The sequence below is a fragment of the Peromyscus eremicus genome, unplaced genomic scaffold (genome assembly GCF_949786415.1).
Source record: "Peromyscus eremicus unplaced genomic scaffold, PerEre_H2_v1 PerEre#2#chr22_unloc_1, whole genome shotgun sequence".
Lineage (NCBI taxonomy): Eukaryota > Metazoa > Chordata > Mammalia > Rodentia > Cricetidae > Peromyscus > Peromyscus eremicus.
Genome location: NW_026734286.1, coordinates 6,944,124 through 7,085,507, shown reverse-complemented (window position 1 = coordinate 7,085,507; position 141,384 = coordinate 6,944,124). Strand labels below are relative to the sequence as shown.

Sequence of the window (141,384 nt, the reverse complement as noted above, 5' to 3'; positions counted from 1 at the left end):
TTCAGTGTTTATTTATATAGAGCGACAGCCACAGCACTTCCCCTTTTCTTCTTTTTCAAAAAGGAAGGTTTTAACTTTAACATAGTAAAATTACATATAACAAAACAATTATCGAGCAATAATTACAGTTACAATATTAAAGAGGATATCCTATCTATCTTATATTTGTGAGTTTAAGGTTTTATATCTAACTTACCTTTTATCATAACTAAGGAAAATTGTAACTATCTAGTTTCAACTACATCAAAGAACTCAGAAGGATATAATATTACGTGAGAAACAGGAGGATGCAAGCAACTTTCGGGAGTCTTGCAGAATAGACAGAGACAGCTGACAGCCTGGACAGTCACCTCATGTTTCTTTGTAAAGTTGGGGCATCTATCTTTAGCCCACAGGGCTAGAGTCTCTTGGTCATTTTTTTTGAGTGTCCTGTAGAATGTCTGGCAGTTTTCTCTGCAAAGCAGGAACTGGAAGGACCATTTTGTCAAGCAAAGTTTAGTGGTCATCTTTCTATAGGTCCTGTATGTCCAGTCGATCAAGCAGTCCAGGCAAGAACAGTTTCTTGCCCAAATGGCTATTTTTGCCAAGGTGAAGATAAACTCCATATGGAGTGTCTTCAATGCCCATCCTCCTCTCTGAAGTAAATCTGGTGCTGTCAGGAGCAGATATGTCTCACTGTCCAGAAAATGTAAATTTTTAAAAATATTTTAAATGCCATATTCTGTAGGTCTTTGAAGTATTTGAAGATTACTTATCTATCTGAAATACAGCTATGTATACCTAGAAGACTTAACTAACGTGGCTATAAGTATGATGATCATAGATGACTAATTATTAATCTATTTAATTATCCATTCTAATCTAAATGAGTTACACAAACATAATACCTTAAACGAGAATAGAAATATATATACAGAATAACAAAATTAAGTTTAAACTTGTATCAATAAACTAAAATCTATACCAATGTAAAACATTTTAAACATAAACTAAAATCTATACCAAATGAAAAACATTTTAAACAAGTTGTTGTTCTTTAATAGTAGGTTCATTAATCTACACTTTCATCCTATCATATCTATATCCTACATATCTATATCATATCCCCTTTTCTTTAGAAAGAGATTGCATTTATAATCAACCTGATTTAAATAAAAATAATCATTTTTCTCTGTCCCACACTAGAGGGCTCTTTTGATATGGGACAAAAGAATCTTTTAACCTTTTATTCTAGGAATATGTTTGGGTTATAGAAGGAATGAGCCAATTCCATCTCCAAAGCCAGCATGGTATATTTGGGAATTTGGGTGTGGATTCTCTTACTACTTCCTGTTTGAGGGGGGCATTGTATCTTATGGGGACACAAAGAAAATTTTAGGATTATGGAGTCCGTGAGGGTGTATCGTCTGAGCCAGTTGCCTTGAAACAGTTGTGGATGTTGGATCATCTGGGCCCTGGTGTCATCAAAGACCTTTCAGGGGCTCTTGGCTCGTCAAACCTGATGTATTTTAATCTGGAACAAATCCATAGCCTCTGGCCTTCTGTGGAAACAAAAGCAGAGCCTCCTTTCCAAAGCAACATATCCTTACATCCAAATTTTGAAGTCAAGGTACCTTTACAGTATACATTTTGGCATAACTCAACAGCTTTTATAATCAAATGTTTTTCTTTAGTTACGAATATCAAAGACAACATGATCCAGATTCTCTGTGTGATAGCCATCTTTACATGGATTATTACCTTTACTATTTCTTTAAAGACTTTATTTGTTTATATAACTGTATATATTCCTTTTTCTCTCTCTTTCAAGCCTACGTACATTTTTACATTCATTGTAAACTATTCCATCTGAATCAGTCTTATTGTGAACCTATTGCTTTAACCTGTAGCATTCTAAGACTGAAACAGCGCTATGGCAGCTGGCTCCGCCCACTTCAGCTTCCCAGCATGGCTGGGGTATGTTTTCTGCCAGCTCTGAGAGCCATCCACTCTCAGAAACAGTGGGCCTATGCTTCTATCAAAGCAGTGTGTAGCCCAGAAACCTCTTTTTGTTTTGTACTAGCAAAAGCTAGTACAGCAGCTTAATGTGCCACTTGCAGAGGCCTCATTCCCACCATACTGCAGGTGGAGCACGCATGCCAGGAACCCGCCATAGTAGATAGTAGGCAAACACACAGGCTGAAGCTAACATGAAAGAGACAACTAGGAACTGTTTTTAGCTCTGTTTTAGTATCTTTTTACTCAGGTTTTAGGTGGAAACTCTTGCCACACATTGGGCACAATTTGTAGCTGGAGTTTTCTCTCTGAGTCCCACCAAACACCAGCAATCCCTTAGCCCACTTATGAAATAAACATACAAACACTTATATTATTTAAACTGCTTGGCCATTAGCTCAGGCCTATCATTGTCTAGCTCTTACTCTTATATTTAGCCCATTTCTATTAATCTATACTTTGCCACGTGGCTGGTGGCTTACTGGTACCTTACTACAGAGTGATATCCACAGCAGGGGAAGGCAAGAAACATGTGTGCGACAGCAGAAGTGTGGAGGTCCAAGGATAATTTATAAGCGTCGGTTCTCTCCTCTCACCATTTCAGTCTCAGGGATCAAATTGGACTTGTCAGTCATGCTGGCAAGTGCCTTTATCAGATTAGCCCTCTCAATGGCCCTGCAATGTATTAGCTACAGAAGCTAATCACCTTCTAAGGCACTAGTTCTCAACCTTACTAAGGCTGTGACCCTCTGAGTCAGTTCTTTCCTCTCACCATTTTAGTCTCAGGGATCAAATTCATGTTGTCAGTCATGCCAGCAAGTGCCTTTATCAGCTTAGCCTTCTTGCTAGCCCTCTCATTTATACTTTGACTGAAAATATTTTAGCATTAATATACACACTTATACGCACACCAAAGAATGACAATAAACAAACAAACAAAAATACCACACTGACACATAGTGCCAACAGATCACTCTGCTTGCAAGCATAATGACCTTGGATCGATCCCAAAGAACACATTTGCCAGCAAACTGTTTGACTACAATGGATATGTTGAAACAAAACCCAGGTAAAGATCATTACCTAATGTACCCAATGTCATCCCTTCACCTCCTTCATACCCTCACTTCTGGGAACACACAAGCTAATCACCTTCTAAGGCACTAGTTCTCAACATTCCCAATGCTGTGACCATCTGATTCACTTCCTCCTGTTGTGGTGACCCTGCACATAAAATTATTTTCATTGCTACTTCACAACTGTTCATTTCCTAGTGTTATGAATCATAATGTCAGTATGTGTGTATTCAAAGTCTTCATTGACCTTTCTGAAGGAGAGTCCTATGATTCCCAAATGGGTCACTACCCTCAGGTTTACAACCACTGTCTTAATGTGTATGTGATATTATATTAGGCCTTTATCAGCTTAGACCTCTCACTTATACTTTGACTGAAAATATTTTAGCACTAATACACACAAGAAAAAAACTACACACTCACTTCATCACCAGCTGCATACTCCCCTTGCTAGCCTAATTACCTAGGTTCCAACCCAGAATCCATAACTAACAGCAAGCATCTCATTTACACAATCCCAGCACACCTTTATCCATATAGGAGGCTGAGAGTAGAACAGCTGTGAAACCTATCAGCCAGCCACAGTGGAACACACAAATCAGCAGAAACAGTAAAAGACCCTGTCTCACCTAATAAAGGAGAGAACCCCTCCTGTAGGTTATACTTTGGCCTTCACATATGTGCACATGCACATGCATGCGTGCGCGCGCATGAACGCACGAACACACACACACACAAACATACATTCACACACACACACACACACACACACACACTAGTATTGCACAAACAAGCATAGAATTGCATGCACACAAGCCTGCACAACCCCTATTGGTAAATAATTTTTAGAATGTGAAATTATCTACTGTGATAAATAAATAGTCTGTATACATTCATTAATACTTCTGTTGTAAAACTAACAGCTCAGGAAAATATCTTTAGGGTCTTCTCACTCACTTTCAGTGTTTCTGTTTTTCTTGTGGCATGTGTCCTGGAAAACTATCCTTGTACCATGTGGCCTATGCATTCCCTTTTTATAACTGGCTTAAACATACTTTAAGAAATGAGGAAGAATCAATGAGTGAAACATGGGACATATGAAAATGTGTCTAAGTCTGACAAGTATCACATGCTTTGATGGGTCCAAGATGTCATTCTCAATGAAACCACTGAACCAAAAATATTCACATGATTCATTTGAACAGTTTAGATACACATGTGTGATGTATATTCCCTCATCTTTTTTTCTTTGACCAATAATGCTTCTGAAGCTATTTTGTTTAATCATCTCTGTGTTATGTTGATGATGCTGGGTAAGTTTTCAAATGTGTGAGTTTTTCACATAAGTAGCACATACCTCCTCAACCCTGATACCAAAAGGTAAAAGTAGACTGCTAAATTAGGCGTGTCACTGAGATGTCATGAATGACAAAGACCTGGAGTCATTATTTGTTGTGGAATAACAGTCAGTGAGGTTTTCTATCTGCCAAGCAGCATCAAATACATTTTCAAAACTCATACTTCATAAATGTACCTGATTAAATCAACTGGTCTTCTTTGTATGCTATCTAAGCCAACATTATAGAATTGCTTCACCTGTTTTTGGCATAATCCACTGGGTAACACCCCTTCAGTGCCTCCAATGTATCCTTCAGGCTTTGTTCATGTCACTCATACTGTAATTAGATGATGGTTATATTACTTTCTATTGCCATGCCCAAGGCAACTCCTAGAAGGAAGGATTTGTTTGGAGTGGGGCTTATGGCTCCAATGGGATACAAATAGTTCCATCACCACCATAGTTCAGGCAGGCAGGCATGGTGCTGGAGCAGCAACTGAGAGCTACACCTAACTCACACAAGAAGCAGAGAGCTCACTGGAAATAGCACAAGTCTTCTGAAAGCTCAAGGTGAACCAATAATGACACAACTACACTGAAAATGGCACACCTCCTAATCCTCCCCCAGATAGTTCCACCACCTGGCTGCCAAGCATTCAAATATATGAGCCCATGGGGGCTGTTCTCATTCAAGCTTCCAGAAAGGTGCTGGGGCAGGCCATTATAGCTATCCTCCATGTATAACAATAGTCAGAGTTAAGGAGTAAGAATTTGGAAGGCATCTCCCAGAATCCTTACTTGCAGCTCCACAGGTCCCCTCTGCTGTGGGTAGTGACACATTTTGCTCATGCATTTCAAAATCACCCTCACTGTTAAGCTGTCCCAGGAACATAATGGACAATTGTGAAAGGTCGTGGGGAAAGCATTAATGCAGTGCAGAAGAGAGAGGTTTCTTTTGTTCCCAAAGCTCCTCATTGTCACATTTTCTTCATCTGGCCAGAATGCAAAATCCCAGTCATAAAGACAGGAAAGGACACATTTTGTCCTTTTCTTTTTACAACTTCCCATTATACAGAGAATGACAGTGTCAGGTAGTAAAGACAAGAAGGAAAGAAGGCATAAAGCTGAGCAGGTCCCCTTTTAAGATTTCTCAAAACTCTGGGCCTTTTATTCAAAGAGAAAGGAAGCAGAAGGTACTGAATATCAATGGCTGTTGTGATAAAATTAGACTAAGAAAAGAAACATTTGGGGGCTATAAATCAAGACCCTGACATTAACAGATAAGTCTTAAAATTAATAAAATCAGTGAAATTGTTAATGAAAACTAACGTCTCAAATTTTCCTTAAAGGTTAAAAAGAAGGCAGAAGTTTTACTTCTTATACCCTGTGATCCCTATATTACTGTTCTCCACCGTTGTGTCCATTTAACATCTACATGCGATGGAGATGGATTTGACTCTGTTGATCACAAAATGATGCTTGTTCAGCCCAAGACACTGTTCTGGATCCCACAATTACTTCAGGTATTTGCACTGGGCATGCAAGGGGAAGACCATATGCTGACCCTGAGCCTGCTCTTTGTCACCACACTAGTGACACCACGGACCATTTTCAAACACTGACTCAGTTCTTGAAGCTTGTCTTAGAGCAGAACACAAGTGTAGTAGATTCACTACTGATCAGGAATATTCTCTTGTTCGTGTCCCATGTGACACTCCAGAACCTACACAGGATAGCAACAAAATTTTTGATTCTGTAAATACAGCTGACCATACCAGCTATACAATGAACACCTCTATTAAATCTATTCTTCCTCTGGCAGAAGACATGCTGCTCCTGATATCATCAGTAATGTGGTTCCTGGCACTATTAGTATTAATTATGACAAGGATAAGACACCTAATCAATTGAGTATTCCGCAGACGAAATCATTCAAGAGATCGTAGGAACCAAAATGTTGGACAAGGTAAGTGAGACCACAGAAATGGTTTAAAATAGATGAAGATTTTTGTACTAGAAATCTAATTCTTTTTGGTACTAGTATGTATGATTAATAAATTTCATGCTTTATATAGAACTTTTAGGCATTTCCTAGCACCAGAAAAAAATTGATTCATTTTTTTCCAATAATATTGAAAACATATCACATAAAAATAACAGTTTAGTCCAACAAAAGTGCCCAAGTAAAGCTGGTAGGTTCACAGTCGTCTCCTATTCTGGAACCAAGGGAATTACTTTCACTCCTAATGTGAACCTTGTGTTTTCTGAATGGCTAAGCAGAGAAATATAACTGTTAAATATTAGTTTCTATTTTTATGTGTGCATACACTGTGACTTATGAGTATAGCATCTTCTTAGAAACAAATATTTCAGAAGAAGCAACATCTGAGAATAGAACCAACAAAATGAGGCTCCACATTCTCACACCTTCTCAAACACAATGATACGAATGTCACTGCATAAGATTCTACTGATGATGCCAATGCTACTGCTGATCCTGACGATGTCACCAGTGATGTTCTTGATGATGCAACTGATAGTCCTTCCTTTTCTTTTTAGTTGCTGCTGAAGCTGATTATTAATTCTCTGAAAGAAGAACACAACAAATGACAATCTGTCAGGAAGATTTTTATAAAAAGTAGACATTGTTAACTATTTTCTGAAAGAAGACACAGTATATATTGAATTCTGTATATGTTTGAAATATTTTCCCATTAAAATGCATTATGCAAATATTTTAAGCTGTTTCTTGGTATTGTACAAACTGATCACCTGACCTCTCAGTGGTATGTTTAAGGGGAAGGATTTTTATTATAGACACCAGAGATAGAACAGATAGAGTGATCTGGAATGTCCAAAGCAGAAGGAGATGTTGGCTGAACATAGTCAGCCAACTGGACCTGGCTAATGATAGAAGCAGAAACAGTTCAGAGAGGCAGAGAGAGAGAAAGAGACAGAGGAGGAGACAGAGAGAAGGAGAGAAACATGGAGACAGGAGGAGACAGAGACACAAAGACAGAGATTTATAAAGAGACTGAGAAGCTGTGAGAAGGGATGCTTCTGAACTAGAGGGAGTTTAGGGGAGGGGGGAGGGGAGAGGACCTAGGACACTAGCATAGACTTTGAAATGCATAACAAGTACTTGTGACACTGAAGGAGCCTGGAGGCTAGCATGTGCCTCATTATGATTACCCACCACAGGCAGCCATTTTCTCTACTTCCAGTCATAAGAGAAATGACACCTTTGGGTAGAGCTTCACAAGTTTTTGAGGAATGTTGACTTCTATCTACCTCCCGGAAATCCTCCTAAAGTCCAGGTTGAGCCCATTTCCAGATATCTGGGCCTGCCCTTGGAGTTTTGGGAACTGGAGTTTTCTTTGGACATAACAGGCATCAATGAATTTTAGTAGATTTTTTCCAAGTCACAAATCAGCCTTGTTGAGGTTTACATATTCAAACTGCTCAAACACAAGTAAAATCACCCCCAAAGTGCCATATTGTCCTTAACATCCATAGAGTTCAAGTGTGGTTGCTTACCTGCATTTCCTTTTCCTTTAATTTGATGCTACAAGCTGCAAAAATATACAAAGTAGAATTTCAGCTGATTATGACAAAGCTAATACCTGGAAGAAGCCAAGGGCCTTCCAGAGGTCAAGCTGAGGCTCAAGGAGCCATGGTAATATTTGGCTTTTGATTATCAGCCTTTTTCTGCTAAGAGTTTTTTTGTGTGCTATTGTACCTTTTCCATCATTTATTGGGCACCATTTCCCCTCTACTAAAGGAATATTTAGATAACCTCATGCACTGACAGTTATGCACAGCCAGAACCCCAGTTCAGGCCTCCCTGTAATTATCATCATTGGCAGCATCCAGCCAGGTCCATCCCCAGATGGAGGAAAGTACCTTATCAGAGATACCTCTGTACTCTCTAAGAACAGACTTAAGCATCCAGACTACCCATTTGAGAAGGCCTGGCGGATGTGCCCATTAAGCTTAACTTCCTCCTTTCCCAAATCTTACCTCTAGTTCCAGATTTCCCTTTAACTATGACCAGAGGAATCACAGGTTGCCTAGCAACTGAGCACACTTTCCCCCACCCTGCAGAAAAAAACGGCAGATAGCTTGGACAGATAGGAGCCACAGGAAAAAAGAAGACAGTTTTATTTTCTCCCATTGACCTAGCAACTTATAGATTCTTAACACTTTCTACCAATCACGTTTAAGATTATAGTTGAGCACACTAAATCCCTCTTCTTAGACATCACCTGAATTTAGCCTTTAGTTAATTCATTATCCCTTTAGTCACTTTCCTTTTTGGTTGCAAATGATTATTAACAATTACTGCCCCTCTATGTGATTCTTATCACCCCTCCATTTGACCCTGGAAGCCTGGCTTTGCAGTGCCAAAAGATTACTGCTTGTAAGTGTATATATTATACTGGGACTCCCAGGGCACAGGAGGACGAAGGAGAAGATTTGGAAGAATAAATGACTGGACTAAGACTCTGTGTGCTGAGATTCTATTTTCAAAAATAATCCTTGCCATTCATAGTTCTCTCTCCTGAGCCCCTGGGATATATAATATTAAGGCTGGTCCCTCTAATACTATACAAGAAATTTTATGACATCCCCAGCACACATTAACTGCACAAAATCCCTCACTGAGGGGTGGGGCTTATGAGTTCCTCACTGTGTATAAAGGTGTCCTGGACACCCTTTTACAGAAATCATCTACAACCTCTTCCTCCCTCTTCCAAAGTAGTCCCTGAGCCTTGGAGGGTGTGATTCAGACATCCTGTTGAGGTCTGAGCAATTCATAGTTATGCACTCTCTAAAGTTTGGCCAGGTGAGAATCTGCGCATTCACCACAGCCCACTGCATAAATAAATCTCTGATGAGGGATGATAGTTGCCCTAATGGACAGGTACAAGCCTGAGTATTTAGAAGGCAGCTTGATGCCATGTAGTTTTAACAAAACAACAATAGAGAGCCTATTGTGTGGAATCAACACATCAGCCATTAACTCAGAGTCACAATACTGCATCAGGGCTGCATTAAGGAAAGAAATAAAAGCACTTCTACTTGGAGTCCTTCAACCAAGAGCGAGTCCAGGTTTGGATTTTCTACTTCATGCTCCCTGTCTTCCCCCATCTGTCTGTGAGTCTGTGCCTGTGTGAAGAAGTCTGTCTGTCCCTGTCTTTTTTTTTTTTTTTAAATCTGAGTCTGTGCCTGCCCTATGTCTGTCTGTGTCCATCTTCCCCTCGGCTATCCCTGTGTGTGAATGTGAGTGTCTGTCCCTTTTGTTGTGCTCTCTTTTATTGACTTTTATTGACCAGAAAGAATCACATTGGGAAGGAGTGGGATACTTTACAGAAATCATTCATGGAATCTTACAAGGGATCAAGCCAATAACTTCAACTGACCCCAACTCACCCAGACAATAAACAGTAAACTCCAATGTTTACCCAGTAATGCTACTGTGTTCAATAGTTTTGGTGGATATTCATCGAAGAGTGTTTTCAATCTCTACGTTTGCTATATTCTGCAAATGATACACATGAATTGTTGTAATGGATCGGGGCATAGAAGACAACATAATAAGATTACAGTTAAGTATTAGTTTAGGTTGTAAAAGTTGTTTATGTGGTAAGTCCAAGGAAAGTAATGGTGATTGTTACATTGTTCTCTTAAAAGTGGGTTTAACAATCAGTTTGAGTACACAGTAGGGCTCACAGTCAGTGGGAGGTGTGGGTGAAGAAGCATCTGGTTTACTGCCATCCTGGAGCCCCCAGGCATCTGTTTCTTGAGGGAGCAGAGAAGGCAAGTTGCTAGGAAAAAATAGATTATTAACACCTGCCCTGTGACTGCCAGAAAAAATCCTGGTTGTACTGACAAAGTTGAACGCATAAGGCAGAAAAACAGATAGACCCTTCACTGAGACATCTTGGGAAACTGGAGGGTGGAGGGTCCCAGCTGCTGAACAGACCATGTATCCTGCATAGGTGGCCGCTTGAGCCTGCAGAGATGGTACCAGCTTTGTTGTCCTAGGAGCTTGGCAGTCAAAGGGGTGCTGAGGATCACAGTGTAGGATTTTGTCCACCTGGTCTCAAGAGACTTAAGTGCTAGGAGTTTGAGGAGTACTTGGTCCCCCAGGGAAAGTGAGGCAGGCTCAGGGGCAGTTAGATCTACTGGTGTGGGGGCAAGGAGATAGCTACCAGCATGTATTGGAGAAGGGACCTTAGAAGGGAAAGGTAGGGGAGGTACCCAGCCAGTGAAGAAGTTTGGGCTGGGAGGTAGGTGCTTGAAGAGGAAGGACCTTCCATAAAAGGAGCTCAGAAGGGCTTAGGCCTATAGGAGAGCATGGGGTGGCTCAGAGGCAGGTAGGAGATAGATGCCCTTGGCAAAGCCAAGATAACCTGAGTTCAATGGAGAGCTTGGTGAGGGGTTATTTGATGAGTCCGTTGGCCCCCTCAACCTTTCCTGAGGATTGTGGATAATAGGGGATGTGGAGCTTCCAGGAAATGTTGAGAGCTTACAACATGAGCTCCATGACCCTGGAAGGGAAAGCTGGCCTATTGTCCATTTGTATGGTGTTGGCAGGCCAAATCAAGGAATAATGCATTCCAGGAGTACTTGAGCCACCACATCTGCTGTTTCCCTGGATGTGGAGAAGGCTTCTATCCATCCTGTGAAGGAGTCAACAAGAGTTAGGAGATAATGGAGTTTGGCTGAAATCAATCTGCCAGTTGTCACTTCATTGGTGTCCTCCAAGTTGCTGCAGACAATGATGTATCTGGAAGACCCCTGCAGGTTGGCCTCGCCACAAGTCTGGCAGGAGGACTGAACCTGTAAAATACAAGCTTAAAGATGGGTGAAGTCAAAGAGGGGCTCTAAGAAATGGAACAAAGTTTTGGGACCTACATAGAAAGTCTAGTGAATGTCTGAAATGATGGACAGTGCCTGCTCCTGAGGGAGGATGAGGCAGTTATTGAAGTAAAACCATCCATCCTTTGTCTGCATGGCCTCATTTTTCAGGAGTTTGTCAGTCTCCTTTGGTTGATAACAGGGCTGGTAGGAGGGTACCAAAAACAAAATATATTCTGTTGATCCAGAGGTGCTGGAGGCCTGTCGGTGGGCTACTGAGTTTGCCTTGGCATTGACTAAGGTGACTGGGTCCTTAGAGGACTGGTTTCCCCTGCAGTGAATTATGTCTACTTCGCCAGTGAGCTGGAGGGCCTCTAATAGCTTGGCTATAAGGGGACCATTAACTATGGGAGTGCCCTTGGTAGTGAGAAAGTCCCTTTCCCTCCAAAGGACAGACAGGGATGGGCTATTAAAAAGGCATATTTAAAGTCAGTATATATGTTAGCACATTGATCCTTTGTAGATGTAATTCAGTGTAGATGTAGCCAACGGTTTTATCAGACAGAAAACACAGAGCCGATTCAGAGAAGAAAGCCAAGAGGTCAGAGCCAAGAGCCTCACCCTTTCTGATTCAGGGATCCTCCTCAGCCAAGAGAGCTCTCCGAAAGAGGAGCCCTCCTTCCTGTGTGTCTGTCTCTATAGTCTCTCTGTTCTGGCTTCTGATTGGTTGTAAACCCAATCATGTGACTGCCTCGTCACTGCCTGTATGTACCGCCCTCCAGGTCCTTAAAGGCGTACACCACCACTGCCATGCACTTGCTATGGCTCTAATAGCTCTGACCCCAGGCAACTTTATTTAAAAACATAAAATACCACCACAATCCTTGGCTTCTTGGAGTGCTCTATTGAAGCTCATTAATTTGGCCTTTTATGAAGATGTTCCCATTGGCAGGTGAGTCACTTCAAATGTTTTAGTGGAAGTGATCACTGCATATGCTGACTGGTGATTTCCTGATCTGTCTATAAGAGAGCTTCCATCAACAAAGATGGTAAGTTGGGTGTTTGCAAGGGGTTGATGTAAAAGACCAGGCCGGGGTAAGCATAAGGCCTCTATAGCCTCTGGGCAGGAGTGAGAGGAAGTACCAGAGGAAGAAGTGACAGAAAGGAGGATTGCAGGGTTTAGGGCAAGGATGAAGATCAAGATAATTTGGGGGTTTTCTAGAAACAGTAAGTGAAAGACTTGGACCTGTGATTGCCCAGGGAGGACGAGAGAGGAGTGACTCATAATGTCTGAGAGGCAGTGGATGGAGTACACCATGATTGACTGGAACAGGGTACAGAGTGTGGAAAATGACAAATTTCAGAAAATGTGTCAAAACCTGGTCAATTTCAAGTTTTACAGAAAACAGGAATATAGCTAGAAGTTTTCCTGTGTCCTGCCCAGTCTTGCAGCCACTAGGTCCTAAGTACACACAGAGGCTTATATTAATTACAAACCAAATGGCCTATGGCTCAGGCTTCTTGCTAGCTAACTCTTACAACTTAACTGAACCCATTCAAATTAAGCTGTTTGCCATGTGTCTTTGTGGCATTGCCTGTGTTCCATTACATCTTGCTACCCTGGCAGTGCTCATCATCCCTCTGACTCCACCTTTCTTCTTTTGGCTTCTTTGCTTAGATTCCCTACCTGGCTCTATTCTGCCTTGCCATAGGGCATAGTGGCTTCTTTATTAACCAATGGTAGCAACACATCTTCACAGCATACAGAAAGACCTTCCCATAGCCCTTTCTCAAAAGGAAACATTTTTTTCATTTTATCATAGTAAAATTACATATAACAAAACAGTTATCAAGCAAGAATTATAGTTACAATATCTAGTCTATTTGTATTTGGCAAAATTAAAGAAAATATTCTATCATGTATCCTATATTTGTGAGTGTAAAGTTTCATATCTAATTTACCTTTTATCCTAAACAAGGAAAACTGTTATTATAACTATCTAGTCTTCAACTCCATCAAAGACCTCAGAAGAATATAATATTATCTGAGTAAATGGGAAGTGTATTTGTAAGCAACTTCCAAAATTCTAGAAATGACAGAGACATCTGGCTGTCTGGACAGTCACCCAAAGTTCCTCTGTATCATTGGGGAATCTATCTTCAGCCCATAGGCCTAGAGTCTCTGGCATACTTTTCAGTGAAGCAGGAAATTTCAAGGACTGTTCTGCCTAATTGCAAAGTTCATCAGTCACTTTCCTGTGTTCTGCAGAGTGTCTCACAGTTTCTTCTGCAAAGCATGATCCTGGAGGATCATCCCTCCTTGTTTGGGCAAAATTCAGTGGTCATTTTCCTATGGGTCCTGCATGTGTAGTTTATACAACATACTCTCAAGCACTTCAGGCAAGAGCAGTTTCTTGCCCCAATCTTTCCCATATTATAAACAAACTCCATAATGAGTTTCTTAACAATGCCCATCATCCTCTTTGAAGTAATTGATGCTGCCAAGAACAAACATGTCTCACTGTCCAGAAAAGTCTAAGTTCTTAAAATATTTTAAATGCCATGTTCTGTAAGTTTTGAAGTGTTTGGAGATTACCTATGTGATTGAAATATGTTTGCATATCTATCAAACCTAACTACATGAATATAAGTTTGATTATTATAAATGACTATTAATTTATATTTCTTAACTATACATATTTTTAAATGAACTGTAAAAACATAATACCTTAAACAAGAGTAGAAATGTACATATAGTATAACAAAATTAACATTAAACTTGCATCAATAAGCCAAAATTCATACTAATGTAAAATATCTAAGATTAGTTATTGGTTTTTTGGATGAAAGTAGATTCGATAATCTACTCCTTTATCTTACCATTTCTATATCATATCCTCTCTTCTTCTTTTAGAAAGAGATCTCTCAATTTAACTCCTTTGTTTAGTCTTTTTTTAACTATGACCAATAACAGTTTGTAACCAACTCCCCTTAAATGAAAACAAATATTTACAATTTTTGTAATATTTGGGCATAGTTTTGTAATTTGGGCATAGATTTCTATACTACTTCCTGCTGACTGGGGGCACTGGTAACCTTATGTGGATCCTGAGAAAATTTAGAATTATAGTCAAGTCCTGAGTGGAATAGTCTGTGAGGCTTCATCATCTCAGCCAGTTGCCTTGAAGCTGTTCTGGATATTGAATTATCTGAAGACCTCTCAAGGGGTCTTCCCTGATGGAACCATATTAACCTGGAAGGAATTCACAGCTCCTCATCTTCTGTGGAAACAAAAGCAGAGCTCTTTTCCAAAGCAATATATCCTTAGACCCAAATTTTTAAGTCAAGATACCTTTAAAATATACATATTGGTTGAACTTTGTAACCCCTACAATCAAATGATTCTTTGCAGTTAAAAAAAAATCCCAAAGACAATGCAATATTACACAGTATCCACACTCTCTGTGTTGCTAGAGTTTTCCTGCCTGGCCCACGGTCAGGGCAAATCTCTCTCAGGCTGGAGAATTTCTCTCCAGCTCCCGCCACCAAGTCCCGCCAGTCCCAGAGCCCATTTATAAAATAAACATACAAACTCTTATATTATTTAAACTGCTTGGCCATTAGCTCAGGCCTGTCATTGTCTAGCTCTTACTCTTATATTTAGCCCATTTCTATTAATCTTTACTTTGCCACATGGCTTGTGGCTTACCGGTACTTTACATCTTCCTTGTCCTGATGGCGGCTGGCCGTGTCTCTCTCTCCGCCTTCCACTCCCCAGAATTCTTTTCCTTGTCCCGCCTATACTTCCTGCCTAGCCAATGGCCAATCAGTGATTTATTTACTGACCAATCAGCAACACACTTGACATACAGACCATCCCACAGCACTTCCCCTTTTCTTTTCTTAAAAAGGAAGGTTTTAACTTTAATATAGTAAAATTACATATAACAAAACAATTATCAAGCAAGAATTACAGATATAATATTAAAGAAGAGATCCTATCTATCTTATATTTGTGAGTTTAAGGTTTTATATCTAACTTATCTTTTATTATAACTAAGGAAAATTGTAAGTATCTAGTCTTTAACCACATCAAAGACCTCAGAAGGATATACTACTACCTGAGAAATGGAGAAGGATATAAGCAACTTTTAGGAGTCTTGTAGGGTAGACAGAGACAGCTGGCAGCCTGGACAGTCATTCAAAGTTCTCTTGTAAAGTTGGGGCATCTGTCTTTAGCCCACAGGCCTAGAGTCTCTTATTCATTTTTTTCTGTGTCCTGTAGAATGTCTGGCAGTTTTCTCTGCAAAGCAGGAACCTGAAGGACCATTTTGTCAAGCAAAGTTCAGTGGTCACCTTTGTATGGGTCCTGCATGTCCAGTTGATCAGGCAGTCCAGGCAAGAACAGTTTCTTGCCCAAATGGCTATTTTTGTCAAGGTGAAGATAAACTCCGTATGGAGTGTCTTCGATGCCCATCCTCCTCTCTGAAGTAAATCGGTGTTGTCAGGAGCAGACATGTCTCATTGTCCAGAAAGTCTAAATTTTTAAAACATTTTAAATGCCATATTCTGTAGGTCTTTGAAGTGTTTGAAGACTACCTATCTATCTGAAATATAACTATGTATACCTAGAAGACTTAACTAACATGGCTACAAATATGATTATCATAGATGACTAATTATTAATCTATTTTTTAATTATCCATTATAATTTTAAATGAGTTACATAAACATAATACCTCAAACAAGAATAGAAATATATATACAGTATAACAAAATTAAGTTTAAACTTGTATCAATAAACTAAAATCTATAGCGATGTAAAACATTTTAAACAAGTTGTTACTCTTTAAAAGTAGGTTCATTAATCTACCCTTTCATCCTATCATATCTAAACTATCCCCTTTTTTTCTTTAGAAAGAGATTGTATTTATAATCAAGCTGCTTTAAATAAAAATATTGGTTTTTGTCTGTCCCACACCAGAGGGCTCTTCTGATTTGGGACATAAGAATCTCTTAACCATTTTTTTTTTTTTTTGAGCAATATGTCTGGGTTTAGAGGGGGAGTGAGCCAATTCCATCTCTAAAGCCAGCGTGGTATATTTGGGAATTTGGGCGTAGCTTCTCTTACTACTTCCTGCTGGAGGGGGGCGCTGTATCTTATGGGGACACGAAGAAAATTTTAGGATCATGGAGTAGTCCATGAGGCTGTATCGTCTGAGCCAGTTGCCTTGGAACCATTCTGGATGTTGAGTCATCTGGGCCATGGTGTCATTGGAGACCTTTCAGGGGGTCTTGGCTGGTCAAACCTGATGTATCTTAATCTGGAACAAATCCATAGTCTCTGGCTTTCTGTGGAAACAAAAGCAGAGACTCTTTTCCAAAGCAACATATCCTTATATCCAAATTTTGAAGTCAAGGTACCTTTAAAATATACATTTTGGCATAACTCAACAGCTTTTACAATCAAATGTTTTTCTGCAGTTACGAATATCAAAGAGAACATAATCCAGATTCTTTGTGTGGTAGCCATCTTTACGTGGCTTATTTTTTTATATTAGCGTGAGCCTATTGCTTTTAAACTGCAGCCTTCTAAGCCTGAAATGGCGCAGTGGCTGCTGGCTCCGCCCACTTCAGCTTCCCAAAATGGCGGTGGTCCGCTTTCCGCCAGCTCTGGGAGCCGTAACTCTCAGAAATAGTGGGTCTACATTTTTATCAAAGTAGCGTGTAGCCCAGAAACCTCTTATTTTGTTTTGTACTAGCAAAGGCTAAATCCACCACACAGTTGAATGTGCTACTTGCAGAGGCCTCATTCCCACCATACTGCAGGTCGAGAGTGCACGCTAGGAACCCGCCAGTAGCTCAAATCGGCAGCTGCCGCTTATTTGAGAGAGACAATTAGGAAGCTGTTTTTAGGTCCGTTTTAGAATCTTTTTTCTAAGTTTTTAGGTGGAAACTCTTGCCACCACGTTGGACGCCATTTGTTGCTAGAGTTTTCCTGCCTGGCCCACGGTCAGGGCAAATCTCTCTCAGGCTGGAGAATTTCTCTCCAGCTCCCGCCACCAAGTCCCGCCAGTCCCAGAGCCCATTTATAAAATAAACATACAAACTCTTATATTATTTAAACTGCTTGGCCATTAGCTCAGGCCTGTCATTGTCTAGCTCTTACTCTTATATTTAGCCCATTTCTATTAATCTTTACTTTGCCACATGGCTTGTGGCTTACCGGTACTTTACATCTTCCTTGTCCTGATGGCGGCTGGCCGTGTCTCTCTCTCCGCCTTCCACTCCCCAGAATTCTTTTCCTTGTCCCGCCTATACTTCCTGCCTAGCCAATGGCCAATCAGTGATTTATTTACTGACCAATCAGCAACACACTTGACATACAGACCATCCCACAGCACATGGCTTTTTTTTTTTTTATTTCTTCTTAAAGGACTTTTTCTACCTTTTTTTTCTCTCCCAAGCCTACCTATATTTTTAAACACACTGTTACCTACTTAGAGGATTTTTCCATCTGAATCTGTTTTATTTTGTACCTTTAATCCTTTCCTTACTGGAAGAAATTTTAAATTGCTAAGCTGCACATCTTTGACTGCTGGTTCTGCCCCATTCAGCTTTTCAACAAGGCACAACAATGAGTTAAGCTTACCTCCCCAATTCTGGGAAGCAGTATTAAGTAGTGTAGAGCTGTGTTCTTAAGTCTGCAGCTGTGTTCTCAAGCCCACAGGGAGAGGCTAGGAGAATTCTCTCTGTATCACGGCCTGTGGGACAGACTGTGGAAATCCACCATGCTGCTTAGCTTATGGCAGCTGATGGACAGGTCCATCTCTGAGCTGCTGATGGCATGAGATTGTAAGACTAGGAAGCCCAGTGTGGCTTTGTTTCTGTGTGTTCAGAATCTATTTTAAGCTTTCTCAGGTCTGTGTGGATCCACGCCAGACAGTAGATGCCATTTGTAAACAGATAAATCTTTCCTGCCCACCAATACCAAAATAACCAGTCAGAGGCTTAATATTAATTACAAATCAAATGGCCTATGGCTCAGGCTTCTTGCTAGCTAACTCTTACAACTTAACTCAACCCATTCAAATTAAGCTGTTTGCCATGTGTCTTTGTGGCATTACCTGTGTTCCATTACATCTTGCTACCCTGGCAGTGCTCATCATCCCTCTGACTCCAACTTTCTTCTTGTCTTTCTGCTTGGATTCCCCATCTGGCTCTATGCTGTAGCTGCAGAATTTCTCTCCAGCTCCCGCCAAGTCCCGACAGTCCCTGAGCCCACTTATAAAACAAACACACAGACTCTTACATCATTTAAACTGCTTGGCCATTAGCTCAGGCCTATCATTGTCTAGCTCTTACTCTTATATTTAGCCCATTTCTATTAATCTATACTTTGCCATGTGGCTCATGGCTTACTGGTACCTTACATCTTGCTTGTCCTGGCGGCGGCTCCAGGCAGTCTCCCTCTCTGCCTTCCTGTTCCCTCAATTTTTCTCTCTGTTAGTCCTGCCTACACTTGCTGTCTGGCTACCAGCCAATCAGTGTTTATTTATACAGAGCGATAGCCACAGCAATGGGGCAATTAAACATTTTAAATGCTATATTTGGCAGATCTCTGAAGCATTTGAGAACCATCTGTCTTTTAGATCTATCTGAATAGACAAATTTTCCTTGCTTCTAATGACTTGTTTTAGGATTAACTTTAAAACTAAAAATAGCCGGGCGGTGGTGGCGCATGCCTTTAATCCCAGCACTCGGGAGGCAGAGCCAGGCGGATCTCTGTGAGTTCGAGGCCAGCCTGGGCTACCAAGTGAGTTCCAGGAAAGGCGCAAAGCTACACAGAGAAACCCTGTCTCGAAAAACAAAAAACAAAAAACAAAAAACAAAAAACAAAAAAATAAGGCTTATTCTTATAATTAATTATATTAGCAATTAGCATGACTATAAGTATAGTTCTGAGCATATTAAAGAAAATGATCATTTAAAAGGTGACTAACCATTATCTTGTATTTCTGAATTATCTTTAAAAGTTTACTATAAGTTAGAAGCTTTCATAAGAATAGGACTTTATGTTCTAGTCTTGTTTAAGGTGACTGACCTTTAACATGCATTTCTTAGTCATCCTTAACAGTTTATAATAAGTGAGTGACTTTCATAAGACTAGGACTATGGCAATGGAGAGATGGCTCAGAGGTTAAGAGCATTGGCTGCTCTTCCTGAAGTCCTGAGTTCAATTCCCAGCACCCACATCGTGGCTCACAACCATCTATAATGAAATGTGGTGCCCTCTGCCTGCAGGCATACATACACTGTATATGCAATAAATCTTTAAATTAAAAAAAAACTAGGATTATGTAGTGACATATTGTATATCAAATAAAGCTTGCCTGAGGATCAGAGGAACACAAAGGAACGGAGACTCAGGACAGAACTGAAGCTGTATAGATAGAATTTTCTCATAAAGTAAATAGACAAAAGAGCCTAGGGTACATAGATTCCTTTCCCTCGGATTCCCCACACCCAACACAGCATCTTCCTCAGGTCTCTGGGAAGAAATTCTTATACCTGGAGCTTGGGAAAATTCCATTAATCACCTTCTCCAAGTAGTTGATCTTGGGAAATTTCAAAACCACTAGCCCTACATCATTGTTCCATACTCTTAGCCTCCTCTTTCACCAGGTTCCCCATTGTAACTGTGGCCCAGCCTCTAGGACAGCTGTAACCAAATCTTTCTAGTCCTGAGGGAATAATTCTACTACAAGCAGGCCAAGAGTTTAACATCTGCTTTAAAAGTGGAGAATGCATACAATATGAGACTATAGCTTCTTTAAATCTCCTCAAATCTAACATTTCCACTGGAGTCCAGTTAGCTCATACACAGCCTTGAGCATTTGACAGTTCCTGTAAGGGTACTGGATAGATTAAGGTTGATTATTTGAAAACAGGCTGTTTCTCTGTAACCGTATAATTCAATGTTGAGATAGGTTCACATTTAAATTCTTCTGTCTGAATCTGAATTTCTCTATGATTTGTTTTAACAAGTTTTTCTAAAACTTTTATCTTGGCACTCAAATTAAACAACCTTTTTAATGCTAAAATAAAAATGACCCAACAAATACTATTCATAATTGACATTATGTAAATCCTATCAACATTAATTATCCTCTTGTAAACTGTTCCATTTTCAGACTGCCTAATGTGTTGTCAGAGACCAAATTCCCTCCATTGTAAATATGTTTCCCATATTTTTAAGGTGGAAAAAATTTCTCTTTTAACTAATTCCTCCCTTTCTGCTATTTTAATTGACTCGTCAAGTCTACTGAGTGCACAGAAAAATAAACATCCAAGGGAGTTTCAAGGCAGCTTACCTAGTCTGGTAGCAGTCGGAGATGGGGAACAAGAGAGAGCCCACTATCCACCAGGAGAGAAGAAGCCAAGGAGACTAGGCTGTGTGTAGCTAAGGACTGAGCCAAGGGGACCTTCAAGTGCTGTGGGATGTTCTGTATGTCACATGTGTTGCTGATTAGTCAATAAATAAAACACTGATTGGCCATTGGCTAGGCAGGAAGTGTAGGCGGGACAAGGAGGAGAATAAAGCTGGGAAGTGGAAGGCTGAGTCAGAGAGACACTGCCAGCCGCCACGATGACAAATAGCATGTGAAGATGCCGGTAAGCCACAAGCCACGTGGCAAGGTATAGATTTATGGAAATGGATTAATTGAAGCTGTAAGAACAGTTAGCAAGAAGCCTGCCATGGCCATACAGTTTGCAACCAATATAAGTCTCTGTGTTTACTTGGTCGGGTCTGAGTAGCTGTGGGACTGACAGGTGAGAGAGATTTGTCCTGACTGTGGGCCAGGCAGAAAAACTCTAGCTACAAATGGCGTCCAACATGGTGGCAAGAGTTTCCACCTAAAAACTGAGAGAAAAGATTCTAAAACGGAGCTAAAAACAGCTTCCTAATTGTCTCTCTCAAATGAGCGGCAGCTGCTGGTTTGAGCTACTGGTGGGTTCCTGACGCGCGCGCTGGACCTGCCATATGGCGGGAACGAGGCCTTTGCAAGTGGCACTTTGAGCTGCATGGTGGATTTAGCCTTTGCTGGTGCAGAGCAAAAGGGGAGGTTTCTGGGCTGCACGCTGCTTGGATAAAGGCATAGACCCATGATAGCTCCCAGAGCTGGTGGAAAACGAACCGCCGCCATGTTAGGAAGCTGAGGTGGGTGGAGCCAGCAGCCACAGCTGCTGCAGTTTAAAGCTACAGATTCACAATAAGACAGATTCAGATGTAATAGTTTACAATGTGTGTAAAAGATATGTAGGCTTGAAAGAGACAAAAAAGGTGATATATAGAGTTATAGAAACAAATACATAGTTTTAAAAAATAAAGTCTTTAAAGAGACAATAAAGGTAGTATAAAAAATAAGCCACGTAAAAATGGATATTACACAGAGAATCTGGATTGTGTTGTCTTTGGGATTTTTAACTGCAGAAGAACATTTGATTGTAAAAGCTGTTGAGTTATGCCAAAATGTATATCTTAAAGATACCTTGACTTCAAAATTTGGATATAAGGATATGTTGCTTTGGAAAAGAGTCTCTGCTTTTGTTCCCACAGAAAGCCAGAGGCTATGGATTTGTTCCAGATTAAGATACATCAGGTTTGACCAGCCAAGACCCCCTGAAAAGTCTCCAATGACACCATGGCCCAGATGATCCAACATCCAGAACGATTTCAAGGCAACTGGCTCAGACGATACACCCTTATGGACTATTCCATAATTCTAAAATTTTGTTTGTATCCCCATAAGATACAGCGCCCCCCCTCCAGCAGGAAGTAGTAAGAGAAGCTACACCCAAATTCCCAAATTATATGTAATTTTACTTTAAGGTTAAAACCTTCCTTTATGAAAAAAAAAATAGGAAAAGTGCTGTGGGATGTTCTGTATGTCACATGTGTTGCTGATTAGTCAATAAATAAAACACTGATTGGCCATTGGCTAGGCAGGAAGTATGGGTGGGACAAGGAGGAGAATAAAGCTGGGAAGTGGAAGGCTGAGTCAGAGAGACACTGCCAGCCACCACGATGACAAACAGCTTGTGAAGATGCCGGTAAGCCACAAGCCATGTGGCAAGGTATAGATTTATGGAAATGGATTAATTGAAGCTGTAAGAACAGTTAGCAAGAAGCCTGCCATGGCCATACAATTTGCAACCAATATAAGTCTCTGTGTTTACTTGGTCGGGTCTGAGTGGCTGTGGGACTGACAGGTGAGAGAGATTTGTCCTGACTATGGGCCAGGCAGAAAAACTCTAGCTACATTCAAGGGCATAAGCAGCTTATTAGTGAATTCGTACAACAAACATTGGGTACCACTTGTGGAGACAAATGCTAAATAGTCTTATTTAAAAAAAAAAAAAAAAAAAAAAAAAAAAACAGAGCCAGATATTAGGTCAAAAACTGAGAGATCAGGGAAGCAGAAAGAAGCTAGCCATGTTCTTACCGCTAGAAATCCTCAGCCAAAGAGAGAGCCATACTTCCTGTATACACACACATATATTCTTTCTGTGCCTGCCATCTCACTTCCTCACTCTACCCAGATACATCTCTTCCTGTCTGTCTGTACAAACCTCCAGACCTCTATGGTTAACTAGTGTTGGAATAAAAAGGCATCTACAGCCATGCCTGGCTCTGTTCCCAGGGTGGCCTTGAACTCACAGAGATCCAGATGAATCTCTGCCTCCTGAATGCTAGGATTAGAGGCATGTGCTACCAATGTTCGACTTCTTGGTTTAATATACTGACTGGCTTTTTCCTCTGATTTTCAGATAAGCTTTATTAGGTTGCACAAATAAAGTATCTCCACAAGATTCGCAGGACATTTCAAACCCCAAGATATTAGATACTGGGCCTCGTTCCATCCTTCCATGCTGAACTGGTAGCATTCCATGTCAAGGAAGATTCTGGATTCCAACCCTATCCTAGGAACATTCTGATCTTGTCATGTACCTCTGGCTACTAGCTGTGTGTCTCCAGACACATAGTTAGGCCTTTCTGTGCTCTGGCTTGCTCACTCACTAGTCCAGCCCTGTTCTCCAGGTACTTAAGCAGCCAAGACCAAGGGGCAGGAATCAAGTGCTACAGTGTGAGTTCTAGGACAGCCTAGGCAACTGAGACAGACTCTGTCTCAAAACACACACACAGTTTTTTTTTTTTTGTTTTTTAATTTTGTGTTTCTTGGCAGTTTTGGTTTGGATTTGGGGCAGGGTCTCAGTGTGGCCCTCAGTGTATGAAGAACTGGCTACATCAATGCTTTCATATCAGATGGCTCTCCTTGGATAGAATGGTTGCTTAGCACACACAAGACCTCTGCATAAACAACATCGTTGTGAAACCTGTCATGCTAGTAATGAGGTGGAAGCAGAAAGGTCTTAAGTTCAAGGTCAGCCTGAACTTCATCAGTCTCTTTTAAAAAAAAAAAATTAACAAAAAAATATCAGGGCTCAGTGGATATCGTGGCATGGTTCAACAGGTAAAGGTACTTGGAACCAAGACTGATGGACCTGGTGTGGTCCTCAGAACCTAAATGGTAGAAACTAAGAACTGGGTAACACAGGCTTTTATCTCATTTCAAACTATACTATCCATGTGCACTCACAAAGACAAAAATCATAAATTGAAAATTAAAAGAAAAAGGGAAGAGAGATGGTTTAGCAGTTTAGTACCTAGTGTGGACTGCACAGTGACCATTACTACTTGACAAAGGTCCAGCATTTTGACATTGCAGATCTTAATTTTCCGGCATCATTTTATTTCAATTTTAATAATTCTCACTATACGTGATGAGGTCTCCTTATCTCTTTTACTGTAGGAATTTTTTTGTGAGCTACAATGGAAGATGAGAATATATACATAGGCAGTCCTTGAAAAAAAATTCATGGAAAAAATCCCCACCACCATGGAACCATATAACATGATAACTATGCCTACTCTCACACAAGAATCCCCATTGTATCCCCCTGAGTACACCAAGAATAGAGAACTTAATGATTTACTAACTGGACATACCTAGTTCCAAGGATGAAAGCACACTGGAAGGAAACAATGGGCTCACATCCACAAAGGCATTTAGATTCTTGCTGAATTTATCACTTTTGCCTCAGAAAAAATGCTGTGATGAGGTTGATAGCTGCTTTTAGCCTGGAATCATCAAGTCTGTTTTTAACCTTGGTTTAGTCTAAACTGAGATTCAGTTATAAAGTATAAAGGGTATAGTCCTTTTTCAATAAAGCAGCAGCCATGCTGATTCACGCTAAGATCATGGCGGTCTCCTTCCTTTGCTAATGCCCCATCTCGTCTTAGGAACCTGAATTCCTTTGAAGCTGGACTCTAGCAGGTACGTCCTGTAGACATTCAGTTTCCAGCACCCACATGGAAGATCACATCTGAAATTACCACATGATTACATCCATATGGTACAGTCCAGTATGAATTTTTTCATGACTGTGAAGATGGCTCTTCCGTGCAAAAGTTTTACCACATTCATTACATTCATAGGGTTTCTCTCCAGTATGAATTAATTATGTCTGTGAAGATTTCTCTTCTCTGCAAAGGCTTTACCACATTCATTACATTCTCAGGGTTTCTCTCCAGTATAAAATCTTTCATGACTGAGAAAATGACTCTTCTGTGCAAAAGCTTTACCACATTGATTACATTCATAGGGTTTCTCTCCAGTATGAAGACTTGCATGAGTATGAAGATAACTCTTCTGTGCAAAGGTTTTACCACATCATTTACATTCATACAGTTTCTCTCCAGTATGAATTATTTCATGTCTGTGAAGATTTCTCTTCTCTACAAAGGCTTTACCACATTCATTACATTCATAGGGTTTCTCTCCAGTATGTATTATTTCATGTCTGTGAAGTTTTCTCTTCTCTGCAAAGGCTTTACCACATTCATTACACTCATAGGGTTTCTCTCCGGTATGAAATATTTTATGTCTGTTAAGATTTCTCTTCTCTGCAAAGGCTTTACCACATTCATTACATTCATAGGGTTTCTCTCCAGTATGTACTCTTACATGACTGAGAAGATGAGTCTTCTGTACAAAGGCTTTACCACATTGATTACATTCATAGCGTTTCTCACCATTATGAATTCTTTCATGACTGTGAAGATGACTCTTCAGTGCAAAGGCTTTACCACATTGATTACATTCATAGGGTCTCTCACCATTATGAATTCTTTCATGACTGTGAAGATGACTCTTTGATGCAAAGGCTTTACCACATTGATTACATTCATAGGGTTTCTCTCCAGTATGAAGAATTGCATGAGTACGAAGATAACTCTTCTGTGCAAAGGTTTTACCACATTCATTACATTCATAGGGTTTCTCTCCAGTATGAATTATTTCATGTCTGTGAAGATTTCTCTTCTGTGCAAAGGCTTTACCACATTCATTACATTCATAGGGTTTCTCTCCAGTATGTATTATTTCATGTGTGTGAAGATTTCTCTTCTCTGCAAAGGCTTTACCACATTGATTACATTCATAGGGTTTCTCTCCAGTATGAATTATTTTATGTCTGTTAAGATTTCTCTTCACTGCAAAGGCTTTACCACATTCATTACATTCATAGGGTTTCTCTCCAGTATGTATTCTTACATGACTGACAAGATGATTATTCTGTACAAAGGCTTTACCACATTCATTACATTCATAGGGTTTCTCTCCAGTATGTATTATTTCATGTGTGTGAAGATTTCTCTTCTCTGCAAAGGCTTTACCACATTGATTACATTCATAGGGTTTCTCTCCAGTATGAATTATTTTATGTCTGTTAAGATTTCTCTTCACTGCAAAGGCTTTACCACATTCATTACATTCATAGGGTTTCTCTCCAGTATGTATTCTTACATGACTGACAAGATGATTCTTCTGTACAAAGGCTTTACCACATTCATTACATTCATAGGGTTTCTTTGCAATATGTATTATTTCATGTGTGTGGAGATTTCTCTTCTCTGCAAAGGCTTTACCACATTGATTACATTCATAGGGTTTCTCTCCAGTATGAATTATTTCATGTCTGTTAAGATTTCTCTTCACTGCAAAGGCTTTACCACATTCATTACATTCATAGGGTTTCTCTCCAGTATGTATTCTTACATGACTGACAAGATGAATCTTCTGTACAAAGGCTTTACCACATTCATTACATTCATAGGGTTTCTCTCCAGTATGTATTATTTCATGTGTGTGAAGATTTCTCTTCTCTGCAAAGGCTTTACCACATTGATTACATTCGTAGGGTTTCTCACCATTATGAATTCTTTCATGACTGAGAAGATGACTCTTCAATGCAAAGGCTTTACCACATTGATTACATTCATAGGGTTTCTCTCCAGTATGTATTCTTACATGACTGACAAGATGAATCTTCTGTACAAAGGCTTTACCACATTGATTACATTCATAGGGTTTCTCTCCCGTATGAATTCTTTCATGAATGAGAAGAAGACTCTTCTGTGCAAAGCGTTTGCCACATTGATTACATTCATAGGGTTTCTCTCCAGTATGAATTTTTAAGTGAGTGAGAAGAAGACTATTATATGGAAAGGCTTTACCACATTGATTACATGCATAAGGTTTCTCTCCATTATGAATTCTTTCATGACTGAGAAGATAACGCTTTTGTGCAAAAGCTTTACCACATTCATGACATTCATAGGGTTTCTCTCCAATGTAACTTCTAGTATGTATTATGGGACATGCAAAGGCTTTATCACATTGCTGAGATTCATACCTTTTCTCCCTAGTTTGAATTCTATGTACTTGATGAAGACTGTGACATGCAAAGCCTTTATATCTTTGATTATAATCACAGGGTTTTCCTTCCAAATGTGTTCTTTGGTGTTTTAACGACCAATCACATCTAAAGACTTTATCACATTGATTATATTCATATACATTCTCTTCATTATTGGGTGTTTGGTGTGTTTGAAGATGCCTGTAATGGCTAAAGCCTTTGGTAGATGACTCACATTTATTATTTTCTCTTAACATATGAGTTTTTTCACATCCTTGAACAGAACTTGAAGAACTCAGAGTTGGACCACACTGATTGTATTTATAACATTTTCTTATACTGAGAGCCACACTACATATACACAGTGAACCAGAAGAGAGAGATGTATTTCCATATTCCTGGTACTCATAAGGTTTTTCTCCAATGGAAGTTTGTTGATGAATTCCCACTGAAGTTGGAAAACCAGTTAATTGTAAACTTGTATCACAGTCATCATGTCTTCTCATAGTGGGGACTACCATATACCTTCCACTTGTTCTGAGAGAGACAGAACTACAATGCTTCTTTCCATATCCCTTATGCTCACATGGATTGTGTCCAGAGTGACAGATGACACACCTGCTAAAGGAAGATAACAAATAAAGGGTTTTCACATTGCATTCCCATAGTCAAATGTTTTGTTTGTCATACAGATGTGAATAGAGATTCATGTTTCTACATCTCCAAGTCACTCATAAAGTGCTCCTCTCATTAAACTATGTTAAATCACTCACTACAAGAAAATGAAGAACACTAGCTTTAATAAGGAAGCTTTACTTATAAAAGGTCTTGGACATACCCAATCTCCTCATCATTGTGTATACCTTATATGATAAATGGAAGGCATGACAGTAAGTGGATGGACAGTCCTCACACATGGCTAAGATTGAACCTGTGACATCTGTTGTGGCATGTTTCCTTGTCTTGTCCTTAAATGTGTTGGTGAAAATGTGTGAACGGTGTGGCCACACATGTGTGTTTCTGACAGGTTTTGAATACCTGAGTTTATATGTCCTGAATGTGTCTTGCTAATTGGATGTTTTAAAACCTGTAAGGCTTGTGACTCCAGATTGAAACCGTGCTGGAGAACATCACATGGTCTGCCACTACTCTAATTACAGGCAGCCAGCCACCTGGGCAGGTGCAAATTTGGCTAAGGTCAGAGAGAGAGGTGAATGACTTCCATCTTTAGGAATGACCACCATCTTTAGGAAGGGTGACCAGGTAGCCAGCCGCCATTTTGATTGAGGTTAAAGATACTTCACTACCATGTTTAGTAAGGGTAACTACTTGGACTGGGCCCACCAAGGAGACATTAGGTCTCCAAAAGAATTGGGTTAGGATATATTTCTGTTTGATAATTCCTGTGGTTAGGATACATTTCTGTTTGATAATTCCTGTCCTGTTCCTGTCTGTTCTCTCTGTTCCTGTCTGCTCTCACACCCTGAACTACTACATAAATGTCTCCAGCCAGTTTGTTCTGTTTGGTCCCTCCTCCTTTCGTCCTTCCCACCAGAGCTATCTCCACCTCCACAACCACCACCACCACCACCGCCACCACCACCACCTGTCCTGGCCTAAAAACAAGTTTTATGAAAACAGTTTTAAAACAATGCTGGTTTTGACAACTGATATTGAAACTAAATTATTTGCAACGTTAAAACTTAGTTTTGTCCTGTATATCTTAGGATCACCGCTAAAAACTATAGACTGAATCTTCTTGCTCTTACTAACATTGGTAAGCTGTAACTAATTAGGTAAACTGTATGTCCAGACTTAACTTATATATACCTTCAAATTTAATCCTAAACAACATTTGTCTAATTTAGATGGACCTAACATTCTCAAACACCCTTAGAGATCTGAGAATATGGCATTTCATATAAAATCTTTTTATGACAGACATGTCAACAAATGGAAGCATCCTGTATCTTCTCCAAGAAGATGGAGGGCCACAGAAGAACTTCCACCTGGAGGCTTGCTTCAAATGTAACAAAGCCAGCCACACAGCAAAAAGCTGCTTTACACCTTTAAGTGCTGCTGAGATCGTGTCCAGATTGTGAATAAGTGGAGCAATGGAGGAACATTTGTGTCACTCTGCTAAGACAGGTAGGCCGATCTCCCAAATTTCTACTCCACAGAGAATGTGTCGGATCTTCTAGACTTGGCATCTGAACAAGTGCGACCTCTGGGACTTGTCCCCCAGTGACCACAGAGAGACTTGGGACTGCCTAGGTAACTGAAAAGCTGGCTCATTCCTGCTCATTTACTTATCCTTCTCAGATCTGATGGAGTTTGATGACCAGGGTACTAAGAGATTTGCCAGTTTAACAGCACCCTCAATCCAAGGCTACAAGCACCTTAGTAGTTCATTAGTAAGTTTCCTATAAAAAATACAGACAGGTATGCTTCATTCACAGACTCCATGGTACAGGATAAACTGTTTTCAGATATAACTTCAGAAGTTCAAAGTTTTAGCTTTGATAAATGCAGTTTTGATAAACTGACAGAGCCCTGATTACTAACAGTCTTCAGGGGTCCTTAAATTTCGGTGGATTTTACTGGTCCAGCTTTTAGAGATAGGTTAGCATTAGAGAGGATATAGAACCCTGCAGCCATGTTCAATTCCCTCCTCCTTCACTCACACAACCTCCACTGTCCGTGAATTTAGACTTAAAACTGTTCATGCCTTAACCCAAGGCCATAGATTTTTACCATGACACCAAGATATAAATCTGTTCCAGTAGTTTTACAGACACCTGAAGGTTCCTGGGAAAATGGTTCTGATGGAAACTAATATCAGTTTCCAGAGCCTATTTTTGACCACACCCATTTTGAGCATATTCTTCCTGCCTGGGCCAAGGCCAAACCGGCAGGGGCCCTCCACATACACCAGCCCCTGCAACAGCTCCGAATGCAAACCAAGGAAGGGCACCAACTGGGGGAATAATAAAAGGTTGATTTCACCCAACTGCCCACTCATAAAAAGCTCCATATCTCTTAACTCTTATGACACATTCACAGGATGGATGTTCTCCAAACCTCCAGGGAAACAGCAGATGCTATGGCTCCAGCACTCCTGGAACACATCATCCCTAGATTTGCCATGTCGTCTCCTCAAGCTCCTGGGATTTCACTGCTGATACCACCTCTCTAGGCATAAGTGGGCAACTAACCAGCAACTGAAACCTAGATTTCCAAGATGTCCTAATTAAGGGCATATCTGCACTCATGCCTCATTCATTCACCCTTGACTCTTTTGTACAACCAGGAAACTTTTCAGTTCCATTCTTTCTGGCAGTCTTCCTACTACCAATGGGTAGCTGCATTCAGAGGGCCAGTGATAATAATAATCTATTTTTTTCTCCTAGCACCCTGCATTCTGTCTCAAGAACAGATTCCTGTGCCTGGAGGTGGTGGCACACACCATTAATCCCAGCACTCAGGAGGCAGAGGCAGGCAGACCTCTGTGAATTCAAGGCCAGCCTGGCTACACAGTGAGTTCCCGGAAAGGTACCAAAGCTACACAGAGAAATTATGTGTCGGGGAAAAAAAAAAAAAAAACAGATTCCTGAGGTCTCCTGGATGGCAGCTATTGAAATGCTGCTCCAACCATAACCCCTGCTGAGAATGGGCCTACACAAATCCTACCCACTCCCTCCCCACATCATCCCATGCCAGCAAGAAATAGAGACTTGAACCTGCACCCATATAGACCCAAAAAGGTTGGAGTTTGGAATCTCCAGTTCAGGGAGCCCCATTCCACAAAGCCCACTACTAGCGGCTCCGCCCCCTAGGGATGTCTGGGACGATGCCCATGCCTACTGGCTATTTAAGACCTGGCCCATAGATCTGCCATGGGTGCTCTCCTATTCTGTCTCATGCCTTCCTGAGAGACCCTGGAGTGCTTTGCTTTGCTATGCTCTGTTTATTAAATCTGGATTTATTAATTTGGTTTGATTTGACTTATTGCATCAGTGATGGAGGAAGCCAGCAACCGGGAATCTGATATTTATCACACACATACATATATACAAGCTTGCACATGAAAATTACCTTCCAATTCTTCTACAGCACTGACAATGTTCTTCAATATTATGGTCTTCCCATTTGTAACCTAAAATACAGTACCAGAAAATGTATGTGATATATTACTGGAAATAAGGCACACTTGAAATTACTATCTTTCATGAAACTTACTACCATGCCTGATTTATTCACCAGATTCTCCCCCTTTCATATGTGAAATCACAGAAGAGCACCAATGCAAGGAAAAAAGCTTGTCCCCTTAAGCTAAAAAGTGACAGAAAGCTCATATACTTACCTATACAAGTGAGGTTCCAGTAGGTTTCCAGCATCACATCTTTGTAGAGACTCTTCTGGGAAGAATCCAGCAAAGCCCACTCTTCATGAGTGAAGTTCACATGCACATCCTCATAGGTCACTGCATCCTAAAATATCCCATATATATGTTCTTAATTGAAATGATGAGACTGAATTGCAAATGTACACTTCATTGAGAATATATTTATATAATTCTGTGTGCTCAAAACATTCAATGACATTGGTCAGTAAATTTCAAATGCAGTCACCAACTCATTTTAAAAGGAAACATCAAAAGAGAATGACACCTTCCATTCCAGTACCTAAAGAATAGAATACAGCACAGCAAGAGAAATGCCCAACTTCTAGTTTAAAAAAAAAAAAATTGAGCAGGGCAGTGGTGGCACACACCTTTAATCCCAGCACTGGGGAGGCAGAGCCAGGCAGATCTCTGTGAGTTTGAGGCCAGCCTGGTCTACAGAGTGAGATCCAGGACGGTACCAAAACTACAGAGAGAAACCCTGTCTTGAAAAAAACAAAACAAAAAAAAAAATTACAGATAAGGCATAAAGTACTAAGCCAATGCTGTTTAAATTTCCAGAGATATCAGTCACTCATTGTGTGTAAGATGTCTCTTCTCTTGAATGTCTAATTAAGGCAATTTCCAGCAAGCCTACAGCCATCATCAAATTAAATGGAGAGAAACTCAAAGTTATTCACCTAAAATCAGGAACAAGACAAGGCTGTCTGCTCTCACCATGTCTATTCAATATAGATCTGGAAGTCATAGCTAAAGCAATAAGACAACTGAAGGAGATCTAGGGGATACAAATTGGAAAGGAAGAAGTCAAAGAATATTTATTTGTAGATGATGTGATAGTGTATGTAAGTGGCCCAAAATATTCCACAGAGGAACTCCTATGGCTGAAAAACACTTTCAGCAAAGTAGCTGGATATACAATTATCTCACAAAAATAAACAGCTCTCCATTGTACAAATGACAAATGAACTAAGAAAGAAAACGGGAAGGACACATTTCAAAACTGCCTCGAATTATATAAAACATCTTGGGGTAACTCAAACGAAGCAAGTGAAAGGCTTGTATCATAAAACTTCAAGCCTTTGAAGAAAGAACCTGAAGAAGATATGAAAAGATGGAAATATCACCCACACTCATAGATCGATAGGATTAACATAGTAAAAATGGCAATCCTACCAAAAGCAATCTGCACAGTCAATGCAGTCCCCATCAAAATCCCAACACAATGTTTACACACCTCAAAAGGATAATCCTTAACTTCAGATAGAGAGAAAAAAAAAAAAAAAAAAAACACCCAGCATAGCTAAAGCAATTCTGAACAATAAAAGAACTGCTGGAGGTTTCACCATTCTACACTGCTGTACTACAGAGGTATAGTGATAAAAACCACATGGGACTGGCATAAAAACCGACCCATCCATCAAAGAAATAAAAATGAAGACCCAGGCATGAATCTACACTCCTATGGACACCTGGGTTTTGATAAAGAAGGTAGAAACACACACTGGAAAACAGCATGTTCAACAAATGGTGCTGGTAAAACTGGATGTCTGCATGTAGAAGAATGCAAATAGGGCTGGAGAGATGGCTCAGAGGTTAAAAACACTGGCTATTCTTCCAGAGGTCTTGAGTTCAATTCCCAGCACCCATATGGTGGCTCACAACCATCTGTAATAAGATCTGGCTCCCTCTTCTGGACTGCAGGGATACATGCAAACAGAACACTGTATACATAATAAATAAATAAATCTTAAAAAAGAAGAAGAAGAAGAAGAAGAAGAAGAAGAAGAAGGAGGAGGAGGAGGAAGAGGAGGAGGAGGAGGAGGAGGAGGAGGAGGAGGAAAAGGAGGAGGAGGAGGAGGAGGAGGACGACGACGACGACGACGACGACGACGACGACGACGAGGAGGAGGAGGAGGAGGAGGAGGAGGAGGAGGAGGAGGAGGAGGCAAATAGATCTATACTCATCATCCTGCACAGAACTTGGGTCCACATTTATAGGAGACTGTATGGGGTTGAGGATTTAGCTCAGTGGTTAAGTGCTTGCCTAGCAAGCTCAAGGCCATGGGTTCGATCCTCAGCTCAAAAAAAAGAGAGAGACTGTATGACCATGCCCTGTGTGAAATGTTAGCTGCTGAGTGCTGTATGCTCACACACAAGCCACAGCCAAATGCCCAGTGTCTTAATCCTCTCACCTGACTGAAGTGAGACAAACAGATTTACAGTTACCACCATAAGAGAGTTGTCCAATCAGAAATTTGAGTGGCTCAGGCTAACCTCCCCAAACTGTACACCCACCAATTTGGTTTTCCTTCATTCACATGGTATGAATTAATGTATACTGGGAAACTACACAGAAAGGCACTCACCTGCCCAATCATGTCCTTTTTTATAACAGAGACACCTGCAGCTCACTGACTTAAACAATCTCCAATCCAGCTATGGCCTAGTCTATTTCCCCCTGTGGTATACACAATAAACTACTCCTTCTATTTTGGTCTCAATGGAGAAGTCATGCTCCACACACAAATCCTATCCCTGTTAGTGCAATGGACAGCCATGACTCCAATGGGTAGTTTTAGAAGTGTGTGCTACTTGCAGGGTTGTGGTGGCACATGTCTTTAATCTCAGCACTCAGAAGACACAGGCAGGTGAATCTCTGTGAGTTCGAGGCTAGCCTGGTCTACACTGTGAATTCCAGAACAGCCCAGGCTACATAGAGAAACTCTGTCTAAGGGGAAAAAGAAAAAGAAAAAAAAGTGTGTGCTATTGCAAACCTTTAATGAAGAATTGAGGAGGCTGAGTCCCAAGGACAGCAGCATCACTGCCCTGTGGGCCTAAACCCTGGGACCAAGGCAAAGAGAGTCAACATAACAAATCTTATCTTAAAATACTTTTCTGAAAGCTGGAAGGTGTAACTGTTTTGGAATTAATGTGCCTTCCCAATGAGAAATCATGCCACACACTTAGAAATTAATTGAAAAAAAAACTCTCCTTAGGAATAGAAAGCCTCCAGCTCTACCTAACACACAAAGAGCAGCTGGCCAGGAACAGATTTGCCAACTTGTATATACAATAGGCTTATGCACTCCACATATGCTCTCAACCTGGAGAAAAGCTGCTTACTGCCCTCCTGCTAACATGGCTTGCTCAGTTTGATTCCTTATAGAACTCAGGACCACCTGCCCAGGGTAGCACCAACCCCAGTGGATGCCCTATTACATCAACCACTAATCAAGAAAATACCCTATAGATTTACCTGCAAACCAGTGTGACTCTACCTTGTGTCAAGCTGACCAAAGCTAACCAGCATACCTACTGAGTCATCTCACAGCCCCCAAAGACAGATTGCTAAGCAAACCTCAACTCTCTTAACACTGGCTTTTCAGCATATACTTGTGCATGCACACACATAAAGTTTTGAAAATCTGTCAAGTTTAGGGCTGGAGAGATGGCTCAGCAGTTACCACCACTTACTGCTCTTGTAGAAGTCCTGGGTTTGGTCCCAGCACTAACCTGGTGGCACACAATCATCACTAAATCCTCTTGCAGAGGATCTGATGCCCCCTACTACCTTCTGTGGGCACAAAACACACACACGATGAACATACATTTATACAAGCAAAACAGTCACACACATAGGATAAAATAAATAAACAGCGCTAATTAAAAACACACACCCTTGCCGGGAGCAGTGGCACACACCATTAATCCCAGAGGCAGAGGCAGGTGGATCTCTGGGTTCGAGAACAGCCTGGTCTACACAAAGTTCTAAGACAACCAAGGTTACACAGAGAAACCCCATCTTGAAAAATTAAATAAATAAAAACCATACCCACGTCACTTTTATGTCACCATGGACAAAACAGCCAGAAATACATTGAAATGTGCCTAATATCTGTAGGCAAAGCTATAAATTTGTAATAAAAAGAATCAACGAACTAAATAAAAGGAGAGAAATTCCCAGGATTGCGGACAGGAAGCCTCAATATTATTTCAGTACAAAATTGAGCTACAGATTCAGCAACAGTACAGTTAAAAAGTCCAACAATTTTTCATACCAACAACAGAAAATTGATGACAAAGGTCATCATGAATGGAAAAATGATCAACATAAGATTAGTTATAAACAGCACACACTCTGACACCATCTGAATTTAAAACTTCTCATACAACTGCAATGAAGACTGTACTGTCTGGGAAAGAATTAAGAGATCAACAGAACAGGGGAGCAAACTTAGAAATGAAAACCCAATTAATATGGAGTTAATTGTGACACAGGAGGCCAGGAAACCCAGAAAGAATGGCCTTACTGACACACGTGACTGGACCACCCTGGCATCTACATGCAAATGTGTTAATGACACAGAATTCACACCCTGCACAGAATTAACTGCGGACAGATCTACCTACACCTGAATGTTCAGTGACAAGTACAGAACTTCTAGAAAACACTGGAGACACCAGGGCTCTGAGAGTTAGCAAATCTGCCTTCCCTGGAGACAGTAAAAACAGCGCATACACGCGCCCTGCACCACAACTTTGGCAACAAGGATGTTTCCACACAAGGTTTCTGCCTCCCATGCTCTGCGCCTGCGCACCCGGGGGCGCCAGGAAATTACTTGGTCCGCTGGTTCTAACCCAGCTCCCGGAAGTGGCATGGCCCTCATGTGACCTCACTGTGCTGGGCCGCTGTTTCCCACAGCCCCGGGACCCCACACCTGTTCCCAAGGCTCCTCCCCACATGGGGACGGCGGCCCCTCGCTCACCATGGCGGATTCCCAGCTCGCCCCGCTCTCCTCACAGCTCCCGGCAGCGGGTCACAGCGCAGGACACAGAACACGAGGGTCTCCCTCCCTCAGTCGCGGAGCTTCGGGAGCCTTCACCAAGGGGAATCGGAAGTACCCGCCCACATTCTGACTGGAAGTCCATCTGGAAGCCATGATTGGCTAGTGTGCCTGAGTGACAGAGGCAGCTCCCTTAGAGTCCCAGTGCAGTGAAAAGCTGTAGCTCGCCAATTGTGGTGGCGCTCGCAGGTAGGATTTGCTGAAGGAGGCGGAGGCAGTAGGATCAGGTGTTCGAGGCCAGCCTGGGCTACACATTTTAGCACTGACGGCTCTTCCAGAGGTTCTGAGTTCAATTCCCAGCAACCACTTTGATGGCTCACAGGTATCTATAATGAGATCTGGTGCCCTCTTCTGGCGAGCAGGCATACATGGAGGCAGAATGTTGTATAAATAATAAATAAATAAATCTCTTAAAAAAAAAAAAAAACCTATAGTCGAGATCCTGAGCAGCTGTTGGGGAGGAACCGCTGCTTGGCGAGCTTACAAAAAAAGAAAGAAAGAAAGAAAAAAAGAAAGAAAGAAAGAAAGAAAGAAAGAAAGAAAGAAAGAAAGAAAAAAAGAAAGAAAGAAAAGATGCAGCTCTGTAGTTCCCAACTGTCCCAGACCTGCAGAGATTGGCATTGAAGCAGAAACTTGCACCTATACTGAAGAGTCGTTCCTGAACTTGTCCCTCACTGAGTAGACACTTCTCCATCTGCCCACCGGGGCTCTCTAGCATATGAAGATCATTAAAAATTGGCTTACACTTCCAGATCATACTCTACCACTGCAGGAAGTCAGAACAGGAACTCCCACAGGGCAGGACCCAGGAAGCAAGTGCTGATGCAGAGGTCATGGAGGGTGCTGCTTACTGGCTTGCTCCCCATGGCTTGCTCAGCCTGTTTTCTTACAGACCCCAAACACACTACCCAAGGAAGGCACCACCCACATTGGACTGGACCCTCCCTAACTGATCACTAATTGAGAGAATGCCTTACAGCCAGATCTCATGGAAGCATTTCCTCAGCTGAGGCTCCTTCCTCTCTGATGACTCTAGCTTGTGTCAAGTTGACATGAAACCGGCCGGTACACTTACCGATGGTGCCCAGCTGACCCCAGCACACATTGCCCCCTACACTCTGGGACTCTGATTCCCATCACTCTGCAACACTTGACATGTTACAGCTTCTGATATGCCACCGACATCACTACCGTCCACCCAGGAGTACAAGAGGAATCATAACCAGTGTGGACCACCAGGTGAGGGCAGCGATGGGGCAGGTAGGCTCAGAAGATAATTTGAGCTTCTGTACCCAAAACCCAGTTATGACAATAAACATGAGTTCAATACAATATTTAAAGAACCCAGGGAGGTGGGGAAGCTGTCGCGTGTCTTTAATCCCAGCACCAAGGGAGGGGGTGGGGGCAGAGACAGGCAGATCTCTGTGAGTTCGAGCCCAGCGTGGTCTACAGAGTGAGTTTCAGGACAGTCAGTGCTACACAGAGAAACCCTGTCTCAAAAAACCAAAAAGAAAAGAAAAAAAAAAGCAAAGAAAGAAAGAAACGAGGGAATTGAATTGGCTCAGGATTAAAGGCCTTTCGCAAAAAAACCCCAGTAAGGGGGTGGAAGCTAGCATGGTGTACTTGAGGTCCTGGGCTCTCTTCCTACCAGTGTTTAAAAGAAAAAAGTGAATAAATAAGCCCAGGCTGGATTCTCTTGTTCTTCATCATTTCAATACTTAGTTCATCTTGGCGGTTTTTGCTTTGTTTCATTCTGTTGTTGGTGGTGGTGTTTGTTCGTTTTGTGTGTGTGTGTGTGTGTGTGTGTGTGTGTGTGTAAATTAAATTCAGGGCCAGCTGATAATTCATCTTTGATGAGAAGAAATGAATCTATGTACATGAAACTCCGTAGTCCATACACTTTATTATTCTGTGTCAATTCTCTCTCTACAAGCTTCTATTCTCTATTAGCTCCTTTCTTGCCAGATTTCTCTCTATATTCATCTATTGCTCCAAGTTCTATCTTAATTCTCTCATCTTAATTCTGCCTCATCTAGGTCCTTTTCTTCTTGTTCTTACCCAGCTAGTACTTCCCCATCTGACTCTTTCTCATCTTCAACCTGTTCTCCCTCGGTCTGGTGTTCCAGCTGAGATCCAGTCCGCGGCAAGAGCCCAGACTGGCCGATTGCCATGTTTCGTCAAATGAATGTATAAAAAACACTGCTTGATCTGAGTAAAATTACAGCAGTTTCACAGCATACACTCGGGTCTATGTCTGTCTGTCATTCACCAAATCTCACTTATCCTGAGTACCTTCATCTTCCATCTCATCCACATGTTCTCTCTGGTCAAAATCTTCCTTATCCCTCTCTGTTCTCTGTCTCTCAGTTCTCCACGTTTACCTGTCTCAGCTTCCCATGTGCTGGGATGATAGGTTGCAGTATCAATGCCTGACTTTCCATTTGTCTTCTTTCCTGGTAGGACCCCTGCTCCTGTCTCTCCCCACTTCTGGGCAAATCCCCTGAATCCACAGGAGGCTCTGGGCTCTTGCCGCGGACTGGATCTCAGCTGGAACACCAGACCGAGGGAGAACAGGTTGAAGGTATTCAGGATAAGTGAGATTTGGTGAATGACAGACAGACATAGACCCGAGTGTATGCTGTGAAACTGCTGTAATTTTACTCAGATCAAGCAGTGTTTTTTATACATTCATTTGACGAAACATGGCAATCGGCCAGTGGGGCTATAGACATAGAATTAATAATGTGGTCACACAATTTTCTCAGAATAACTAACAGATCTCATGCGTACAGGTGTTATTTTTCTCTTTTGTGGTTCCTCATCCAGATAGAGAACATTACGGCCCTAGCTGAAGTTTTCCTTCTACATAATTATTAGACCTTTGTTTTGTATCAAAGTTAAACCCTTCCCACCATCGTTCTAACCATGGTTTCATTTGTGTGAAAATATTTAACCTTTGTCTGCAGGTGAGAAGGCACCAGGGGGGTTGGGACCTAGCTAATCTTTCCATGAACTGTAACTTATGCCATTCTGTTTTCATACTATTATGATTCACCCATCGGTTCCCATGTTTATCATAAGCTCCCGTAAAGGGCAATGGCTCCAAATAATTATTATATCTAGGATTAAAGTTAGGGGGTTGCCACCACCGACCCTTGATGAGAAACTCTATTTGTCCCTGGATAATTCTTGTAGGAATGGCTAATTCCTGTAACTGCCTCCTTGCAGCTGCTGTTGGCTGCGCGTGTGGATTGCTTATGAGTTCCTGGACTTTTTTTTTCCCCCCCGCTAGACTCTTTGTCCCTCTGAGTCATAAGGTTTTTTTTGTTTTAAATCATTTATAAATTTCCCCAAACTTTTAGGACCCTCTTTAATTGTTTGCCTAAAAGCTTGAATTATAGGTGGGGGTATTGAGGCCACTTTTGAGGAATCATTATTCTCTTTATGGGGCACATCAGGAACATTGAGAGTTAACTTCCTGAAGTCAATACACAAGGAATAGTCACAGCTGCAAAGAGAAAAAAGGCAGAGTGCCAGCCAGCCTCTGCAAGCAGATTTTGCGTGGTTCCGAGTAGCCTGGCACCATGATTCGGGCAGATTGATAAGGGGTCACCAGGGGCATAGACCCGAGGCCCACGAGCCCCCCTTTCCCACGTAACCACCTCATCCAAGGCATTTGTCACGCGGGCGACACCGTCGTGGGCATGGCAGTTCCCCCTTTTTTGTTTTTAAGGCGGAAGGCGTACAAGTCCTCACGTACATTGTCCAGAGATCTGGTTATTGTCCTGAAAAGGGAAAATCACGATAATATAAACTACAATTAAGGCAAGAATGCCTATGAAAATAAAATATTGAATCCAATCTAAGGGATTCATGGCCTTAAGGTCTTTTTGTAATCCTTGTGTTAAGACATTCAATGAGCCAGCTTGTATATGAGCTTGGCTCATGGCCGATATGTCCTTTTGAATAGCCTCTAAATCATGAGTAATGGAAGGATCCTTCCATACCCCTAACAAATGATGCTTAACTTCATCCCAATTCTCAGAGGAATTGTAGGGAAGCGGAGTCACACAAATAGCTTTGTATTCTTGATGACATCTAGTTTCCATAAGTTTCTTAATATTGGCCATATCTTGTCCTAAGGCTAACACTACTTCCTCTAATATATTAATCTTTGTCTCTAATTTTTTGTCAATAATTGCTTGTTCAGATAATGTAAAGGAAATATTTTTATTTAAATCATTTACAAATTGAGCTGTATGAATCTCTTGAACCAGGGTGGTGGTGGCAGTGGCAAAAGTAGTAACAATAGATATTAATGCTGTTATCCCTAATATTAACGCTGCAACAAATCTTTTTGGCCTTATTAATTCATGAAGCTGTCTAAGTACCTGTAAAGCTGAATTATCATACCAAGTCATGTTATGTAATTGCACGGGCATCATTATAAAAGGTGGTCTTTTCACAATCATCATAATCTGTATTTTTTGTCTTTTTCTTGGTGAAATACAATTAGTGATAATGCATCCAAAACAAGTTACATGATATGAGTTAGACCCAAGAGCAGAGATATTTACATGTGCGGCAGAGCCTAGTAGCAGAGCAAAAGGATAGGAAATACACGCTCTAACCGCAATGGGAGATAGGGTAGTTTCTTTGGGTCTTTTTTGAGACATTGGGCCTGAAGCAGCAACAAGCCGAAACAAGTCTGGATGTTTTCTCATGTTTCCGGAGGGGGTTCTAACGACCCATATTGGCTCAACATACCCAGGTGAAAACCACCTAGTGATTTTTTCTCCATGACCCATAAATGTATAATTATGGAACTTATCTTTATTTTTTGAGATATAATCTTTATATTTTTTTTTCTCCAGAAGAGGCGGAAAAATCCCAAATAAGTAATTTAGACAGTAAAGGATTGCAGGAGGCGGCTGCGTGAGGAAACCCACAACGCAACCAAATAGGAAAGGCGGTAATACCATCATCCCAAAATTGATTCTTATCCCGATATTTAGTAATACAGGAATCAAGAGGCATAAAATTGACAGACTGAAAAGTTTCATTCATAGTGGGAAGTCCCAGAGTAAGCAGTTGAGTCTCCCAGATCCATCTAGGATCTCCTTTTTTACCAGTAGAGCTGGGGGCATCAGTTAAAAAGGTTCTGTAGCTGGTGGAGAGACATCCTTGCAGGGTGAAGCAAATTGGTAATGAATCTGAGCTTCCTACAAAGTTTATAAATGAGGAAGCATTTGTCCTTTTATCTGAATCTTGGAAACCCCTGATGATCTCTGTCTGATTGTTTAATACCTTGTAAGTCTCATCATCCAACCACCCCACTACATATAAAAGGGGAGGACGAGGAACATAAGCCCAATAGGTAGAAGGACTGGTAGAGGCCGTAGTAGGCCCAACAGCAATCAAGGACAACATGGCTACAAATAGCATTTCTAAAGGAGGGTTAGAACATTGTTGTGAGGCAAGTGCTTTTGTTTCCGTCGTCAGATGTTTTAGCTGGGTCTATGTCGGAAGCTTCTGTGGCTTTAGGGTCAGCTTTTTCATTTTTTGAGTCAGCTGGGCCGTCGCTAACTTTTTTTTTTTTTTTTTTTGTAGTTTTTTTGTGGCGCCGGCCTGATGAGTCTGTCTGGAATCCATATGGGCGATTTTGCATCCTGTGGAAAGATACAAGCATACCCTCATCCCGAGGTTATCAGAGGGTCAGGTCCTTTCCAGGATCCCGAAAGCAAGTCTCTCCATAGTACTCGCGGCAATGATGATGCCGTCTTTTATTGCCCAATGCTTAAGAGCAGAGGAACTATTATTTGAGTCTATGTTCAAATGGTTTAATACAAATAGAGAATGACTTAAAACATCATGGGGGGACATATATGAGTTAGCATTTTGTAATCTTTTTATTTGTAATTTTAATGTCTGATGAGTTCTTTTTATGATGGCCTGTCCTTGTGGGTTATAGGGAATTTCTGTCATGTGACTAATCCCCCACTGTGTTAAAAATACCTCAAAAGATTTTGAGGTGTAGGCAGGTCCATTATCAGTTTTGATATGTATGAGTTTTCCCATGATCATGAAACATTGTACTAGATGTTGAATCATATCCTTTATTGTTTTTCCTGATCTGGCAGACACATGGATAAAATGAGAGAATGTATCCATTGTTATATGAACATACTTCATCTTCCCAAAGGAAGGAATATGGGTTACGTCCATCTGCCATAATGTAAGAGGCTTTAATCCCCTAGGATTAACTCCCATCTTTAAATTCTGATTTTGTGGAGGGCAATGAGCGCACTCCTTAACTATATGTCTAGCTTGTTCTCTAGTTATCTGAAAAGCTTGTTTTAATGCATTAGCATTTCGATGATGCAAAGCATGACTTTCTTGTGCCTCCTGTACTGTAAGGAGATTAATTCTAGTTAATAAGTCAGCCATGTGATTACCATGGCTCAGGGGTCCTGGTAACCCTGTATGACCCCGAATATGTCCTATGAAAAGTTTCTTTGTTCTTTGCCATAACAGAGCTTGCAGTTCCTTAAGCAGAGGCTTAATAGTAGAAGAACCTGTTAAACTCGCTGTTTTTATGGCAGGAAATAAATTAACCACATGCTTTGAGTCTGTATAAAGGTTAAGGGTCTGGGGAAAATGTCTAAGTGCAAGCAGAACTGTACGTATTTCCGCTTGCTGAGCTGTTGTCTGCGGTACAATTTTTATTAAAGGTTCTTTCCCTTTTGAGTATACCGCAGACCTCACATTTGTTGACCCATCTGTAAAAACGACAATATCCTCTGCTAGAGGTTGAGAAACACATATCTTTGGAAATATAAGAGGAACTTCTTTTATGAATTTAATAAGAGGGCCTTTGGGGTAATGAAAGGTGATTTGTCCTAGGTATTCCATTAAGGAGAGACACCAATCTTCTGATTTTTGTAATAAGAGTTCTAATTGTTCTTTATTATAGGGTATAATTACAAAGGCCGGTCCCTTGCCAAACAATTCTCTAGACCTAATTCTGCCCTTATATATAAGTTGTGCATAAAGAGAGGGATAAGATATGAGTACCTTCTTATGTTTGTGTGGTAGGTGTAGTCACTCCAATACACCTTCCTGCCATAGGCAAGCTGTTGGAGTATAATCTGTGGCAAAAACAATTAAATACCATGGAATCAAATAGTCTACTTGATGTACTTTAGCTCTTTCTAAAGCCTGCTCTATATGTTTTAAAGGAGTTAAGTGTCTTATTGACCTTGGGTGAGCTTCTCCATGTAATATTTGATACAGGGGGCTTAATTGACCTGTTGTGACATCTAAATATTTTCTTACCCAATTTATATTTTCCAACAATTTTTGAAAATCACTGAGGGTCTTTAATTTATCTACTCTGATAGATGCCTTTTGAGTTGTTATGTAATTGTCCCCTATCCATTGTCCCAGATAACTAAGTGGACTATTTTTTTTAATTTTTTCTGGAGCCACGACAAGGCCATAAGCTATTAAACTACTAATTGTCTCTTTGAGAATTTTTTTTGTTGTATCTTTATTTTTATGAGCCAATAATATATCATCCATATAATGAATAATATATGTAGAGGGAAAAGTTTTTCTTATGGGTAAAAGGGCCATATCCACAAATTTTTGACATAATGAAGGACTGTTCTTTATTCCTTGGGGTAAGACTTTCCAGTGAAAGCGTCTATAAGGTCTCTTAAAATTAACTGAGGGTATGCTAAAGGCAAATCTAGGGCAATCCTGAGGCTGTAATCTTATTGTAAAAAAGCAATCTTTTTTTTTTTTTTTTTGGTTTTTTGAGACAGGGTTTCTCTGTGTAGCTTTGCGCCTTACCTGGAACTCACTTGGTAGCCCAGGCTGGCCTCGAACTCACATAGATCCTCCTGGCTCTGCCTCCCAAGTGCTGGGATTAAAGGCGTGCGCCACCACCGCCCAGCTGTAAAAAAGCAATCTTGTAGATCAATGACTATAATGTGTCAGTCCTTCGGTACTGCCACAGGGGATGGGAGTCCTGGTTGTAGGGCCCCCATATCCTCCATTGTAGCATTTACTGCTCTTAAATCTTGTAGTAGTCTCCATTTTCCTGATTTCTTTTTTATGACAAAAACAGGAGTATTCCATGGGCTATTAGATTTTTCTATATGCCCTTTTTCCAATTGTTCTGATACCAGCTGTTCTAACGCCTGTATTTTTTTGTGTGTGTGTCAGGGGCCACTGACTAACCCATACAGGCTGATCAGACTTCCACTGTATAGAGTCTGTATAGAGATCTTTTGCAGTGGCCCCTATGCTCCAGCTCAGAACTTCCTGTTACTAAATGCACATCAAGTGACTCCATTAAGTCTCTTCCCCATAGGGTAAATGGTAGAGAGGGTAGCACATAAGGTTGTATAAACCCTTCTTTACTGTCTGTTTGTCATTTTAAAAGCTTTGAACTCTGCATTACTCCGGAAGCCATCCCTAATCCCATAAGGGAGGATCCTGTTCTGTGTGTTGGCCAAGAAGAAGGCCAATCCTTTCCTGCTATGCAGGTCCTGTCAGCACCTGTGTCCAAGAGTCCTTGGAAGCTCCTGCCATCCAGGGTGATTGTCTTAAAGGGTCGTTGTCCTAAATCTTGTACCCAATTGACTCCTTCTACAGAGTCTGAAGAGCCAAACTGTCCTGATCCCCTATGGCTTTTTATAATAGGGTTAGGCATTTTTATGTAGGGGAGTAGAACAACCTGTGCGACTCTCTGTCCCTTGTGTAATTGAATGGTTTCTTTTAAAGGCCTAATCATCACCTTTATTGTACCTAAGGTATCTGCATCTAGCACTCCAGGGAGTACTTCAAAGCTGGTAGCAGTATTAGAGCTTCTCCCCAAAATTAATCCTACCGTTTGTGGTGACAGGGTTTCTGTAATTTTTGTATCTATGACTGTTACCCCATCCCACAGGGACAGGAGCAAGTCCTGAGGACATGATATATCTAATCCAGTATTCTCTGGAGTAGCTCTAGGCAGGTTATGGACAGTGAATTCTGGCGCAGCAGGGTTTAGCCCTGGTGTTAACTGTACTTTTTTTTTGGACATTCCCCTTTTCTTTCTCGGGGCTAAGGGGGAGCCCCGAAGCTAGTTTTTTGTCTGACTGTCCGGCTTAAGGGGAACTCCCTCCTTAGTGAACTTTGACTTGCATTCATTTCTCCAATGCTTCCCTTTTTTGCATCGTTGGCAAATGCCAGGAGGAGCTCTTCCTCCTCTATTCTCAGCATTCGGGCATTCCTTTTGCATATGCCCTGATTTTCCACACTTATAACAGGTCGGGGAGCTATCAGCCCCTCCGCTACTTATTTTCTTAACATAGGCATTAAATCGTTGTCCTTTCATTGCTGCAGCATAGGCCATTCCTTGCACTACGGCTGGTGAGGCATCCATGCATGCTTTTATATAATCCTGTAATGAGCCTGTCTTCCTGACGGGCCTAATTAAGTCTTTACAAAGGGTATTGGCATTTTCCCAGGCTAACTGTTTTAGAAGCATGTCCATCCCTCTGAAGGGGGTAGCATTCTATGTATTGCTTCCTCAAGTCTAGAGATAAAGGCTTGATATGTTTCTTTATTCCCTTGTATAATCCCTAATAACACCGTGCTCTTTGTCCCGGGAGGCGGAATGCGACGCCAAGCAGTGACTGCATTGCTAGTAATAGCCTCCAAGACATCACAAGGCAAAACAGACTGAGACTGAGGCGTTGCATATTTACCTGTCCCTAGTAACATATCCATGGTTGGTTTTGTGCCTTTCTTTTTAGTCATAGTTATTATTGTTTCTTTTGATCTGTCTTCGTAATCAGTCCTCCAGAGAATATAATCCCCAGGAGACAATACAGCCCTAGCAGTTTGATGCCAATCATAAGGTGTTAACCACAAGCTAGCAACCATATCTACTACTTGTATGGTGTATGGAGCTGAAGGGCCCACGGACTTAACCGCGGCCTGTAATTCTTTTAACGTTTTCAATGGTAGCGGTTCCCACTGCGGCTCTTCTCCATCAAAAGTCTCTGCAACCGGCAGGGCGAAAGTAGTATCCCCCGTCCTGTGTGCCTCATCCATCACTCCCCGAAAACCAAACGGAGGCATGGGTGGTCTTTTCCTAGGTGCAGACACAGGCCTAGGCCCTGTTTTAACAGGGAAAGCAGTCATAGGAGGGTATCGCTGATGATCCCTAAAGTCATCCTCCAGATCTTACTTAGCCATTTCCTCGGCTAAGTCCCAATCATCTCCATCCTCATCATCCTCTATTCCAGCCCCAATGACAGTTCTCTTGCTATTAGTGGTGCCATACTGCTTAGGCGGCTTATCGCCCTTGAGGGAGGCTATTTCTTCCTCCAGTCCTTCTAAGTCAGAAGTTCTTGATAAGATCTCTCTGATTTGTAACCAGAGGGGGTAAGCACATGCAGGCAATTTTTCTTCTCCCTTTTCTTTTGCATATCTGTGCATAGCCTTCCCTATCTTCCTCCATTCCGTCAGTGTCAGGCTGCCATCCTCTGTGAGCTAGGGACACAATTCCTTCACGAGTTTAAGGAATTCTGCCAAGGCCTCTGGTGTTACCTTCAAGCCCTTTTCTGCCAACATATGTCTTATCACAGATGCAAATAATTTGTCCTCCTTAGATAGGTGCTGCCCCATGCTTACCTTCTGGATTACCTGTGCTTAACCGGTGAGCCTTTACCGGCGGGTCTGCAGAACCCTGACAGGAGCCGATCCCTACTTATGAAGAAAAGAGAAAAAGGGGAATAGAAATTACCTGTCCTTCATGTCCCTGTTCGGGCGCCACCTGCCGCGGACTGGGTCTCAGTAGGAACACCAGACCGAGGGAGAACAGGTTGAAAGTACTCAGGATAAGTGAGATTCGGTGAATGACAGACAGACACAGACACGAGAGTATACTGTGAAGCTGCTGCAATTTTACTCAGATCAAGCAGTGTTTTTTATACATTCATTTGACGAAACATGGCAATCGGTCAGTGGGACGATAGACATAGAATTAACAATGTGGTCACACAATTTTCTCAGAATGATTAACAGATCTCATGAGTACAGGCTTTATTTCCTCTATTGTGGTTCCTCATCCAGACAGAGAACATTACGGCACTAGCTGAAGTTTTCCTTCTACATAATTTATTTGGTATTTTTTTTTTGGTTTTTCGAGACAGGGTTTCTCTGTGTAGCTTTGCGCCTTTCCTGGGACTCACTTGGTAGCCCAGGCTGGCCTCGAACTCACAGAGATCGGCCTGCCTCTGCCTCCCGAGTGCTGGGATTAAAGGCATGTGCCACCACCGCCCAGCCCTACATAATTATTAAACCTTTGTTTTGTATCAAAATTAAACCCTTCCCACCATCGTTCTAACCATGGTTTCATTTGTGTGAAAATATTTAACCTTTGTCTGCAGGTGAGAAGGCACCAAGGGGGTTGGGACCTAGCTAATCTTTCCATGAACTGTAACTTATGCCATTCTGTTTTCATACTATTATGATTCACCCATCGGTTCCCATGTTTATCATAAGCTCCCGTAAAGGGCAATGGCTCCAAATAATTATTATATCTAGGATTAAAGTTAGGGGGTTGCCACCACCGACCCTTGATGAGAAACTCTATTTGTCCCTGGATAATTCTTGTAGCAATGGCTAATTTCTGTAACTGTTTCCTTGTAGTTACTGTTGGCTATGCGTGTGGATTGTTTATGAGTTCCTGGACTTTTACTTTCATTTTTTCTTCGCTAGACTCTTCATCCCTCTGAGTCATAAGTTCTTTTTGCTCTGAATCATTCATAAATTCCCCCAAACTTCTAGGACCCTCTTTAACTGTTTGCCTAAAAGCTTGAATTATAGGTGGGGGTATTGAGGCCACTTTTGAGGAATCATTATTCTCTTTATGGGGCACATCAGGAACACTGAGAGTTAACTTCCTGAAATCAATACACAAGGAAACAGCAATAGTCACAGCTGCAAAGAGAAAAAAGGCAGAGTGCCAGCCAGCCTCTGCAAGCAGATTTTGCGTGGTTCCGAGTAGCCTGGCACCATGATTCAGGCAGATTGATAAGGGGTCGCCGGGGGCATAGACCCGAGGGCCGCCAGTCCCCCTTTCCCATGTAACCACCTCATCCAAGGCATTTGTCATGCAGGCGACACCGTCGTGGGCGTGGCAGGCTCTCTTGATGCTGAAGAGAGGGGTGTGGCCTGGAGTTTCCCAGGACTCCAGTCTATCCCGGGGTTCCCTTGGGTGTTCTGAGCAGGTGTCCTGCACAGTTCAGAGTGTCCCTGAGGCTGGGGACTACCTGGGATAGCAGTTGCCTCTGTTATCTGGGCCCTGACACAGTTTTGGGGACATGTGGGTGGTAACAGGGCCACCACCCTGCACTAGATCAGTCTCTGGGCCAGTGTCCCCTGTCTCTTTCTGTCCCTCTTTCTCTGTCTCTCTCTTTCTTGCTCCCCTCCTCTCCCACATCTGTCCTCTGCCTCACCCACCTCCCTGGGGTGTCCCCATCAGCAGGAAGTAAGGCCACACAGTGACTTCTCCCTTTTGGGGCCCTCCCCCTAACCCATCATCAAGGCCTTTCACACTCACACACCAGGCAGCTGCTGACAGAGCCGGGGATCCCTTCACCTTGCAGCTGTCTTCTGCTCCACACACTGGATGACAGAGCCCCACTGGGCAGGTCCTCACCCAGGGCCAGGCTCCCTCTGAGGTTCCTAGTCCTTTGCCCCTGTCCTCAACCCTAGAGAACAGATTCACAGGCATGTCCCAGCGGCTCCTCCTGTCACTCACCCTCTGGGCAAGCTGCTCCCCTGGTAATGCAGGGACAGGTAGGTGGGCACTCTGGGGATGGGGCACCTGGGCCATGGGGACCAACCCTTTATTTTCAGTCTCAGGTCACATCTGGAGTTGGGTGGGATCTCACACCTACCTATACCGGTGGGACCTGTTCCCATTCTGCTATAGGGATGGGGAAACTGAGACACAGAGGGGCAAAGCCTCATTTATCCAGGCAGAGGTACCTTTGAGCTTAGAGGTTTGTGGAGATAGACAGTTGACTCTCAGCAATGCCCAAGTTTCACCTTTGTGACTCAACTGTGGATCAGAAATGCTAGGCGATGCTGGGTATGATGGTGCACATCTGTCAGGCAGCCCTCAGGAGGTTAAGTTAGGAAGCTTAGGAGTTCAAGGTCATCCGCAGTTACATAGTGAGTTGAGGTCACCCTAGGCTACATGAGATCCTCCTTAAAAACATTTTAAAAAAGAAAAAGAAAGAGAAAGAAAAACACTTTTCTTATCTAGAAAATGGATCATTTGAGGCCCTGGGGGGTCGTAGTAGGTGTGGGAGCTCATGCTTCCATGCATGACAGAGACCCTCTAGGCTCCTGGAAGCTCATGCTCCTGTCTCTCCCGCCCTAGCTGCTCTGAGCCAGCCCAGGGTGCGATGCCTTGCCTCTCGGTACCCCGTGGCTGTGGACTGCTCCTGGACGCCGCTGGGGGCTCCCAACTCCACGATGGCCACGTCCTTCATCGCCACTTACAGGTCAGAGAATGGAGAGGGGCCAGGATGAAGTAGGGAACCAAGAGATTCCATTGTCCCGCTCCACTCAGAGTCAGAGGCATCCTGAGATCCACAGGGGCCTGTCTCCTAAATAACAGAACGAGTGTGGGGTGTCGATAACCTAAGGAGTTCTTCAGAATCCACACCCCCAGTATTCCCTGAGTGTGTCCAGATCCATAGTCAGCTGTGGGTGGACTGGGCCCGCATGAACACCCGGTGCCCTTCGTGACACCCACGGTACTTCCCACGCAGGCTAGGCGTGGCCGCCCAGCAGCAGAGCCGGCCCTGCCTACAGCCAAACCCCCAGGCCACTCGGTGCATCATCCCCCACGTGCACCTGTTCTCCATGGTGCCCCACATGTTAAATGTCATGGCAGTGCACCCCAGCAGAGGCCTCCTGGCCTTTGTGGCTGAGCAGATCAGTGAGTTCTGTCACTCACGCCATTCCCAGTCCCCACCATTCACCACGAGGGCCCCCCAGTCCTGCCAGTCCCCGCAGCCTCCCTCCTCAGGCTCTCTTCCAGCCTCACTTGCCTCCTGTTACTTCCCCACACCCCAGGCTCCATCCTTCACCAGGGGTTTGCATGGCTTTGTTAGTTGGCCTTCTTAGGTCTCTGATTGCAGGTCAGCTCATTGATGAAGCCCCCTGCACCCCCCAAAAAAGTATATTATTAAACACGAGTGACAATCACGGTTAAGAGAGGACAAAAGCCAGGGTGGAGCAGAGGGCTTTAATCCCAAAGGTAGGCAGATCTCTCAGAGTTCAAGGCCTTCGTGGTCTACAGAGCCAGTTTGAGGTAAGTCGGGGTCAAGAACCCCACGACCCTGTCACTACAAAGAGAGAGAGAGAGAGAGAGAGAGAGAGAGAGAGAGAGAGAACAATGAAGTTCAGGGAAAGGCTACACCACCCTCAAAGGGTTAAACATGGAGTCTCCACATGATCTGAAAACTCCACTCCCAGAAATAAAAATGTTCGCCGGCGGTGGTGGCGCATGTATTTAATCCAAGCACTCTGGAGGCAGAGGCAGGCGGATCTCTGTGAGTCTGAAGCCAGCCTGGTGTACAAAGCAAGTTCCAGGAAAGGCACAAAACTACACAGAGAAACCCTGTCTCGAAAAACCAAAAAAAAAAATTTTTAAAAATAAAAATGTTCATCCCTACAAATCCTTGGCAACCTTATTCACAGCATCCAGAAGGGGGCAGACCATGCCACAGGTCTTCCTGTGGATGGATGGACACACAATGTCCATCTGTCTACACTGGGGACATCACTCATCCCTGAAGAAGTGAGGAGGGACCTTGAGGACACAGTGCTCAGTGAGCAACCCAGACACAAACCACACAGCGTGGTCTCCAGGACAGGGGATCCAGAGACACAAGGAGATCTGTGGGTGCTGACGGCCAGCGAGGGGTAGGGAGATGGCTTATGGTGTAGACCTTGTGTTGGCATGAAGCAGTGTTCTAGAGGAGACAGAGAAATGTAATACTCTCTGAGGATGCACTGATGTCCTCCAGCACAGTCTTGGGTTATCAGAATGGTGTCTTGGAAAAGCCCTTCTGCTGTGGGATGTTCTGTATGGCAAATGTGTTGTTGATTGGTCAATAAATAAAACACTAATTGGCCATTGGCTAGGCAGGAAGTATAGGCGGGACAAGGAGGAGAATAAAGCTGAGAAGTGGAAGGCTGAGTCAGAGAGACACTGCCAGCCACCATGATGACAAACTGCATGTGAAGATGCCGGTAAGCCATGAGCCACGTGGCAAGGTATAGATTTATAGAAATGGATTAATTTAAGCTGTAAGAACAGTTAGCAAGAAGTCTGCCACGGCCATTCAGTTTGTAACCAATATAAGTCTTTGTGTTTACTTGCCTGGGTCTGAGTGGCTGTGGGACTGGCAGGTGAGAGAGATTTGCCCTGACTGTGGGCCAGGCAGGAAAACTCAAGCTACAACCTTCAGCCTATTAGGAACTTTCTCTCTGAAATTTTCTTTTTGTCTGTCATGACTTCCATCAGCAGTGACGATGGCAATTTAACAAATGCTTGCTCCTTGAGCAAATGGGTGAATGAATGAATGCATGACTGACATGAGTGCATAATGAATGCATGAATGAGTGAATGAACAAATGCATGGATACAGTGAATGAGTTAAGGACCTAATGAGTGAGGAAATGAATATCTGAATGGCTTAATGGTGCAATAAAGCATGAATGAATGAGTGTACAAATGGATAAGTGAAGAAACTAATGGATTCAGTGAATGAATCCATTACAATGAACGAGTTACTGAATCAGTGAATAGATCTACATGTGAACCAAGCAATACATAAATGTGTGTGTGAGCTGCTGACTAAGTTAAGGAATTAGTGAAGGGTTGAATGAACAAGCGAAGGAATGAACTGATGGTATGAATGGATGAGTAAATAAACAGAGCAAATACATGAATGATGTCCAAAGGCAAGCGAATGCATGAATGAATGAAGGCGGAAATCAGTGTGTGATGGATGAACCAGCTGAGCCACTCCTGACCCCACTTCCTGCTACCCACAGTCAAGCCTGATCTCTCCACCCCAGCCCTGCCTGCCCATGGCCTGGGAAGGCACACAGCAGGACAGAGTCTGCAGGTGCCCTGGCATCCCCCTGCCTCCTGGCTTTTTTCAGATATATTTGTGGTGGTATTGTGCTCCCCAAAATATTGTGCACCCTAATAAACTTATCTGGGATCAGAGAACAGAACAACTACTAGATATAGAGGCTAGAAAATAGTGGTACACATGCCTTTAATCCTAGCATTTCAGAGGCAGAGATCCGCCTGGATCTCTGTGAGTTCAAGGCCACACTGGAAACAGCCAGGCATGGTGACTCACACCTTTAATCCCAGGGAGTGAAGGCAGAAAGCAGAAAGGTATATAAAGGCATAAAGACCATAAAGGCTTTTAGGTGGTTAAACTTTCAGGCTTTCAAGAAGCAGTTCAGCTGAGATCCATTTGGATAAGGACTCAGAAGCTTACCAAGGTGAGGAAGCTGTGGCTTGTTCTGCTTCTCTGATCTTCCAGCATTCACCCCAATACCTGGCGTCAGGTTTGTTTTTATTAATAAGGCCCTTTAAAATTCATGCTACACATGTTCTCTCTCAAATACCGCATCTGGTATCATGGAGCCTCCCACTTCAACCAGGTGAGAGGGAGCTAGGAAAGGGTGAGACAGGATTCCCCTGGGCATCCTCAGGTCTCCACCTCCCGCCTCTCTGTGGCAGTGCTGATGTCACATGACTCTGCAGCTGCCTTGCATGAGTGCTGGGGTTTGGAAATCACAGCAGGCACTTTACCCAGGAAACAGGCTACCTAGCTCCCAGTGCATCGTGATCCTACCCACCACCACCTCCTCTCTCCTCCCAGATGGGACCCATTGAAGCCACGACCTTCATCCTGAGGGCCACACAGCCCCATGCCAAGTACTTGGTCCAGGTGTCAGCCCAGGACCTCATGGACTATGGGAAACCAAGTGACTGGAGCCTCCCCGGGCAAGTGGAGAGGATGCCCCAGAATCCCTGAAGAGGGACTGGATCCTTGATAGCAGAACTGATGTCATCTACTTCAAAGTGACTGGGTGGCCTGGCCTGGGTTCGAGTCCTGACTGCACCTGCTGGGATGGTTGGCAGCATTGAACAACTGACTTGACCTCTCTGGAAATCGATTTCCAAACCTGTGGAGACGGTATTTTTCCTTCCATCTGGGCCAGACTATGAGAACTGCAAATGTGATTTGATTAGAAATTTTAATTAAATAAGAATTATAATCCTAGTAGTGGGATAACACACTTTTAATCCAAGCACTTGGGAGAGCACGCGGGAAGCAGAGGCAGGTGGATCTCTATCAATTCAAGGGCAGTCTGGCCTACAGAGTGAGTTCCAGGACAGCCAAGGGTACACAGAGAACCCTGTCTGGAAAACAAAACAAAACAAAACAAAATTATTATCATTATGGGGCAGAGGGTGTTGGGAGACAGGTGGAGGGCAGAGTTCGAGATAGGACTTGTGTGTGCCTGGCTGTCCTAAACCAGGCTGGCCTCGAACTCACAGACATTCTCTCCTGTCTCTGCCTCCCGAGACATGGGATTAAAGACTTACGCTACAACCGCCAGACAAGAATTATTATTAAAATTGTCTTTTCTGAAACTTAAATATTTTCATTTTATTTTCAAAGATGTGCATGTGTCTACGGTGCACAGAAGAGGGCGACAGAGCCCTGAGCTGGAGTCACAGGAGCACGGTGTGGCAGCTGGGTTGGCGGCCCTTGTGCTGTTGAGCACTGAGCCACCTCTCCAGCCCTTTGTCCATCTTGTCCCCTGAGTGAGCGAGGTGGTGGGTTGTCTGTGTTGGAGCGCCCACGACCCTCAAACAAGACCTTTATGACGAAAAGAAGTTGATATGGCTCAAGGTTCAGGAGCCTTGGAAGGAATTCTACATGGTACAATGCCTAAAAGTAGAAGGATCAGGGAGCACACGGTGGGAGAAAGGGAGGGGATAAAGCAAGGTGTAAGGCCCGGGTTCCCATCACCGGCCATGCCACAGAAAAGAGGGAGGAGAGTTATCAGTAGGTGAATGCGGGGACACACACACACAACTGTTTACCCAACTGAGGGCCAAACAGGATGCAGACCAGCCTTGTCCAAATGAGGACAGAGGAAAAGAATGGTGGGAAGGTAAAGACCAGCATGGAGACCCTATCTCAAAAAGAATAAGAGGAGGAGGAGGAGTAAGAGGAGGAGGAGGAGGAGGAGGAGGAGGAGGAGGAGGAGGAGAAGGAGGACGAGTAGAGTTGTGGGAATGGCTCAAGAAGGAGCCCCTGCCTAGGTTCCCAGGTGAGGGGCTGTTGTTAAAGGCCATTGCTGAACCCATACAGACTTACTTGTCTGTTAACCATTTTAAAGGCAGGGCTGATAGGGTCTTTGAAAGATCAGCAGCTGTTGTGCCCTGTTCTTGTACAATCTGGATGGCTGCTGACTGTTCCTTATAATATCTTCTAATATTTTTCTCAGAAACATGTGTTAGTTTGTGGTTTGTTTCTGAGACTGGAAGAATGTTAATCTGGGTATTCTACTGTTGTAATGAATCACAGCCCTATAAATTCATAGCTATGTTAGCCACATACGCTTTTCATTTTCCTGTCTGTCTTTCTAACCCTATATATTTGACCCATCTTATGTTGTTTCACTTGAGATAATGTTCCAATCCCAAAAGCTGAACATTTACCTCCTGAAGAGGCCAATCTGGATACAAGATTCTGGTGCAATTATTGTTACATCCACACCTGTGTCTACAAGATCCTCAATAAGAACATCATTTATTCATATTTTTAATTTTTGGTCTTTGTTCATTTATAGAAGTTTGTCAAAAAATTCACTTTACGGTTTTTCCTGCAATTTTTGTTCTCTCTGCTGTAGCTCTTCTATCACCCCAAGCACTAGGATTTTTTACAATAAGCATTTGGATATTTAATTGCTCTAGGAGGGGTTTTCTTCTACAATGGCAGGAAAGGACTGAACTGAATTTGCCATGTGGGCCTGCAAGAGGCCAGTCAAGAGGACCATCAGGGAATTTCCCAATGGCAAAGGCAAAGGATGACCTTCTCTGTCCCTTATTGATCTACATCATGAGTCCACTGTTTGCCTTTACCACACCTTCTGCATAATCCAGAAGGGAGGGGCGTTCTGCTGCCATTGTTCCTTGAAGAAACATTTCTAGGAATGCCGTTTACAGTCCCTTTTTAGGTGACCTTGTTACCATAATTAAAGTATCTGACATTTTTCTTCAGTCCTCAGGAAATCACCTCTCCTGTACAAGTATCATCATCATGAGATTCAATATTAATTGTATCTCTGATCTATTATTCCAAGGGTACTGATCTTGCCTTTAATGGCCTAATTATCCTTTTGCATGCTGCATTGGCATTTTTAAAAGCCAGAGATTCAATTATTATCTGTCTAGCTTCTGAATTTGGTATCATTCTATTTACTGCTGAAGACAGCCTTTGTAAGAAATCTGTGAAGGTTTCTTTTGGGCCCTGTATAACTCTCGTAAATGACTCAATTTCTTTCCTGCTTCTTCAAGTCTGTTCCAAGCACTCAGGGCTGCCATTCAGCAGAAAATTAGGGTGTGGTCATCATATAAAGATTGTCTTTTTATTATCACCATAATCACTGTGGTGAGCCACAAGGAAATGATACAGGGAGTCCAGCTGTATATGATAAGTATATACTTTGACCAACCCATGGTCCATCAAATGGGAAGTCATTTATCAAGGAATATTTAGTGTTATACAGCTTCAATATTCAGCTGCATCTTGATATGAATTCCTTGTGCTCATAATTCTCAAACCTGTGTGTGTGGAACTCCGTCTCAGGCATATGTGCTCAAAGTACTTGGATAAAGTCACATAGGTACAACTTTCTACCTGAGCTGCTGACTCCCTTTTTTTGCAATTGAATTGGGTATCTGCCTTTTGCAAATATTTCCTTTGAGCCACATCCAAAAATAGGGCCAGCCCCAAACAAAGCATTGAAAGGCAAGCAAAGAACAGAATGGCTACCAGACCACCTGCTAGGTGCCTGAAGCCCCTGAACTAAGGTAAAATGTCCATTCAGAGGCAACCTGGATCCTAGATGTATAGCTTTGTTTCTTGTGCAAATGAGGCTCAGATTATCCCCTTCCTTCAGGCCTAGGGGCATGGCAGCCAGATTGAGGACAATAAGGCTTTTTGCATAACCAGGTGCAGTAAGGACTGGAGCAGAATTCTACAGGCAGACACAGAAGAGAGGAATAGAGATTCTGTAGAGGGTAAAGCAGATCTCTTGTAGAGTTTATCAGGGTCAGGGGTAAGGACAAAGGATGGACAGAGGGAAGTTGAAGGAACAGAGGACAAAGATGAAACCAAAAGCATAAGGGCTTAGTTATTACCAGGGTTATGAGGAGACAGAAAAGATAGGGACATAGAGGAACCGAGACTCAGGACAGAACTGAAGCTGTATAGATAGAGTTTTGTCATAAACAGACAAAAAAGCATAGTGTACATAGATTCCTTTCCCTCGGATTCCCCACACCCAACACAGCATCTTCCCCTCTGGAAAGAGACTCTGCCAGGAATTATCTGACAGCTGGAACTTGGGAAAATTCCATTAATCACCTTCTCCAAGTAGTTGATCTTGGGAAATTTCAAAACCACTAGCCCTACATCATTGTTCTATAGTCTTAGCCTCCTCTTTCCACCAGGTGCTCCATTGTAACTGTGGCCCAGCCTCTAGGACAGCTGTAACCAAATCTTTCTAGTCCTGAGAGAATAATTCTATTACAAGGAGGCCAAGAGTTTAACATCTGCTTTAAAAGTGGAGAATGTATACAATATGAGACTATAGCTTCTTTAAATCTCCTCAAATCTAACATTTCCACTGGAGTCCAGTTAGCTCATACACAGCCTTGAGCATTTGGCAGTTCCTGTAAGGGTACTGGATAGATTAAGGTTGATTGTTTGAAAACCAGATGTTTCTCTGTAATCGTATAATTCAATGTTGAGATAGGTTCACATTTAAATTCTTCTGTCTGGGTCTGAATTTTTCTATGACTGTTTTAACAAGTTTTTCTAAAACCTTTATCTTGGCACTCAAATTAAACAACCTTTTTAATGCTAAAATAAAAATGACCCAACAAATAATATTCATAATTGACATTATGTAAAACCCATCAACATTAATTATCCTCATGTAAATTCTTCTATTTTCAGACTGCCTAATGTGTTGTCAGAAACCAAATACCCCCCATTGTAAATATGTTTCCCATATTTTAAATGTGGATAAATTTCTCTTTTAACTAATTTCTCCCTTTAGGATATTTTAATTGACTCACCAAGTTTTCTGAGTTCATAGAACAGTAGACATTCGAGGGAGTTTCAAGGCAGCTTACTTAGTCTTGTAGCAATTGGAGATGGGTATCCAGAGAGAGGCCACCACCCACCAGGAGAGAAGCCAAGGAGACTCGGCTGTATGTAGCTAAGGACTGAGCCAGGGGGCCTTCAAGGGCATAAGCAGCTTATTAATGAATTTGTGCCATGAACATTGGGCACCAATTGTAAGACAAATGGCTAAATAGTTTTATTTAAAAAAAAAAAAAAAGAGCCATTTTTAGGTCAAAAACCAAGAGATTAGGGAAGCAGAAAGAAGCTGGCCATGTTCTTACCACTAGAAATCTCAGCCAAAGAGAGAGCCATACTTCCTGTATGTGTGCCTGCCATCTCACTCCCTCTATCAATCCAGCTACATCACTTCTTGTCTGTCTGTATAAACCTCCAGACCTCTATGGTTAACTAGTGTTGGAATTTAAAGTAATGTGCAGCCATGCCTGGCTCTGTTTCCAATGTGGCCTTGAACTCATAGAGACCCAGATGAATCTCTGCCTCCTGAATGCTAGGATTAGAGGCATGTGCTACCATTGCCTGACCTCTTGGTTTAATATACTGACTGGCTTTTTCCTCTGATTTTCAGATAAGCTGTATGGGTTGCACAAATAAAGTATCTCCACAAGATTCGCAGGACATTTCAAACCCCAAGATATTAGATACTGGGCCTTGTTCCATCCTTCCATGCTGAACTGGTAGCATTCCATGTCAAGGAAGATTCTGGATTCCAACCCTACCCCAGGAACATTCTGATCTTGTCATGTACCTCTGGCTACTAGCTGTGTGTCTCCAGACACATAGTTAGGCCTTTCTGTGCTCTGGCTTGCTCACTCACTAGTCCAGCCCTGTTCTCTAGTTACTTAAGCAGCCAAGACCAAGGGGCAGGATTCAAGGGCTACAGTGTGAGTTCTAGGACAGCCTAGGCAACTGAGACAGACTCTGTCTCAAAACACACACACAGTTGTAGCTTGAGTTTTCCTGCCTGGCCCACAGTCAGGACAAATCTCTCTCACCTGCCCTCAGACCCGACCAAGTAAACACAGAGACTTATATTGCTTTCAAACTGTATGGCCGTGGCAGGCTTCTTGCTAATTGTTCTTATAGCTTAAATTAATCCATTTCCATTAATCTATACCTTGCCACATGGCTCGTGGCTTACCGGCATCTTCACATGCTGTTTCTCATCGTGGTGGCTGGCAGTGTCTCTCTGACTCAGCCTTCCACTTCCCAGCTTTATTCTCCTCCTCGTCCCGCCTACACTTCCTGCCTAGCCAATGGCCAATCAGTGTTTTATTGATTAATTAGCAACACATTTGCCATACATCCCACTACCCCCCCCCTTTTTTTTTCAAAAAGGAAGGTTTTAACTTTAACAAAGTAAAATTACATATAATTTGGGAATTTGGGCGTAGCTTCTCTTACTACTTCCTGCTGGAGGGGGGCGCTGTATCTTATAGGGAAACAAAGAAAATTTTAGAATTATGGAATAGTCCATGAGGCTGTATCGTCTGAGCCAGATGCCTTCAAACCATTCTGGATGTTGGATCATCTGGGCCATGGTGTCATCGGAGACCTTTCAGGGGGTCTTGGCTGGTCAAACCTGAAGTATCTTAATCTTGAACAAATCCATAGCCTCTGGCTTTCTGTGGAAACAAAAGAGACTCTTTTCCAAAGCAACATATCCTTATATCCAAATTTTGAAGTCAAGGTATCTTTAAAATATACATATTGGTTTAACTCAACAGCTTTTATGATCAAATGTTTTTCTGCAGTTAAAAATCCCAAAGACAACACAATCCAGATTCTCTGTGTAATATTCATTTTTACGTGGCTTATTTTTTATACTACCTTTGCTGTCTCTTTAAAGACTTTATTTTTAAAAACTATTTATTTCTTTATATAACTGTATATATTCCTTTTTCTCTTTCAAGCCTACGTATATTTTACACACATTGTAAACTATTACACCTGAATCTTATTGTGAATCTATTGCTATGAATCTGCAGCAGCTGTGACTGCTGGCTCCGCCCACCTCAGCTTCCCTACATGGCAGTTGTTTACCACCAGCTCTGGGAGCTATCGTGGGTCTATGCTTTTATCCAAGCAGCGTGTAGCCTAGAAACCTCTTTTTTTTTTGTTTTGTACCTGCAAAGTCTAAATCTACCACGCAACTTAATGTGCCACTTGCAGAGGCCTTATTCCCGCCATACTGCAGGTCGAGCATGCACGCCAGGAACCCGCCAGTAGCTCAAACCAGCAGCTCAAACCGGCAGCTGCCGCTCATTTGAGAGAGACAATTAGGAACTGTTTTTAGCTCCATTTTAGAATCTTTTTTCTCAGTTTTTAGGTGGAAACTCTTGCCACCACGTTGGACGCCACACAGTTGTTTTTTTTTTTTTTTTTAATTTGGTGTTTGTTGGCAGTTGTGGTTTGGTTTTGGGGCAGGGTCTCAGTGTGGCCCTCAGTGTATGAAGAACTGGCTACATCAATGCTTTCATATCAGATGGCTCTCCTTGGATAGAATGGTTGCTTAGCACACACAAGACCTCTGCATAAACAACATCGTAGTGAAACCTGTCATGCTAGTAATGAGGTGGAAGCAGAAAGGTCTTAAGTTCAAGGTCAGCCTGAACTTCATCAGTCTCTTAAAAAAAAAAAATTAACAAAAAGATATCAGGGCTCAGTGGATATCGTGGCATGGTTCAACAGGTAAAGGTACTTGAAACCAAGACTGATGGACCTGGTGTGGTCCTCAGAACCTAAATGGTAGAAACTAAGAACTGGGTAACACAGGCTTTTATCTCATTTCAAACTATACTATCCATGTGCACTCACAAAGACAAAAATCATAAATTGAAAATTAAAAGAAAAAGGGAAGAGAGATGGTTTAGCAGTTTAGTACCTAGTGTGGACTGCACAGTGACCATTAATACTTGACAAAGGTCCAGCATTTTGACATTGCAGATCTTAATTTTCTGGCATCATTTTATTTCAATTTTAATAATTCTCACTATATGTGATGAGGTCTCCTTATCTCTTTTACTGTAGGAATTTTTTTGTGAGCTACAATGGAAGATGAGAATGTATACATAGGCAGTCCTTGAAAAAAAATTCATGGAAAAAATCCCCACCACCATGGAACCATAAAACATGATAACTATGCCTACTCTAACACAAGAATCCCCATTGTATCCCCCTGAGTACACCAAGAATAGAGAACTTAATGATTTACTAACTGGACATACCTAGTTCCAAGGATGAAAGCACACTGGAAGAAAACAATGGGCTCACATCCACAAAGACATTTAGATACGTGTTGAATTTATCACTTTTGCCTCAGAAAAAATGCTGTGATGAGGTTGATAGCTGCTTTTAGCCTGGAATCATCAAGTCTGATTTTAACCTTGCTTTAGTCTAAACTGAGATTCAGTTATACAGTATAAAGGGTATAGTCCTTTTTCAATAAAGCAGCAGCCATGCCGATTCACGCTAATATCATGGCGGTCTCCTTCCTTTGCTAATGCCCCATCTCCTCTTAGGGACCTGAACCCTTTTGGAGCTGGACTCTAGGAGGTACATCTTGTAGACATTCAGTTTCTAGCACCCACATGGAAGATCACATCTGAAATTAACACATGATTACATCCACATGGTACTGTCCAGTATGAATTTTTTCATGACTGTGAAGATGGCTCTTCCGTGCAAAGGTTTTACCACATTCATTACATTCATAGGGTTTCTCTCCAGTGTGAATTATTTCATGTCTGTGAAGATTTCTCTTCTCTGCAAAGGCTTTACCACATTCATTACATTCATAGGGTTTCTCTCCAGAATGAATTATTTCATGTCCGCGAAGATTTCTCTTATCTGCAAAGGCTTTACCACATTCATTACATTCATAGGGTTTCTCTCCAGTATGAATTCTTTCATGACTGAGAAGATGACTCTTCTGTGCAAAGGCTCTACCACATTGTTTACATTCATAGGGTTTCTCTCCAGTATGAACACTTGCATGAGTATGAAGATGACTCTTCTGTGCAAAGGTTTTACCACATTCATTACATTCATAGGGTTTCTCTCCAGTATGAATTATTTCATGTGTGTGAAGATTTTTCTTCAAAGCAAAGGCTTTACCACATTGATTACATTCATAGGGTTTCTCTCCAGTATGAATTATTTTATGTGTGTGAAGATTTCTCTTCTCTGCAAAGGCTTTACCACATTGACTACATTCATAAGGTTTCTCTCCAGTATGTATTCTTACATGACTGAGAAGATTTCTCTTCTGTGCAAAGGCTTTACCACATTGATTACATTCATAGGGTTTCTCTTCATTATGAATTCTTTCATGACTGTGAAGATGACTCCACTGTGCAAAGGCTTTACCACATTGATTACATACATAGGGTTTCTCACCATTATGAATTCTTTCATGACTGTGAAGATAACTCTTCTCTGCAAAGGCTTTACCACATTGATTACATTCATAGGGTTTCTCTCCATTATGAATTCTTTCATGACTTTGAAGACTAACCTTCTGTGCAAAGGCTTTACCACATTGAATACATTCATAGGGTTTTTCTCCAGTATGAAGACTTTCATGTCTATGAAGATTACTTGTCTGTGCAAAGGTTTTACCACACTGATTACATTCATAAGGTTTCTCACCATTATGAATTCTTTCATGACTGAGAAGATGACTCTTCAATGTAAAGGCTTTACCACATTGATTACATTCATAGGGTTTCTCTCCCGTATGAATTCTTTCATGACTGAGAAGAAGACTCTTGTATACAAAGCGTTTGCCACATTGATTACATTCATAGGGTTTCTCTCCAGTATGAGTTTTTAAGTGAGTGAGAAGACGACTATTATATGGAAAGGCTTTACCACATTGATTACATGCATAAAGTTTCTCTCCATTATGAATTCTTTCATGACTGAGAAGATAACTCTTTTGTGCAAAAGCTTTACCACATTCATGACATTGATAAGGTTTCTCTCCAGTATGAATTCTTTCATGACTGAGAAGGCTATTCTTCCCTCTAAAGGCTTTACCACACTGATTGCATTTATAGGGTTTCTCTCCAGTATGAAACCTTACATGACTATGAAGGCTTCTGTTCTCTGCAAAGGCTTTACCACATTGATTACGTTCATAGGGTTTCTCTTCAGTGTAACTTCTATTATGTATTATGGGACATGCAAAGGCTTTATCACATTGCTGAGATTCATACCTTTTCTCCCTAGTTTGAATTCTATGTACTTGATGAAGACTGTGATATGCAAAGCCTTTATATCTTTGATTATAATCACAGGGTTTTCCTTCCAAATGAGTTCTTTGGTGTTTTAACAACCAATCACATCTAAAGACTTTATCACATTGATTATATTCATATAGATTCTCTTCATTATTGGGTGTTTGAAGATGCCTATAATGGCTAAAGCCTTTGGTAGATGACTCACATTTATTATTTTCTCTTAACATATGAGTTTTTTCACATCCTTGAACAGAACTTGAAGAACTCAGAGTTGGACCACACTGATTGTATTTATAACATTTTCTTATACTGAGAGCCACACTACATATACACAGTGAACCAGAAGAGAGAGTTGAATTTCCATATTCCTGGTACTCATAAGGTTTTTCTCCAATGGAAGTTTGTTGATGAATTCCCACTGAAGTTGGAAAACCAGTTAATTGTAATCTTGTATCACAGTCATCATGTCTTCTCATAGTGGGGACTACCACATATCTTCCAGTTGTTCTAAGACAGACAGGACTACAATGCTTCTTTCCATATCCCTTATGCTCACATGGATTGTGTCCAGAGTGACAGATGACACACCTGCTAAAGGAAGATAACAAATAAAGGGTTTTCACATTGCATTCCCATAGTCAAATGTTTTGTTTGTCATACAGATGTGGAATAGAGTTTCATGTTTCTACATCTCCAAGTCACTCATTAAGTGCTCCTCTCAGTAAATTATGCTAAGTCACTCACTACAAGAAAAAGAAGAACAATAGCTTTAATATGGAAGCTTTACTTATAAAAGATCTTGGACATACCCAATCTCCTCATCATTGTGTATACCTTATATGATAAATGGAAGGCACGACAGTAAGTGGATGGACAGTCCTCACACATGGCTAAGATTGAACCTGTGACATCTGTTGTGGCATGTTTCTTTGTCTTGTCCTTAAATGTGTTGGTGGAAATGTGTGAATGGTGTGGCCATACATGTGGGTTTCTGACAGGTTTTGAAGGCCTGAATTTTTATGTCCTGAATGTGTCTTGCTAATTGAATGTTTTAAAACCTGTAAGGCTTGTGACGCCAGATTGAAACTGTGCTGGAGAACATCATGTGGTCTGCCACTACTCTAATTACAGGCAGCCAGCCACCTGGGCAGGTGCATTTTGGCTAAGGTCAGAGAGAAAGGTGAATGACTTCCATCTTTAGGAATGACTGCCATCTTTAGGAAGGGTGACCAGGTAGCCAGCCGCCATTTTGATTGAGGTTAAAGATACTTCACTACCATCTTTAGTAAGGGTAACCACTTGGACTGGGCCCACCAAGGAGACATTATGTCTCCAACAGAATTGGGTTAGGATATATTTCTGTTTGATAATTCCTGTGGTTAGGATACATTTCTGTTTGATAATTCCTGTCCTGTTCCTGTCTGTTCTCTCTGTTCCTGTCTGCTCTAACACTCTGAACTACTACATAAATGTCTCCAGCCAGTTTGTTCTGTTTGGTCCCTCCTCCTTTCGTCCTTCCCACCAGAGCTATCTCCACCTCCACAGCCACCACCACCACCACGGCCACCACCACCACCTGTCCTGGCCTAAAAACAAGTTTTATGAAAACAGTTTTAAAACAATGCTGGTTTTGACAATTGATATTGAAACTAAATTGTTTGCAACATTAAAACTTAGTTTTGTCCTGTATATCTTAGGATCACCGCTAAAAACTACAGACTGAATCTTCTTGCTCTTACTAACATTGGTAAGCTGTAACTAATTAGGTAAACTGTATGTCCAGACTTAACTTATATATGCCTTCAAATTTAAGCCTAAACAACATTTGTCTAATTTAGATGGACCTAACATTCTCAAACACCCTTAGAGATCTGAGAATATGGCATTTCATATAAAATCTTTTTATGACAGACATGCCAACAACTGGAAGCATCCTGTATCTTCTCCAAGAAGATGGAGGGCCACAGAAGAACTTCCACCTGGAGGCTTGCTTCAAATGTAACAAAGCCAGCCACACAGCAAAAAGCTGCTTTACACCTTTAAGTGCTGCTGAGATCATGTCCAGATTGTGAATAAGTGGAGCAATGGGGGAACATTTGTGTCACTCTGTTAAGACAGGTAGGCCGATCTCCCAAATTTCTACTCCACAGAGAATGTGTTGGATCCTCTGGACTTGGCATCTGAACAAGTGCGACCTCTAGAACTTGTCCCCCAGTGACCAGGGAGAGAATTGGGACTGCCTGGGTAACTGGAAAGCTGGCTCACTCCTGCTCATTTACTTATCCTTCTCAGATCTGATGGTGTTGATGACCAGGGTACTAAGAGATTTGCCAGTTTAACAGCACCCTCAACCCCAAGGCTACAAGCACCTTAGTAGTTCATTAGTAAGTTTCCTATAAAAAATACAGACAGGTATGCTTCATTCACAGACTCCATGGTACAGGATAAACTGTTTTCAGATATAACTTCAGAAGTTCAAAGTTTTAGCTTTGATAAACACAGTTTTGATAAACTGACAGAGCCCTGATTACTAACAGTCTTCAGGGGTCCTTAAATTTCGGTGGATTTTACTGGTCCAGCTTTTAGAGATAGGTTAGCATTAGACAGGATATAGAACCCTGCAGCCATGTTCAACTCCCTCCTCCTTCACTCACACAACCTCTACTATCAGTGAATTTAGACTTAAAACTGTTCATGCCTTAACCCAAGGCCATAGATTTTTACCATGACACCAAGATATAAATCTGTTCCAGTAGTTTTACAGACACCTGAAGGTTCTTGGGAAAAGGGTTCTGATGCTTTGTAAAGAAGTCTGGCCTGATGGAAACTAATATTACTTTCCAGAGTCTAATTTGACCCCACCCATTTTTGAGCATATTCTGTAGGTTCACTCTTCCTGCCTGGGCCAAAGCCAAACCCACAGGGGCCCTCCACATACACCAGCCCCTGTAACAGCTCCAAATGCAAACCAAGCAAGGGCACCAACTGGGGGAATAATAACAGGTTGATTTCACCCAACTGCCCACTCATAAAAAGCTCCATTAACTCTTATGACACATTCATAGGATGGATGTTCTTCCAACCTCCAGGGAAACAGCAGATCCTATGGCTCCAGTACTCCTGGAACACATCATCCCTAGATTTGCCATGTCGTCTCCTCAAGCTCCTGGGACTTCACTGCTGATACCACCTCTCTAGGCATAAGTGGGCAACTAACCAGCAACTGAAACCTAGATTTCCAAGATGTCCCAATTAAGGGCATACATACCCTCATGCCTCATTCACTCACCCTTTGTGCAACCAGGCCACTTCTCAGTTCCATTCTTTCTGGCAGTCTTCCTACTACCAATGGGCAGCCGCATTCAAAGGGCCAGTAATAATAATCTATTTTTTTCTCCTAGCACCCTGCATTCTGTCTCCTCAAGAACAGATTCCTGTGCCTAGAGGTGGAGGCACACACCTTTAATCACAGCACTCAGGAGGCAGAGGCAGGCAGACCTCTGTGAATTCAAGGCCAGCCTGGCTACACAGTGAGTTCCCGGAAAGGTACCAAAGCTACACAGAGAAACCATGTCTCCGGGGGGAAAAAAAAAAAAAAAAAAAAAAAAAAAAAAGAACATATTCCTGAGGTCTCCTGGATGGCAGCTATCCAAATGTTGCTCCACCCATAACCCCTACTGAGCATGGGCCCACCCAAATCCTACCCACTCCCTCCCCACATCATTCCATGCCAGCAGGAAATAGAGACTTGAACCTGCACCCATATAGACCCAAAAAGGTTGGGAGTTTGGAATCTCCAGCTCAGGGAGCCCCATTCCACAAAGCCCACTACTAGCGGCTCCTCCCCCCAGGGATGTCTGGGACCATGCCCATGCCTACTGGCTATTTAAGACCCGGCCCATAGATCTGCCATGGGTGCTCTCCTGTTCTGTCTCATGCCTTCCTGAGAGAACCTGGAGTGCTTTGCTTTGCTATGCTCTGTTTATTAAATCTGGATTTATTAATTTGGTTTGATTTGACTTATTGCATCAGTGATGGAGGAAGCCAGCAACCAGGAATCTGATATTTATCACACACATACATATATACAAGCTTGCACATGAAAATTACCTTTCAATTCTTCTACAGCACTGACAATGTTCTTCAATATTATGGTCTTCCCATTTGTAACCTAAAATACAGTACCAGAAAATGTATGTGATAAATTACTGGAAATTAGGCACACTTGAAATTACTATCTTTCATGAAACTTACTACCATACCTGATTTATTCACAAGATTCTCCCCCTTTCATATGCAAAATCACAGAAGAGCACCAATCCAAAGAAAAAAGCTTGTCCCCTTAAGTTAAAAAATGACAGAAAGCTCACATTCTTACCTACAATAGTGAGGTTCCAGTAGGTTTCCAGCATCACATCTTTGTAGAGACTCTTCTGGGAAGGATCCAGCAAAGCCCACTCTTCATGAGTGAAGTTCACATGCACATCCTCATAGGTCACTGCATCCTAAAATATCCCATATATATGTTCTTAATTGAAATGATGAGACTGAATTGCAAATGTACACTTCATTGAGAATATATTTATATAATTCTGTGTGCTCAAAACATTCAATGACATTGGTCAGTAAATTTCAAATGCAGTCACCAATTCATTTTAAAAGGAAACATCAAAAGAGAATGACACCTTCCATTCCAGTGCCTAAAGAATAGAATACAGCACAGCAAGAGAAATGCCCAACTTCTAGTTTAAAAAAAAAAAAAAATTGAGCAGGGCAGTGGTGGCACACGCCTTTAATCCCAGCACTGGGGAGGCAGAGCCAGGCAGATCTCTGTGAGTTCGAGGCCAGCCTGGTCTACAGAGTAAGTTCCAGGACAGGTACCAAAACTACAGAGAGAAACCCTGTCTTGAAAAAACCAAAAAAAAAAAAAAAAAAAAAAAAGATAAAAAAAACAAAATTACAGATAAGGCATAAAGTACTAAGCCAATGCTGTTTAAATTTCCAGAGATATCAGTCACTCATTGTGTATAAGATGTCTCTTCTCTTGAATGTCTAATTAAGTTTAAATGAATGTTTAATTTTCACAGTAAGTGAAATCAAGAACAAATTTATGATTTTAAACTATGTTATTGGGTATGCTCTTGTCTGTTACTGCGGATTGGCTCTGCTCTTCAAGTTGCTCTCTGGAAATTCTTGGTTAAGTTCTATAAAAAATAGTAACAGAACAGGTTACATCCTGAAACAGAGCAGGTTGTTAGCTTATTAGATAGTGTGGTTGTTAGGCCTAGACTTAACTCTACATGCTCAGGAATATGCCATGATAACTCAAACGGAGACAGAGCACTATCCTCCTGCAGACATCCTGAGAGCTATAAGATAATTTAACCTATGGGATAATTACAGTCTGAAATTACTTTATCTATTCAAGTAATATGTAATTTGTTTCAAATTTTACAAGGTGACTCAGATTTAAACAATCCAAGACAATTAACAGCTAAAGCTGAAAATAACAATGGCCCAAGTAAAACAAAAATTACAAAATGCCTTTCTGGATTGGTAGATCTCACAACTGAATGTATTTTTAATTTTACCTTCCACTCACTCCCCTAGTGGTTTCATTATGCAAAGGGAAGATGCTATTTTTAAATTGAATCTTCCTAGCTCACAAACAGAGTAAAATGTTAAAAATCTGTATAGAAAAGGTTTCTAAATTAATTATAAGGGAAGTAATAAGACTTCATAAGTGCTGAGGAATGAATCCAGCTGAGAGTGCTGTAACCTATTCTAATGCTGAAATTATACAATTATGGATGACCAATGATGATTGACAAAGAGTTTGTAGTAATTTCTTAGGCAAAATTAACAACAAATGTCCGAAAAGTAAGTGACCTCAGTTATAAACAAACAAACAAACAAACAAAAAACTGAATGGATTCCTCTTTGCATAGTGAAAGAGAACTATTTCTGAGGCTTTTACACTTTATACTGACACACATAAATTAGGATTGGCAAGTTATAAAGCAGGAAAGATCAGTAAAGAAATTCAAAGTCCATATGCTTCAGTTCAGAAATCAGAGTTATATGCCATTCTGATGGTTTTATTAGACTTTATGAATCTCTTAATATATTTACTAATTCTCTATATGCAGAAAGGGTTGTATTGCATACAGAAACTGCTAAACTTATTGCTGATAATTCAGAATTGACTTTGCTATTCTTGCAACTACAACAGTCAATCCGAGTCAGAAATTATCCACCATATATCACTCATATTTGGTCTCATACTGGGTTGCTAGACAATTAGAAAAGGAAATTTAAAAATTGATCAACTACTGATAGGAAATGTGTTGGAAGCTTCTGAACTTCATTAAAAAAAAAAAAAAAACACTAATAGCCAAGGCTTAAAGACAACAATTTTCCATTACCTAGTAACAAGATAAGGAAATTAATTTAAAAAAACAAAACTGTCCTACATGTTCTTTCTATAATCAATTCCATTACCTGCAGGAACTAATCCTAAAGCTATACACACACAAATAATAATAATAATAATAATAATAATAATAATAATAATAATAATAATAATAATAAAATGGACAAATGGATGTATTTCACTTAACAGAATTTACAAACTTCAAACTTATTCATCATACCATTGATACATACTCTAGATTTCAATGGACATCTATTTACCTTAAGTTCTAAAAAGGCTGATTCTATAATTACACATTTATTAGAAACAATGGCCATAATGGACATATTAAACAAATTAAAACTGATAATGCCCAACTTATGTTTCCAGTAAAATAAAACAGTTTTTTTTTCTGACACAACATAAAACACATTACAAGGTTACTATATAATCCTACAGGTCAAGCAATTGTTAAAAGATATAATCACACACTAAAGGAGTTGCTTTTTAAACAGAAGGAGGATATGAGGACCCCCAGAGATAGACCGCATAAGGCCTTTTAACTTTAAATTTTTTAAACTAATGACACAGAGACAACAGCAGCTGAAAGACGGGGGCTTGGGAGGGGGCAATGCTGAAGATGTTTCAACATCAAAATGAAAACCAGGGAAAGTGTTACAATGGGGTCAAACTTATGTTTTTACAGGAGACAAAAGGTTGTGGATCCAGTCAAAATTGAGAAAGTCCAGCATGAACAAGACGAATTTCTCAGACACTTTGGCTGCTGAGATGAATGACATACCTCTGGGGGGAAAAAAGACTAAAAAAGCCTTTGAAGTGGATGGCTGAGCCTCCTACCTGGGCACAGCTTAAGGATTTGTGTGACTGCGGGGTGGTGGTGGCCCACTCCTTTAATCCCAGCACTCGGGAGGCAGAGGCAGCCAGATCTCTGTGAGTTCGAGTCCAGCCTGGGATACAGAGTGAGTTCCAGGACAGGCTCCAAAGCTACACAGAGAAACCTTGTCTCTGGGGGGGGGGGGGGGGGGGGAGAACACAAAGAATGTGTGTGACAAAGAGAAGGCAGTACTTCCACTGGCTCAGAAACCTCAGGATGCTACAAACCTAACCTTGCTATGCTATCTGTGATAACTATACAGGTAACAGGGCCAACTATACATATTGGGCCTATGTTCCTAATCCTCCAACTAACTTAGCAGTAAGTTGGGAGATGTGCATATTCCTGTGATGGTTAATGAATCTTCTTGGCTACCTGGTCCTTATGACAAACAAGGTCCTGCTCAGCTTACAGAGGAGAATAAAGAAACTAGAAATTATACTGTGGGGGTGCAAGGAATTCCTATTTCTATAGGAAATGGAAGTTAATATGTAAATATAACCTTTCAAGTGTGGCTATCTATAATAAATACTACCCAAGATTATCATAATATGTTTTATATTCTTCGTGCATCTGGTTTTAGAAGACAGGAGATTAATGCTACTAGTTCCACAAATCTACTGTTCTGAGAGATGTAGGTTTCCAACAAGGAATCTGACTGGATACATTGGCAACCATGTAAAGGTGAGAAACCTCGGGTGCTAATTAGTATCTCCCATACAGATGTCATAGATTGGAGCCCTTATGGATCCCCTCAAGGAAAACATTCTCACTCATTATTAAGATGACACAAATATAGTTCAAATGCAACTGTAGAAATTAGCTCTACTCTTAATGAACCTATTCAATGGCATGGAGTTGGAATGTCAAGTCCTCTCCTACAGTTTGGCAATTCAGTTCAGACTAACTTGAAGAAATTAGCAAGTACCTTCCACCCTCTTAAAGCATGGGCAGGAGGGTTAAACATTAAGGATGAAACTTTGTCATTTAGACTAAATCAAAGCCATCCTTTTATACTATGTGTACCATTACCTTATCAGCTACTGAAGTGCCTGTACAATGGCACCCTAAAAATTACAGCATCACTTGTGAACACTGTACCCTTCATACCTGTGTTAATTCTAGTATGTCTTAGATGTAACCTCTGAAAGTTTATACATTCTTAGAGCAAGGCCAGCAGTCTGGATGCCAGTGAAGTCATCAAGGCCACAGCAAGACTCACCTGTGATGACCATAGTTCAGAAGCTCACTGAAAGAATATTAAGGAAAACACATCGAATGCTTAGACTGATTATTCCAGTAGGTATGGGCATTGTTGCATTGGCTGCTACTGCTGCTACAGCAGCTGGATTGGCCCTTCATAAAGAAAGCCAAACTGCTGAGTTCATTAGAGACTGGCACAAGCATTCTACAGAACTTTGGACTCAATAAAATAAAACAGTGAGATAGTTAATGGAATAGCTGATTTGAGACAAACTGTTATACTGTTGGGGGATTGGCAGTAGCCATGTCAGAGGAGCAGCAGATGGCAAGTGATTTCAGGGGATCGGCCCACCAGGAAATAAAACCCTGATGGGTGAATCTCACATATGCAGGGCCCCGAGAGCCTCAACCCCAGGATGCTTCTTTACACTGCTGTGTCTTTGTATGGTTGCCACTGCCATTTTTCTCTGGAATCTGGCATGGTGTGAATGGGTGTGGGGGGTCCCCAATGCCCTTAATGTAGTATGATCATCTCTTGGAAATATCCTGTTGTACTGGGCATTTTTACCTGTGGATTATTATGAAGATGACTTCCTCCTAAGCTGTACTGTTTAACTGAAGCAGTGATTTTATACAACAATAGTATGAGTTTAAATGGGATTTTGATGATTGACAGTCTTTAATAAATATAGTAAGGGATTATGATGGAGGTTAGTTTAGTGGAAAAATTAACACAGGTAAAGATAGGATAAAATGCTGCCTCTGTCTCTAATAAAGCAGAGGCTGTAGAGGATAAAAAAGTGAAACAAGGAAGTGTCACACTGATAGAACACATGGGTTTCTATTAAGGAGCATACAGATTATGGCTTAGGTTAATGATTAAGAAAAAACAATTGAGTCAGGATCATCTCATTAGAAAAGGCCTTTGACAAAAATCCAACACCACTTCATAATAAAAGTTCTGCAGAGATAAGGGATACAAAGAACACACCTAAACAAAATAAAAGCAATTTCCAGCAAGCCTACAGCCATCATCAAATTAAATGGAGAGAAACTCAAAGTTATTCACCTAAAATCAGGAACAAGACAATGCTGTCCACTCTCACCATGTCTATTCAATATAGATCTGGAAGTCTTAGCTAAAGCAATAAGACAACTGAAGGAGATCTAGGGGATACAAATTGGAAAGGAAGAAGTCAAAGAATATTTATTTGTACATGATGTGATAGTGTATGTAAGTGGCCCAAAATATTCCACAGAGGAACTCCTATGGCTGAAAAACACTTTCAGCAAAGTAGCTGGATATACAATTATCTCACAAAAATAAACAGCTCTCCTATGTACAAATGGCAAAGGAACTAAAAAAGAAAACGGGAAGGACACCTTTTAAAACTGCCTCGAATTATATAAAATATCTTGGGGTAACTCAAACCAAGCAAGTGAAAGGCTTGTATCATAAAACTTCAAGCCTCTGAAGAAAGAAACTGAAGAAGATATGAGATGGGAATATCGCCCATACTCATAGATCGATAGGATTAACATAGTAAAAATGGCAATCCTACCAAAAGCAATCTGCACACTCAATGCAATCCCCATCAAAATCCCAACATAATGTTTACAGACCTCAAAAGGACAATCCTCAACTTCAGATAGAGAGAAAAAAAAAAAAAAAAAAAAACCAGTATAGCTAAAGCAATTCTGAACAATAAAAGAACTGCTGGAGGTTTCACCATTCTACACTGCTGTACTACAGAGGTATAGTGATAAAAACCACATGGGACTGGCATAAAAACCGACCCATCCATCAAAGAAATAAAAATGAAGACCCAGGCATGAATCTACACTCCTATGGACACCTGGGTTTTGATAAAGAAGCCAGAAATACACACTGGAAAACAGCATGTTCAACAAATGGTGCTGGTCAAACTGGATGTCTGCATGTAGAAGAATGTAAATAGGGCTGGACAGATGGCTCAGAGGTTAAGAACACTGGCTGTTCTCCCAGAGGTCTTGAGTTCAATTCCCAGCACCCACATGGTGGCTCACAACCATCTGTAATAAGATCTGGCTCCCTCTTCTGGACTGCAGGGATACATGCAAACAGAACACTGTATACATAATAAATAAATAAATCTTAAAAAGAAGGAGAAAAAGAAGAAGAAGAAGAAGAAGAAGAAGAAGAAGAAGAAGAAGAAGAAGAAGAAGAAGAATGTAAATAGATCTATACTCATCATCCTGCACAGAACTCGGGTCCACATTTATAGGAGACTGCATGGGAGTTGAGGATTTAGCTCAGTGGTTAAGCGCCTGCCTAGCAAGCTCAAGGCCATGGGTTCGATCCTCAGCTCAAAAAAAAGAGAGAGAGAGACTGTATGACCATGCCCTGTGTGAAATGTTAGCTGCTGAGTGCTGTATGCTCACACACAAGCCACAGCCAAATGCCCAGTGTCTTAATCCTCTCACCTGATTGAAGTGAGACAAACAGATTTACAGTTACCACAATGAGAGAGTTGTCCAATCAGAAATTTGAGTGGCTCAGGCTAACCTCCCCAAACTGTACACCCACCAATCTGGTTTTCCTTCACTCAGATGGTATGAATTAATGCATACTGGGAAACTACACAGAAAGGCACTCACCTGCCCAATCATGTCCTTTTTTATAACAGAGACACCTGCAGCTCACTCACTTAAACAATCTCCAATCCAGCTATGGCCTAGTCTATTTCCCCCTGTGGTATACACAATAAACTACTCCTTCTATTTTGGTCTCAATGGAGAAGTCATGCTCCACACACAAATCCTATCCCTGTTAGTGCAATGGACAGCCATGACTCCAATGGGTAGTTTTAGAAGTGTGTGCTACTTGCAGGGTGGTGGTGGCACATGCCTTTAATCTCAGCACTCAGGAGGCACAAGCAGATGAATCTCTGTGAGTTCGAGGCTAGCCTGGTCTACACTGTGAATTCCAGAACAGCCCAGGCTACATAGAGAAACTCTGTCTAAGGGAAAAAAAAAAGAAAACAAAATGTGTGCTATTGCAAACCTTTAATGAAGAATTGAGGAGGCTGAGTCCAGAGGACAGCAGTGTCATTGCCCTGTGGGCCTAAACACTGGGACCAAGGCAAAGAGAGTCAACATAACAAACCTTTTCTTAAAATATTGTTCTGAAAGCTGGAAGGTGTAACTGTTTTGGAATTAATGCGCCTTCCCAATGAAAAATCATGCCACACACTTAGAGATTAATTGAGAAAACTCTCCTTAGGAATAGAAAGCCTCCAGCTCTACCTAACACACAAAGAGCAGCTGGCCAAGAACAGATTTGCCAACTTGTATATACAATAGGCTTATGCACTCTACATATGCTCTCAACCTGGAGAAATGCTGCTTACTGCCCTCCTGCTGACATGGCTTGCTCAGTTTGATTCCTTATAGAACTCAGGACCACCTGCCAGGGTGGCACCAACCACAGCAGGATGGGCCCTATTACATCAACCACTAATCAAGAAAATACCCTATAGGTTTACCTACAGACCAGTGTGACTCTATCTTGTGTCAAGCTGACTAAAGCTAACCAGCATACCTACTGAGTCATCTCACAGCCCCCAAAGACAGATTGTTAAGCACACCTCAACTCTCTTAACACTGGCTTTTCAGCATGTACATGTGCACACACACATAAAGTTTTGAAAATCTGTCAAGTTTAGGGCTGGAGAGATGACTCAGCAGTTACCACTACTTACTGCTCTTGTAGAAGTCCTGGGTTTGGTCCCAGCACTAACCTGGTGGCACACAATCATTACTAAATCCTCTTGCAGAGGATCTGATGCCCCCTACTACCTTCTGTGGGCACCAAACACACACACGATGAACATACATTTATGCAAGCAAAACAGTCACACACATAGAATAAAATAAATAAACAGCGCTAATTAAAAACACACACCCTTGCTGGGAGCAGTGGCACACACCATTAATCCCAGAGGCAGAGGCAGGTGCATCTCTGGGTTCAAGACCAGCCCGGTCTACACAAAGTTCTAAGACAACCAAGGTTACACAGAGAAACCCTATCTTGAAAAATTAAATAAACAAAGAAAAACCATACCCACATATCACTTTTATGTCACCATGGATAAAACAGCCAGAAATACATTGAAATGTGCCTAATATCTGTAGGCAAAGCTATAAATTTGTAATAAAAAGAATCAACAAACTAAATAAAAGGAGAGAAATTCCAGGATTGCGGACAGGAAGCCTCAATATTATTTCAGTACAAAATTGAGCTACAGATTCAGCAACAGTACAATAAAAAGTCCAACAATTTTTCATACCAACAACAGAAAATTGATGACGAAGGTCATCATGAATGGAAAAATGATCAACATAAGATTAGTTAAATAAACAGCACACACTCTGACACCATCTGAATTTAAAACTTCTCATATATCTGCAATGAAGACTGTACTGTCTGGGAAAGAATTAAGAGATCAATTGAACAGGGGAGCAAACTTAGAAATGAAAACCCAATTAATATGGAGTCAATTGTGACACAGGAGGCCAGGAAACCCAGTAAGAATGGCCTTACTGACACACGTGACTGGACCACCCTGGCATCTACATGCAAATGTGTTAATGACACAGAATTCACACCCTGCACAGAATTAACTGCGGACAGATCTACCTACACCTGAATGTTCAGTGACAAGTGCAGAACTTCTAGAAAACACTGGAGACACCAGGGCTCTGAGAGTTAGCAAATCTGCCTTCCCTGGACAGTAAAAACAGCGCATACACGCGCCCTGCACCATAACTTTGGCAACAAGGATGTTTCCACACAAGGTTTCCCGCCTCCAATGCTCTGCGCCTGCGCACCCGGGGGCGCCAGGAAATTACTTGGTCCGCTGATTCTAGCCCAGCTCCCGGAAGTGGCATGGCCCTCATGTGACCTCACTGTGCTGGGCCGCTGTTTCCCACAGCCCCGGGACCCCACACCTGTTCCCAAGGCTCCTCCCCACATGGGGACGGCGGCCCCTCGCTCACCATGGCGGATTCCCAGCTCGCCGGGCTCTCCTCACAGCTCCCGGCAGCGGGTCACAGCACAGCACACAGAACACCAGCGTCTCCTTTCCCCAAACTCGGCGCCGCGGGAGCCTTCACCAAGGGGGATCGGAAGTACCCGCCCACATTCTGACTGGAAGTCCATCTGGAGGCCATGATTGGCTAGTGATTCCTGAGTGACAGAGGCAGCTTCCTTAGAGTCAATAGTGCAGTGAAAAGCTGTAGCTCTGTAGTTCCCAACTGTCCCAGACCTCCAGAGATTGGCATTGAAGCAGAAACTTGCACCTATACTGAAGAGTCGTCCCTGAACTTGTCCCTCACTCAGTAGACAACTCTCCATCTGCCCACCGGGTCTCTCTAGCATATGAAGATCATTAAACCATGTGCAGTGGAGTGATCCCCTCCCTCACAGCTGAAATGGTACCCAGTCCACCCAGTTCAAATATAAACCACCTGATTGATATTCACCAGGCACCAGCAATTTCAATAAGGCACACCCACGACGGCTCACACCTCTCTCAGCTGCACCTTGCCATCCAAACACTAACACTTTCCCAGCTTTCTATGGTGGCACTGGCCTATCGTGCCAGCACTTGGGGAGGTGGAGACAGGAAGGACATCAAAAGGTTAAACCAGCTTGTGACCTGAAACACCAGCAATTAGGGGCCCCAAAGGGGAGGTGTTCAGGGTAACGACCTGGAATGAGAAGATAGAAAGTTATGGAGCAGTGATATTGCATAAACTGATGGCTCATGCTAAGCAAGTTTATTAAGTACAGCTCTTACACACCATTTGAGAGGGCTCGGGCAAGAAGAACACAGGCGACCTCAGGATGAGCACCTGGTGGCCTAGGGACTGATAGCCACACCCCCTCAGGCTAAAGAGTCTGGAACCCTTGATTCCTTCACAACAGTGGCTCAAATTCCAGAACAGACTTCGCCATGTCTGTCCTTAGGCCAACACACAGAACTAGTGTCCCTTGGATGATATCATCAGGGCCTCAAAAAAAGCCTTGGATGGACTGACTCCCAAAGGGCCCACCTCCAACCTCAACAAAGAAAAACACATATGAAAATGGAAACTTGCTTTTGTGGAGGAGTTTTATCCGGTGTCCTGCCTGCAGGCCTTCCACTGAAGTTTCCCGCAAGCCACACTAACACTTGAATGGCAAGTTCTGCTGCAAGCCACAGGAAAATGTAATGGAATTCAGCTACTATTACAAAAGCTACTACTTGGAAAACTCAAGGACTTCTCCAAAGGTCAAGCCATGGCTTAAGAAGTCTTGGTTATATTTTAGTCGGTTCCTAAAATGATTTACTTGTGTGCTTCTGAAGAACTCCTAATACTGTATTTATCTAAAATGCCTATCAGTCATCCAAGGCCGAATGAAACTACACCTGTCTTTTAGGTCAGGCAGATAGCTTTATTTCTTGTACAATTTAGGGTGAGACCCTCCTTTCTTATACAACCTTACTAATAGACCCCCTAACTTCTTACCTAACCACTTCTAGGAATGTGAACTGAGCACGTAGATCCCCTTTTTGATATACTAACTGGTCATTAGCACTCAGTTGAGCTCCTCTTTACCACTTCCATTTTGGGTTGTAAAAGAAAGCCTGGTGGTCACTGCCTGAGAAAATTCTTACCTGCCTTGATGACCCGTAGAATTCAAGCCTGGTGACCTTGCTCGACAGGGGATTGCTGTGGCTTGGGTTTATAACTGGATTCCTGGGAGACTTAGGGGGTACATGGATAACTGAGAGACAGAGAACAGAGAGGGATAAGGAAGATTTTGACCAGTGAAAACATGTGGATGAGATGGAAGATGAGAAAGAGTCAGATGGGGAAGTACTAGCTGGGTAAGAACGAGATGAAAAGGACCTAGATGAGGCAGAATTAAGATGAGAGAATTAAGATAGAACTTAGAGGGAGCAATAGATGAATATAGAGAGAAATCTGGCAAGAAAGGAGCTAAAAGAGAATAGAAGCTTGTAGAGAGAGAACTGACAGAGAATAATAAAGTGTATGGACTACGGAGTTTCATGTACATAGATTCATTTCTTCTCATCAAAGATGAATTATCAGCTGGTTGGAGATTCTTCCCAGACTCGGGGAGGGGACTATTAAGGGGATGGACCCACATAGTCCTCAATAATGTTCAATCTGGCCTATGATAGGATTTATGGATCACCTAATCTAGTTTCCCAAGACTACTCATTTGTACCTCAACTTGGAAAATAACAGATGGAGTCACATGCTAATGCTGATTATAGAATGGCTGCATGTTGGGAGCACAGAGGTGTCGCAGGCTTTCTTTTGAGCCAACAACCAGCTCCCACATCATGACACAGAGACTTATTAGTTATGAACGCTCGGCCTTATTTTATGCTTGTCCCACTCGCTCTTATGACTTAAGATGTCAGAGCTTTTTACCTTTCATTCTGTATGCCCTATTTTCACTCTTCCTCGGTGGCTGGCAGGCTGGTGGCTGACTGACTGGCCCTAGGCGTCTCCTTCTCTTTCTCCCTCCTTGCTTCTCTCTCTTCTCTCATTCTCTCAGCTCTGCCTGTGTCCCCTACCATCTTACCTCAGGGATGAGGATGTGCAGTGCATTCTCAGCCAGATCCTGCAGATGCAGCAGATGCAGGCTCAGGGCTGCTGAGGACACAGCTCAGCTGTTCAGTCCAATCCTTCACTTCTGCAGATCAAAGCCTCAGGGACAACCTTGCCAGACCCCAGGGTATGTACAGGACTCATCATGCACTGGGGGCCCAGCCTGGACCTTGCTGTCTTAGTTAGGGTTTCTATTGCTGCAACAAAACACTATGACCAAAAGGCAATTTGGGGAGAAAAGGGTTTATTTGGTTTATACTTCCAGATCATACTCCCTCATTGGAGGAAGTCAGAAGAGGAACTCCCACAGGGCAGGATCCTGGAGGCAGGAGGTGATTCAGAGGGCATGAAGGGTGCTGCTTACTGGCTTGCTCAGCCTGCTTTCTTACAGAATCCAATCCCTGCAGCCCAGGGATGGCACCACCCACAGTAGACTGGGCCTTCCCCCATTGATCACTAATTGAGAAAATGCCTTATAATTGGATCTCATGGAGGCATTTCCTCACCATTTCCTCACTGAGGCACCTTCCTCTCTGATGATTGTAGCTTCTGCCAAGTTGACATACAAAGCCAGCCCAGATAAATAAGCTACATAAACTTAGCCTAGAGCTACATAAGCAGCAATTCTCTGCCACAGCAGATGATTGGTGGAAATCATCCATGTTCTCCCTTTCGATGCCTCTTGCAGGACCGTTAGTCAGCATCTTGTTATTTGTAACTTTGGGTCCTTTTATAATTGGCAGGCTAATCCGATTCATCAAAAAACAAATAGACTCCCTGGCATCAAAAACTATACAGGTTCATTACCATGGGCTTGAAATGTTGGATCGAGGATGTGATCCCTATGATATTTCTCAGTCCTCTTCTCCTTTAGGAGCAACATAAAGTCCGAACCTATGCTTATTGGCATCAGCTTGTATGGACACCGCTGGGTGCAAGGCCAAGCACTGCAGGGGAAGGCTGATTTAATAGCCCTTGGTTCGGATTCCCTGAGAGACAAACCTGACTTGCATAGAGGTTGGTATCTAGAGGCACCAAAAATTCCTAAGCCCTCTCCTCTCCAAATGGTACCCTTTTTCTCAAGCCCACAGCGGCTCTAGGAGGAGTCAGGTCAATGTCTCCCCCAGCCGGTTAAGGTCCACCACCGTTCAGGTGGGCACACTCCCTCATAAAATAATAAAATAAAATAAAATAAAATATAAAATAAAATAAAATAAATAAAATAAAATAAATAAAATAATAAAATAAAATAAAATAATAAAATAAAATAAATAAAATAAAATAAAATAAAATAAAATAAAATAAAATAAAATAAAATAAAGGGAGGAGATGCCACCAGGTGAGAGGGAGCTAGAAGAGGGTGAGACAGGATTCCCCTGGGCATCCTCTGGTCTCCACTTCTGGCCTCTCTGTGGCGCTGATGGCACGTGACTCTGCGGCTGCCTTGCATGAGTGCTGGGGTTTGGAAATCACAGCAGGCACTTTACCCAGCAAACGGGCTACCTAGCTCCCAGTGCATTGTGATCCTACCCACCACCACCTCCTCTCTCCCTGCAGGTGGGACCCATTGAAGCCACGACCTTCACCCTGAGGGCCACACAGCCCCATGCCAAGTACTTGGTCCAGGTGTCAGCACAGGACCTCATGGACTATGGGAAACCAAGTGACTGGAGCCTCCCCGGGCAAGCGGAGAGGGCTCCCCAGAATCCCTGAAGAGGGACTGGACCCTTGATAGCAGACCCTGATGTCATCTACTTCAGAGTGACTGGGTGGCCTGGCCTGGGTTCGAGTCCTGACTGTACTTGCTGGGATGGTTGGCAGCATTGAACAACTGACTTGACCTCTCTGGACCTCAATTTCCAAACCTGTGGGGATGGTATTTTTCCTTCCATCCGTGCCGGACTTTGAGAACTGCAAATGTGATCTGATTAGAAATTTTAATTAAATAAGAATCCTTAGCCTGGTAGTGGGGGTGCACACCTTTAATCCAAATACTTGGGAGGAGAGGCAGGTGGATCTCTATGAATTTGAGGCCAGTCTGGCCTACAGAGCGAGTCCCAGGACAGCCAAGGGTACACAGAGAAACCCTGTCTGAAAAAAAACAAAACAAAACAAAATTACTATCATGGGGCGGAGAGTGTTGGACGATGGGGGCAGGGCAGAGTTCGAAATAGGACTTGTGTGTGCCTGGCTGTCCTAAACCAGGCTAGCCTCGAACTCACAGATTTCTCTCCTGTCTCTGCCTCCCAAGGGCTGAAATTAAAGACATACGCCACAACCGCCATACAAGAATTATTAACATTGTCTTTTTTGAAATTTAAATATTTTCAAAGACGTGCATGTGGTGGTATTACAGTGTCCACGGCGGCCAGAAGAGGGCGACAGAGCCCTGAGCTGGAGTCACAGGAGCACGGTGTGGCGGCTGGGTTGGCAGCCCTTGTGCTCTTGAGCACTGAGCCACCTCTCCAGCTCTTTGTCCATCTTGTCCGCTGAGTGAGCGAGCGAGGTGGTGGGTTGTCTGTGTTGGAGCGCCCACGACCGCTAAACAAGGCCTTTATGACGAAAAGAAGTTGACGTGGCTCAAGGTTCAGGAGCCTTGGAAGACCCAGAAGGAATTAATTCCACGTGGTACAATGCCTAAAGGTGGAAGGATCAGGGAGCACGTGGTGGGAGAAAGGGAGGGGATAAAGCAAGGTGTAAGGCCCGGGTTCCCATCACTAGCCATGGCAAAAAAAAAGAGGGAGGAGAGTTATCAGTAGATGAATTCGGGGACACACAACTGTTTACTCAACTGAGAACCACACAGGATGCAGACCAGCCTTGTCGAAATGAGGACAGAGGAAAAGAATGGTGGGAGCTAAAGACCAGCATGGAGACCCTGTCTCAAAAAAAATAAGAAGAGGAGGAGGAGGAGGAGAGTTGTGGGCATGGCTGAAGAAGGAGCCCCTGCCTAGGTTCCCAGGTGAGGGGCTGTTGTTAAAGGCCATTGCTGAACCCATACAGACTTACTTGTCTGTTAACCATTTTAAAGGCAGGGCTGATAGTGTCTTTGAAAGATCAGTAGCTGTTGTGCCCTGTACTTGTACAATCTGGATGGCTGCTGACTGTTCTTTATAATATCTTCTAATATTTTTCTCAGAAACATGTGTTTGTGGTTTGTTTCTGAGACTGGAAGAATGTTAATCTGGGTATTCCACTGTTGTAATAAACCACAACCCTATAAATTCATAGCTATGTTAGCCACATATGCCTTTAATTTTCTTGTCTGTCCTTCTGGCCCTATACATTTAGCTCATCTTATGCTCTGTTTCACTTGAGATAATGTTCCAATCCCTAACAGCTGAACATTTACCTCCTGAAGAGGCCAATCTGGATACCAAGATTCTGGTGCAATTATTGTTACATCCACACCTGTGTCTACAAGACCCTTAATAAGAACATCATTTATTCATATTTTTAAATTTTGGTCACTGTTCATTTATAGAAGTTTGCCAAAAAATTCACTTTATGGTTTTTCCTGATTTTTTTTTTTTTTTTTTTTTTTTTTTTTTGTTCTCTGCTGTAGCTGTTCTATCACACCGAGCAGTATGGTTTATTACAATAAGCATTTGGTTATTTAATTGCTCTGGGAGTGGTTTTATTCTACAATGGCAGGAAAGGACTGAACTGAATTTGCCATGTGGACCTGCGAGAGGCCCGTCAAGAGACCCATCAGGGAGTTTCTCAATGGCAAAGGCAAAGGATTACCTAGTCTGTCCCTTATTGATCTACATTCATTAGTCTACTGTTTGCCTTTACCACACCTTCTGCATAATCCAGAAGGGAGGGGCATTCTGCTGCCATTGTTTCTTGAAGAAACAGTTCTAGGAATGCCCTGTTTACAGTCCCTTTTTAGGTGACCTTGCTTATGATAATTAAAGCATCTGACATTTTTCTTCAGTGCTCTGGAAATCACCTCTCCTGTCCAAGTATCATCATCATGAGATTCAATATTAATTGTATCTCTGATCCATTATTCCAAGGGTGCTGATCATGCCTTTAATGGCCTAATTATCCTTTTGCATGCTGCATTGGCATTTTCAAAAGCCAGAGATGTAATTAGTATCTCTCTAGCTTCTGAATTTGCATAACCAGGTGCAGTAAGGACTGGAGTAGAATTCTACAGGCAGATACAGAAGAGAAGAATAGAGATTCTGTAGAGGGTAAAGCAGATCTCTTGTAGAGTTTATCAGCGCCAGGGGTAAGGACCCAGGATGGACAGAGGGAGGTTGAAGGAACAGAGGACGAAGATGAAACCAAAAGCATAAGGGCTTAGTTATTACCAGGGTTATGAAGAGACAGAAAAGGTAGGTACATAAAGGAACCGAGACTCACGACAGAACTGAAGCTGTATAGATAGAGTTTTGTCATAAAGTAAACAGACAAAAGCGTAGTGTACATAGACACCTTTCCCTCAGATTCCCCACACCGGACACAGCATCTTCCCCAGAACTCTGAGAGGAATTTTGTCACAGCTGGAACTTGGGAAAGTTATCATTAATGATAATGATTCCATTAATCACCTTCTCCAAGAAGTTGATCTTGGGAAATTTCAAAACCACTAGCCCTACATCATTGTTCTATACTCTTAGCCTCCTCTCTCCACCAGGTGCTCCATTGTAACTGTGACCCAGCCTCTAAGACAGCTGTAACCAAATCTTTCTAGTCCTGGGGGAATAATTCTATTACAAATAGGCCAAGAGTTTAACATCTGCTTTAAAAGTGGAGAATGTATACAATATGAGACTATAGCTTCTTTAAATCTCCTCAAATCTAACATTTCCACTGGAGTCCAGTTAGCTCATACACAGCCTTGAGCATTTGGCAGTTCCTGTAAGGGTACTTGATAGATTAAGGTTGATTGTTTGAAAACCAGCTGTTTCTCTGTAACCGTATAATTCAATTTTTAGATAGGTTCACCTTTAAAATTCTTCTGTCTGAATCTGAATTTCTCTATGATTGTTTTAACAAGTTTTTCTAAAACCTTTATCTTGGCACTCAAATTAAACAACCTTTTTAATGCTAAAATAAAAACAACCAAACATATAATATTCATAATTGACATTATGCAAATCCCATCAACATTAACTATCCTCTTGTAAATTGTTCCATTTTAAGACTGCCTAATGTGTTATCAGAGACCAAATTCCCCCCATTGTAAATATGTTTCCGATATTTTTAATGTGGAAAAAAATTTCTCTTTTAACTAATTTCTCCTTTTAGGATATTTTAATTGACTCACCAAGTTTGCTGAGTGCATAGAACAGTAAACATCCGAGGGAGTTTCAAGGCAGCTTACTTAGTCTTGTAGCAATTGGAGATGGGTGTCCAGAGAGAGGCCACCACCCACCAGGAGAGAAGAAGCCAAGGAGACCTGGCTGTGTGTAGCTAAGGACTGAGCCAGGGGGCCTTCAAGGGCATAAGCAGCTTATTAGTGAATTCATGCCACAAACATTGGGCACCAATTGTAAGACAAATGGCTAAGTAGACTTATTTAAAATAAAATTTGACATTAGGTCAAAAACTGAGAGATCAGGGAAGCAGAAAGAATCTAACCATGTTCTTATCACTAGAAATCCTCAGCAAAAGAGAGAGCCCTACTTCCTGTATACACACACATATATCCTTTCTGTGCCTGCCATCTCACTTCCTCTCTCCTCCCAGATACACCACTTCCTGTCTGTCTGTACAAGTCTCCAGACCTCCATGGTTAACTAGCCTTGGAATTTAAAGGCATGTGCAGCCATGCCTGGCTCTGTTCCCAGGGTGTCCTTGATCTCACAGAGATGCAGATGAATCTCTGCCTCCTGAATGCTAGGATGAGAGGCATGTATTACCAATGCTCGACTTCTTGGTTTAATATACTGACTGGCTTTTTCCTCTGATTTTCAGATAAGCTTTATTGGGTTGCACAAATAAAGTATCTCCACAAGATTCTCAGGACATTTCAACCCCAAAGAGATCAGATCCTGGGCCTCGTTCCATCCTTCCATGCTGAACTGGTAGCATTCCATGTCAAGAAAGATTCTGGATTCCAACCCTATCCTAGGAACATTCTGATCTTGTCATGTATCTCTGGCTACTAGCTGTGTGTCTCCAGACACATTGTTAGGCCGTTCTCTGCTCTAGCTTGCTCACTCACTAGTCCAGCTGTGGGAGCCCGTTCTCGGGTTCCTCGTGGCTTTACCCAGCAGGTCCTCATAGAGGATAATTAGACCACAGGCCTGAGTGCAGGTGTCTGAGATGGTCTGCACTTGGCTGTGCTGGGGGAGGAGGTCTTTTGCTCCACCCCTTGGCGTCTCTATAAAAACCCTGGGGCAGAGACAGTCGGGGCCCGTTGGAATAGGTTCCAGGCCCTCTCGAGGCTATCCTTTATTTTCTATCTGTTTATCTCCGCGATATTCTCCGCAATAAATCCTTCTAATATTTCCTGCTGCTCGCACTCAAGAAAACTCTGGGGAACTGTGGGGGTGGTTGGGTAAACAACCCACATCCAGCCCTGTTCTCCAGGTACTTAAGCAGACAAGGCCAAGGAGCAGGATTCAAGGGCTAGAGTGTGAATTATAGGCCAGCCTAGGCAACTGAGACACTTTGTTTCAAAATACGCACACACAGTTTTAAACAAAATTTTGTGTTTGTTGGCAGGTTTGTTTTGGTTTTGGGGCAGGGTCTCAGTGTGGCTGTGTATGAAGAACTGGCTACGGGCTACGTCAATGCTTTCATATCAGATGGCTCTCATTAGAATGGTTGCTTAGCACACACAAGACCTCTGCATAAACGTTTTGACAGTGAAACTTGTCATGCTAGTAATGAGGTGGAAGCAGAAAGGTCTTAAGTTCAAGGTCAGCCTGAACTTCATCAGTCTCTTCAAATATATATATATGTGTGTGTGTATATATATATATATATATATATATTATACATACATATATATATATATATTATACATATATATATATATATCAGGGCTCAGTGGACATCGTAGCATGGCTCAGCAGGTAAAGGTGCTTGCAACCAAGTCTGATGGACCTGGTATGATCCTCAGAACCCAACTGGTAGAAAGTAAGAACCCGGTAACACAGGCTGACATCTGATTTCAAACTATACTATTCATGTGCACTCACAAAGACAAAAATCATAAACTGAATCTTAAAAGAAAAAGGGATGAGAGATGGTTTAGCAGTTTAGTACCTGGTGTAGACTGCACAGTGACCATTGCTACTTGACAAAGCTCCAGCATTTTGATGTAGCTAGAGTTTTCCTGCCCACAGTCAGGACAAATCTTTGTCACCCGCCAGTCCCACAGCCGCTTAGACCCAACCAAGTAAACACAGAGACTTATATTGTTTACAAACTGTATGGCCATGGCAGGCGTCTTGCTAACTGTTCTTATAGCTTAAATTAATCCATTTCCATTAATCTATACCTTGCCACATGGCTTGTGGCTTACCGGCATCTTCACATGCTGTTTGTCATCGTGGTGGCTGGCAGTGTCTCTCTGACTCAGCCTTCCACTTCCCAGCTTTATTCTCCTCCTTGTCCCGCCTACACTTCCTGCCTAGCCAATGGCCAATCAGTGTTTTATTTATTGACTAATTAGCAACACATTTGCCATACAGAACATCCCACAGCATTTTGACATTGCAGATCTTAATTCCCCGACATCTTTTTATTTGAGTTTTAACAATTCTCACCATATGTGATGAAGTCTCCTTATCCCTTTTACTGTGGGAATTTTTTTTGTGAGCTACAGTGGAAGATGAGAATGTATACATAGGCAGTCCTTGAAACAAAATTCTTGGAAAAAATCCCCACCACCATGGAACCATATAGCATGATAACTATGCCTACTCTCACATAAGAACCCCATTGTATCCCCTGAGTACACCAAGAATAGAGAACTTAATGATTTACTAACTGGGCATACCTAGTTCCAAGGATGAAAGCACACTGGAAGGAAACAATGAGCGCACATCCACAAAGGCATTTAGATACTTGCTGAATTTATCACTTTTGCCTCAAGAAAAATGCTGTGATGAAGTTGATAGCTGCTTTTATCCTGGAATCATCAAGTCTGTTTTTAACCTTGCTTTAGTCTAAACTGAGATTCAGTTATAAAGTATAAAGGGTATAGTCCTTATTCAATAAAGCAGCATGCTGATTCACGCTAAGATCGTGGCAGTCTCTTTCCTTTGCTAATGCCTCATCTCCTCTTAGGGACCTGAACCCCTATGGAGCTGGACTCCAGCAAGTACGTTTTGTAGACATTCGGTTTCCATCAACCACATGGCAGATCACATCTGAAATTACCACATCGATTACATCCATACGGTACTGTCCAGTATGAATTTTTTCATGACTGTGATGACTCTTCTGTGCAACGGTATTACCATATTCAATACATTCACAGAGTTTCTTTCCAAGTATGAATTCTTTCATGACTATGAAGACTTCTCTTCTCTGTAAAGGCTTTACCACACTGATTACATTCATAGGGTTTCTCTCCAGTATGAATTATTTCATGTCTGTGAAAATTTCTCTTCTCTGCAAAGGCTTTACCACATTGATTACATTTATAGGGTTTCTCTCCATTATGAATTCTTTCATGACTTTGAAGACTACTCCTCCGTGCAAAGGCTTTACCACATTGAATACATTCATAGGGTTTCTTTCCAGTATGAAGACTTTCATGTCTACGAAGATGACTCTTCTGTGCAAAGGCTTTACCACACTGATTACATTCATAGGGTTTCTCACCATTATGAATTCTTTCATGACTGAGAAGATGACTCTTCTCTGCAAAGGCTTTACCACATTGATTACATTCATAGGGTTTCTCTCCAGTATGAATTCTTTCATGACTGAGAAGATGACTCTTCTGTGCAAAGAGTTTGCCACATTCATTACATTCATAAGGTTTCTCTCCAGTATGAGTTTTTAAGTGAGTGAGAAGACGACTATTATATGGAAAGGCTTTACCACATTGATTACATGCATACGGTTTCTCTCCAGTATGAATTCTTTCATGACTGAGAAGATAACTCTTTCGTGCAAAGGCTTTACCACACTCATGACATTGATAGGGTTTCTCTCCAGTATGAATTCTTTCATGACAGAGAAGACTATTCTTCCCTCTAAAGGCTTTACCACATCGATTACATTTATAGGGTTTCTCTCCAGTGTGAAATCTTTCATGACTCTGAAGACTTCTCTTCTCTGCAAAGGTTTTTCCACATTGATTACATTCATAGGGTTTCTCTCCAGTATGAATTATTTCATGTCTGTGAAGAACATTCTTCTGTACAAAGGCTTGACCACATTGACTACATTCAAAGGGTTTCTCTCCCGTATGAATTCTTTCATGTCTGTGAAGATCACTCTTCTGTACAAAGGCTTTGGAACATTGATTACATTCATAGGGTTTCTCTCCAGTATGAATTATTTCATGTCTGTGAAGATCACGCATCTGTGCAAACGCTTTACCACATTGATTACATTCATGAGGTTTCTCTCCAGTATGACTTTTTAAGTGATTGAGAAGATGACTGTTATATGCAAAAGCTTTACCACATTGATTACATTCATGGGGTTTCTCTTCTGTATGAATTCTTTCATGACTGAGAAGACTATTCTTCCCTCTAAAGGCTTTACCACATTCATTACATTTATAGGGTTTCTCTCCAGTATGAAATCTTTCATGACTGTGAAGGGTTCTCTTCTCTGCAAAGGCTTTACCACACTGATTACATTTATAGAGTTTCTTTCCAGTGTAACTTCTATTATGTATTATGGGACATGCAAAGGCTTTATCACATTGCTGAGATTCATACCTTTTATCACTAGTTTGAATTCTATGTACTTGATGAAGACTGTGACATGGAAAGCCTTTATATCTTTGATTATACTCACAGGGTTTTCCTTCCAAATGAGTTCTTTGGTGTTTTAAAGACCAATCACATCTAAAGGCTTTATCACATTGATTATATTCATAGAGATTCTCTTCATTATTGGATGTTTGGTGTGTTTGAAGATGCCTATAATGGCTAAAGCCTTTAGTAGATGACTCACATTTATTATTTTCTCTTAACACATGAGGTTTTTCACCTCTTTGAAGAGAACTTGAATAACTCAGAGTTGGACCACACCGATTGCATTTATAACATTTTCTTATACTGTGAGCCACACTACATGTGCATATTAAACCAGAAGAGAGAGATGAATTTCCATATTCCTGGTACTCATTTTCTCCAATGAGAGTTTGTTGATCAATTGCCACTGAAGTTGGAAAACCAGTTAATTGTAAACTTGTATCACAGTCATCAAGTCTTCTCATAGTGGGAACTACTACATATCTTCCACTTGTTCTGAGAGAGACAGAAGTACCATGCTTCTTTCCATGTCCCTTATGCTCACATGCCTTGTATCCAGAGTGACAGATGACACACCTGCTAAAGGAAGATAACAAATAAAGGGTTTTCACATTGCATTCCCATAGTCAAATGTTTTGTGTGTCATACAGATGTGGAATAGAGGTTCATGTTTCTACATCTCCAAGTCACTCATAAAGTGCTCCTCTCATTAAACTATGTTAAATCACTCACTACAAGAAAATGAAGAACAATAGCTTTAATAAGGAAACTTTGCTTATAAAAGGTCTTGGACATACCCAATCTCCTCATCATTGTGTATACCTTATATGATAAATGGAAGGCATGGCAGTAAGTGGATGGACAGTCCTACAATATGCCTCTCACATGGCTATGATTGAACCTGTGACATCTATTGTGGCATTGTTTCCTTGTTTATCCTCAAAGGTAGTGGAAATGTGTGAATGGTGTGGCCACACATGTGGGTTTATGACAGGTTTTGAATGCCTGAGTTTATGTGTCCTGAATGTGTCTTGCTAATTGGATGTTTTAAAACCTGTAAGGCTTGTGACTACAGATTGAAACTGTGCTGGAGAACATCACGTGGTCTGTCACTACTCTAATTACAAGCAGCCAGCTTCCTGAGCAGGTGCAACTTTGGCTAAAGTCAGAGAGAGAGGTCAATGACTTCACTGTCTTCTTTAGGAAGGGTGACCATGTAGCCAGCCACCATTTTGATTGCGGTTAAAGATACTTCACCACCATCTTTAGTAAGGGTAACCTCTTGGACTGGGCCCACCAAGGAGACATTAAGTTTCCAATAGAATTTGGGTTAGGATATATTTCTGTTTGATAATTCCTGTGGTTAGGATACATTTCTGTTTGATAATTCCTGTCCTGTTCCTGTCTGTTCTCTCTGTTCCTGTCTGCTCTAACACCCTGAACTACTACATAAATGTCTCCAGGCAGTTTGTTCTGTTTGGTCCCTCCTCCTTTCGTCCCTGCCACCAGAGCTATCTCCACCGCTGCCGCCGCCGCCACCACCACCACCGCCACCACGTCAACCAACCTCACTACCACCTGTCGGCTAAAAACTACAGACTGAATCTTCTTGGTCTTACTAACATTGGTAAGCTGTAACTAATTGGGTAAATTGTATGTCCAGACTTAACTTACATATGCCTTCAAATTTAAGCCTAAACAACATTTGTCTAATTTAGATATACCTAACATTCTCAAACACCCTTAGAGACCTGAGAATATGGCATTTAATATAAAATCTTTTTATGAGAGACATGCCAACTCCTGGAAGCATCTTCTCCAAGAAGCATCTTCTCCAAGAAGATGGATAGCCACAGAACATTTTCCACCTGGAGGCTTGCCTCTAATGTAACAAAGCCAGCTACACAGCAAAAAGCTGCTTTACACCTTAAAGTGCTGCTGAGATCATATCCAGACTATGAATAAGTTGAGCAATGGGGGAACAACTGTCCCACTCTGCCAAGACAGGTAGGCCGATCTCCCCAAATTTCTACTCCACAAAGAATCTGTCAGATCCTCTGTGCTTGGCATCTGAACAAGTGCTACCTCTGGGACTTGTCCCCCAGTGACCAGGGAGAGACTTGGGACTGCCTGGGTAACTGGAAAGCTGGCTCACTCCTGCTCATTTACTTATCCTTCTCAGATCTGATGGTGTTTGATGACCAGGGTACTAACAGATTTGCCAGTTTAACAGCACTCCCAATCTCAAGGCCACAAGCACCTTAGTAGTTCATTAGTAAGTTTCCTATTAAAAATACAGACAGGTATGCTTCATTCACAGACTCCATGGTACAGGATAAACTGATTTCGGATATAACTTCAGAGGTTCAAAGTTTTAGCTTTGATAAATGCAGTTTCGATAAACTGACAGAGCACTGATTACTAACAGTTTTCAGGGGTCCTTAAATTTCTGTGGATTTTACTCTTTTCTGCTTTTAGAGGAAGATTAGCATTAGAGAGGATATAGAACCCTGGAGCCATGTTCAACTCCCTCCTCCTTCACTCACACAACCTCCTTTGTTCAGTGAATTTAGACTTAAAAAATGTTTATGCCTTAACCCAAGGCCACAGCTTTTTACCATGACACCAAGATATAAATCTGTTCCAGTAGTTTTACCGACACCTTAGGTTCCTGGGAAAAGGGTTCTGATGCTTTGTAAAGAAGTCTGGCCTGATGGAAACTAATATTACTTTCCAGAGTCTAATTTGACCCCACCCATTATTGAGCATATTCTGTAGGTTCACTCTTCCTGCCTGAGCCAAGGCCAAACCCTCAGGGGCCCTCCACATACACCAGCCCCTGTAACAGCTCCAAATGCAAACCAAGCAAGGGCACCAACTGGGGGAATAATAACAGGTTGATTTCACCCAACTGCCCACTCATAAAAAGATCCATTAACTCTTATGACACATTCACAGGATGGATGTTCTCCCAACCTCCAGGGAAACAGCAGATGCTATGGCTCCAGCACTCCTGGAACACATCATCCCTCAATTTGCCATGTCGTCTCCTCAAGCTCCTGGGATTTCACTGCTGATACCACCTCTCTAGGCATAAGTGGGCAACTAACCAGCAACTGAAACCTAGATTTCCAAGATGTCCCAATTAAGGGCATATCTACCCTCATGCCTCGTTCATTCACTCTTTGTACAACCAGGCCACTTCTCAGTTCCATTCTTTCTGGCAGTCTTCCTACTACCAATGGGTAGCCCCATTCAGAGGGCCGGTGATAATAATATATTTTTGGCTCCTAGCACCCTGCATTCTGTCCTTTCAAGAACAGATTCCTGTGCCTGGAGGTGGTGGCACACACCTTTAATCCCAGCACTCAGGAGGCAGAAGCAGGCAGATCTCTGTGAATTCAAAGCCAGCCTGGCAGCAGAGTAAGTTCCCGGAAAGGTACCCAAGCTACAAAGAGAAAAATGTCTCCAAAAAACAGGAAAAAAAAAAAAAAAAAAAAAAACCAAATTCCTGAGGTCTCCTAGATGGCAGCTATCCAAATGCTGCTCCACCCATAATCCCAACTCCAAACTTCCCACATCATCCCATGCCAGCAGGAAATAGACAGACTTGAACCTGCACCCATATAGACCCTAAAAGGTTGGGAGAGTGCAATCTCCAGCTCAGGGGTCCCCATTCCGGAAAGCCCACTACTGGCGGCTACTCTCCCCAGAGATGCCTGGGACCATTCAAATGCCTACTGGCTATTTAAGACCCGGCCCATAGATCTGCCAGGGGTGCTCTCCTATTCTGTCTCCTGACTTCCTGAGAGCCCCTGAAAGTGCGCTGATTTGCTATGCCTTGTTTATTAAATCTGGATTTATTAATTTGGTTTGATTTGACTTATTGCATCAGTGACAGAGGAAGCCAGCAATCGGGGATCTGATATTTATCACACACATACATATATACAAGCTTGCACATGAAAATTACCTTCCATTTCTTCTACAGCTCTGACAATGTTCTTCAATATTATGGTCTTCCCATTTGTAACCTAAAATACAGTACCAGAAAATGTATGTGATATATTACTGGAAATTAGGCACACTTGAAATTACTATCTTTCATGAAACTTACTACCATGCCTGATTTATTCACCAGATTCTCCCCCTTTCATATGCGAAATCACAGAAGAGCACCAATCCAAAGAAAAAAGCTTGTCCCCTTAAGTTAAAATATGACAGAAAGCTCACATTCTTACCTATAGAAGTGAGGTTCCAGTAGGTTTCCAGCATCACATCTTTGTAGAGACTCTTCTGGGAAGGATCCAGCAAAGCCCACTCTTCATGAGTGAAGTTCACATGCACATCCTCATAGGTCACTGCATCCTAAAATGTCCCATATATATGTTCTTAATTGAAATGATGAGACTGAATTGCAAATGTACACTTCATTGAGAATATATTTATATAATTCTGTGTGCTCAAAACAGTCAATGACATTGGTCAGTAAATATCAAATGCAGTCACCAACTCATTTTAAAAGGAAACATCAAAAGAGAATGATCCTTCCATTCCAGTGCCCACAGAATAGAATACAGCACAGCAGGAGAAATGCCTAGGAATATATACAGAGAGACATGCAAACAGAGTAACACTATTTAGTATACATCAGCAGAATTTTATCAAAGTCATTAACTTCAAGAAAGGATGGGCAATAAGGGTGTGGTGGTGCACACCTCTAATCCCAAACCTCGGGAGGCAGAGACAGGTGAAACCCTGAGATTTTCAAGCCTGCCTGGTTATGTAGAGATTGCCAGGACAGCCAAAGGTTCATAGCGAGACCCTGTCTCAAACTAAAAAACAGAAAGCACTCAGGCCTCACTCAAAATTCCTCCACAGAGTTAAACATTCCCGCCAGTTCTGCTCTTGTCTATCATAAGCTGGAGTGACCCTTATTGAACTGTAAGGCTAATAATTCCCAGGAAGGAAAGCATTTTTATTCAGTTGCTGTCTGACAGATCAATGAGTTCTCAAGAACATTAGTAAAGTAAATGCTGATCCTAAAACAGTAAAACAAACACCAAAAGGGAGGGAGTATAGACAGATGGGTCAACAGATAAGATAACACATTTGAAAATAATGTAAAAGTGTAAAAACATACACAAAGGTAGAGACAATATTACACATCGACAATTCAGTGACTCAGGAGATCAATATTAATTTCAGGAATGAATGCACTCTGGCTCTGAAAAATGACACCAATGCCAAAGTTCAAAAGTCATGACAGGGCTAAAGTTAGGCACAAGAGCAAATGCCTGACATGTACAAAAATCTGATTCAATCTGCCAAAAATATAAACATAAAAATATCAGGCAAGAAATATCGATTGGCAAGGAAAAGCAATTGCTTCTACTTTACATTATTTAAGAATGGAGCCAGGTGTGGTGGCGCACACCTTTAGTCCCAGCACTCAGGAGGCAGAGGCAGGCAGATCTCTGTGAGTTGAGGCCAGCTGGTCTATAAAGTGAGTTCCAGGACAGCCAGGACTGTCACAGGGAAACCCTGTCTCAAAAAACCAAAAAAAAAAAAAGGAGTCTCTAATGCTGGTATGGCGTGCATACATGAGAAGGAATGGGGCTGCTCACTTTCAAAAAAACAAAGGAATGTGGTGAGACTATATTCCTCCAGAAAGGATCCTCCTAAGGGTTTTGTAAGTCACCAATGAAGGCCCACACCAAAGACAAATGCTCAAACTCAGCACACTACCTGGAAGATTTTTCATTCAACCCTCAACATTTTGACACAGGTCATGACAAATTCACAAACCATGATTCAAAATGCATTTAGTCTGATTTCATAGATTCACATGTTATGTAATAGTCCCAATACTGTTTGAATGTCCACAGTTTCTTCTGACATGCAAGGAGGTCTCTTGACTATGACCTCATGTAATAAATAACAAATCATGAATCATATCAACCCAAACACAACGGCACAGAATATACATTTCCCTTTCAAGGAATTAAGGAAAGGTTGGACCAAGGCAAGTCTGAAACCATGCAGGGCAAACACCAAACATCTAATGATAATGTTTTAGTCCATGATCATCATGGGAAGAAGCATGGCAGCCAGCAGGGAGATGTCGGGCAGGAGAAGAAACTGAGAGTTCTGGTTTAAATACATTTTGTTTTTGCCTCAGATGGGGAATTACTCAATACTAAGGGTCTCTTGATCGGAAATGTTTTTTATTTTTCCAAAATAGTGAGAATAACTCATTATCAATGGTCCCTTCATGGGAGAAAGAAAAAATTAAAACAAGCCCAACTTCTAGAAAACAAACAAACAAACAAACAAACAATTGAGGTGCTGGAGAGATGGCTCAGAGGTTAAGAGCATTGACTGCTCTTCCAGAGGTCCTGAGTTCAATTCCCAGCACCCACATGGTGGCTCACAACCATCTGCAATGAGATCTGGCACCCTCTTCTGTATACATAATAAATAAATAAATAAATAAATAAATAAATAAATAAATAAATAAATAAATAAAATGAACAGAGCACTATTTCTGGGGCTCTTATACTTTATACTGACACACCTAAGTTAGGATTGGCAAGTTATAAAGCAGGAAAGATCAGTAAAGAAATTCAAAGTCCATATGCTTCAGTTCAGAAATCAGAGTTATATCCCATTCTGATGGTTTTATTAGACTTTATGAATCTCTTAATATACTTACTGATTCTCTATATGCAGAAAGGGTTGTATTGCATATAGAAACTGCTAAACTTATTGCGGATAATTCAGAATTGACGTTGCTATTCTTGCAACTACAACAGTCAATCCGGGTCAGAAATTATCCACCATATATCACTCATATTCGGTCTCATACTGGGTTGCTAGACAATTAGAAAAGGAAATTTAAAAATTGATCAACTATTGATAGGAAATGTGTTGGAAGCTTCTGAACTTCACTAAAAAAAGGTTAATAGCCAAGGCTTAAAGAAAATAATTTTCCATTACCTAGCAACAAGATAAGGAAATTATTTTAAGAAAAAAACTGTCCTACATGTTCTTTGTATAATCAAATTCCATTACCTGCAGGAACTAATCCTAAAGGTATACACACACACAAATAATAATAATAATAAAATTGACAAATGGATGTATTTCACTTAACCGAATTTACAAACTTCAAATTTATTCATCATACCATTGATACATACTCTAGATTTCAATGGACATCTATTACCTTAAATTCTAAAAAGGCTGATTCTATAATTACAAATTTATTAGAAACAATGGCCATAATGGACATATTAAACATATTAAAACTCATAATGCTCAACTTATGTTTCCAGTAAAATAAAAGTTTTTTTTTTTTTTCTGACACAATGTAAAACACATTACAAGGTTACTATATAATCCTACAGGTCAAGCAATTGTTAAAAGATATAATCACACACTAAAGGAGATGCTTTTTGAACAGAAGGAGGATATAAGGACCCCTTATATCCTTATATAGACTACATAATGCCTTACTAACTTTAAATTTTTTAAACTAATGACACAGAGACAACAGCTGCTGAAAGACGGGGGCTTTGGAGGGGGCAATGCTGAAGATGTTTCAACATCAAAATGAAAACCAGGGAAAGTGTTACAATGGGGTCAAACTTATGTTTTTACAGGAGACAAAAGGTTGTGGATCCAGTCAAAATTGAGAAAGTCCAGCATGAGCCAGACGAATTTCTCAGACACTTTGGCTGCTGAGATGAATGACATACCTCTGGGGGAAAAAAAGACTAAAAAAGCCTTTGAAGTGGATGACTGAGCCTCCCACCTGGGCACAGCTTTAGGATTTGTGTGACTGCGGGGTGGTGGTGGCCCACTCCTTTAATCCCAGCACTCGGGAGGCAGAGGCAGCCAGATCTCTGTGAGTTCGAGTCCAGCCTGGGATACAGAGTGAGTTCCAGGACAGGCTCCAAAGCTACACAGAGAAACCTTGTCTCTTGGGGGGAAAAAAAAAAAAGAATTTGTGTGACAAAGAGAAGGCATTAGTTCCACTGGCTCAGAAACCTCAGGATGCTACAAACCTAACCTTGCTATGCTATCTGTGATAACTATACAGGTAACAGGGCCAACTATACATATTGGGCCTATGTTCCTAATCCTCCAACTAACATAGGAGTAAGTTGGGAGATGTGCATATTCCTGTGATGGTTAATGAATCTTCTTAACTACCTGGTCCTTATGACAAACAAGTTCCTGCTCAGCTTACAGAGGAGAGAGAGTAAAGAAATTAAGAATTACACTGTGGAGGTGCAAGGAATTCCTATTTCTATAGGAAATGGAAGTTAATATGTAAATATAACCTTTCAAGTATGGCTACTATAGTAAATAAAACCCAGGATTATCATAATGTTTTATATTTTTCGTGGATCTGGTTTTAGAAGACAGGAGATTAATGCTACTAGTTCCACAAATCTACTGTTCTGAGAGATGTAGGTTTCCAACAAGGAATCTGACTGGATACATTGGCAACCACGTAAAGGTGAGAAACCTCGGGTGCTTATTAGTATCTCCCATGCAGATGTCATTGATTGGAGCCCTTATGGATCCCCTCAAGGAAAACATTCTCACTCATTATTAAGATGACACAAATATAGTTCAAATGCAACTGTAGAAATTAGCTCTACTGTTAATGAAACTATTCAATGGCATGGAGTTGGAATGTCAAGTCCTCTCCTACAATTTGGCAATTCAGTTCAGACTAACTTGAAGAAATTAGCAAGTACCTTCCACCCTCTTAAAGCGTGGGAAAGACAGTTAAACATTAAGGATGAAACTTTGTCATTTAGACTAAATCAAAGCCATCCTTTTATACTATGTGTACCATTACCTTATCAGCTACTGAAGTGCCTGTACAATGGCACCCTAAAAATTACAGCATCACTTGTGAACACTGTACCCTTCATACCTGTGTTAATTCTAGTATGTCTTTAGATGTAACCTCTGAAAGTTTATACATTCTTAGAGCAAGGCCAGCAGTCTGGATGCCAGTGAAGTCATCAAGGCCACGGCAAGACTCACCTGTGATGACCATAGTGCAGAAGCTCACTGAAAGAATATTAAGAAAAACACATTGAATGCTTAGACTGATTATTGCAGTAGGTATGGGCATTGTTGCATTGGCTGCTACTGCTGCTACAGCAGCTGGATTGGCCCTTCATAAAGAAAGCCAAACTGCTGAGTTCATTAGAGACTGGCACAAGCATTCTACAGAACTTTGGACTCAATAAAATAAAACAGTGAGATAGTTAATGGAATAGCTGATTTGAGACAAACTGTTATACTGTTGGGGGATTGGCAGTAGCCATGTCAGAGGAGCAGCAGATGCAATTGATTTCAGGGGATCGGCCCACCAGGAAATAAAACTCTGATGGGTGAATCTCACATATGCAGTGCTCCGAGAGCCTCAACCCCAGGATGTTTCTTTCCACTGCTGTGTCTTTGTATGGTTGCCACTGCCATTTTTCTCTGGAATCTGGCATGGTGTGAATGGGTGTGGGGGGTCCCCAATGCCCTTAAATGTAGTATGATCATCTCTTGGAAATATCTTGTTGTACTGGGCATTTTTACCTGTGGATTATTATGAAGATGACTTCCTCCTAAGCTGTACTGTTTAACTGAAGCAATGACTTTATACAACAATAGTGTTAGTTTAAATGGGATTTTGATGATTGACAGTCTTTAATAAATATAGCAAGGGATTATGATGGAGGTTAGTTTAGTGAAAAAATTAACACAGGTAAAGATAGGATAAAATGCTGCCTCTGTCTCTGATAAAGCAGAGGCTGTAGAGGATAAAAAAAATGAAACAAGAGCCGGGCGGTGGTGGCGCACGCCTTTAATCCCAGCACTTGGGAGGCAGAGCCAGGCGGATCTCTGTGAGTTCAAGGCCAGCCTGGGCTACCAAGTGAGTGCCAGGAGAAGCACAAAGCTACACAGAGAAACCCTGTCTCGAAAAACCAAAAAAAAAAAAAAAAAAAAAAAATGAAACAAGGAAGTGTCACACTGATAGAACACATGGGTTTCTATTGAGGAGCATACAGACTATGGCTTAGGTAAATGATTATGAAAAAACAATTGAGTCAGGATCATCTCATTAGAAAAGGCCTTTGACAAAAATCCAATATCACTTCATAATAAAAGTCATGCAGAGATAAGGGATACAAAGAATATACCTGTAGCTAGAGTTTTCTTGCCTGGCCCACGGTCAGGGCAAATCTCTTTCACCTGCCAGTCCCACAGCCTCAGACCCAATCAAGTAAACACAGAGACTTATATTGGTTACAAACTGTATGGCCGTGGCAGGCTTCTTACTAACTGTTCTTACAGCTTAAATTAATCCATTTCCTTTAATCTATACTTTGCCACATGGCTCGTGGCTTACCGGCATCTTCACAAGCTGTTTCTCATCGTGGTAGCTGGCAGTGTCTCTCTGACTCAGCCTTCCACTTCCCAGCTTTATTCTCCTCCTTGCCCCGCCTATACTTCCTGCCTAGCCAACGGCCAGTCAGTGTTTTATTGATTAATCAGCAACACATTTGCCATACATCCCACAGCACTTCCCCCTTTTTTTTTCCCAAAAAGGAAGGTTTTAACCTTAACAAAGTAAAATTACATATAATTTGGGAATTTGGGCGTAGCTTCTCTTACTACTTCCTGCTGAAAGGGGGCGCTGTATCTTATGGGGAAACAAAGAAAATTTTAGAATTATGGAATAGTCCATGAGGCTGTATCGTCTGAGCCAGATGCCTTCAAACCATTCTGGATGTTGGATCATCTGGGCCATGGTGTCATTGGAGACCTTCAGGGGGTCTTGGCTGGTCAAACCTGATGTACCTTAATCTGGAACAAATCCATAGCCTTTGGCTTTCTGTGGGAACGAAAGCAGAGACTCCTTTCCAAAGTAACATATCCTTATATCCAAATTTTGAAGTCAAGGTACCTTTAAAACATACATTTTGGCATAACTCAACAGCTTTTACAATCAAATGTTTTTCTGCAGTTAAAAATCCCAAAGACAACACAATCCAGATTCTCTGTGTAATATTCATTTTTACGTGGCTTATTTTTTATACTACTTTTACTGTCTCTTTACTGTCTCTTTAGCTACATATACCTAAACAAAATATAGGTCATTTCCACTAATCCTACAGCCATCATCAAATTAAATGGAGAGAAACTCAAAGTTATTCACCTAAAATCAAGAACAAGACAATGCTGTCCACTCTCACCATGTCTATTCAATATAGATCTGGAAGTCATAGCTAAAGCAATAAGACAACTGAAGGAGATCTAGGGGATACAAATTGGAAAGGAAGAAGTCAAAGAATATTTATTTGTAGATGATGTGATAGTGTATGTAAGTGGCCTAAAATATTCCACAGAGGAACTCCTATGGCTGATAAACACTTTCAGCAAAGTGGTCTGATATACAATTATCTCACAAAAATAAACAGCTCTCCTATGTACAAATGGCAAAGGAACTAAGAAAGAAAACAGGGGAGGACACCTTTCAAAACTGCCTTGAATATGTAAAATATCTTGGGGTAACTCAAACCAAGCAAGTGAAAGGCTTGTATCATAAAACTTCAAGCCTCTGAAGAAAGAACCTGAAGAAGATATGAGAAGATGGAAAGATCGCCCACACTCACAGATCGATAGGATTAACATAGTAAAAATGGCAATCCTACCAAAAGCAATCTGCACACTCAATGCAATCCCCATCAAAATCCCAACACAATGCTTACAGACCTCAAAAGAACAATCCTCAACTTCAGAGAGAAAAAAAAAAAAAAAACACCCAGCATAGCTAAAGCAATTCTGAACAATAAAAGAACTGCTGGAGGTTTCACCATTCTACACTGCTGTACTACAGAGGTATAGTGATAAAAAACCACATGGGACTAGCATAAAAACCGACGCATCCATCAATGAAATAAAAATGAAGACCCAGGCATGAATCTACACTCCTATGGACACCTGGGTTTTGATAAAGAAGGTAGAAACACACACTGGAAAACAGCATGTTCAACAAATGGTGCTGGTCAAACTGGATGTCTGCATGTAGAAGAATGCAAATAGGGCTGGAGAGATGGCTCAGAGGTTAAGAACACTGGCTGTTCTTCCAGAGGTCTTGAGTTCAATTCCCAGTACCCATATGGTGGCTCACAACCATCTGTAATAAGATCTGGCTCCCTCTTCTGGACTGCAGGGATACATGCAAACAGAACACTTTATACATAATAAATAAATAAATCTTAAAAAGAAGAAGAAGAAGAAGAAGAAGAAGAAGAAGAAGAAGAAGAAGAAGAAGAAGAAGAAGAAGGCGGCGGCAAATAGATCTATACTCATCATCCTGCACAGAACTTGGGTCCACATTTATAGGAGACTGTATGGGGTTGAGGATTTAGCTCAGTGGTTAAGTGTTTGCCTAGCAAGCTCAAGGCCATGGGTTCGATCCTCAGCTCAAAAAAAAGAGAGAGACTGTATGACCATGCCCTGTGTGAAATGTTAGCTGCTGAGTGCTGTATGCTCACACACAAGCCACAGCCAAATGCCCAGTGTCTTAATCCTCTCATCTGACTGAAGTGAGACAAACAGATTTACAGTTACCACCATAAGAGAGTTGTCCAATCAGAAATTTGAGTGGCTCAGACTAACCTCCCCAAACTGTACACCCACCAATTTGGTTTTCCTTCATTCACATGGTATGAGTTAATGCATACTGGGAAAGTACACAGAAAGGCACTCACCTGCCCAATCATGTCCTTTTTTATAACAGAGATACCTGCAGCTCTCACTTAAACAATCTCCAATCCAGCTATGGCCTAGTCTATTTCCCCCTGTGGTATACACAATAAACTACTCCTTCTATTCTGGTCTCAATGGACAAGTCATGCTCCACACACAAATCCTATCCCTGTTAGTGCAATGGACAGCCATGACTCCAATGGGTAGTTTTAGAAGTGTGTGCTACTTGCAGGGTGGTGGTGGCACATGCCTTTAATCTCAGCACTCAAGAGGCACAGGCAGGTGAATCTCTGTGAGTTCGAGGCTAGCCTGGTCTACACTGTGAATTCCAGAACAGCCCAGGCTACATAGAGAAACTCTGTCTAAGGGGAAAAAAAAAAAAGAAAAAAGTGTGTGCTATTGCAAACCTTTAATGAACAATTGAGGAGGCTGAGTCCCAAGGACAGCAGCGTCATTGCCCTGTGGGCCTAAACACTGGGACCAAGGCAAAGAGAGTCAACATAACAAACCTTATCTTAAAATACTTTTCTGAAAGCTGGAAGGTGTAACTGTTTTGGAATTAATGTGCCTTCCCAATGAGAAATCATGCCACACACTTAGAGATTAATTGAAAAAAAAAAAAATCTCCTTAGGAATAGAAAGCCTCCAGCTCTACCTAACACACAAAGAGCAGCTGGCCAAGAACAGATTTGCCAACTTGTATATACAATAGGCTTATACACTCCACATATGCTCTCAACCTGGAGAAAAGCCGCTTACTGCCCTCCTGCTAATATGGCTTACTCAGTTTGATTCCTTATAGAACTCAGGACCACCTGACTAGGGTGGCACCAACCACAGTGGGATGCCCTATTACATCAACCACTAATCAAGAAAATACCCTATAGGTTTACCTGCAAACCAGTGTGACTCTACCTTGTGTCAAGCTGACCAAAGCTAACCAGCATACCTACTGAGTCATCTCACAGCCCCCAAAGACAGATTGCTAAGCAAACCTCAACTCTCTTAACACTGGCTTCTCAGCATATACTTGTGCATGCACACACATAAAGTTTTGAAAATCTGTCAAGTTTAGGGCTGGAGAGATGGCTCAGCAGTTACCACTACTTACTGCTCTTGTAGAAGTCCTGGGTTTGGTCCCAGCACTAACCTGGTGGCACACAATCATCACTAAATCCTCTTGCAGAGGATCTGATGCCCCCTACTACCTTCTGTGGGCACCAAACACACACACGATGAACATACATTTATACAAGCAAAACAGTCACACACATAGGATAAAATAAATAATCAGCGCTAATTAAAAACACACACCCTTGCCGGGAGCAGTGGCACACACCATTAATCCCAGAGGCAGAGGCAGGTGCATCTCCGGGTTCGAGACCAGCCCGGTCTACACAATGTTCTAAGACAACCAAGGTTACACAGAGAAACCCTATCTTGAAAAATTAAATAAACAAAGAAAAACCATACCCACATATCACTTTTATGTCACCATGGATAAAACAGCCAGAAATACATTGAAATGTGCCTAATATCTGTAGGCAAAGCTATAAATTTGTAATAAAAAGAATCAACGAACTAAATAAAAGGAGAGAAATTCCAGGATTGCGGACAGGAAGCCTCAATATTATTTCAGTACAAAATTGAGCTACAGATTCAGCAACAGTACAGTTAAAAAGTCCAACAATTTTTCATACCAACAACAGAAAATTGATGACAAAGGTCATCATGAATGGAAAAATGATCAACATAAGATTAGTTAAATAAACAGCACACACTCTGACACCATCTGAATTTAAAACTTCTCATATCTGCAATGAAGACTGTACTGTCTGGGAAAGAATTAAGAGATCAACAGAACAGGGGAGCAAACTTAGAAATGAAAACCCAATTAATATGGAGTCAATTGTGACACAGGAGGCCAGGAAACCCAGAAAGAATGGCCTTACTGACACACGTGACTGGACCACCCTGGCATCTACATGCAAATGTGTTAATGACACAGAATTCACACCCTGCACAGAATTAACTGCGGACAGATCTACCTACACCTGAATGTTCAGTGACAAGTGCAGAACTTCTAGAAAACACTGGAGACACCAGGGCTCTGAGAGTTAGCAAATCTGCCTTCCCTGGAGACAGTAAAAACAGCGCATACACGCGCCCTGCACCACAATGTTGACAACAAGGATGTTTCCACACAAGGTTTCCGCCTCCCATGCTCTGCGCCTGCGCACCCGGGGGCGCCAGGAAATTACTTGGTCCGCTGGTTCCCGCCTAGCTCCCGGAAGTGGCATGGCCCTCATGTGACCTCACTGTGCTGGGCCGCTGTTTCCCACAGCCCCGGGACCCCACACCTGTTCCCAAGGCTCCTCCCCACATGGGGACGGCGGCCCCTCGCTCACCATGGCGGATTCCCAGCTCGCCGGGCTCTCCTCACAGCTCCCGGCAGCGGGTCACAGCGCAGCACACGGAACACGAGGGTCTCCCTCCCTCAGTCGCGGAGCTTCGGGAGCCTTCACCAAGGGGAATCGGAAGTACCCGCCCACATTCTGACTGGAAGTCCATCTGGAGGCCATGATTGGCTAGTGATGCCTGAGTGACAGAGGCAGCTCCCTTAGAGTCAGAGTGCAGTGAAAAGCTGCAGCTCGCCCATTGTGGTGGCGCTCGCAGGTAGGATTTGCTGAAGGAGGCGGAGGCAGTAGGATCAGGTGTTCGAGGCCAGCCTGGGCTACACATTTTAGCACTGACGGCTCTTTCAGAGGTTCTGAGTTCAATTCCCAGCAACCACTTTGATGGCTCACAGGTATCTATAATGAGATCTGGTGCCCTCTTCTGGCGAGCAGGCATACATGGAGGCAGAATGTTGTATAAATAATAAAAAAAAATCGCTTTAAAAAAAAAAAAATAGCCGTGTGGTGGTGGCGCACGCCTTTAATCCCAGTACTCGGGAGGCAGAGGCAGGCGGATCTCTGTGAGTTCGAGGTAGCCTGGGCTACCAAGTGAGTCCCAGGAAAGGCGCAAAGCTACACAGAGCAACCCTGTCTCGAAAAACCAAAAAAAAACAAAACAAAACAAAAAAAAAACCCTGCAGTCGAGATCCTGAGCAGCTGTTGGGGAGGAACCGCTGCTTGGCGAGCTTAAAAAAAAAAAAGAAAGAAAAGATGCAGCTCTGTAGTTCCCAACTGTCACAGACCTGCAGAGATTGGCATTGAAACAGAAACTTACACGTGGACTGCAGAGTCGTCCCTGAACTTGTCCCTCACTGAGTAGACAATTCTCCATCTGCCCACCGGGTCTCTCTAGCATATGAAGATCATTAAACCATGTGCAGTGGAGTGATCCCCTCCCTCACAGCTGAAATGGTACCCAGTCCACCCAGTTCAAATATAAACCACCTGATTGATATTCACCAGGCACCAGCAATTTCAATAAGGCACACCCACGACGGCTCACACCTCTCTCAGCTGCACCTTGCCATCCAAACACTAACACTTTCCCAGCTTTCTATGGTGGCACTGGCCTATCGTGCCAGCACTTGGGGAGGTGGAGACAGGAAGGACATCAAAAGGTTAAACCAGCTTGTGACCTGAAACACCAGCAATTAGGGGCCCCAAAGGGGAGGTGTTCAGGGTAACGACCTGGAATGAGAAGATAGAAAGTTATGGAGCAGTGATATTGCATAAACTGATGGCTCATGCTAAGCAAGTTTATTAAGTACAGCTCTTACACACCATTTGAGAGGGCTCGGGCAAGAAGAACACAGGCGACCTCAGGATGAGCACCTGGTGGCCTAGGGACTGATAGCCACACCCCCTCAGGCTAAAGAGTCTGGAACCCTTGATTCCTTCACAACAGTGGCTCAAATTCCAGAACAGACTTCGCCATGTCTGTCCTTAGGCCAACACACAGAACTAGTGTCCCTTGGATGATATCATCAGGGCCTCAAAAAAAGCCTTGGATGGACTGACTCCCAAAGGGCCCACCTCCAACCTCAACAAAGAAAAACACATATGAAAATGGAAACTTGCTTTTGTGGAGGAGTTTTATCCGGTGTCCTGCCTGCAGGCCTTCCACTGAAGTTTCCCGCAAGCCACACTAACACTTGAATGGCAAGTTCTGCTGCAAGCCACAGGAAAATGTAATGGAATTCAGCTACTATTACAAAAGCTACTACTTGGAAAACTCAAGGACTTCTCCAAAGGTCAAGCCATGGCTTAAGAAGTCTTGGTTATATTTTAGTCGGTTCCTAAAATGATTTACTTGTGTGCTTCTGAAGAACTCCTAATACTGTATTTATCTAAAATGCCTATCAGTCATCCAAGGCCGAATGAAACTACACCTGTCTTTTAGGTCAGGCAGATAGCTTTATTTCTTGTACAATTTAGGGTGAGACCCTCCTTTCTTATACAACCTTACTAATAGACCCCCTAACTTCTTACCTAACCACTTCTAGGAATGTGAACTGAGCACGTAGATCCCCTTTTTGATATACTAACTGGTCATTAGCACTCAGTTGAGCTCCTCTTTACCACTTCCATTTTGGGTTGTAAAAGAAAGCCTGGTGGTCACTGCCTGAGAAAATTCTTACCTGCCTTGATGACCCAGTAGAATTCAAGCCTGGTGACATTGCTCGACCAGGGGATTGCTGTGGCTTGGGTTTATAACTGGATTCCTGGGAGACTTAGGGGGGACGTGGAGAACTGAGAGACAGAGAACAGAGAGGGATAAGGAGGTTTTTGACCAGTGAGAACATGTGGATGAGATGGAAGATGAGGAAGAGTCAGATGGGGAAGTACTAGCTGGGTAAGAACAAGAAGAAAAGGACCTAGATGAGGCAGAATTAAGATGAGAGAATTAAGATAGAACTTAGAGGGAGCAATAGATGAATATAGAGAGAAATCTGGCAAGAAAGGAGCTAAAAGAGAATAGAAGCTTGTAGAGAGAGAACTGACAGAGAATAATAAAGTGTATGAACTAAGGAGTTTCATGTACATAGATTCATTTCTTTTCATCAAAGATTAATTATCAGCTGGTTGGAGATTCTTCCCAGACCCGGGGAGGGGACTATCAAGGGGATGGACCCACATAGTCATCAATAATGTTCAATCTGGCATATGATAGGATTTATGGATCACATAATCTAGTTTCCCAAGACTACTCATTTGTACCTCAACTTGGAAAATAACAGGGGGAGTCACATGCTAATGCTGATTATTGAATGGCTGCATGTTGGGAGCACAGAGGTGTCGCAGGCTTTCTTTTGAGCCAACAACCAGCTCCCACATCATGACACAGAGACTTATTAGTTATGAACGCTCGGCCTTATTTTATGCTTGTCCCACTCGCTCTTATGACTTAAGCTGTCAGAGCTTCTTACCTTTCATTCTGTATGCCCTATTTTCACTCTTCCTCAGTGGCTGGCAGGCTGGTGGCTGGCTGACTGGCCTTAGGCGTCTCCTTCTCTTTCTCCCTCCTTGCTTCTCTCTCTTCTCTCATTCTCTCAGCTCTGCCTGTGTCCCCTACCATCTTACCTCAGGGATGAGGATGTGCAGTGCATTCTCAGCCAGATCCTGCAGATGCAGCAGATGCAGGCTCAGGGCCGCTGAGGACACAGCTCAGCTGTTCAGTCTCCATCCTTCACTTCTGCAGGCCAAAGCCTCAGGGACAACCTTCCCAGACCCCAGGGTATGTACAGGACTCATCATGCATTGGGGGCCCAGCCTGGGACCTTGCTGTCTTAGATAGGATTTCTATTGCTGCAACAAAACACTATGACCAAAAGGCAATTTGGGGAGAAAAGGGTTTATTTGGTTTATACTTCCAGATCATAGTCCATCATTGGAGGAAGTCAGAAGAGGAACTCCCACAGGGCAGGATCCTGGAGGCAGGAGGTGATTCAGAGGCCACGGAGGGTGCTGCTTACTGGCTTGCTCAGCCTGCTTTCTTATAGAATCCAATCCCTGCAGCCCAGGGATGGCACCACCCACAGTGGACTTGGCCTTCCCCCATTGATCACTAATTGAGAAAATGCCTTATAGCTGGATCTCATGGAGGCGTTTCCTCACCATTTCCTCACTGAGGCACCTTCCTCTCTGATGACTTTAGCTTCTGCCAAGTTCACATACAAAGCCAGCCAATACAATTGACCCCTTGTCAACCTGACACATAAATACGTCACTTTTAAAGCCACAATACCTTTCTTTTTTTTTTAATTCATTTATTTATTATGTATAAAGCATATGTGACTGCAGGCCAGAAGAGGGCACCAGATCTTATTACAGATGGTTGTGAGCCACCATGTGGTTGCTGGGAATTGAACTCAGAACCTCTGGAAGAACAGTCAGTGCTCTTAACCTCTGAGCCATCTCTCCAGCCCCCAGTACCATTTTGGCTGCTTCTGGAACACAGCTTCTCTGTGCTCTCAGGAAACACTTCCCAGAAGATTTCCCCTCAGTGATGCAGGTCCCTTTTTAGTCACCGATAATTTCTTAGCTCCAGCTGACCAGCATCAAGTATCCCAGCAAAGCAAAGTTTCACTTTAGTAGTTCTGGTCCCTTGTTAGTCACAGCTGATTCTTCAACCCCAGCTAACCGGAACCACAGGATCTTAATTCAAAATAACAAATGGCCCTGATAGAGTCTTTGTACTTCCCTCTGAAACGTCACAAGCCAGGCCCCCAACCTCTGTACTGCTCTCAACATTCTTGTCTCCCAAGCTCCCACAGAACATCCCACCATGCTATTAGTTCCAAAGTCTTGACACAACCCCCCCCCCAAAAAAAAAAAAAAAAAAAAAAACACTGGCAGGTTTGTCACGGCCATACCCCACAATCCTGGTCCTAACACGTCCTAGTTAGGGTTTCTATTGCTGCAAGGAAACACCATGACCAAAAAGCAATTTGGAGAGAAAAGGGTTAAATTGGCTTACACTTCCAGATCATACTCTACCACTGCAGGAAGTCAGAACAGGAACTCCCACAGGGCAGGACCCAGGAAGCAAGTGCTGATGCAGAGGTCATGGAGGGTGCTGCTTACTGGCTTGCTCCCCATGGCTTGCTCAGTCTATTTTCTTACAGACCCCAAACACACTACCCAAGGAAGGCACCACCCACATTGGACTGGACCCTCCCTAACTGATCACTAATTGAGAGAATGCCTTACAGCCAGATCTCATGGAAGCATTTCCTCAGCTGAGGCTCCTTCCTCTCTGATGACTCTAGCTTGTGTCAAGTTGACATGAAACCGGCCGGTACACTTACCGATGGTGCCCAGCTGACCCCAGCACACATTGCCCCCTACACTCTGGGACTCTGATTCCCATCACTCTGCAACACTTGACATGTTACAGCTTCTGATATGCCACCGACATCACTACCGTCCACCCAGGAGTATAAGAGGAACCATAACCAGTGTGGACCACTGGGTGAGGGCAGCGATGGGGCAGGTAGGTCAGAAGATAATTTGAGCTTCTGTACCCAAAACTCAGTTATGACAATAAACATGAGTTCAATACAATATTTAAAGAACCCAGGGAGCTGGGGGTGCTGGCGCGTGCCTTTAATCCCAGCACCAAGGGAGGGGGGTGGGGACAGAGGCAGGCAGATCTCTGTGAGTTAGAGCCCAGCGTGGTCTACAGAGTGAGTTTCAGGACAGCCAGTGCTACACAGAGAAACCCTGTCTCAAAAAACCAAAAAGAAAACGGAAAAAAAAAAATGAAAGAAAGAAAGAAACCACGGAATTGAATTGTGGCTCAGGAATAAAGTCCCTTCACAGAAAACCCCAGTAAGGGAGTGGAAGCTAGCATGGTGTACTTGAGGTCCTGGGCTCTGTTCCTACCAATGTTTAAAAGAAAAAAGTGAATAAATAAGCCCAGGCTGGATTCTCTTGTTCTTCATCATTTCAATACTTAGTTCATCTTGGCAGTTTTTGTTTTGTTTTATTTTGTTGTTGGTGGTGGTGGTGGTGGTTTGTTGTGTGTGTGTGTGTGTGTGTGTGTGTGTATGTGTGTGTGTGTGTAAATTAAATTCAGGGCCCTATGCCCTAATCTTTTTTTCTTTTGAGATGAAGGTCTCCCTGTGTCTCTCAGGCTGGAGTTAAAGTCACAGATATCCCTGTCTCAGCTTCCCATGTGCTGGGATGAGAGGTTGCAGTATCAATGCCTGACTTTCCATTTGTCCATTTGTCTTCTTTCCTGGCAGGGCCCCTGCTCCTGTCTCTCCCCACTTCTGGGCAAATCCCCTGAATCCCCAGGAGGCTCTGGGCTCTCTTGGTGCTGAAGAGAGGGGTGTGGCCTGGAGTTTCCCAGGACTCCAGTCTGTCCCGGGGGTTCCCTTGGGTGTTCTGAGCAGGTGTCCTGCACAGTTCAGAGTGTCCCTGAGGCTGGGGACTACCTGGGGTGGCAGTTGCTCTCTGTTCTCTGGGCCCTGACACAGTTTTGGGGACATGTGGGTGGTAACAGGGCCACCACCCTGCACTAGATCAGTCTCTGGGCCAGTGTCCCCTGTCTCTTTCTGTCCCTCTTTCTCTGTCTCTCTCTTTCTCGCTCCCCTCCTCTCCCACATCTGTCCTCTGCCTCACCCATCTCCCTGGGGCTTCCCCATCAGCCGGAAGTAAGGCCACCCAGTAACTTCTCCCTTTTAGGGCCCTCCCCCTAACCCCTCATCAAGGACTTTCACACTCACACACCAGGCAGCTGCTGACAGAGCCGGAACTCCGATCACCATCGCAGCTGTTGCCACGCACTGGACGACAGAGCCCCACTGGGCAGGTACTCACCCAGGGCCAGGCTCCCTTTGAGGTTCCTAGTCCTTTGCCCCTGTCCTCAACCCTAGAGAACAGATTCACAGGCATGTCCCAGCGGCTCCTCCTGTCACTCACCCTCTGGGCAAGCTGCTCCCCTGGCAATGCAGGGACAGGTAGGTGGGCACTCTGGGGACGGGGCACCTGGGCCATGGGGACCAACCCTTTACTTTCAGTCTCAGGTCACATCTGGAGTTGGGTGGGATCTCACACCTACCTATACCAGTGGGACCTGTTCCCATTCTGCTATAGGGATGGGGAAACTGAGACACAGAGGGGCAAAGCCTCATTTATCCAGGCAGAGGTACCTTTGAGCTTAGAGGTTTGTGGAGATAGACTGTTGACTCTCAGCAATGCCCAAGTTTCACCTTTGTGACTCAACTGTGGATCAGAAATGCTAGGCGATGCTGGGTATGATGGTGCACATCTGTCAGGCAGCCCTCAGGAGGTTGAGTTAGGAAGCTTAGGAGTCCAAGGTCACCTGCAGTTACATAGTGAGTTGAAGGTCAGCCTAGGCTACATGAGATCCTCCTTAAAAATATTTTAAAAAAAGAAAAAGAAAGAAAGAGGAAGAAAAACACTTTTCTTATCTAGAAAATGGATCAGTTGAGGCCCTGGGGGGTCGTAGTAGGTGTGGGAGCTCATGCGTCCATGCATGACAGAGACCCTCTAGGCTCCTGGAAGCTCAAGCTCCTGTCTCTCCCGCCCTAGCTGCTCTGAGCCAGCCCAGGGTGCGATGCCTTGCCTCTCGGTACCCCGTGGCTGTGGACTGCTCCTGGACGCCGCTGGGGGCTCCCAACTCCACCACGTCCTTCATTGCCACTTACAGGTCAGAGAATGGAGAGGGGCCAGGATGAAGTGGGGAACCAAGAGATTCCATTGTCCTGCTCCACTCAGGGTCAGAGACATCCTGAGACCCACAGGGGCCTGTCTCCAAAATAACAGAACGAGTGTGGGGTGTCGGTAATCTAGGGAGTTCTTCAGAATTCACACCCCCGGTGTCCCCTGAGTGTGTCCAGTGTGTCCAGGTCCCACGGTCAGCTGTGGGTGGACTGGGCCCGGTTGGACACCCAGTGCCCTTAGTGACTCCGCCCCCCCCCCCCGCCCCCCCCCCCGCCCCCGGTGCTTTCCACACAGGCTAGGCGTGGCCGCCCAGCAGCAGAGCTGGTCCTGCCTTCAGCCGAACCCCCAGGACACTCGGTGCACCATCCCCCACGTGCACCTGTTCTCCATGGTGCCCTACGTGTTAAATGTCACAGCGGTGTACCCCAGCGGCACCAGCAGCAGCCTCCTGGCCTTTGTGGCTGAACAGATCAGTGAGTGTCTGTCCTTCCTGCTCCTAGCACTCCCCACCCTCCACCACGTGAGCCCCTCAGTCCTGCCAGTCCCCGCAGCCTCCCTCCTCAGGCTCTCCTCCAGCCTCACTTGCCTCCTGTTACTTTCCCACACCCCAGGCTCCAGCTCCAGCCTGCCTGGGGTGTTACATGGCTTCCTTGGCCTTCTTAGGTCTCTGAAGGCATGTCAGCTCCTCAATGAAGTCCCCCTTCCCCCAAAAATGTATATTATTAAACATGAGTGACAATTATGGTTAAGAGAGGACTAACATTCGGGTGGCATACAGGGCTTTAATCCCAAAGGTAGGCAGATCTCTCAGAGTTCAAGGCCATCCTGGTCTACAGAACGAGTTTGAGGTAAGTCAGAGTAAAGAACCCAAGACCCTGTCACTAAGGAGAGAGAGAGAAAGAGAGAGAGACCAGTGAAGTTCAGTGAAAGACTACACCACCCTCAAAGGGTTAAACATGGACTCTCCACATGATCTCCACTTCCAGGTATCTGCTCAACAGAAATAAAAATGTTCAGCCCTACAAATCCTTGGCAACCTTATTCACAGCATCCAGAAGGGGGCAGCCTGTTCCACGGGTCTTCCTGTGGATGGATGGACACACAATGTCCATCTGTCTACACTGGGGAACACCACTCAGCCCTGAAGAAGTGTGGAGGGACCTTGAGGACACAGTGCTCAGTGAGCAACCCAGACACAAACCACACAGCGTGGTCTCCAGGACAGGGGATCCAGAGACACAAGGAGATCTGTGGGTGCTGACGGCCAGCGAGGGGTAGGGAGATAGCTTATGGTGTAGACCTTGTGTTGGCATGAAGCAGTGTTCTAGAGGAGACAGAGAAATGTAACACTCTCTGAGGATGCACCGATGTCCTCCAGCACAGTCTTGTGCTATCAGAATGGTGTCTTGGAAAAGCCCTTCAGCCCATTAGGGACTTTCTCTCTGAAATTTTCTCTTTGTCTGTCATGACTTCTGTCAGCAGTGACGATGGCAATTTAACAAATGCTTGCTCCTTGAGCAGATGGGTGAATGAATGAATGCATGACTGACATGAGTGCATAATGAATGCATGAATGATTTAATGAATGAGTGAATGAATGAATGCATGAATGATACAGTGAATGAGTGAAGGACCTAATGAGTGAGGAAATGAATACCTGAATGACTTAATGGTGCAATAAAAGCATGAATGAATGAGTGTACAAATGGATAAGTGAAGAAACTAATGGATTCAATGAATGAATCCATTACAATGAACGAGTTAATGAATCAGTGAATAGATCTGAATGTAAATCAAGCAATACATAAATGTGTGAGTGAGCTGGTGACTAAGTTAAGGAATTAGTGAAAGGTTGAATGAACAAAGGAATGAACTGATGGTATGAATGGATGAGTAAATAAACAGAGCAAATATGCATGAATGGTGTCTGAAGGCCAGTAAATCTATGAATGAATGAAGACAGGAATCAGTACCTGATGGATTAACCAGCTGAGCCGCTCCTGACCAGGCTCCCTGCTCCCCACAGTCAAGCCTGATCCCCCTGAAGGCGTGCGCCTGCGCGCAGCGGGGCAGCGGCTGCAGATGCTCTGGCATCCCCCTGCCTCCTGGCCTTTCCCGGACATCTTCTCTCTCAAGTACCGCGTCCGCTACCGGCGCCAGGGAGCCTCTCACTTCCGCCAGGTGAGAGGGGGCTAGAAGAGGGTGAAACAGGATTCCCCTGGGCATCCTCTGGTCTCCACCTCCCGCCTCTCTGTGGGAGCACTGATATCACGTGACTCTGCAGCTGCCTTGCATGAGTGCTGGGGTTTGGAAATCACAGCAGGCACTTTACCCAGCAAACGGGCTACCTAGCTCCCAGAGCATCGTGGTCCTACCCACCACCACCTCCTCTCTCCTCGCAGGTGGGGCCCATTGAAGCCACGACCTTCACCCTGAGGGCCACACAGCCCCATGCCAAGTACTTGGTCCAGGTGTCAGCCCAGGACCTCATGGACTATGGGAAACCAAGTGACTGGAGCCTCCCCGGGCAAGCGGAGAGGATGCCCCAGAATCCCTGAAGAGGGACTGGACCCTTGATAGCAGACCCTGATGTCATCTACTTCAAAGTGACTGGTTGGCCTGGCCTGGGTTCGAGTCCTGACTGCACTTGCTGGGATGGTTGGCAGCATTGAACAACTGACTTGACCTCTCTGGACCTCAATTTCCAAACCTGTGGGGATGGTATTTTTCCTTCTATAAGTGCCGGGCTTTGTGAACTGCAAATGTGATCTGATTAGAAATTTTAATTAAATAAGAATTATTAGCTGGTTAGTGGGGGTACACACTTTTAATCCAAGTACTGGGGAGAGCACTCGGGAGGCAGAGGCAGGTGGATCTCTATGAATTCGAGGCCAGTCTGGCCTACAGAGCGAGTTCCAGGTCAGCCAAGGGTACACAGAGAAACCCTGTCTCAAAACAAAACTATTTTCATTATTGTGGGGGAGTGGCGTTCCAGACAGGACTTCTTTGTGTGTGCCTGGCTGTCCTAGACCAGGCTAGCCTCGAACTCACAGACATCCTCTCCTGTCTCTGCCTCCAAGGGCTGGGATTAAAGATATTTGCCACCATCGCGAGACAAGAATTATTATTAAAATTGTCTTTTTTGAAATTTAAATATTTTATTATCAAATATGCGCATGCGGTGGTATTACAGTGTCCATAAATCTTGTACTTCAAGATTTATTTTGTTTTACAGGTATGTGTATATATTGGTCTGTATGTAGAAGCACACGGGTGCAGGCACCCAGTGGAGGCCAGACAGGGTGTCAGATTTCCTGGAGCTGGAGTTACAGGTGATTGATTGTGAACCACATCATGAAACCCATCAAGTACAGCGGCCAGAAGAGGGCGACAGAGCCCTGAGCTGGAGTCACAGGAGCACGGTGTGGCGGCTGGGTTGGCAGCCCTTGTGCTGTTGAGCACTGAGCCACCTCTCCAGCCCTTTGTCCATCTTGTCCGCTGAGTGATCAACGTGGTGGGTTGTCTGTGTTGGAGTGCCCACGACCCCCAAACAAGACGAAAAGAAGTTGATGTGGCTCAAGGTTCAGGAGCCTGGGAAGGAATTCCACGTGGTACAATGCCTAAAGGTGGAAGGATCAGGGAGCACACGGTGGGAGAAAGGGAGGGGATAAAGCAAGGTGTAAGGCCCGGGTTCCCATCACCGGCCATGCAAAAGAAAAGAGGGAGGAGAGTTATCAGTAGGTGAATGTGGGGACACACACACACACACACAACTGTTTCCCCAACTGAGGGCCAAACAGGATGCAGACCAGCCTTGTCGAAATGAGGAGAGAGGAAAAGAATGGTGGGAAGGTAAAGACCAGCCTGGAGACCCTGTCTCAAAAAGAGTAAGAAGAGGAGGAGGATGAGAAGAAGAGTTGGGGGCGTGGCTCAAGGGGGAGCCCCTGCCTAGGATCCCCAGGTGAAAGGCTGGGAGCGGGGCTCAATGACAGCAGCCTGCCATAGTTTGTATGCACAATAATAAACAAGCAAATGTAAAAACCATCTAAGCCTGGCGGTGGTGGCACGCCTTTAATCCCAGCACTCGGGAGGCAGAGGCAGGTGGATTACTGAGATTTCAAGGACAGCCTCAAGTACATGGTGAGTTTCTGTCTAACAAAAGAGAAAAAAAAAATTAAAAAAAAAAAAACATAATGAAAATCAGGCAGGCCACTGATTTCCAGCTACTCAAGAGACTTGCAGTAAGATTGCTGCGAAAATAAGGCCAACCTGGGCTACAGAGAGCTCCCTCTGGGCATTTTAGGAAGAGGCTGTCTCAAAAGATTAGAGGGCTGGGTAGTGCAAAGACCCTGGCAAGTGCAAAGACCCTGGGTTCGATACCCAGCATCAGAAACGAACAGACAAACAACAGAGCGGGGGCAGGCCAGCCACTTCTTTAATCTCAGCACTGGGAAGGCAGAGACAGGAGGATCTCTATGAGTTCGGGACCAGCCTGGGCTACGTGGTGAGTTTCAGGAAAGCCAGGGCATACAGTGAGACCCTGACTCAAAAACAAATAATATCAATAGAGCAGCAGTTCGGAACAAAACCTTATAGACTCCAGGTAGCTTTCTCCGCGCTTTCCAGCGAGGCGCACAAGCACATACGCGCTCAAGATGCTCCCGGAACCTTTTTTTACTGCCTCACCTACAGGCATTCAGGAAGGGAACGAAAGCACACTCGCGACATTGACCGACAGCGATTGCAGCCAATGAGAACGCTAAAGGCGGTAAGCTACATCCTGTAAGACAGCCAAGGAAGTGACGTCAAGAGAACCTCGGCGCCTGGTCAGATAAACTCCAAGAGGACCAAGGCGAACTGCTTCCCTCTCTTGTGCGACTGAGAGGAAGCGAAGATGTCGGAACGGAAAGTTCTAAACGTAAGTGCTCAGAGTCTAGAAGTTTCTGTCGAGAGCTGGACGTCAGAGGGCTCTGGGAGAGTCTCGCTTCCTTCCGGTTTTTTCTTTGGAATTCCCCCCCCTCGACGGCTTTCCGTGGGGCGGAGCTTCCCAAGCTCTTGCCAATCACATTTCTTAGGGGCGGGTTGTTAACTTTTGTTTCCCTTCCGGCTTAGAAGACAATCTTCACCAGGCGAGGGGAGTATATATCCCTTTATCCGATTGGCTTTTTGTAAAGGAAACTATCCAGTCGCTTTTTCTGGGGCGTTGGACCCAGTTTTTGTTAAGCAAATATCAGACTGGGACGCAGGGACTCAGTTTCCACTCTTGAAGAACTTTACTCTCCATTTCCTGGATTTTTTTTGGGGGGGGGGGTGGATTTCAGAGACAGGGTGTCTCTGTGTAGCTTTGCGCCTTTCCTGGATCTCGCTCTGTAGAACAGGCTGGCCTTGAACTCACAGAGATCCGCCTGGCTTTGCCTCCCGAGTGCTGGGATTAAAGGCATGCACCGCCCGGCCATTTCCTGGATTTTGTGTGTGTGTTTTGAGCCAGGGTCTCACTGTGTCGCCCAGAATGGCCTCGGGTTCATACCCACCTATATGAGCCTCCCAATTCCTGATATTAAAGTCATGTACCCCTACGCTGGGCCATATTCATTTTTTAAAGATTTATTTGTCTGTTTGTTTATTATTTATTTTGCCGGCATGTCTGTCTGTGCACTAGCACTACGTGCGTACAGCGCCCAGCCTGACTGCAAACTCATAATTCTCCTGCATCATCCTGTGCTGGGTCGACAGGTGTATACCACCATGCCAGTGTCCCACTGAAGTCTTGGCAAAGCTTTCTGCAAGCAAGGGAGACAGCTCCCTTCCCCGTGGGACTGGCTGCCAGCAAGTGTCCAAAGCAGAGTGCCTCCTTCATGGTGGTCCACACAGTTCCTTTTTTGCAAGGGAGTTTGTTGTTCTCCATCCCCCTCACTCCTGTCTCACACTCCCAGGTGCTGGGATGGCTGGTGTGCCTGTTGGCATGATCCCAGAGTGGCTTTGCCTGTGTGGCTCACTCTAGCCTCCCAAGCACACAGAGAAAAGATTCACTGGCCAGATTTTACCCTGGGATGGTCTCTTGTGTGGTTCCCTAGTCCAGGCTAGACCATCATCATTAACAATGCCTGGTCCCCAGTTATCTCATGAACATCTAGAGTCTTATCATGTACTGGGCAAAAGGAGTCTACCCCTACTGCAAATCCGGGGCCTCTAGAACCTTCTCTGGAAGGCACATGACAGCACATGGGAGCAACATGCACACACCCTATGATTTGTCTGGGAGAAAGTTCTGAAAGATGTGCACTCCTCCTCCCTGGCCCAACTTCTCTTCTCATGGCTGTTTTTCGAACAGCCCATGTCTGGGAAGGAAGGAACAGGATGAATCCTGGGCAGATCCCTAAAACTGGGGTATCTTGGGTCCCCTGACATGGCTCCCAGACCCATTTTTGCCCATGTGGGACCTGAGTAGCGGAAAACCACAGCATCTCCTTTCCCTGCAGAAATACTACCCACCTGACTTCGACCCATCAAAGATCCCGAAGCTCAAGCTACCCAAGGACCGGCAGTATGTGGTTCGGCTGATGGCCCCCTTCAACATGAGGTGAATCCCCAGAGGTGTGAGGCCAGGAGTCTGGAGAAACAGCAAACAAGGACGAAATCCTTATCCTCATGGAGAGTAACACTTGGCCCTGCAGGGTCCTTGTACCAGCCATGGCCTCTGCCTGCAGTTCTCATGTCAGGGGTTCTCTTCCTCCTCACAGACCCCAGCTCCCATCTCATCCTAGACAGGCGCCAGCCTCCCCCTAGACCTTCATCCCACCCTTCCCCCGCTTTCCTGGGTTTCTCCTGCTCGGAATCTAACAACCATTCGCACTTGATTTTGTGTGGAAATCGTGACTCCTTATGGTCACTGAGGATGGAGAGGCCGGCCGTCCGTGTTGACCGGTTGGGTGTATATCATCTTCATTCCTTCATTTGCACCTGTCTTAGTCCCTGTGAACATGGGAACTCTTAGAAGAGAAAGCATTTAATTGGTGCTCGCTTACAATTCCAGAGCCGTAGTCCATGGTCACGGCGGGGAGTGTGGTGGCAGGCCTGGCAGCATGGTGCTGGAGAAGGATTTGGAAGCTGCATCCTGACCCGTAGGCAGAGAGAAAAGCACCGGGCTTGCCATGGGCTCTTGAAACCTCCCGCCCCAACAACCCCAGTGACACGCTTCCTCCAACCAGGCCACACCTCAGAATCCTTTCAAGTAGTGCCACTTGCGATGACTCAGCCTTCCAGTGTATGGCCCTATAGAGGCAATTCTTGTTCAAACCACTGCACTCGTCCAGCAGGCAGTTGTCAGGTACCTGCTGTTGGTCCAGGACAAGGCCTCCAGCCTCATGATGCTCACAGGCTAGTGGGGAGTGGGAATGATGCCCATCCTCTAGTAGTCACAGAAGGACACATGAGGCAGGGCAAGTGGTCTGCCAGCTGCACAGTCAGGGAAGTGTTGGAATCTCAGGCTGTGGGATCTGCAGAACTAAGGCCATGAGGTAGGGCCAAGCCAGAAGTGTTTGTAGGCACAGCAGGAAGGGAAGAGCGGCCAGGGTATAGGACCCTGCAGTCCCCTGAAGCCCCACACACCTAGGCAGGGCCGTTCTCCCTGCCCATGGAGGTGCATATGCTGCAGTCGGGTGTTGGAGCAGAGTGCAGAGATGCTCATATGTCTGCCCTGGCTGCAGGTGTAAGACATGTGGAGAATACATCTACAAGGGGAAGAAGTTCAATGCACGCAAGGAAACGGTCCAGAACGAGGCCTACCTGGGCCTGCCCATCTTCCGCTTCTACATCAAGTGCACACGCTGCTTGGCCGAGATCACCTTCAAGGTAGGGGCTGCCTTCATTCATTCACAACCTTTCCCTCTGAGGATGCCCCACAAAGGTACAGAGCGGAGGTACTTGCAGCGGGACCCACGCAGAAAAACCTGTCCACCTGCGTGTGGGGGGTGTGGGATTGGGTGCACGGGTGCCGGCTGTGACGTACTGCGGGGTGCACGGGTGCCAGCTGTGACGTACTGCGGGGTGCACGGGTGCCGGCTGTGACGTACTGCAGGGGTGCACGGGTGCCGGCTGTGGCGTACTGCGGGGTGCACGGGTGCCGGCTGTGGCGTACTGCGGGGTGCACGGGTGCCGGCTGTGACGTACTGCGGGGTGCACAGATGCCGGCTGTGGCGTACTGCAGGGGTGCACGGGTGCCGGCTGTGGTGTACTGCAGGGGTGCACGGGTGCCGGCTGTGGCGTACTGCAAGGCCAAGAGAGACGGTACTGTGCTGGGACTTCATTTGCTGTTTCATTTAGCACAGGCTGGCCTCAAACTCCTGTGTAACCGAGGTGACCGTGATCCCCCTGCCTCCACCTCTGGTGCTGGGATGACAGCGACATCTGGCTAAAAGTCATGATGTTCTTTTGTTCTTTTGTGTTTTTGGGGATGGAAGCCAAGGCTTCACAGGCACTTGGCGAAAAACCTGAGAATTCAGGGAAAGACAGGAGAAGGGAAATTCTCTTCTCAGGTCTGCACTGTTAGAAGCTGTGGGTTTGGTTGGTTGTTGGTGTGTTTCACTGTACGCTTTTTTCCTGTGAGTTCAAAAGAAGATTTGGTTAAAGTGAACAAAGCATAAGCTTGCAGAAGTTATATTTTTATTTCACGTGTGTATCTCTGGAATGTCTGTGTGTCTGTGCCCTCAAAGGCCAGAAGGGGTGTTGGGTTGCCTGGGACTGGGGTTACAGGTGGTCATGGGCCGCCATGTGGGTGTTGGGAACTGAACCCAGACCTCTGCAAGAGCAGCCAGTGCTCTAACCCCTGAGCCATCTCCTCATACCCTTATTTTTTGAGCAAGGTTCTCAATAGCCCAAGCTAGCCTCATTCACTTTATAGCTCCCTGCTTCCACCTCCCAGACAGACGCACTCCACATTGCGTCGTCTCTGTAGTTTATAAGCAAGAAGATGAGGCACAGCCAGAAGCCCGAAAGTGTAGGTCTAGAGACTCAAAGTGACTGGGACTGAGGGGATGGGAGCCTTGGCCAGGAGTCAGGTGATCTTCGTTATGGCCACAGAATGTTCCACAGGGTGTGGCTTTAGGGGGAAGGCCCACAGCCACCAGAGGAGTAAGCAAAGAAAAGAGACTGGTAGAGGGAATGGAGAGATGCACACAGGGTCGCCGGCCACTGCCTGGAGCCGTCGGTGACGGCTGTCCCCTCCCCTCTGCTCGCAGACAGACCCAGAGAACACGGACTACACCATGGAGCATGGGGCCACGCGCAACTTCCAGGCTGAGAAGCTCCTGGAGGAGGAGGAGAAGCGTGTGCAGAAGGAGCGTGAGGATGAGGAGCTGAACAACCCCATGAAGGTGAGCCCTAGGCCATAGCACCCTCTACCCCTCCCCTGCCCCTCCCCTTCTCCCACCCCGACACCCCTCACCTGGTGGTCCCACATGCCCCTCACCTGCCATTGCGCACCCCCTCCTCCACCCGGGCTCCTCACCTGCCCCTATTTCCTCTCCCACCCATACCCCCTGCCCCCACGCCCCCTCACCCGCCCCTGCACCCCCAGGTCCTAGAGAACCGCACGAAGGACTCGAAGCTGGAGATGGAGGTGCTGGAGAACCTGCAGGAGCTGAAGGACCTGAACCAGCGGCAGGCGCACGTGGACTTCGAGGCCATGCTGCTGCAGCACCGCCTGTCCCAGGAGCAGCGGCGACAGCAGCAGGAGGAGGAAGACGAGCGCGAGACTGCGTGAGCAGCCCGGGCCCTTCTGGATCTTTCCATGGCTGCCCCCCCTCATCTCAGATCCCCCTCCTGTTCTGTCCCCTCAGACACAACTGAGACCCAGCTGCTAGGACCTTTGGGATCCAGTGCTGCATGACCATCACTGGCTTTTCATCTCAGTCCTACAGCTGTGGGTTTGTTGTTTTTGACAGTGTCTCTTGTAGTCCAGACTGGCCTCAAAATCACTAAGTAACCAGGGATGGTCTTGAACTCCTGACCCTCCTTCATCCACCTCCTCAGAGCTGGGGTGGTAGACATGTGCCTCTGCACTCAGCTTCTATATACTTACTTTTGTGGTGCTGGGTATGGACCCAGGGCCTCAAGTGTGCCAGCCAAATCCTCAGCCCCAGAGCCACTGCCCTCAAAACTGTTAGCATCACCCCCTGCTCTCGTGTTCCTAGCCCTCTGAGAGCAGGAAGAGGCAGTGGCCCCTCACTGCTGCAGCGGAGACCCCTGGGGACTATACCTGCAGCAGGTCCTCACTGTGTCCATCCCATAGGGCCTTGCTGGAGGAGGCTCGCCACCGCAGGCTTCTGGAGGATTCTGACTCAGAAGATGAAGCTCCACCTTCCCGACCACGGGCAACAGCAAGACCCAACCCCACAGCCATCCTGGACGAGGTGGGTAGGGCCAAAGTGTGGGGTGTGGGTGCCCAGGCTGAGCGGCCACAGGAGAAGCCATGGGCAGTGGGACTACTGTTCACGACAGGACAGACAGCCCACAGTGTGGCTTTAACACTCTGCTTCCTGCTTCTGAGCCTGAGGGAGGGAGTAGCCAGTGAAACAGTCCACCAAGGGCAGAGAGATGCTCAGTCAGTCAAGTGCCTGCCCCACAAGCACAGGACTGGGGTTTGATCCAATGCCACATTAAAAGCCAGGTCATGGTGATGCATGCCTTTAATCCCAGCACTTGGGAGCAGAGGCAGGTGGATCTCTCATGTTTGAGGTCAGCCTGATGTATGTGGCAAGAGCCTGTTTCAAAAAATAAAGCCAGATCCAGACAAACAGGCCTGGGATCTGGCTCCAGGGAGGTAGGAGGGTCCTGGGTTGTGCTGAGTGGGATCTGCAAGTCACTGAGAGACCCTGCCTCAGAAACTGAGGAGGGGATCAATTGATGAAGACAGGTGTCAGCCTCTGACTTCCACACGTGGGAGCACAGTGAACAGTACAGAAGACCACAGAACCAAGATCCGGCTCACAGGCTGTGAAGGACAAAGGGGTGTTCCTAAGTCATCAGGGTCCTGGGTGCATCCAGAACTTTGCAGCAGCTCCGGCCCAGCTATTGAAGGTTCTGGTACCTTCTAGCCTCTTCCGGCTGCATCCAGATGTGAGTGCTAGTACACACACTCAGCTTTTAGGTTAGCAGACAGCCTCAGGCATAGGGCCTCCCCTGCCACCCTCGTTGAGATAGGGTCTCTTCTCGTGACAGCTTGTGGATCAGGCTCATGGACTCCCAGGATTCTCTTGTCTCGAACTCCCATCTCCCATCAGTGCTGGGGTTGCTTACAGCCATGTGCTGGAGCTCTTTGTGGTGCTGGAGTCTTGAACTCTGGTCCTCATTCTTCAGGCAGGCATGCTACCCGGCTGGGCTGTCTTCCCAGGCCCCTGTGATCTTTCCATGTCCTCTGGTTCTATTTCTTTTGTTTTTCTTTGAAGCAGGTCACACTCCACAGCCCATCCTGGCCTTGACCCACAGTCCTGCTTCAACCTCCCATGGGCTAGGGTGACAGGCCTGCACATTACACCTCACCTCTTCACACCCCAGAGCCCTGTAACGGTGGCCTACACCTGTCATATCAGCGCATGGGGAGGCCAGGGCCAGCTTGGGCTGCAGACTGGGCACCTGCTGTGTGCCAGGAGCTATTGGTGGCACTAGGGAGACAGTGGTCAGAAAACCAACTGTGGGCCCTGGATATACTCTAGTTCTTGAGACCACACAAGGGAAGATGCTTGAGATGGGTATTGAGGGGTGGGTAGGAGTTCACAGGATGAGAATGAGCAGCAGGTGAGAAGTCCTCAGACAGCACCCTGGACCTTGGGAGCCAGAGAGGAATTTAGAGCTGCAGCAGACTTTGCAAACTGACTCCACAGGACCAGGTCAGGGAAGCCAGAGGGCAACAGCTGTGTATGCTCCCCGTAGGCGCCAAAGGCCAAGAGGAAGGCAGAGGCAGTGGGCAGCAAGGCACAGCTGGCCGGCTTGGTTGTGCCAAAGAAGGTGAAGGCAGAAGCTAATGGGGGCTCAGAGCAGGTCCGGATGCCCGCCACAGGTGAGTCCCCTTCAGCAGCCCTGGGTGGTAACAGTGTGCCTGGCACCGTCTAGACGTTTCATAAGGTGGGTGGGGTGTAGCCAGTGACCAGAGGGGGCTAGGGCTCGATGGGCAGAGGTTCACCCAGCACTCAGGAGATGGAGGCAAGAGGATCGGGGGTTCAGGGTCAGCCTCAGCTACATAAGTTTAAGGCCAGCTTGGGCTGCATTAGACCCTGTCTCGGGGTTGGGGATTTAGCTCGGTGGTAGAGTGATTGCCTAGCAAGCACAAGGCCCTGGGTTCGGTCCTCAGCTCCGGGGGAGAGGGGGAGGAGGGGGCGGCGAGCCGCAAGCCAGGTGGTGGTGGCGCACGCCTTGAATTCCAGCACTCAAGAGGCAGAGGCAGGCGGATCTCTGAGTTTGAGGCCAGCCTGGTCTTACAGAGCGAGTTCTAGGACAGCCAGTGCTACATAGAGAAACCCTGTCTTGAATAAAAAAGAAAGACAAAAGGAGCAAAGGCCTGGAATCAAAGTCACATGATAGCTAAATTCACCATGTGACTGGTCTGTACAGTATTAAGGGACCAGGTAGCTGTAGCTGGTGTGCTGCCCATGTGACCTGCGGCCTCTGTCCTTTCTGCAATTTGGATAGCTCCTCCGTATGTGGAGACGAGCTTGGATTGACACATCTTTGACACAGCTGTCATTGCCGCTATTAGCACTTTTCAGAGGCAGATCCTAAAGCTCAGAGAGGCTCACCCACTGCCTGCAGCCACATAGCCGGTCTCAGTCATGGGGGCACTTGGCCCTTGACACTGTCGCTGTGACCTGTGGATACTCATCTGCCTGGGTGGGGTCTCCCTGGCCCAATGTAGGGTCAGGGTGACATGTCACAGGTCCTCCAACCCAGGCACACCCCTGCCCTGCATCTCTGGATCAACTTGCCCTCCTCACAGGTGCCTCCGAGAGCAGGAAGGCGGTCAACCTTGCACCCCAGACACCCAGGGCCTCCTCCCTGAGCCAGCTGGGTGCATATGGGGACAGCGAGGACAGTGACAGCTGAGCTCCCACGGTGGCATCACAGACCCAAGAAACCAGAGATGGGAACAAGGAAGGCCCTCAGCAAACACCTCGTGACAATGTCTGCTGTGGATCCTGGCAGGGATGGAGGGCAATGTCCCTCAGCACCAGGCGCCCCAGGATGGACAGCCTGGTCCACTCCTTGCGCTATGGGGAGCTTATTGGCCCCATCCCTTCCTGCCACAAATCTGAACACTATCTGACATGGGGCAGGGTCCCTGGGGACCATCTCCCAACAAGGCCTGGGGCTCCATCCACAACACAATACTGTGTGAGAAAGAAGATCAATTGACAACCATGTGGACCAGCAAGCGACCCTGCCTGAGTGTATAACCAGGTCTTAACGCTCACCTGGGATTACGGCCACACACCCAGCCTGGGCCTGGACCCTCAGCACATGTCCTTCCTTCACAATTTAGCATTGCATTGGTCTGTGTTCTGGTACTGTAAGAAAACTGCCAAGGCTGAATCTGTTGTGTAGAACACGGGGAGCCTGGTACAGAGTGGCGGTGGAGAGACAGGCACATGTAGCCCCAACTAGCCTCCACCTCCCCAGTGAACCACCAAGCTGATCTTATGCCTGAAATGTTGGTGTTGGAGTCTGCTTTTCCCTGGAATTCTTGGCTCTAACCCCCTGAGTCCTCAAACCTCTCCCCTAGACAAGAACAAGGGCACATCAGTGGCACCCTGGGGTTTGGGTGGAACCCTCCCCACCCCACCCCCACCTTGGCTTCCCCAGCTTTGCAGCTGTCATCATGTCCTTGGAACTGTCAGGTCTAATCCGCTATCTCCTCCATCAGCTCCCTGGGGGCCCCTGGCAACCAGGATAGAGTTGACCCCACCACCTGTCCCCCCATGGCCCTCTGCCTGCCTGCTGGTCACAAACCTGGCCCCTGTGCTGTGACACATCAGCTGCATGGGGCGGGGAGGGCGAGGCTGATACAGTCGGATCTGCGAGTCCTCTACCCCAGACACCATTGTGCCTCCAGCAGACTGGAGCACTGAGAAGCAGCTGGGCCTCCCCCCAGACTGGGGACCTTAAAAGTCAATGACTTGCATCCCCCTCCCGCACCCCCCCCCCCCCCCCCCCCGCTGTGGCCCAGGGAAGCAAGTGTGTACTTCCACCTGACTGGGGACCACTGAAGGTGGGGTCACGCCTCCTCCCTTAGGCTGGGTACAGTGGGTTGCCTGCCCCACAGTAGACGGGAAGCCTTTCTACAGCACCTTCAGATGGGAGGCTTCTCAGGGCAAGCCCTGCATCTGTCATCAGACTACACAAGACCTGCCTCCCTAGGGGCTGGGGCGTTTTGGTCCCCTACACATTCCTGGCTCCTTGGGTTTTGACTTTTTTTTTTTTTTTTTTTTTTTTTTTTTGGTTTTTCGAGACAGGGTTTCTCTGTGTAGCTTTGCGCCTTTTCCTGGAACTCGCTTTGGAGACCAGGCTGACCTCGAACTCACAGAGATCCACCTGCCTCTGCCTCCCAAGTGCTGGGATTAAAGGCGTGCGCCACCACCGCCCGGCGGGTTTTGACTTTTTGAGTGGGTCTCCCTCTGTAGACTAAAGGCATTGGCTGCCAGCCTCACAGACCCACTGTGGACCAATGTACCTCCCCTCCTGTCCCCGTGCTTTGGCACACTTCTTCCCAGATTTGAGGGACAGTCAGGGAGACCCCAGTGCGCTGCTGTATGCTGCTGCGTGAGGGAAGTCACACAGCTCCATTGCATGTCACCGACCGACCAGAATGTCCAGAACAGCTGCTGCAGAGACAGGACGGATTCATGGGGGCTGGCCGGGACATGGGGGTGGAATCTTCTGGAACTAGAGTGCAGCAGGTTACATGGCTTTTCTAACCCACTCATGCATGCCCCGTATTTTCCTTTCTGTTTTCATTTGGGTTTAAGGTGCTGGATGTGGGACCCAAGCCTCTTCCCCAACTCCCAGTATTGGGCCAACACTCCCCTCTCAGCCGCCCCCGACCCTTGGGTTGTACTCCTAAAAGGTGCAACAGTAGGCACAAATCAGTGGAACACATTCTCAGGGGCTGCCTATGCCCATCTTCATGCTGCAGGATGTCCCAGGGTGGTGGCCATGACCTCCGTCTCCATCGGAAAATCAAATCCGGGCTCTTTTCTCTGCTCCCCCCAACACACACACACACACACACACACACACACACACACACACACACAGCCCACTCCCCTCCCTCCTGAGGCTCGGAGGCGAGGGAAAGTCAAGCGCCGTTTGGTTCCGCCTCAGGGCTGCTGATTGCCATTCCTGCCACGCGCAGTTAGCCCCCCTCCATGCCGTGGACGAGATTTGCCTGTGATGGCCTTGGCTGCCACCGCCTGCGTCAACACACGGGACGATTGCCCGCGTGTTCTGGTGACCGCTAGGGACTCAGCAGGCCGAGATACGAGCGACAGCCAACACCGGATGCTGTGCTTGCTGTAAGCCTCAATGTCCCCACCTGGAAAACAGGGCTCATAGTGGATGAGAGGATGAACACATTTAGTGAACGACCAGTGCCACCCTCGAGATGTCCAGGCACAAACTGACGGATGGGTAGCCCGAATAACAACCCACACACATAGTTTCTCTGTGCCTCAGTTTCCTCGACCTGAACATCTCAGTGGGTAGGGCACTTGCCTAGTATGCACGAAGCCCCTAGTGTCATCCCTAGCACTGGGAGGCTGAGGCAGGAGGATCAGGGATTCGGGTCATCCTTTGCTGCAAATGAGTTGGAGGCCCCCTGGGCTACATGACACCCCCATCAGTAACTCTTCTGTCAATGCTTCCTGCACCTTTACCGTTTGGGAAGACCAAGGCACTTAGACCCGTGGCCGTGGTTCAGGCGACTCTGGCTGACTCCTGCTCCGCACTTCCCCTCCTTGGGGGTCCCATTTCCCAGCCCCCTCTGCAGCCCTTGGGGTCCCAGCCCGCTCCCCTCCCTCCCCTGGCAGACCCGCAGCTGCGGCCGCCTCCCGCCCCTCCCCCTCGCCCGCCACAAAGCGACGGACGCGGCAGTGACGGACGGCCGCCTCCCGCCCCGCGCCACCGCCAGCCGCGACCCCGCGCGATGCTCCGGTCTCCTGCCCAATCCCCTCCCCGCCCTGGTCCCAAGGACAACTCGATCCCCGCGCCGGTGGCCTCTTCCTTCGGGGCCCTCCTGGGTCCGGGTCCCGCAGTCCCCGCCCCGGAGCGGCTGAAGGTCTGAGGTCTGCAGGTCTGTCCTTGGGGCGGGGGCGGGACCCGGTGGGACGCGGGTGTTCTCGCCCCTCCCACAGCCCCGAGAGCCCAGACCGGGACCCAGGGGTTTATGTCCCTTTGTGCGGTGGCGATGGCAGTAGGCGGTTAAGGGATTGGGGAGGTTAAGAGGTTGCGGGGGTGGGGGCAGGGGGTGGGTAAGAGACCCGGGGGTTAAGAGATGGCGGCGGTAAGGGATCGGGAGGTTAAGATGTGGGGGTGAGGGATCCGAGAGTTAAGGGGTATGGGGGTGGTTAAGGAATCCAGGGGTTAAAGGAAGGGGAGGTTAAGAGATGGGGGGTAAGGGATCCGAAGGTTAAGAGATGGAGGAGTAAGGGATAAGGGGTTAAGAGATGGGGGTGTTAAGGGATAGGGAAGTAGGGGATGGGGTTAAGGGATCTGGGAGGTTAAGAGATGGGGGATTAATGGATGAGGGGGTTAAGGGATCTGGGAGGTTAAGAGATGGGAGGTTAAAGGATAAGAGGTCAAGGAATGGGGGGCAGGTAAGAGATAAGGGAGTTAAGGGAATGATTGGGGATTTAAGGAATCAGGGCAGCTGGATCCTTGGGATCAGACAGCAGCCCACCCGGAGTATGACCCTCTGGGTGACCCAGCCTCTGGCAAGTTTGTGTGTGGAGCTCTTGGAGACAACCGCGCTGACACCATACTGTGTCGCCTACAACTCAGACCCCAAAGTGCGCGGCTCCTGCAGCGCTGGGGTCACCAACTGCTGTCCCCTCCGCTCTGAGCCCACTCCCCCTCCTCTTCCCTCCTCTCCCTTCTTCCTATCCCTTTTGTCTCCCCCCCAGGACGAGCTGCGGAGCACGCATGGAAAGCCTGGTCTGACACCAGCCTATTTCGGGGACACCGATGGCCAAGTGGCTCCGGGACTATCTGAGCTTTGGCGGCCGGAGGCCCCCGCCACAGCCACCCACCCCCGACTACACCGAGAGCGACATCCTGCGGGCCTATCGAGAGCAGAAGGACCTGGACTTCGAGGATCCTTATGAGGACACCGATGGCCGCCCCGAGCCGGAGCCCGCCGGGCCTGGGGACTCCAAGTATGACTCTCCCAGGCACCGGCTGATCAAGGTGGAGGCTGCGGACATGGCCAGAGCCAAGGCCCTGCTGTCCAGCCCCGGGGAGGAGGTGCGTGGTGGGTCCCAGCACAGGTGCTCCGTCCCTATCATCCCAGGGTCTCCACATCATGTCGCCCGCCCCGGAGGAGTCTAGAGCTTCTAGGCTAGCGAGCGTCCCCCTCGAGCCATTCTCCATTCAGAAAGACCAAGGGTGGGCGCTGCTTTTGTTTTGTGTGAGACTTGGTCCAAGGTAGCCCAGGCTGGCCTCAAACTCACTACTTAGCTGGCGATGATCTTGAACTACTGAGACTCCTGCCTCTACTTCCCAAGTATGTGTCATAGGATGACAGGCGTGTGTCACACTCGAGGTTTATGCTGTGCGTGATAGAAGTTGGACCTGGTGCATGCTGGGCAAGTGCTCTGCCCTCAGCGCTTCGGCCCTGCTTAGTTAGTTTCTATAGCAGTGTTTCTCAGCCTATTGGTTGCAACCCGCTTTGGGGCCAACATCCCTTTCACAGGGGTCATCTAAGACCATCAGAAAACACAGATGTTTCCTACGATTGTAACAGTAGCAAAATTACAGTTATGAAGTAGCAATGAAAATAATTCTATGGTTGGGGGTCACCACAACATGAGGAACTGTATTAAAGGGTAGCAGCGTCAGGAAGGTTGAGAACCACGGCTCTATTGGTTTGGTTTGGTTTTGAGACAGGTTCTCTCTGTGCAGCCCAAGCTGGCCTAAAACTTGTAATCCTGCTGACTCCAAAACCTCTGGAAGGGGCCAAGATGAGAGGAGGAAGGGACACAGGGAGACAAGACAGACTAGAATTAAACCCTGCCTCATACCCCCCAGCTGTGTGACCCTGCCCAGGTCCCTAACCTCTGCTTTTGTCTCTTCGCCTGTGAAACAGGCTTATCTCCTTACTAAGGGCTTAGGGGCTGGTATTAGAACCATACAAGAGGGGGCTGGGGACTGGGTTTGAATTCCCAGAACCCACTTAAAGAGCTGAGTGTGCTCATAAAGCCAGCGCTGGGAAGGCAGGCACGGGAGGATGCCCGGGACTCCCTAACCAGCCTATCTCTGAGAAATGTGAAACGGCCCAGCAAGGGCAGGCGGAGAGTACAGGGTCACACAACAGGGGCATCCAGAGCTAGCCTGAGCCTTTCCCAGCAGCCCGAAGCAGACGCGGAGTACTCGGACCCTTTCGATGCCCAGCCTCAGCCGCCAGCCCCGGATGATGGGTACATGGAGCCCTATGATGCTCGGAGCAGCTGGAGTGGTGAGTGCACAGGGCTGGGGATGAGGGCACAGTCCTGCAGAGGAGAGCAGGGTGACCAGTGTCTCCTCCACCCCAGAACGGCCAAGCAGAGCTGTCCAGCTTTACGATACTCCTTATGAAGAACAGAATGCAGAGCCGGAAGATGGAGCGTCTTCCGGCCAGAGCCGGCTGCCCCTGGAGGACGAGAGGCCGGCGGATGAATATGACCAGCCTTGGGAGTGGAAGAAAGATCACATCTCCAGGGCCTTCGCAGGTATGCTCAAGCTCAGGCCCCTCGCAGGCCTCCTCCCTACACTGCCTCAGTTCTCACTAATGTCAATTCTCCCCCATAGAAAATTCCCCTTCCCCCCCCACCCCGTTCTGTGTAGTCTTGGAAGAGACATGGCTGTGTCATCATCACACTGGACTTGTGGTCATTATAGAACCAACCTAACAGGGTGATTGTAGACTAAATACTAGAACGCACTCATTTGTGTGGGAGCTGGTGAAAGGCAGCAAGGGGTTTTTAGGAGCTGTCAGTGGTAGACTTGGAGTCAGACATTTCCTCGCTAAATAGAGTAAGAGGATAACAGGGTCAGTATCAAAGAATATCAAATAACGCAGGTCCAGAAGAGATGGGGCCATGACTTTAACAAGTGCTCCCTTCCACTGTGTAGGTAGTTCTGCTTACCCACAAGTACCTTTACCGGCTGAGGGAATGACGATTACAAACTTGCAACCCATTCCTGTTGGCCACACCCCCTGCGCTCTGATTTGCCAGTCAAGGAAATGCCCCGCCCTTTCCATGGTATCTGAATTCTGGGTGGCCACGCCCTTCGTTCCCAAAGACCAATCGCAGCTCCTGTGTCAATCTTGTCCTACCTTAGACTCCACCTCCATCTCCTGGGCTCTGATAGGCTGCCCCAAGTTGAGGTTCCATTGGCTGATTCCTGCCCCGCCCTCTGTGTAGGCAGTACTTAACCTCTCAACCTCCTCTCCTAGTACAGTTTGATGGTCCTGACTGGGAACGGACCCCAAGCTCGAGCAAGGAGCCTCGAAGACCGCAGCCTGCGGAGCGCGTGGACGCAGCCCTGACCCTGGAGAAGCAGCCGTGAGTGCAGATGCTGGAGGAGGGGTGGACCCAGGGACCCAGGAACTGCAAGGGAGCTGGGGCCTCATTCACTCACTCAGTCATTCATTCATTTCTTTGGTGAGGGTCTCATGTAGCCCAGGCTGGTCCCCACTCAGCATGTCCAAGGGAATTGTCTCGCTGTGCCCTGGGGTCCTTCCTTCGGCCCCCAGGTGTGTAAAGTCAACTGGAGGTGTCTGTCCCCTCTCCCAGGTGGTTTCATGGGCCACTGAGCCGTACAGAGGCCGAGAACCTTCTGTCCCTCTGCAAGGAAGGCAGCTACCTAGTGCGGCTCAGTGAGACCAGGGCTCAGGACTGCATCCTGTCCCTCAGGTGAGACCCAGCCTCAGTGCCGCACCCTGATAGGGCTCCTGGGCCAGTGGATGGGGCTTCCAGGCCAGTGGGTGGGGATTTCTGGAAAGTGGGAGGGCTTTCAGGCAGCTGCATGGGGCACCTGGGCCAGTGGCTAAATGGGCCCTACAGGGAGCGAGCTTGGACGCCTACCTAGCAAGAGATCCAAACCTCGGGAAGCTCAGGGAACCAGCGCCCAAGGTTCTTTTGAATGGCTCTGTCCAAAACTTGACATGCAGCCCTGAGGGTCTGTGTGAAGGCAGATTCTCACAATGTTCTAGAAAGCACTAGAGTTTGAGGCTCTGGTTCCTTAAGATGCCTAAAGTGTGAGTCCACCATAGCACCACACGACTTGTCGTCCCAGCACCGGAATACGGGGATGAGGGGCAGGAGGATCAGGAGTTCAAGTTCAGCCTCAGCTACTCATCCAATTTGAGAATATACTGGACTACATGAGATTGTCTCAATAAAAGTGGGGAAGGGCCTGGCGGGCCAGTCAGTGGTTAAGGGTGCTTGCTGTACTTTGGGAGGACCTGGGTTCAGCCCCTACATCAAGCGGCTCACAACCGCCTGTAATTCCAGCCCCAAGTAATATGACACCTTCTTCTGGCCACTATGGGTACTGTGCGCGCACACATACACATGTGTTAAAATATAAATCTGGGCTGGCAAGATGGCTCAGTGGATAAAGGTGCTTGCCACCAAGCCTGAAGAACTTGCTCCCTTGCAGTTCCTGGGTCCCAAGGACCTATATGGTGGAAGTAGTGAAATGACCTCCACAAGCTGTCCTCTGACTTCCACATGTGTACTCCCAATGCACATATAAATAAATAAATCATGTAAAAGATAGTTTTAAAAGGGGCAATAGGAGTAGAGCTAGCCTCTTCATTGACTCAACATTGTTAGAACGCCTGCCTTTATTCCAGGGTCTCCTTTATGAGCTGGGGCACGGGCACAGATGAACTCAGGTTCCAAAATGGGATTGTGGAAGATGAGAGGATGTGAGGGAGGACTTTTACAGAAGTGACACTGGGTCTGAGCTGGAGCCATCAGGGCCAGGGTGAGCAGGGTAGGAAGCGGTCTTACTGCAGAGCCCAGGCTGGCCTGGAAGAACTCAGAGATCTGCCTGCCTCTGCCTCAAGCATTGGGATTAAATAAATACATTTATTTATTGTGAGGAGGAGGTCTCACGATGTAGCCTTGCCTGGCCCAGAACTCACTATGTAGACCAGGCTAGTACTGAATTTGTAGCAATCTGCCAGCCTCTGTCTGTCAAGTGCTGTGATTTTTCATTTACTTTTGTGCATGTGTGGGTGTAGAGGTCAGAGGACAACTTTGGGGGTTCAGTTCTCACCTTCCACTATGTGGGTCCTGGGGAATCGAACTCAAGTCAGCAAGCTTGGCTACAAGCGCCTTTACTCTCTGGTCCCTCTAACTGGTCCAGAACTGAGCTTCAAAGGGAAAGATACATTACAGAGTCATGGAGGTCAGGAAGTCACTGAGACTGTCGTCCTTCGGAGAGGCGCTGGGTGGGGCTGCCAGAGGTGTCCCTGGAGGCCCAGCACCTACCGTGCACTTGTGGGAAAGTGGCTGTGGAGAGACCAGTGGGTCTGGGGGACTGAAGCTCTGCCTTGACCCACAGGAGCAGCCAGGGTTCCATGCACCTGAAGTTCACGTGGACCCGGGAGAACCAGGTGGTGCTGGGCCAGCACAGCGGGCCCTTCCCCAGCGTGCCCGAGCTGGTCCTGCATTACAGTGCCCGCCCGCTGCCTGTGCAGGGCGCCGAGCACCTGGCGCTGCGCTACCCTGTCACCGGCAGCCAGAGCTCCTGAGGGACCCGGCACACTGGCTGCCGGGTCAGAAAGAGGACAGGGGGACCCACAATGCAGACTCCCTCCAAGCCAAATATAATGCCCTTTTGAGGGGGGGAGTTCCAGGGACCCCTCTCTGTGACCAAGCCAAACTTGTGAGTGGGCTTGACTGGTTAAAAAAAAAAAAAAAGGCTCTTGCTTCCAGGCCTGAGGGATTCCAACCCCGGGCCAGAGAGCAGACACCTGCAGGTTGTCCTCTGATTTACACACACAAGTCACACGCCATAAATTAATAAATAAATGTAATAACAATGAATTTTAAAACCTTGTCATTTCCTGCTATTCTTTTGGGGTTGTGGGGAGAGGCCAGGCAACCGCCCAGACCTCGGAGCATTCCCAAAGCCATGGCAAACACAGATAGATGCCTGTGGGGACTGAGCAGTGAATGACAAAGCCTTTGTCACAGAGACCCAGCTGGGGTTAGAGGCTAAATGTCCCCAGGGGCGGGAACAGCGCCGCCTCATCCCAGCCTGCAGCTGGGCCTCTGGCCTACCAGGCAGAGCAGATATCTGTCCCCTGGGAAGTCCACGGGAGGGGTGTGGGGGAGGGGAGACAGCAGCAGTCCTTGTCACTTCAAGGTGACATTGGGCAGGACAGGACCATGGTACATGCTAGTAGCTCTGACCCTCAACACTCCTGGCTGGAGAGGAAGCCATCTGGTGGTCCATTGAGTGGGAAGGGGCTATCCAGGCCTGAGTGTGGACTCCCTGCTCCTTGGACATGTAAAAGCAAGGGAAGACGGGGAATTATGTAATTACATTATAATCGAAATGTGCGTGGGTAATTACACGTGTGTGCCTGTATGGGGTCTGCAGTTCTGAGCTTCCAGAAGTGGCTGCTGGGAATCGGTCCTCAGAAGGGTAGTTTGTACTCTTAACCGCTGAGCCATTGCTCTAGCCCCTATTATAAAAATATAAGGCAGTCAATCAGGTTAACCCAGCACTCAGGAGGCAGAGGCAGGCGGATCTCTGTGAGTTCAAGGCCAGCCTGGGCTACAGAGCGAGTTCCAGGACACCGAGAAACCCTGTCTTGAAAACAAGGAAAAATAAAAAATGGAGCAGACTCTTCCTGGCCAAAGTGTGATGCCAGGCCATCTCCAGGAACCCTGGAACCCACAAATGACTTCATTATTGGTAACACCACAACCAACACGGCCACAGGCTTTAGCTTTGCGTCTTTGAAGAGCCTTGTTAAAGCTGAGCTTGGCTGTGCAGGCTTGTCACTACAGTTGTTGGTCCTCGAGGTCGTTCAAGGCCAGCCTCAGCAACATAATGGGAATTTGTATCAAAGTAAAGAGGAAAAACAGAACTAGGGATGATTATCAGTGGAGACCTACCTAGAATCCCAGTGAGGGGCTGGGGGCGTGGTCAGGGTGGAGCCCCGCCTAAAATCCCCCAGTGAGGGGCTGGGGGCGTGGTCAGGGTGGAGCCCCGCCTAAAATCCCCCAGTGAGGGGCTGGGGCGTGGTCAGGGGTGGAGCCCCTCCTAGAATCTCCCAATGAGGATGGGATGTGGTTCAGCAGTAAAGCACTTGCATAGCATGGTTGAGGCCCTGGGTTCCATGCACAGTATTTAAAGGAGCCTTTATTAACAGTCCCTGGGTCATGTCATTGATCTCAGCCTGTAGCTGTCGGACGCCCCCTCTCCTTATAGAAACAGCGACGCCCTCACATAGCTCTTGTCCAGGTCCATTTTGGGTTCTCAGGGGTCTCCAAAGCCTCTTTCGACTTCCAGGATCCCTCTTGGCATGTGGCCTGTCCCTACTTCCTAGGGCTTGCGAGAGACTCACAGTGGGCAGAGATGGCGTGGCCAGGCCTGGGCCCGGGGCTGGGTTTGTTGACAGGAAGCTGCTGGCGTGGGGCAGGCTTGGGGAAGGTGGCGAGATAGATGGCCTGGGCTCTCTGGTCCCTGGCTGTGTCCTTCTCCTTAGGCAGGTCCCGAAGCCTGCGTGGACTCTCCCGGGGCCGGAAGAGGACATTGCTGTAGAAAGAATTCTCTGGGGGCAGGTGACACAAATCAAAAGGCGACCGTGAATTAGGAGTGGCCCCAGCTGTCTTGGCACAGGGCGGGGCCAGCCTTCCCTGCTATGCAGCCCCCGCCCCCGCCCCCGCCCCCGCCCGCACCCCCAGCCGCCTTGGCAAGGTGTTGCAGTCGAACGTCTGCCACACCGGGGCGGTAGCACCATGTACAGAGATTCCTTCAGCACCCGTGAGACTCACCTGGGCAGGTGCTCTCCCCCGAGTCCTCCCGACGACACCTGCTGAGACCCCACAACACAGCACCCAGCACCACCAAGGCTGCCACCACACCCCCAGCCACCAGAAGAGCCAACAGGAGCCCTGGGTGGGGAGACAGAGGGGACTGTCTGTGGAGGAGGGGCAGGCAGGGTAGGGCAGGTGGGAGGAGGGGAAGGGCTCACCTGAAGGGCGGGAGGTCTCCTTCAGCTGGAGGCCACCTGCAGGGAAGAGGTTCCTGTTTCAGGAGAATGACCACTGTGGAGCCCAGACACCTGCAGGGCACTGAACGTGGCAGGCTCGGCTAGGCGGGTGTCCAGCTAGACCCTCAGTGTCCTCTTCTGAAAATGAGTGAGTGTAACAGTCTTCTTGGGCTATCAGTGGGGTGAGGTCTAACTGCAAACTAGGGATTCTATCCGTGGTAGCTCCAAATTCTTCTTGAGACCCTCTCTCCTCCAAACGACTTCTGCCCCCAGCCCCTCACTCTACCTCTCATCCAAGCCCCAAATCTTAGTACAAAGTACACTAAACGCCATCACTCTGAATTCACTGCCAAGACAGGAAAGCCCACAGCTGTGTGTGGCAGGACAGGTGACGGGGCTGGAGCTCAAGCCCCGGGTCACATAGCCAATCAATGAACACACAGGGCTGGAGTCCAGGTCTATATGACTGCTAGGAACCGCAATCAATCTCAGGACTTACAGAAGGTGGGTCACCCCCAAACCCTCCTCTTGCAGGCGCTGATGTGAGCAGGGGTCCCTGGAAGCTGTTGGGGGTAGAGAAGCCAGCTGGGTGCAGCTGCTCCCCACCCCCGCAGCATGCTACCTGGCTACTCCTCAGGCTGGTGGTGATGAGCCACACAGCCAGAACACAGCTCCCGCAATGACTAGGTCTCCCTGCCAGCTGGAGAAGAACACACCGGGTGCTCCATCCTGGCAAACGGGAGCTAGCACAACACAGACCAGCAGGAACCACTGAGTCGGTGCCAGGCCAAGGCTACTGGGTCCCAAAAGGCCCTGCCATGACAGACAGGGAGGAATGTGCGCCTTGTTCCAGGGCAACCAAGCTGAACACAGTGGGGTTTGCCTTTGTTTTGTTTGAGACAGTGAAACCCAGGCTGGTGTTGAACCCTTGGCAATCCTCGGGTTGCCTCAGCTTCCCGTGAGCAGTAGGATAACAGGCAAGTGCTGCCACATCCCACTGAAGCGCACCCTCCAGAACGCGCCACACCTGGCTCTTCTATTATATATCGAGATGGGGTCTCCCTCTGTAGCTCAGGCTAGCCTCCTAAGTGCCAAGGACGACAGGTCTGCCATTTTTCGAAATGACTATTTTTATGTTTGATTATGTGTGCATGCAGTACCAATGGTGGCCAGAAGGGTGGCGGCGGGTCCCCGGCAGCTGTAGTGAGCAGTGGCTGTGAGCTGGCACGTGGGTACTGGGAACTGAACCAGGTCCTCTGCAAGAGCAGCTGGTGCTCTCACCTCTGAGCTGCCTCTCCAACCCCTTGCACAGCTTTTTGAGACAGGATCTCATGTAGCCCAGGCTGGCCATGAGCTTCTGACCCTCTTGCCTCACTGCCTGCTACTTTTCTTTCTCTCACTCACTATGGAACCCAACCTAGCTTTGAGTCTGGCATCCTCCTGCCTCAGCTTCCCAAGTGCTGGTGTTGCAAGTGTGCTGTGAGCAAGTTGATACTCAGATAGAACCAGAGATTCGGGAGTCTGGGGATTCCAGAGCCTCCCCCACCCACATGCTGCTTTATCCCGTTCATACCTGCCTCTACCTGGACCGTGGTCCCATTGCCCTTGGCCTTCTGCAACTTGGGGATCTCCAGGGTGGCCCGGCACACGTAGTCCCCGCTGTCGTTAAGGCTCACGTGGTCCAGCCGCAGGCTGAGGTTTGTGGGCGGCCACCAGGACAGCTGTCCCCGAGACCTGCAGCCCCCAGGGTTGAGGCTGCCATTGGAGATGAGCAGCTGGCAAAAAACGACATTGTTCCGGACCCACTCCACACGCAGCCTCTCCCAGGACTGACTCTGCTTCACCCCGCAGAACAGCGACATCTCGCCGCCTTGTGTCACCTTCACCCTCGGGGGCCACTGCTGCACACTCAGGCTCACAGCTCCCTGCAGGCCTAGGAAAGACACGCATGTCACACAAGTCTAGCAAGCCCCATGAGGGTCTGAGTTCGAGTCCCTAGAACTGAAGAAGACGGAGCGTGGTGGTGTCACCCCGTGCTGGGGACACAGAGCCTGGATTATCCAAGAGCTCTCTACCAGTTGTTCCCACAGGCAAGCCTCTGGCCAAGAAGAGACTGGATCTCAGAAAATCGGTGGAGATGGACTGAGGAAGATTCTGGGGGTAAACATCTGGCCTCTATGCACACACACACACACACACACAAATACACATACACATACATACACACACATAGACATGCATATACATAATACATACACACACATAGACATGCATATACATAATACATACACACACATGGACATGCATATACACACATATACATACACACATACATACACCTAGACATGCATACACACACACACATAACCAACATTGGGGCCAGTACACTGGCTGGTAAAGTCACTTGCTGCCAAGCCTGAGGTCTTGAGTTCCATCCCCTACAGCCCACACGGTGAAGGGGAGGAGAGGGCGCTGGCAATGGCTTGGTGGTTACTGAGGCTTCGGGAGACCCCACACCTCTGGCCTCTGGGGGCCCCTGCATTCACATGCACACACACCCCATATATATAAATCTCTTGGTGACACACACACCTTTAATACCAGCTCTCCAGAGGCAGAGACAGATCTCTGAGTTCCAGGCCAGCCTGGGCTACATAGTGGAAACCTGACCCCCCAAAAGCAAGATCCTGTCTCAAATGAACACAAGAGTGTGTGGGCCAGAGGCTGGTTCCGGTCCCCACAGCCTGGGTTCTCGTCCCTGCAGGCCAGTGTTTAGGTCATGGTTTGGGTTCCTCCGGAGACCCTGTAAGGGCCCAAGCATCCAGAAGTTCAGGGTGGTTCTGATGGGGGATCAGGCAGCTGAAGAGGGCTGGACAGCAGGAGGGAGAGCACAAGGTGGGGACCCCCAGGTACTCACCCCAGAGCTGCAGCAGGATGAATGCCCAGCCAGGAGAGCCCATCCCTGAACCATCAGGTCCCAGACTTGCCCAGCTGCACCTGGGTCGCCCAGCCCCCACACACACTCTTCCTGTCACAGCGCCCACCCCACCCCCACTGAGGTGACATGGGGGGCGGAGAAACACAGAGGGCAGGCAGACATACATCCTGTGTTTCAGGCTGTGGGGGAAAAGGGTCCAGTTCCTTCCACCCCGTGCCTCAGTTTCCCCCAAAGCATTCTACATCAAAAAGGAAGTATGCATCCGTCTGTGGGTGTAGAGATTGGGTTCATGGGAGTGGAAATCTCTCTGGAAGATACTATAGAGGACAGAGGAAGAGCCACAGCAGAGTGTAGGACAGAGGGACAGCAAGGAATGAGTGCCAGATGAGGGAGCCCGGGACTGGGCTCAGTGAGCCGAGCACTTGTCCAGCCAGTGCAAGGCCTGGGTTCCAGCCCCAGAACCCCACAAAACAGGCATGGTAGGGCACACCGGTCATCCCAGTGATGCTGAGGTGGAGGCAGGAGGATCGAGTTCAAGGGCAACCTTGGCTACATAGGGAGCACGAGGCTAGTCTGGGCAACAAGACACTTCTCAAAAAGTCAATCAATACATTAAGATCCCTCTGCCCCAGTTCCTGGGTCCCTAAGTCGTCGCTTGTTTCAGTGCGGGGCATGAAGCCCAGGGCTCACATGGAGCAGGTACAGGCCATGTCAGCGGATTTCTGTAGTAACTCACAGGTGTGGTGGCACACAACTTTAATCCCAGCACTCGGGAGGCAGAGGCAGGCTGGATTTCTGCGAGTTCCAGGCCAGCCTGAGCTACATAGAGAGACCTGCTCTGGTAGCAAAAACCAGTCACTCTGTTCTCAGTCAAACCACAAGGACATCAGTGACTTCCTGGTGGGCTGTGTATATCTATACACAGTGTATATCTATACGTCTATCACAGCTGTCCCCAAGCCCATCTGTGGTCAGCCAACCCCGTGGGAGGATCCCTGTCTGGGTGAACGAAGCAGCCTCAGTCCGTCGAGGCCAGTTCTGTCTCTTACAGGTTCTGGTTGTTGCTCCAAGGCCTGGGCAAAGCTGGAGCCCGGAGGTCCTAGCCGTCAGCCCTCAGCCTCAGTCCCAGTCTGGGGTCAGTGGTCAGTGTGGTAGAGTTCAGAGTCTCACACTCAACCACTGTGTGACCTACTTTCTCACTGGGCGCTTCCTGGAATTGTTCTGAACCACAAGCCATCAAAGGACAGTTCTCAGAGCAGCTGGGGTGCCAATCTGAGTAGCAAATGGAAACGATGTGGGGGTGCATAAGGGGTGCCTCCGAGGTCACAAGACAGGACCTGAGGCCCAAGCCTGATTCCCTGACTTCTGCCTAGGCACTCTCTCATTCCTCCCTATGTCACACAGGGATATCCGTGCTCTGGAGGAAGGCGAGTCCCAGCGCCGGACTACAATTCCCGGCAGCGCCGGTCGCGTGCGCATGCGCAAAACATGCAGTGATGGAGCGCTGACCGGGGGCGCGGCGGCGGAGGCGGCGAGGGCGCGGAGGGCTAATTGGCTGCCGGCTGCGGCCAAGGAGGCTTGAGTGTTTGGAGAACCAGCTGAGGGGGACCCCGCGGCGGGGTCGGGGAGACCCAGGGCTGCAGCTATGGAGGACCAGAGGGTAGGACCGGGAGGGATGCTCGGAGCGGGCGTGGGGAGGGGACCAGGTGATGCCGCAGCGCCCCTCCCCCTCACGGGCCGCCTGCACCATGGCTCGGGTTAACACGCAGACCCCAATCCTTCTCCCCCTCATTCAGCTCCTCATCGTCCTAGCCTGGGCTCAGCTGGAGACTCACCCCGCAGGTCACCGCCCCCAGCTCCGCAGTGCCCAGCCCCACCCCCACCCCCGGGGGGGGGGTGCCGGGAGCCGGCGCCCTCCTCCTCCACCTGCCCTGGGGATCCCCCTCTCCAAGCACCGCCCTTCGCAAGTGAGACCTTCAGGTTGCCCAGATGAACTCCATCCACTTTCCAGGCTATCCTGACCCACGCCCATCACACCTCGCCCAGGAGAAATTTGTTTCTCCTTAGAGCCCTTTACCCCAGGCTAGCCCAGTTGGACCCTGGGACTCACCTTGCTACCCTCTCACTGCAGCTCACCGTCAACTTTCAAGATTGCAGATACTGGCCTGGGGTGTTGGTGGTGCACGCCTGTCACCCCAGACTCGGGAGGTAGAGACAAGAGGTTGATTTGAGTTCCAGGCTAGCCGGGACTACACAGTGAGACCGCGGGGAAGGTGGCTCAATGGGGAAAGT

General features: G+C 45.0%; 9 protein-coding genes across 11 annotated transcripts in view; 5 read left to right on the top strand and 4 right to left on the bottom strand.

Annotated features, from left to right (window-relative positions):
• Positions 1-22,725: 22,725 nt before the first annotated feature.
• On the bottom strand, positions 22,726-31,714 carry LOC131900833 (zinc finger protein 665-like). The gene is made up of 3 exons (XM_059252169.1): positions 31,460-31,714; positions 31,192-31,252; positions 22,726-27,714 (listed from the first exon to the last, which is right to left on the bottom strand). The coding sequence occupies exons 1-3, from the start codon at positions 31,491-31,493 to the stop codon at positions 25,071-25,073; spliced, it is 2,739 nt and encodes a 912-aa protein (XP_059108152.1). The 5' UTR covers positions 31,494-31,714; the 3' UTR covers positions 22,726-25,070.
• A 17,425-nt stretch (positions 31,715-49,139) lies between these two features.
• Positions 49,140-53,489, top strand: LOC131900834 (interleukin-27 subunit beta-like). The gene is made up of 6 exons (XM_059252170.1): positions 49,140-49,206; positions 49,796-49,919; positions 50,190-50,359; positions 52,486-52,596; positions 53,057-53,112; positions 53,334-53,489. The coding sequence occupies exons 1-6, from the start codon at positions 49,140-49,142 to the stop codon at positions 53,487-53,489; spliced, it is 684 nt and encodes a 227-aa protein (XP_059108153.1).
• Positions 53,490-60,851: 7,362 nt separating this feature from the next.
• LOC131900835 (zinc finger protein 260-like) lies at positions 60,852-77,173 on the bottom strand. Its single transcript, XM_059252171.1, has 4 exons — positions 76,693-77,173; positions 67,524-67,650; positions 67,256-67,316; positions 60,852-63,733 (listed from the first exon to the last, which is right to left on the bottom strand). Exons 1-4 carry the CDS (start codon positions 76,693-76,695, stop codon positions 61,513-61,515), a joined length of 2,412 nt encoding a protein of 803 aa, XP_059108154.1. The 5' UTR covers positions 76,696-77,173; the 3' UTR covers positions 60,852-61,512.
• A 9,548-nt stretch (positions 77,174-86,721) lies between these two features.
• On the bottom strand, positions 86,722-104,572 carry LOC131900687 (zinc finger protein 260-like). The gene is made up of 4 exons (XM_059252005.1): positions 104,435-104,572; positions 93,473-93,599; positions 93,205-93,265; positions 86,722-89,807 (listed from the first exon to the last, which is right to left on the bottom strand). Exons 1-4 carry the CDS (start codon positions 104,435-104,437, stop codon positions 87,767-87,769), a joined length of 2,232 nt encoding a protein of 743 aa, XP_059107988.1. The 5' UTR covers positions 104,438-104,572; the 3' UTR covers positions 86,722-87,766.
• A 6,307-nt stretch (positions 104,573-110,879) lies between these two features.
• On the top strand, positions 110,880-114,666 carry Ebi3 (Epstein-Barr virus induced 3). 2 transcript variants are annotated; one of them, XM_059252093.1, is made up of 5 exons: positions 110,880-110,946; positions 111,542-111,659; positions 111,968-112,146; positions 113,700-113,854; positions 114,076-114,666. In XM_059252093.1, exons 1-5 carry the CDS (start codon positions 110,880-110,882, stop codon positions 114,229-114,231), a joined length of 675 nt encoding a protein of 224 aa, XP_059108076.1. In that variant the 3' UTR covers positions 114,232-114,666. The 2 variants fall into 2 exon arrangements, with proteins under 2 accessions (XP_059108076.1, XP_059108075.1); XM_059252092.1 differs by having other exon boundaries at positions 111,521-111,659.
• A 1,798-nt stretch (positions 114,667-116,464) lies between these two features.
• Yju2 (YJU2 splicing factor homolog) lies at positions 116,465-125,371 on the top strand. The gene is made up of 8 exons (XM_059251816.1): positions 116,465-116,591; positions 118,153-118,253; positions 119,380-119,524; positions 120,910-121,044; positions 121,248-121,429; positions 121,962-122,082; positions 123,602-123,728; positions 124,662-125,371. Exons 1-8 carry the CDS (start codon positions 116,568-116,570, stop codon positions 124,766-124,768), a joined length of 942 nt encoding a protein of 313 aa, XP_059107799.1. The 5' UTR covers positions 116,465-116,567; the 3' UTR covers positions 124,769-125,371.
• Positions 125,372-127,854: 2,483 nt separating this feature from the next.
• Shd (Src homology 2 domain containing transforming protein D) lies at positions 127,855-133,837 on the top strand. Of its 2 annotated transcripts, none has more exons than XM_059251903.1 (7): positions 127,855-128,009; positions 128,839-129,178; positions 130,283-130,388; positions 130,465-130,641; positions 131,370-131,478; positions 131,710-131,829; positions 133,490-133,837. In XM_059251903.1, exons 2-7 carry the CDS (start codon positions 128,900-128,902, stop codon positions 133,677-133,679), a joined length of 981 nt encoding a protein of 326 aa, XP_059107886.1. In that variant the 5' UTR covers positions 127,855-128,009; positions 128,839-128,899; the 3' UTR covers positions 133,680-133,837. The 2 variants fall into 2 exon arrangements, with proteins under 2 accessions (XP_059107886.1, XP_059107887.1); XM_059251904.1 differs by lacking the exon at positions 127,855-128,009 and adding an exon at positions 128,169-128,219.
• Positions 133,838-135,322: 1,485 nt separating this feature from the next.
• On the bottom strand, positions 135,323-139,114 carry Tmigd2 (transmembrane and immunoglobulin domain containing 2). Its single transcript, XM_059251654.1, has 5 exons — positions 139,072-139,114; positions 137,728-138,087; positions 136,137-136,172; positions 135,937-136,056; positions 135,323-135,767 (listed from the first exon to the last, which is right to left on the bottom strand). Exons 1-5 carry the CDS (start codon positions 139,112-139,114, stop codon positions 135,478-135,480), a joined length of 849 nt encoding a protein of 282 aa, XP_059107637.1. The 3' UTR covers positions 135,323-135,477.
• A 1,482-nt stretch (positions 139,115-140,596) lies between these two features.
• Fsd1 (fibronectin type III and SPRY domain containing 1) overlaps positions 140,597-141,384 on the top strand; it is a 9,518-nt gene continuing 8,730 nt past the window's right edge. The window contains exon 1 of the mRNA XM_059251929.1: positions 140,597-140,752. Within this exon, the coding sequence (XP_059107912.1) occupies positions 140,738-140,752 (15 nt within the window). The 5' untranslated portion in view covers positions 140,597-140,737. The remainder of the gene's footprint in view (positions 140,753-141,384) is intronic.

What these genes read in the sequence shown, in the direction of transcription:
- LOC131900834 (XM_059252170.1), top strand. Translation starts at nt 49,140, where the DNA reads ATGTCCCAGCGGCTCCTCCTGTCACTCACCCTCTGGGCAAGCTGCTCC. An exon ending in CCCTGGTAATGCAGGGACAG is followed by an intron (nt 49,207 to 49,795) that starts GTAGGTGGGCAC and finishes CTCCCGCCCTAG; the next exon opens with CTGCTCTGAGCCAGCCCAGG. An exon ending in TCCTTCATCGCCACTTACAG is followed by an intron (nt 49,920 to 50,189) that starts GTCAGAGAATGG and finishes CTTCCCACGCAG; the next exon opens with GCTAGGCGTGGCCGCCCAGC.
- Tmigd2 (XM_059251654.1), bottom strand. Translation starts at nt 139,114, where the DNA reads ATGGGCTCTCCTGGCTGGGCATTCATCCTGCTGCAGCTCTGGG. An exon ending in CACGGTCCAGGTAGAGGCAG is followed by an intron (nt 136,173 to 137,727) that starts GTATGAACGGGA and finishes TCTTCCCTGCAG; the next exon opens with GTGGCCTCCAGCTGAAGGAG. An exon ending in GGAGACCTCCCGCCCTTCAG is followed by an intron (nt 136,057 to 136,136) that starts GTGAGCCCTTCC and finishes CTCCCCACCCAG; the next exon opens with GGCTCCTGTTGGCTCTTCTG.
- LOC131900687 (XM_059252005.1), bottom strand. An exon ending in CTGGAACCTCACTTCTATAG is followed by an intron (nt 93,266 to 93,472) that starts GTAAGAATGTGA and finishes ACTGTATTTTAG; the next exon opens with GTTACAAATGGGAAGACCAT. An exon ending in AGCTGTAGAAGAAATGGAAG is followed by an intron (nt 89,808 to 93,204) that starts GTAATTTTCATG and finishes TTCCTTTAGCAG; the next exon opens with GTGTGTCATCTGTCACTCTG.
- LOC131900833 (XM_059252169.1), bottom strand. Translation starts at nt 31,493, where the DNA reads ATGCTGGAAACCTACTGGAACCTCACTTGTATAG. An exon ending in CTGGAACCTCACTTGTATAG is followed by an intron (nt 31,253 to 31,459) that starts GTAAGTATATGA and finishes ACTGTATTTTAG; the next exon opens with GTTACAAATGGGAAGACCAT. An exon ending in TGCTGTAGAAGAATTGGAAG is followed by an intron (nt 27,715 to 31,191) that starts GTAATTTTCATG and finishes TTCCTTTAGCAG; the next exon opens with GTGTGTCATCTGTCACTCTG.
- Shd (XM_059251903.1), top strand. Translation starts at nt 128,900, where the DNA reads ATGGCCAAGTGGCTCCGGGACTATCTGAGCTTTGGCGGCCGGAGGCCC. An exon ending in CATCTCCAGGGCCTTCGCAG is followed by an intron (nt 130,642 to 131,369) that starts GTATGCTCAAGC and finishes CTCCTCTCCTAG; the next exon opens with TACAGTTTGATGGTCCTGAC. An exon ending in GACTGCATCCTGTCCCTCAG is followed by an intron (nt 131,830 to 133,489) that starts GTGAGACCCAGC and finishes CTTGACCCACAG; the next exon opens with GAGCAGCCAGGGTTCCATGC.
- Yju2 (XM_059251816.1), top strand. Translation starts at nt 116,568, where the DNA reads ATGTCGGAACGGAAAGTTCTAAAC. An exon ending in CGGAACGGAAAGTTCTAAAC is followed by an intron (nt 116,592 to 118,152) that starts GTAAGTGCTCAG and finishes CTTTCCCTGCAG; the next exon opens with AAATACTACCCACCTGACTT. An exon ending in TGGCCGAGATCACCTTCAAG is followed by an intron (nt 119,525 to 120,909) that starts GTAGGGGCTGCC and finishes CTCTGCTCGCAG; the next exon opens with ACAGACCCAGAGAACACGGA.
- Ebi3 (XM_059252092.1), top strand. Translation starts at nt 110,880, where the DNA reads ATGTCCCAGCGGCTCCTCCTGTCACTCACCCTCTGGGCAAGCTGCTCC. An exon ending in TCCTTCATTGCCACTTACAG is followed by an intron (nt 111,660 to 111,967) that starts GTCAGAGAATGG and finishes CTTTCCACACAG; the next exon opens with GCTAGGCGTGGCCGCCCAGC. An exon ending in GAGCCTCTCACTTCCGCCAG is followed by an intron (nt 113,855 to 114,075) that starts GTGAGAGGGGGC and finishes CTCTCCTCGCAG; the next exon opens with GTGGGGCCCATTGAAGCCAC.
- LOC131900835 (XM_059252171.1), bottom strand. An exon ending in CTGGAACCTCACTATTGTAG is followed by an intron (nt 67,317 to 67,523) that starts GTAAGAATGTGA and finishes ACTGTATTTTAG; the next exon opens with GTTACAAATGGGAAGACCAT. An exon ending in TGCTGTAGAAGAATTGAAAG is followed by an intron (nt 63,734 to 67,255) that starts GTAATTTTCATG and finishes TTCCTTTAGCAG; the next exon opens with GTGTGTCATCTGTCACTCTG.